Source organism: Rhineura floridana, chromosome 2 (assembly GCF_030035675.1).
Source record: "Rhineura floridana isolate rRhiFlo1 chromosome 2, rRhiFlo1.hap2, whole genome shotgun sequence".
Classification (NCBI taxonomy): domain Eukaryota; kingdom Metazoa; phylum Chordata; class Lepidosauria; order Squamata; family Rhineuridae; genus Rhineura; species Rhineura floridana.
This window is the reverse complement of record NC_084481.1, coordinates 224,534,743-224,656,638: the sequence shown is the minus strand read 5'-3', so window position 1 is coordinate 224,656,638 and position 121,896 is coordinate 224,534,743. Positions and strand designations below refer to the sequence as shown.

At 43.0% G+C, this 121,896-nt stretch overlaps 1 protein-coding gene across 4 annotated transcripts; it reads right to left on the bottom strand.

Annotated features, from left to right (window-relative positions):
• Positions 1-406: 406 nt before the first annotated feature.
• On the bottom strand, positions 407-96,476 carry ESR2 (estrogen receptor 2). 4 transcript variants are annotated; one of them, XM_061612368.1, is made up of 9 exons: positions 96,172-96,476; positions 77,305-77,784; positions 69,453-69,628; positions 63,961-64,077; positions 30,440-30,739; positions 21,322-21,460; positions 18,739-18,872; positions 7,685-7,865; positions 407-2,880 (listed from the first exon to the last, which is right to left on the bottom strand). In XM_061612368.1, the coding sequence occupies exons 2-9, from the start codon at positions 77,736-77,738 to the stop codon at positions 2,703-2,705; spliced, it is 1,659 nt and encodes a 552-aa protein (XP_061468352.1). In that variant the 5' UTR covers positions 77,739-77,784; positions 96,172-96,476; the 3' UTR covers positions 407-2,702. The 4 variants fall into 4 exon arrangements, with proteins under 4 accessions (XP_061468352.1, XP_061468353.1, XP_061468355.1 ...); XM_061612369.1 differs by having other exon boundaries at positions 7,685-7,838; XM_061612370.1 differs by lacking the exon at positions 407-2,880 and adding an exon at positions 6,208-6,252.
• Positions 96,477-121,896: the final 25,420 nt, after the last annotated feature.

The window sequence follows — 121,896 nt, the reverse complement described above, 5'->3', positions numbered from 1 at the left end:
CTTGTTAAAATATGATGCCTTTCATATTTTATTGTCACATTTTCTTGCTGCATCCAAAGTCCATTTTAGCTTAGCAGACTAAATAAATCTACAGGGCTTCCAGATATCCCCCAGACAAATGTTTAAAGCATTTCTCCGCAGCATCTTCTCAAACTTCAGCTGGGATGGCTCACACACAGAGATTTGTCAGTGGGTAGCTGCAAAATCAGTTGGCGATGTGTGTGTGTGAGAATGAGCCATCATGGATCAATCAGGCACCAATCATATCACCCCACCTGATCTTCAGACACAATCTGCTAAAAGGACTCCATTCTAACAATTCACTGTAGCTCATCAAATTATATACATCATGCACATATGAAACAGGCCTGTGCACCTGCAATATTGACTAATTAAGGAGAAAATCTCACAGTCGTTCAATGTTTATTCAGTGCTGATATACTAGGTTCTGGATGTAGCACAGATGTAAAATGATCCCTGATTACAACTTACAAAGAATGAACATGGCAAAAGTGAAGAGATGAGACAGATCAACAAGGAGATGACGTTATGGTGAAAGTGAGAAAAAAATGCAGAAGGCTTGTTACATTGGGCAGTGTGGTTGTTGCCGTTTGTTTAAAACCTGGTATGAACTAAAACCACTAGCTGCCACAGTACCGACATCCAATCCTCACACAAAATGAATGGTAAAATTACATCTCAGTCCGCAGCCATGTCCAAAAATTGTGGAATTCTTTACCATCCCTAGTCCCAGCTAAAGGGGAAGGAAAAGAAGGGGGAGCTTCCAGGAACGTGGTACAGCCTTCTGGAAAGGCAAGCCATCCGACTCCTTGAGTGTCTCAGTTGCCCTACCCAGGGAGCTGACTCTCCTTGCTCTTGCCTAGGGCTGGGGAACATGTAGCCCTCCAGATGTTGTTGGATGCCAACTCCCACCCTCCCTAACCATTGGTCATGCTGGTTGGGACTGATGGGAGTTGGGAGTCCAACAACATTTGGACAGCCACAGGCTCTCCATCCCTGCTCCAGCCTTTGTGCCACAAAATGCAGATTGCATAAGGTGGCAGACCTGATACAAATAAAGGTTCAAAAGCCTATAGACCGTCTAAACAACATAAGGCAGGCAAGCGCGTCCAGATTGCTCCAACTGCATAGAAACTGATGTGCAGTTTCAGTGCTTCTTATTCCCATAGATCAAATATTGAGATTAGTCAGCCAATGTTGGCCTAAAGAAGCAACTGTGATTGTCATTGGATTCTCATAATAAATGAGAGGTTATGTAGGGGAGGCTGCCTCCCAATGGACATTTCCTGTGCTAAAGAAAGCTTCTAGTCCATATTGTCCAACTGGAAACAGATAAAGAGTTTTTCTGTGGTTTCCAATGAAAGCCTATGAACCCACATGGTCCAGGCTCTCTTCTTTATCCAAGGTGCATTAACACAAAAAGTAAATATGTTGACACATTTTGCAGCTTTAACTCTAAAAGCTCCAGAGGGACATACATGCTGTCATATACATATGGGGCATGAATACACGCATACTTCCACATTCACTTAAATACAGGGTCGGCTTGTGCATGTTCCATTTTTGTGTGCACAGAAGTAAATAGGGAATCCCTACTGGGAGAGCTATCTGTGCATGCCCATTGAAGCCCACGTACCGGCATGGCACATGGGAACAGATAAAGCTACTATCTAGTCAAACTCTTAATTGGTCCACCAAAAGGTACCACATATCCTATTCTGTGTTTTTCCTCCTGTAGGATGAATACATTTATAGACACCTGAATTTATTTCCACAGTCATAACCATGTTCTTATTAATCCTGTGTAGTTAACCATAAATATCCACAGATTCTGACTATTCATAGTAATAATTCCTTCACACCAGTGGCAATACATTGCAAAAGTTTATAGCAGGAAACAACAAGGGCAAGCCTTATACCCACTCAAGTGTTTGAACACAGAAATCAAACACGACAAATACTTAGATAACAGTCAATATAAATCTGAGCTTTTTTTAAAAAAATAAGCTTTCGGTCCACATTGTCAAAATGGATCCAGATATGAACTCTCCAGGGCCTTTATTTAAATAGGAGGACCTTCTCCCTCTACTTATCCAAGGTGTATTTACACAAAGGACAATCTATCCATTTCTGTTGCAGTTAACTTGATGCGCTGAACAACACATATTTCTAATGTGAACAGGATTGCTCCTGTCTGCTGTAATGTACAGCATATTTCATAGGTTGTAGCACTGATGAAAAGCATAATGTTAAACTTTCAGTTGCTTGTTAGAAGAAGTTGCTCCTATTTTCTGCCCTGCCAGGTTTTTGTATGGAATCCTAGCTTGTGCATCATTCAACTTTTCTTCTTTTTAAGAAAGCTTCTCTGACACCCAACTGGGAAATCATGAAGCTTAAGGCGCATATGACACTTCAACAGTCTCCTATAGAAGGCACTCCAGAAGTGCAGCAGTTGATGATAAAATCACAGTCATCGGCAGATGGTTCATTTCCAGCCACATGCGGCATTTCCATGATACTCTAAACTGATATACACCACACAATCTAAAAAGATTAGCATACAATCCCATTAAAATTCCAGGAGAGAGAGAGAATCAAGATTTGTGTCTTCTTTTTAACCCCCACTTTTAATCTTGAACTGTTCTCTTGGTACTTCTCTGAATTCTCATTTCATTATGAAATCACAGTTGTGGCCCATCTGCATTCTCGGTCTGTTCTGACGGGCTAATCTCGAGATTGGAGACAGGTGTTTTTCTATGACTTCGGACTGTGTGAGCATTGAGCATCTCCAATAGTAAATCGTAGACAGGCACAACATTCTTACACTTCATGCTGAGAAGGTGCTCCATCCCTTTGTTACTGTGAAGAAAGCAAAGAGGTCACAAAAAAGTGCTGAAATTTAAAATGGACTAATTCAGAGGAGCTCTGAAGTGGGGATCTCACAGCTCAGATGCAGTAGAGGTGCACATTTTTTTCTCTGATTTGTTGTTGTTATGTGCCTTCAAGTCGATTATGACTTATGATGACCCTATGAATCAGTGACCTCCAATAACATCTTTTTTCTCTGATACTTCTAAGATATTCCGATTATTATGTGGACTCATTGGGTGTCTTGCTTCAGCCAAGAAATGGGGGAGAAATTAAATTCAGGTCGCATTGAAAGGTGGACCTACCTAATTAACATTTTCCAAAACAATACACAAACTGAAACATAGTCATCCTTTGAAATTTGCATTTTTCCAAATTTCAGTTCTCTAATTAAGTAATATGTATAACAATGCATATAAGCAAATATTCTGTCAGCTAAAGGATTTCATCAGAATGTTCTCTCCCTCTTTTCCTTCTGTGTGCCCCCTAAATCTGTTCTGGGGTTTTCCCCAACCCTCCAGAGCAGTTGTGGATTGAATATATCCTTTGTTATATTGTTCATTTGGGCAGAGTTTTGTGGGAAAGTGGCATACAAATAAACCGATGATGAGATGATGCAGCCCTCCTCAGTAGGATGGATGTTTATGACTAGCTGTAGCTTCCATTCCAGACCCTAATGTCCATGTAGGCACGGCTGCTGTCTAATTTGGGCTTGGAGTGCCAGGATTATATTCGCCAATAAATATTCTTAACTACACCAATCTACAAATGATGGAAGTGTGTGCTTTTTATTTCTACAGACGACTGAATCTTTACTGGCAATTTTGGGCAGCGCTAGAGCCAGCCCTGCACACAGGTTAGAACTAGCTAATTGGGCTAATTGAACAAGCCTTGTGCTTGTCTATTCCCTCCTCCTCTGGTGCAGCTGCAAAGAGGATTATGGAAACGTTCACTCGCATTTTGATTAACTGCAGTTTATCGTGTTATCCAAACCTGGACAAACTGTGGTTAATCTTAAGTACAGTTAATGGAAACAGGTCAACTTCAAACCATAGTTTATGAAGCTGCCTTGTTTCCACCAACCATAGTTAAAATTAACCACATTTTAGAATGTGGTCAACACACTAAATTATGGTTTCTCTAAAATGGAAACAGAACATTCCAGTCTCTTCCTTGCAGGTGCACCAGAAGAGGAGGGGGAGCATAAGAATCTGCAGGGAGGGAAACTAGGCTTTTCCCACATAATGCTATACCATGGTTTAGTGTTGCATTCAAACACCACCATTATAATATTATATATATTTATAATGTTATTCTGACTTATTATTTATGATCGTATCCTGAAAATCTTTCTGTTCAAGTCAGAGTACAAAGATCTTTAAAAAACATTATTAAAGAATAAAATCTTTTTGTGCAAACAGCTAGAAGTAGTTTTCCATCAGAGACGGTTGGAAATAGTTAGTTGATGGCCTTGGGGTTTGACCATATCAGAGCGACTTGAACTAGGCCTTGACTTTTCTAAGCTGAATGAAAGTTTAATGCTTCAGGGAGATAACAGTTATCTCACCAGAAAAAACACAGAAATACATGCTTTTTGTGAGCTGTGAAGAATACTACAACTGGAATGGTAGCCTTTAAGTTATCCATAATTTTTTATAAAGTCAAGGCACAGTACCCACCACAATGCTCTTGCAATGCAGACCCACAATGCATAAGACATTTGATGTATAGCGGCAGTGGAAATTTTCAGACTGAATGAAGCTGCACAATTGATCTGCTGAATAGTTTCTGTTTCTGTTTCCTTTCTTTTCTTTTCTTTTCTTAAAAAAGTGTTTTAGTTGTTCAAGGAAAATCTAAAGAAGTTACCATTTTGATTTGATATGCCCACAACAAAGAACCAGTCTATATTCAGAGCTCATAACACAGTAAAGTTATGTCTGAACTTTATTACTTTATAACTTTTAACTGCTGTGTGTAGGGAATTAAGAACCCAAGAGCCCTGTTGGATCAGGCTAGTAGCCCATCTAGTCCAGCATCCTGTTCTCACAGTGGCCAGTCAGATGGCTATGGGAAGCCCACAAGCAGGACCTGAGTGCAACAGCACTCTTTCCACTTGTGATTCCTAGCAACTAGTATTCAGAAGCATACTGCCTCAGACAGGAGCATAACTATCATGGCATAAAAAGATAATTGCACAACCGAATGCTGTCCCAAATAAAAAATTCCTTGTGCTAAAAAACTATCTGCCATGGAGGAGATCCCTAGCCAAGACTTTTCTCCAATATCTTTTATTTTTAATGTGTAGGGATGTTATTTTCATGGGAGGAACATTTGGATATGCAATCTCCATCTGCAGCCTGAAATGACACAGCCTGGGAAAAGTTTTATCATATGATGAATTGTTTCTTTAGAACAAGCCTAAGGCATGAACAGTGTTATAAGACCATCCTCATGAGATACACACACACACACTTTAACCCATAATAATAATAATAGGTTATTTTTTTTAAAAATCAATTTAGTTAGCTTTTTTGCTCAGAGTTAGATTAAAAGAGAAAAAAAGATCAGCCTGAAATTAGAGAGCACAGGATGAACATTTGTGAAAGGAGAGAGATATTTTCACTCTATATAAAAGAAAATTAATATAAACCTTCTAACAGCAGCATTTACCACATAATGGGAGACAGAGGTGGTGGGGAAGTGGAGAAAGATAAAAGCATCAGACCACACACGCACATAAAGTTTAACCCATAATAATAAGTATTTAATAGCACTTGGATTTACTGCTGAAAGTACATCTATTATCTTGAACAGACTATTATCTTTAGCAGACTAAGTGTGATGTTGCCACTTTCAGGAAAATCATATGAACAGCCCTCCTGGATCACACCAAAGGCCCATGAGTCTAGCCTGACTGGACTAGATGAGACTAGGAGAGTACATGAGAACATAGCAAGAGCCCTGCTGGATTAAACAAAGAGGCCATTTAGTCCAGCATCCTGTTCCCACTATCGCCAACCACAGGCCTCTGAGAATCCTGTAAGCAGGACATCAAGATCATCTTGTTGCTGCTCCCTAGCAACTGGTATTCACACAGCAGCATCATGTCTCTGAACCTGTAATAACATAAGGGAAGCCTACTGGGATCAGGCCACAGGCCCATCTAGTCCAACATCTTGTTATCACAGTGGCGAACCAGATGCCCATGGGAAGCTCACAAGCAGGACCTGAGTACAGCACTCTGCCCTCCTGCAGTTCCCAGCAGCTGGTATCCATAAGCATACTCCCTCCAAATCATGGAGGTAGATTTTGTATAGCCATCATATCTAGCAGCCACCAACAGCCTTTCCTCCATCAAGCAACCTTGGGAATATAGAAGAAATGTCATGCTCAGTGCCCTTTAAGATTTGTTTCCCAGTTTATTATTCCCATTTAAACTATCCAATTGCTCCCTGAGCACAAAAGACCCTTTTGAAAACAAAACCATCAACCAACTTCTTTCAATTAAGTTCACAGTTTTGGGAATCCCAACACAAAATAAGTTAAACTTAAGAAAGTATTAGGTTAAAAAGAGGGAACCAGCATGCATTGTAATAATAAAATGTTACATGTATACTCATAGATGGATTATGAATCACCTATCTGTCAAGATAGTGACTCAGTTCAGAATAACACCAACCCATGGTTTGGGACTACGAGAGCCATGAAGGAACCTCAGGCTCTCTCCTCCCCACCCCTCCTATTCAGAGTAATTAGTTGCATCCTGGTTTTCAGCAAACCATAGGTGCATGACCCCTTGAAACTAGGATCACGAACCATGGTTTGAAACTGCTTGGCAGGGTGAACGTAAATCAGACTAAATCCAGAGTTTGTTCTCAGCATGTTGCTCATTCATGCTAAGCCATGGTTTATGGTTTTCCATATCATCTAGATATGGGCAAATTAGACCAGGCAGAAGATAGATGGGTATCTACTGGTAGATCTCCAGGTGATTTGCATTAGATCAGTAAGAGTTTGCGGCTCTTAAGTATTTACAGCAGCAGCAACAACAAAAATTTCTCCATCTAAATTCAGTTGCTGAAATGAAGAAAGCTAACCAGGAGTGGACTTTTGCATGAAAGGATTGTGAACTCAGTTCAGTCCTGGTACTGAAAATTAATTCCTTGGCTCAGAAAATGCTCAGAGACAACCTGTTCTTTAATTCCAAGTGCATATTTTTACCATCTGTCTCTAGTTGGTAGATCTTGGGGCTCTAGTAAAACCAAAGTAGACATGACAAGCCTGAAGTCTGAATACTGAGCTAACGGACCAGTGGTCTGACTCATTATAAAGCACCATCCTACGTTTCTACCTGATCCTGAGCATGTGGATTTAAGCTTCTCGTTTTCCCTACACTCTATGAAATTAGGATTTTCCTTAATCTCTCTTTCAAGCTTGATGAACCTATCGGGTTATTTTTTACCATATGCAGGATTTTCATCCAGGAAACTGGACTTGCAAAGTAACTCAGGAAATCTGGATATATCAGCAGTCATCTATATCAGCCTTTCCCAACTTTTGGGGCCCCAGATGTTGCTGGAAGACAACTCCCATCAGCCCCAGCCAGCATGACCAATGGTCAGGAATGATGGGAACTGTAGTCCAGCAACATCTGGGGACCCAAACAAGAAATGAGAAATGGGTATCTAAAACCTGTACAGGGACGTGATCTGCCTTCTCCCCCCCCCTCCCCAGCAATAAAAAGGCTAATAGTCTTTAGAGAGGGAATCTGGACCATCCTCTAGAATGGCCTTACCTTGCATGTCGGACATGTGAGAGCAGCATCAGCAAATTCGCTAAGCGTGTTGTCTGTTGTGGCAAAGGGATCCCACTCTTTGCAATGACCCACACCAAGGCATCCGTCACAGAGTTCAGCAGGTGGTTCAGTTTCCTGTTGCTCTCAGGCTCTTCTGTAGTGGATGAGAGTGGAAACATGCCTACACAAGAAGGACACCCAAAACACAAGATTTAAAAATGTAAGAAAAGCCCTGCTAGATCAGACCAACAGCCCATGTAGTCCAGCATCCTGTTCCCAACCAGATGTCTATGGGAAGCTTGCAAACAGGACTTGAGTGCAACTGCGCTCTCCCCGCTTGTAATCCCCAGCTACTAGTATTCAGAGTCACACTGCCTTCAACAGCTGAAGGCATGCTAGAAGTACGTTGGTTCCTTCCAACTCCATTATTCTATGATTTTATTCTATGATTCTATCTAAGGCATGGTCAAGGGGAAACACAGAGAGTCACATTTATAAGATTGCAAACTTTCTAGCCAGCCACTGCAGCTATGACTTCATAGTGATCAGTGTGATGTGCAAAACATTAGCAGGTGAGACTATTTATCCCCACACTGTGCAAAGCTTCAGCTGATTTCTGCACAAAGAGTTGCTGTTCAGCGTAAAGTAGGCCAGGCCAATTTTTTCCTGCCAGTTGATAACCAGGTAATAGTCAGGTAAACCAGGTAACAGTTTGTGGTGTTTTAATTTTTGTGTGGCTTTTATAACATTATAATTGTTGTAAACTGCTTGGGTTTTTTTAATGAAATTGCAGTGTACTAAAAATTTTCTAAATAAATAAAATACATTCTAGTCATATTCATACATGACTACAGACAAGCTGGACAGGCTGCTCAGCAATGGGCTTTAAGGTTTGGCCTGAGAAGCTTGATAGTTATAGGGTGAAAAGCTAAGCAGGGTCAGGTCTGGTCAGTGCCTGGATGGGAGACCTCCTGGGAACCATATGTAAGCCACCTTGGGTTTCTATCATGAAAAGAAAGGCGGGGACCGGTATAAATGTAATAAATAAAGAAATAAGAGTGAGAGGCACTAAAGAACAGACAGAAACATTGGCTTATACAGTATGATCTTAACAGCTGCAAGTTATAGGTATCAGTTGAGGGCTCAGCTCAACAGAGGCCAGAACGGGATAGCAGATTGGTACATCTCCAGGTAAGAAAAATGAGGAAGGCCTAGATCAGCCTTTCCCAACTAGAGGGCCACCAGATGTTGTTGGACCACAATTCCCATCTTTCCTGACCACTGGCAATGCTGGCTGAGGCTGATGGGAGTTGTGGTCCAACAACATCTGGTGGCCCACTAGTTGGGAAAGGCTGGCCTAGATCAACTCTTTGGCTTGTTTATCAGCTGCAAGGTCAAAAAGCCCTATTAGCATTATTGATGGAGTGACATCTAAAACCCTTCAAGGTATGGATTGGTACTCTATGGAATGCAACTATGCATTTGGCAAACAAGTCAACTTAGATACCCTCCAGCATGTCATGCATGAAAACAAAGAAACTCTTGGTTTTTCTGTAACATTCCTCATAGCGCCCCGCCCTCCTGACAAACACAATTTTTTTTCTGGAGTGCCTCTTGTGCAGGTTGAAATGTCAGAGGGCACTGGTGCAGTTCTGCCCATCTTTGGGCGAGAGTCTTGGGTAGGAGGTAGCGAGAGCCCAACTGCTGTGTAGAACAGTCTGTCTGTGTGACTGATGGGTAGCAATTTGTTTTGATATTTTATATGGTTCTGCCATTGAATGGATTCATTGTCTCCTGGTGTTTTTGCAAGACATTTTCAGTAGAGTAGAAGGAGTGATTGATGATAGTGGTTTGGTGATTGAGTGGAAAATATTAGAGCAATTGGGTGGATGGTGGGATGAGTGATACTGCATGAGTAGTGGGTACTGCATGGTTTGTATAGATGGAAGATAGAATTTGGATGGGATGTGTATGTGTTGGTGGGGTGAACATTGCATACTGTGAAAGGAAGCATGAACAGAGGATGTTTCGAAAATGTGCTATGTTTTTGCTTTATTTTCCAAGAGGGGTATTGTTTTATTTTGTAAATTGCTTCCCCATTAGGTTTCTAGGAAGTCCCAAAATTGTTTTATTTTGTAAATCTACCTCCTGCCCCGAGCCAGGTGAGAGGGGAGGGCTACCTTCAGTCCTATGGCAACAGGGCTGCTCTGGACCAAATCTTTGGAAAATGTAGATCAGCCACTTAATAGGCCCATTAACTCACAGAGACTGGCTTGGCCAGAACTAAACTAATGAGAGGAACTGGTTTGACCAGTTCATCAGGTCTCTCTAATACAAACTGCATCTCTACAGATAGCAAAATCACAGGCCGAAGGGCATCACCTGGAGCAACCTCCCAATCCTATATAGTTTACATCATTGAGTGCAAAAGACCAGGATGTCATATCCAATATGTAGGAAACCCCCCAACTGACCTATGCACGTGCTTCAGGAACCACAAGTCGGCAATCTTGACCAAAAAAGTGGAGCAACCAGTTGCAAAGCATTTTAACATCGAGGGTCACAGCCTGTTGGACTTTTCCATAACAGCGATAGAGATGCCAATGGATCCAGCAGCATTGACTAAAACGGAGAACTTTTTGATATATTCTCTGGACACATTGGCACCACGTGGCCTGAACCTGGAGGATAGTACCACCACTACTTAGCTTCTGCAAATGAAGCCCCTCTGAGCATTCCATCCTCAAAGCTCTATAATTGCCACCTTGGTAGCAGCATTTGTATGTTAGCAGCTGATGAAGGCAGAAGCTGAAACGTTTTGTTAATATAATAAAAACCTCTGGTTAATCACAATTACGTTCATATATATATTAGAGAGAGAGAGAGAGTAATTCACTTAGAGTCAAATTTAGTATTAAGCAGTATATAAATATATGAAATAATAATACACCTGCACTTCTTCACATACTTCATGCTATTTGGTGCTCTAATGTTTATGTGCATGCTTGTACACAGTGTGCTACAGACAAGATGAATTACACACACAAACCTCATCAGATTTAATTGTAAGAGATGTGGAGAAGGCAGCTGAAACTTAAAGAATGGCAGCTCACACTAGCTATATTTCAAATCAGCATCCTCTACATCCACAGGCAAAATAGGGACAAAATACAAAACAGTGACTTTCTGGGACAGATATCAGAAAACCAGGATCATCCCTGGAAAATTCATTGTACTGGGCTGCTGGTACAAATGTAAGAGCTTTAGTTGCCAACAGACTTTTCAATGACTGCTTTAATTCCACTTTAAGGGGACTAGTGGACAGTGTTTGGGTACCTTTAACAGGCAGAATACAACAGGTGAATATTGCCTCCTTTAAAGTCACAGAGACTCTGGCCATTTAAAAAAAAATCTTTTGGCAGGTCTGCTATTCTCAGCAATAAAGAATTTACAATACAGACACAGCCTGTGACCGGATTGGAAGTCACACACAAGTTACATAATTGTTCAGACCTTCAAAAGCTTCTGGGAGACAGACCAAACGAAAAACGTGATTCCTTCTCTATATATGCACATCAACACCCAAAGATTAAGCATTTACTTATAATTTCAGAATGGGTGAGCCTTGATTCCCTATTCCTTCTGCCCAATTCCACTTGGACTGTGGCTGAGTGGTAGAGCAACTGCATTGTGTGCGAAAGGTTCCAAGTTCAAACCACACCAACTACAAGGAGGACTGGGAAATACTCCTTCCTGAAACCTTGGAGAGTCACTGCCAGTCAGTGTTGACTATACTAAGCTAGATAGACCAATGGTCTGACAGCAGCTTTCTATGATCACATCCTCACCACACTTTTCAGGCAAACGGCTTTCTCCAAAGATTCCTGGTAATAGTACCTTACTCCTCATAGAGCTACAAATCCTAGGACCCTTAACAAACTACACTTCCCAGGATTCTTGAGGGGCAGACATGTGGTTTAAATATATGGTGTGGAAGTAGGGTTGCCAGGCTCAGGGCCTGAGAATGATTCTGTATCTTTAAGAGAAGAGAAAATTCAGCCAAGTGCAGGTTTTCTTGCAACAGTGTAATGGTAAAAGCCACAAGGTGAAATTCTCCCTTCCCTCTGCACAGCTTTTAAAGATACAGAAGACCTCTTGGTTGCCAGGCCCAGCCTCCAAGAGGTCTTCCGTATTTTTAAAAGTTGTGCAAGGGGAAGGGAGAATTCCACCTTGTGGTTTTTCCCATTACAGTGTTGCAAGAAAACCTGCACTTGGCTGACTTTCTCTTCTCCTAAAGACACAGAATCATTCTCAGGCCCTGAGCCTGGCAACCCTATGTGAAAGTGATCTATGTTCCTATGAATCAGGAGAGCCCCAACATCCTTTACTGTTAAAGTAGGAATGGTATGCCATGGGGTGGCATTTTAAACCTAATGACAGCAACAAAGTGTCCATACAAGAGCTAAAGCTGAACCAAATCTGCTCACAGGTTTTTGCAAATATTTTTAGATGTGTTGAAAAATATCTCCCTGTTTGGTAATTTTGAAGCATTCCTTGCATAAATGTTCACATAAGAATGGCCCAGCTGGATCAGACTAAAGGCCTATCTAGATTGCAATTCATTTCTCACAGCAGCCAACCAGATCTCTATAGGGAGCCCACAAGCAAGACCTGAGTGCAAGAGTACTCTCCATACTTGTGATTCCCAGCAAATGGTATTCACTTACTTATTAATGTTGCCTTCCCTTGCCATCATTCTCAGTTGCCCTCAGTGACATCATCATCACATAGTCAAGTCTGATTGGCTATGTGGACTTGTGACATCACAACATTCATTACATGATCCCTCATTGGACAGGTTTGCCCATGTATAACTAACTAATCCAGGAAAGTAGAAAGTAGTAGCAGCTAGAGGAAAGTATATTATACAGCCACAAGAGTGGGTGTATACTATAATCAGTATGGATTTTTTGCATTCCGCATTGTTAAATTGAAAATACCACCCATGCCATTCTGATGCTTCCAAGACTCATTTAAAAACAAAACCTTACAAAACTTATAGTCCTGAACTCAGAAATACTTGCTTAACAACCCTCTAAATTTTCATTGCAATACACAAAACAGTCTGAGAGAATTGAGAGTTCAAAGTGTAAAAAGAGAGAGAGAAAAAACAGACCCCTTTTGGTCTTTTTTCTGTCGGAGTTCTTATAATCTGTTGAAATTAATTAAAAATCAGCTATGTTCACAGAGTACCTATAATCCTATTACTGACCTTGCACCATACTCTGACCTTCATCTTCTGCAGTTTAAATGGAAATGGACTGCCTTCAAGTCGATTCTGACTTATGGCGACCCTATGAATAGGGTTTTCATGGTAAGCGGTATTCAGAGGTGGTTTACCATTGTCTTCCTCTGAGGCTGAGACAAAAGTCACCCAGTCAGCTTCATGGCTGTGTGGGGTTTCGAACCCTGGTCTCCCATGTCGTAGCCCAACACCTTACCCACTACACAAAGTTTAAAAAATGCCTGGCCAATTTTAAATTAATTTAAGAAGTTTAGCATTGAACTGAATGATAATGTTAGGCATGCTCAGTAAGAACCAACTGTCAGTGTTCTAAAACCAGACTCGCAGCTGCTGGGCTTGCCTAATCAGATGGCCACACCCCCACCAGACTTTGATTTCATGTGAGACAGTCATGGCTTCCCCCAAAGAATCCTGGGAAGTGTAGTTTGTGAAGGGTCCTGAGAGGAGACTCTTATTCCTCTGACAGAGCTCCAGTGGCCAGAGGGGTTTAACAGTCCGCCGCTCTGACTAAAGCTCTGTGAGGAGAACAAGGTGTCTCCTAGCAACTCTCAACACCCTTCACTAACTACACTTCCCAGGATTCTTTGGAGAAGCCATGACTGTCTAAAGTGAAATAAAGGCCTGGTGTGGATGTGGCCAGGGACAGCTTTGGTTTAAATTTGGGTGGAAAACTACATGTGCCTGCTGTAGAATAAAAAGGTAGGGGAAACCCTGAAAAAGAATGATACTGTTCACAATGTTTTCCTTTTGTAAAGAAAAGGGGCTTCCCCTCTGCCCAGTGCCCACCCATCCAATATCCTCCCTTCCCCCTCTTCTCCACCTTCCTGCCCTCCCCTCCCCTTCCTGCCCTCCTCCTCCCCTCCCTGTGTAATGAGGTAAGAGGCACATGTTACCAAATTCTTCCAAGCTACACAGGAAGTAGATTCGACTGTGAAAGACCAACCCAAACTGTGTTTGCATTATTACAAATTTGTAGGGTAGTACAGTATCTCAGAAGAGGTCAGGTCTCCTGCTCCCCGGTGCATTCACTGTAGCTGCCCAATTTCCCTGCTTTTTAAAGTTTGGTAGAAATATCTGTGGGCTATAGGTACGTTCTTAAACTACAAGGTTTTTTGCCTATTAGTGAATATATATTGTGCTTCCAGAAGACTTTGCAGAAGGCACAGCATTGATAAGACCGACTTGAATGAATGCCAAAGTCAGACTCTGGCCATGCATGCTACAAACCTCCCCTTTATGCCTCCCACAACATTTTTTCCCATTAAATCTCTTCTTCAAGCCAGAGAAGGGTGAGCACTTTGCAGATCACTTCAGGTGAGCTCCGAACTTGACCTGTGTTCTTTCCAAAGCGTTGGAAGACCTTAGGTCATTTTTCTGAGTCATTGTGAAGTCTCAGAAAAAATTACCCCACATCTCTCCCATGCAAGCAATTACAGCAAAGCTTGCAAAAGGGGGGAGGGAATCCAAGTATGGGCAAAATGGCCCACCCCCTGCTGTACCTTCCCCCCCCCTTGTATTTTGCCCTTGCACCACCACCCCATGCAAGCTAATGCAAAGAAGCCGCCCCCTCAGCTTGCACAGGGTGCTGGTGAGAAAACCTTGCAGGGAGAAGTCTGTGTTTCAGTCAGAGCTAGGGACGAATTTAGACATTTTAAAACATCCTCTCTGCTTTGAGGTGCTCCTCTCCTCTACCCCAGCTCCCATGGGTCCCTAAGCTCCCTCCTCCCCTTTAGACATTCTCCTGCAAGGAGGAGGGAGGTGGCTGGCTGAAGTGAGTGACACAGGAACAGTGGCTGGGGCAGCACCCCAACAACGGTCTTTCTCTTCTGCTGTTTCCCTCCTCCTTGCCTTCTGCTGCTGAGGCTGTTGGTGGGGTGGGGGTGGCAGCAGCAACAGCAGAGCAGGTAAGAAGCTACCCCAGGTTTTCCTGACTGTTCCTCAGCAGCTCACTGAGGCTGCCTCACTCTTCCATGTTGCTTGCTCGCCTCGTGCCCACCTAGCCCACTCGCTGCTCTGCCATCCTCACTTGCCTCCCACCCGCCACCCTCATGGAACGCGGCCGTCTATCTATGTGACGGCTTACAAACATATTATCCTGTATGTATAGACAATGGGAACTACTTTTTAATTTGAAAACATCCATCTTTAAACTACTGTTGTTCTTCAGTAGATTTCCACCAAACTTTATGTCTGGGGATTTCGCTCATCACTGATTCCAGCTCTCTCGCTCCCTCCAGAGCCCAGTCTCAGTTTTGTTTTTTTTGGGGGGGGGGGAACAAAACATTAATCCTGAAATGGTAACAGCTTGAGTTATTCTTTCATTTAGTATAACTTATTTCTTACATTTATATCCTGCCTTTTCTCCAATAAACTCAAGGCAGCAATACATGGTTCTCCTCCCTCAACTCTATCTGTACAGCCATCCTGTGAGGTAGGTTAGGCTGAGAGACAGTGACTGGCCCAGTACATTCAATACAACACAATATGTATGATATAAAAATTCCACATTCAATGCAACTGCTGCTGCTATTACGACTAATAAATAACAAATACCATGCCACCTTCGGTTTCTATGTTGAAAGAAAGGTGGGGTATTATTATTATTATTATTATCATCATCATCATTATCATTATTGTTATTAGTTTTAAGTAACATAATTAAACAATGAGGGTTATATCCAACATAGCGCTAAGTAGTTCTCCCAGTGCTAGGATTTCTGCTTGCACAATGGAACTTCCCCAGCACACCCCCTAGATCTGTTGTAGGTTTTTCCTCAACAGTCCAGAACAGATTTGGGAAGGGCATGGGCTGCACACTGGGGGTGGGCACAGAGGCAGAGCTTGGACAAGTTACTCTTTTTTGAACTACAACTCCCATCAGCCCAATCCATTGGCCATGCTGCCTGGGGCTGATGGGAGTTGTAGTTCAAAAAAAGTAACTTGTCCAAGCTCTGCACAGAGGGCTAAAGTCCCCTTGCCCTAGTGATAATTCTTGCATTAACAGTACGAGCTAGTTGAATGCCACCCTAAATTATCTCTCAAAACAACGTGTATAAATAAAATTATATAACATAAATAATAAAAAAGTGAATCAAAAGCAAAAATAAAAGCTGTTAGCCAAAATTAGCAAAGCAGAACACTCAGATACAAAGGAAACATACCCCTGAATACCAGGGAGGGATATTGCCTTCATGCCCCACTTGTGGGCTTCACAGAGGCATCTTGTTCGTTATTTCTGGTCTTGAGGGACCCACTGGAGGGTATTCAATGCTAGTCCTACTCAGAGTAGACCCATTAAAGTGACTAGACATGACTAACTTTTAGAATCAAAGAATAGTAGAGTTGGAAGGGTTCTATAAGTCCATCTAGTCCAACCCTCTGCTCAGTGCAGGAATCCAACTTAAAGTACACCCAACAGGTGGCTGTCCAGATGCCTCTTGAAGGCCTTCAGTGTTGGAGAGCCCACCACCTCCCTAGGTCGTTGGTGCCATTGTCTGAGTGAGCTGCTGAGGGTAGCTTCTTATCAACTGACCTGCTCTGCTGTTGCTGCCACCCCCACTCCCACCCCACCAACAGCCTCAGTGGAAGAAGGCAAGGAGAAGTAGTAGGAGAGAAGAACAGTAGGTGAGGTGCTGCCCCAGCCAATCCCCAGTGTTCCTCTGTCACTCGCCACAGCCAGCCATCTATACGGTGGTTTAATGTGTGTTTGGTGCTACTCACACCCCTTTTTAATTCGCATGGTTCACATGACGTTACTGGCAAACAAGCTATCATGCAACTGTAAATATGTACTAACCCAACCCTCTGATATTACAAAAAGGGATGGGGGAAATGTCTCCACTCCGTATCTCTAGTGCTTGTAGACGCTTTGCTCTGATGCTTTTAGGTGGGTGTGTCAGTCGTTCCCCTCTCCATGCCCACTCCCTCCTCCTCCCTTCTTTCATTTCATTTTCTGAGAGCTGAAGAGTAACTTCCAGCTGCTCTCTCCTGTTCTGCTGGCATTTTTTAAATTGATGCAAAGGGTGCCTTTATTTTCTTTTCCCCCTAACCTGTGTGCAAAAACATAACATTGCTCAAACAAAGATTTGTATTTTAGCTGTATTGTACCAGTGAAAATACAAATAATCGCACTTCTGGATTTTTTTAAAATGAAGCTGGTAGAACAAACTGAGCATGCTCAGTTGCCAGGTAACCAGAGGTAGTGGAAATGTTAAATTAGGAGGCATGGTCAGTAGAAAACTGCATGATTGATCTTTCCCCTCAGTGTGAATAAAAAACATCGTGTTTGCATCTGGCACTGAGCGCTTACTGTGGACGGTGCAAATAGAAAATAGAGGTAAAAACTGTTGAAAGTGGGGCAATAGCAACTCCTGTTTTGTTCTTTTGTTTATGTTCCAGAAGGGAGATAGAGTTAGGGTCCTCCAGATGGATAGGCTTGACTACCTTTACCTGTGATGCTCTGACTGGCTTCCTTCCGTCCAGACTGATATGCTTAGAGAAGCTTATCTGCCCCTCCTCCTTCCGCCCTTTCCCCTCTTCTCTTCTTCGATTGTCCAGGGAGAGAGAAAACACCTTTGTCTCTGCTCTCTCTCTCCTGAGCCATGAGGGCAACTCCCAAACCTGGGCGTTGTGCCTCCAACTTAATTAGTTAGTTAGAACTAGGTATGCCTTTCCTATCTACTGTGTATTTCTAGAAATAAAATAGCTTTTCTTATTTTACTAAGTCTTAAGTCTCAGTGATCTCAATGCAGAGTAAAAGCCTGCTTTCTTAGGTAAACGCACACACTGGCACACACGCATCTCAGACCATTGACAATCTCTGCTAATATCTATACAAATTTACATAACAAAGACAGTGTCTTTAATACGAAGTCATGGATGTATCTAAAGGGGAGAAGAGGAGGAAGCTTAGCAATCCGTTTGCAGGAGAGGGTGATCTATCTATTTGGGAGTGTGTGTATACCTGAGGGGGTGGGAGGCCGTGTGTGTGTGTGTGTGTGTGTGTGTGTGTGTGTGTGTGAGAGAGAGAGAGAGAGAGAGAGAGAGAGTCCCTCGTTGGTGAGCGGAGCAAGTGGTGGGAGTTGGCAAGCAAAGCAAGCAAGAGGTCAGAGCCCCCCCAGTTACTTATATTTCTTCTTAGCTTGTCCTGAGGGTGTTTAGAAATTGGCTATGTTATTATTTTTCACGTCTTCATCTGTTAAAAGCAAAGGAGCAGGGCCAGTGAAAAAAGTTGGCATTCTAACTCAGGCTGTGTACACACCAAACATTTAAAGCACAAGTCTTTCTCCAAAGAATCCTGGGAACTGTAGCTTGTTAAGGGTGCTGGGAATTATAGCCTTGTGAGGGGCATCCAACAATTCCGATTCTCTGGGGGAAGTCATGTGCTTTAAATGTAAAGTACGGGGCCTAAATCATGTATGTGTGGTTGAACAACACAGCAATTCAAACAAAATAGGAGGAACTGCTTAAGTCTCGGGTTGCACACGATTTTATTAAAAGAACTTTGACGTTTTATCTTTAGAGAGTATAAAAATACAGCGTGCAGAATGGAACAGCCTGGTGAACTAGGTATTATTTCTGTGTTATCAATCATAAAACCATTATAAGATGAGGAAGAAAAAAGCACTTTGGATGTTTTGATTTCCTTTGCCTTGATGGCTCTTGTGTCCTTTGATACTTCTGCTACCACCACCTAACTTTTTGTCTCCGTAATAAGCACAGCTTGACACGACTGAAGCAGTCTACTCACTGGAATTGAGAAGGATCATAGCCTTGACACAAAGATATTCTTTGTGCTGCAATTTCAGCTCTCGAAGCCTTGATGTCGTCGCCAAGAGCATGTCAAAGATTTCCAAAATTCCTTCCACGCATTTCCCCTCGTCCCTAATTTGAAAACAGTCAGAGAATTACAGAGAACGCAAAACATCCTTTCCTGCAAAAATACTGCTTTGGTTTCCAATGTGTATTTCCTGTTTCTCAGCATCCATGTTTTGTCTTTCATAAGCAGGTTGAACTTCTAAGCATCTAGCACAAAATCCTTGTCCTTACCTTTAAAATACAGCTGGGGGGCCTGTGGCCCTCCAGGTGTTGTTGGACTACAACTACCACCCCCCTGACCTCTGGATCTGGGCTGATGGGAGTTGGAGTCTAGGCAGGGCCGGTGCCAGGCATGCCAGGGCCCTTGGGCACCAGCCTGCCCCAGGCCCCGGCCCATGCACGGATGCATGCATGCTCCACCTACCTACCTTTCCCTTGATGAATGCTGCCCGCGCTGTGCTACATGCCTACATCCCTGCCATCAACCAAGATGGCGGCAGGGGCATCAGCCGCTTAAGGAAACCTCGGCCGCCATCTTGGTTGATGGCAGGCTTGTGCCTGCAGTGCAACCAGCATTGCATCAAGGGAGAGGTAGGTGGGGCATGCAGGTGGGCGTTGCAGGCCTGCACAGCAATAGGGGAGGTGCCTGGGAGCTCCCTCTCACGATCCGTGGCAGGGTCGGAAGCCAATGCTGCTGCGGATCGTGGAAGGGAGCGCTACCCACCCACCCTATTGAGGGGCCCTTCTGGGGGCCCTTGGGACACAGGGACCCTCAGCTAGGGCCTGGCCCTGGCCCCGAGTCTAGGGTAAGAGGAGAAATTCAGTTTTGTTTGCAAAACAACCTAAGTCGCACATCCTGAACAAATACACAAACCAAAACATAGCTATTACCTTTGAAACTTGCGCTTCTGCCAATTATATTTATTTATTACATTTATATCCTACCCTTCCTCCTTGTGATGCAGTTCTCTAACCAAACAATATGTACACAAATGCATATATTAGGGGCTGAATGTGCATAAAAATGCATATATTAGTGAAAACAACATGCAAAAATGCATTATATTAGAAACGTGTATATTAGCCAAAACTGCATATAAAAATATGTTCATTAGGAGAAATTCACACTAAGAGGCCAAAGAATTTTCATGAAGGTTTTTTTTTTAAAAAAAAATCACAAATTACTGTGGAAATGTGGAGAACTGAATTTAAGACAGGAGAAAGGCGAAATGTAGAGAAATGAAACTGACAGATCTGTCCATCCCTATTGAAGTCCAACTACATCTGGAGGACCACAGATTCCTCATCCTGGCTTTAAGCCCACAGCAGGAAGCCAAGTCGCTCCTATTCCATTTGGAGCTGCCTATCCAGAGCTTGGAAAAGTTACTTTTTTGAACTACAACTCCCATCAGCCCAATCCAGTTGCCATGCTGGCAGGGGATGATGGGAGTTGTAGTTTAAAAAAAGTAACTTTTCCAAGCTCTGTAAGCCTATCACAACATGCTGGTCTTGGCCAGAGCTTGGAAAAGTTATTTTTGGACTACAACTCCCATCAGCCCAATCCAGTGGCCATGCTGGCTGGGGCTGATGGGAGTTGTAGTTCAAAATAGTAACTTTTCCAAGCTCTGGTCTTGGCAATCATCTAGAGCCCCACAGTGGCATGTTGCTCTAGTGCAGGGATGGGGAACCTTTTTGGCTCTGGGGGGGGGGACAGATCTTTGCAAGCCTTCCTGCACTTCTCCTTTCCACCTCCGATGTCAGAGGTGGGCAGGAGTCGTACAGGGCGGCTTCAAAGAGCATCACTAGGAGGGAGAAGCTGTTTCCATTGAATGGAAACTACTTTCCCCTCCTTGATCAAGGCGCACTCCTACTGCCCATTAACTGACTGGCAGTTGGGAGCGCACTTTGCTCCAGCAAAGGAACAACATGGAGCCCACTTTAAGCTCCCAGTTTTTCCTTTGAAGCCCTGCCCTTACCTGCCCCATGCCTGTAGGGCAGGTGGGCACGGCTTCCGTAAAACGGCCTCACAGACCAAATGGGGAGGCCTGGCATTCCAAGTTTTGCCCATGGTTCACACATTCCCCATGCCTGCTATGGTGTGATGGACCCCAGCTTGAAGATTTAAGAGCCTCGAGTACTTCCATTATTAAGAACATAAGAAGAGTCCTGATGTATCAGACCAAAAGGTCATTTAGCCCAGCTGCCTGTTCCCACAGTGGCCAAGAACATACCTCTAGGAAGCTCACAAGCAGAACATGAGCGCAACAGTGTTCTCCCCACCCATGTTCCTCAGCAACTGGTATTCAGAGGCATACCACCTCCAGCGTTGGGGATAGAACACAGCCATCACGATGACTAGTAGCCATTGATAGCCTTATCTTTATCTAATCCCCTCTTAAAGCTGCGCAAGTTGGCAGCTCCGACAGGGTTTCTCTGACGCAGGTTGAAATTTAAATCAAACAAGAAAAAGAGAGATAGAGAGTCCCCTAACCCCAAAGACACTTTATTTTCTCACCTGTCGAGTACAAGATCTGGTGCAAAGATGAGCTTGCCAGGATGATCAATGGATCTCCACATCAGACCCACCATTAACACTTCCAGCCAACAGCTTTCCAAAAGCCTTACTTGATCATACAGACTGAGCTCTATGAAGCCTTTCAGGGGGGAAAGGGGGGATCATTACATCACAAACAAGCATCAAATTATTTCAGAAGATAGAACTTCCTTTGTATCTTGGCATTTTCAAATTAGAAAAAAATCAGCTTTCCCACCAGTCAGTCTCTCGGTCACACTGGGCTTTTGGTGCAGTGTACCCTTCTCCCATGAAAGCCCAGGATGAAGGCTGACAAAGATCATACTGGACAGGAAGCCAGCGGGTTTCTATGTTGCTGAGTCTTGTCTATACTAATGAATACAAATGGGACTGCAACAAAATGTTGGAGTGTATCCCCAGCCTCTAAGGGGAGTATTTCACTTTACTGATCCAGTCGGCCTGCAACCATGTAGTCCTGTAGTGGGGGAAGGAGGTCAACAGGAGGGGAAGGGGAACAGGAGACTTTTCTCACCCATCCAAGGCCTTTCACTGATATGCTAAAAGGACAAGGTATCGGGTTAATGGGAAAGCCCGTCTGCATGAAGACCTTGATAGCAGCTGCCAGTCAAAGTAGACAATACTACGCTAAGACAAGTATTAAGATTAGCCCTGAACCTCAAGATGTTATACTGACATAGTGGGGGTTCTGGAGAGTCAGGAAGGGAAAAGGTTTCTTTTTCCTTTCCTTGCTTCTGAAATATCACTCTATAGTTCAGGGGTGGGGTTTAATTAAAAACTCTTAATTCTGGGCAGCCTCATTTTGCTTCCAAACCAATAGACACTCAACCACCTGAGTTTGCTATTAATGGAAATTATCTGGTCTGCTGGTGTAAATATAAATGTACAGTACATATAATATCAATTTACACACACTATGTGTATGTATGTGTGTGTGAGTGAGTGAGTGAGCGAGTGAGAGAGAGAAATTATACCTTCTGAATTCATGCTCAAATTGGTGTTCTGTATTCCTTATCTGCCACTGAAAAAGACTTACTAGTTGAAATGCATGTGGCTGCACATATTGGCTTTGAAAAATATTTTGTTTATGCAAGTGTACATATTATTTTATTTTAATTGGTTTGTATATCAGCATATATTCAAATTGCCAATGTTGTTGCATATGGAGATGAATATATTGTAAGTCAAATCACTTTATTTGCTGTATGGTTTTAATTGTTTGTTTTACACTGTGCAATGGCCTATGGCTAAAAGCAAATATATTGTCCACTGGGCTGTGATTTTTTTTATAAAGTTATCATTTTAAAGTTGTTTTATGTATGCAATAGATTTATATTTTACTCAAGAGACTACCTTTCATTTTTTTTGCTAAACATATTGTTATGAGCATGCGGGTTGGGATGGATGATTTCTGTGGGTCACCTTTCCAGCCTCTGATTTGGAATCCTGTGCCTTGGAATGAGGAACTCTCTGCTGTTCAAATGAGTCTTTTGTTAACCAAATAGATTGGCCAGGTAAGATAATGGGCCGATGAGTTGCCTAACAATGGTGAATGAGCCAGGGAGACCCTTTTGTCATTGAAACTCTTCAGGAGAGCCTCCCCCCCTCCACTCCTGGCAGCGAGCAGAAGTGTGCTTGTAGTTTTGGTGTGTCTAGAGAATTGCTGGGAACTAAGGCAGAGAGAGATGGGCTCTGGGGAACACGGCCTTTGGGGTGCCTCCTGAAACCCAGATGGAAAAGCTGGTTATTGGACTGCTCATGCCTTGAACCCCTCCATCCTTGAGCTCAGGTTCGAATGTGTGTAAATAAATAAACCATATTTCATAAAGACACCGCAGTCTCCACTGACCTTCTTCCCAAAGGAAACCAAACCCTGGATGAGCGCAGGGACCCCCGAAATCTCACCTCTCAGAGATTGGGGGAGGCGTGCAACACTGGTGTCAAAAGTGGGATTGAGTTTCCTGGGAGAAGCATTGAGAGCAAGGTGTGCCTGAGTCAAGATGGAGGAGATAACAGCAACTCTCCTGGAACAGATGAGATTGATGTTCCAGCAGCAAGCAGAACAGATTGGGAATATTCAGCAGCAGAGGCAATGGGACCGAGAGCAAGGCGATGAGAGCGCCAAGTGCACTGGCAACGAATGAGGGAGATATTGGGAAGCACCTTTGGAGAGGAAAGGGAGACCCCATGTGAGGAGGTGAGAGCCCTGCTTGATCAGCCGCTACAAGGGGTCAAGGGTGACCCAGGAGTCCAGCTGCAGAGCACCAGACAGGGGTGCCTAAAGAGATCCAGAAAGTGGATGGGCAGCTGGAGGGTTTGGACTGTAAAGAGTTGCCGTCAGTAGCGGAGGAGGAAAAAGAGGCTTTGATTGTCCAGGAGCCTGACGGGGGGGGGGGGGAAGACAGCAGAAAGCTGAAAGTGAAGCCCCAAGAGTTGAAGGAGGACAGGCTGGAAAATGAAGAGGAAGAGGCCTCGGAAGAAAATGAGATAGAGTCTGCAGAAGAGATGCTGCTGATAGATTTCTCTGCTCCCTGTGTGCCTGCTGTTAAGGAAGTAGTGCAGGAGGAAGAAAAAGCCTTGGAGAAAGGTGAACTAGAGCCTGGAGAAATGGCTGTGCAAGAAAAAGTGCAGGAGAGGCCTGAAGTGGGAGAACAAGTCCAAGAGGAATTCCCAGCGCCTGGAGAGATGGGTGAGATAAAATCCACAAGTGACGCAACAATATAATATTGGTTAGGCAGGAAATAAAGTCTCTTGTTTGCTCGTGGTCTGCTGGTATATCAGAATAAATGAAACAACTCATCTGATTTTTGCTGTTGTTTGTTTTGAACGAAATGCCAAACTTGTACTGTAGGCACACAGGATGAAATCTATCTCAAGGCAGTAAAGTCAACAAAAGGCTCCCATTTTGCACTGCAGTCTATTTCATCCACACCACTTTCCCTAGGCAGGGGAGAAAGAGAGACAGAAGCAGCAGAAGGAGAGACAAGCAAAGTATAGCTCACACTACTGCAACTAAGGAAAAGATCTTCCTGCTGAACTTAGCAGAAGCAACTTGCAATCGTCTGCGACATGAACCTAGTCTCGATGCCATGATTTTGTGCCTTCTTGATCTTCTTCTTCTTTGGGATGATAAACAAAGGATGGGGGGGGTCCTTAGTAAAATGAGGGACATCAGGAAATTAATGGATCATAATCAACACTCCAGGATTTCTCACACCTCCTCCTTCATGCTGTATCCCAAAAGCAGGAACAGTGTGAAACTAGTTGGGAATGACTCAGTGGCAACCTGCTGTTCTATCTGACACCCATAGCAAAGCCTTATGGGAAGAAGTGTCATCTTTATAGAGAGGGGGAAATGGCGAAGAAGAAAAATAAGGCAAGGGAGGAGGAAGAGGAGAAGGAAATAAGGACACAGAGATGTGCAGGTAAAACCACTGAGCGCAAAAAGCACTTTCCACACACACCAATTCCAAACGTGTAATTAAATTAAACCCCACTAACTTCTCCCCTCTCAAGCAAAGGTGGGGAACCTTTTCTTAGCCCAAGAGCTGCATTCCTTTCTGGGCAGGTTTCTATGGACCACATGCCAGTGGTAGGCGGAGCCAGAGGGAAGAGTAGGTGGGGCAATGAATGCAATTGTTAGCTTTGTACAGTAGGCTGATTTCTACACATACTCACACATCTGTCCTGTTCTCTATTCAGGCAAGTCAGAGACAGTTCAAGGGCACATTCCAGCCAGAAAAAAACACAGGAGGAGGGTGCTGGGTGTGGCTGCGGAAGAGGAATGACCTGGACAGAGTCCCAAGGGCCAGACAGAGAGGTCTGGAGGGCTGCATTTGGCCCCTTTAAAGAAAGCAGCTCCAGAACAGAGTGATTTTTACCAGAGATTGAGCATTCCTCTCTCCCAACTCAGCACTAATGCATGGAGTTGTTGTTATGTGCCTTCAAGTCAATTTCGACTTATGATGACCCTATGAATCAGCGACCTCCAATAGCATCTGTCATGAGCCACCCTGCTCAGATCTTGTAAGCTCAGGTCTGTGGCTTCCTTTATGGAATCAATCCATCTCTTGTTTGGCCTTCCTCTTTTTCTACTCCCTTCTGTTTTTCCCAGCATTATTTTCTTTTCTAGTGAATCAAGTCTTCTCATGATGTGTCCAAAGTATGATAACCTCATTTTCATCATTTTAGCTTCTAGTGACAGTTCTGGTTTAATTTGTTCTAACTCCCAATTATTTATCTTTTTCGCGGTCCATGGTATGTGCAAAGCTCTCCTCCAGCACCAGATTTCAAATGAATGATACTGGCCTAGCAGTAGGTCATTTCTGTTTTTCAAAGCCCTATGAAAAAGTAGTTTGCCACACAGTGTGGTGTAGTGGTTAAGGTGTTGGACTGCGACCTGGGAGACCAGGGTTCAAATCCCCACACAGCCATGAAGCTGACTGGGTGACCTCTCAGCCTCAGAGGGAGGCAATGGTAAACCTCCTCTGAATACCGCTTACCATGAAAACCCTATTTGTAGGGTCGCCATAAGTCGGATCGACTTGAAGGCCATCCACTTCCTTCTTCAAGCTCTTCCAAAATATGTCTGCTCGGCATGAAGCTCCTTTGTTGTCATTGTTTTCACATGTCAGTGGAGGTAAAGACTGGAGACAAGAAAATGGCACCTGCCCATCCTGAATATATAGCTTGAAGACCTCCATAGGTCTTTTCATATGATCAGACTTGGTGTTCCTTTATAGGATGCCTACTGCTTTTTTTTTTCCAGAATGGGAGTGAAGGAAAGCAAGTGAATAGCTGAGGTAGCGACAGTGAGCAAACTTTGCAGAGGTGAAGCATCCAGGGGTATAGTGCTAAATTCTGAAGTGCAGAAGCTCATCAGGAAAGCCCCACAGCCATGCCCCCCCCAAAGCCCATAGCCATGTCCCCAAGGGGAGTCCAGGAATGCAATCAGTAGTGCTGATCATTCTGGAAAGTTGTTTGTTATGAATTTAGACACTGCTTAAAATATTGTAGCCAGATTTTACATGATGGTTTCTGAGATCAAAGAGCAGGTTTGTTTGGATACAATTAAATGCCATTTTGAATCAAGATAGCTGACTGAACCTTTTATAACCACTTACAGGTGGGCCCCGCTTATACGGCAGGTTCTGTTCCGGACCCCCGCCGTAAAGCGGAAATCACCGTAAAGCAGAACCCCATTGAGTATAATGGGGTGCGTTGCGTGAAAATGACGCAAAAATGCCACAAAAGGGCAAAATCGGCTTTAAAATGAGGAATGAAAGCTGCCGCATTAGCGGAACGCTGGGAAGCGAAGCACCGGCAAGCGGGGCCCTACTGTCTTTTAAAACTGTGCTGATTTTTTGGTTTCTTAGACTTCCCGAGAAACGCCAGGTACGAGGCTACTAGTATACATACATACACACGCACTCCCCAAAGTGCAGCAATAACTAGCATTAAGCCCAGGTTATTAGGATTAGCATGACTACAATTCTCTGCATTGTGTTCTGGGAGTAGGCTCTACTGAACTGAGCAGCGCTTACTTCTGAACTGCATAGGTTCAACTTTAACAAAGAATCTTCAGCCAGATGAAGCACAACCTTTAAAGTTTAATTAGAAATCTTGAAATAAGTGTTCCCATTTAAACTGCTAGTGTGAATGAAGCAGGAACTCCATCAAAGGACAAGAAAGAAGGACTCTGCCTCTGCTTGATTATTTCCTTCATTCTCTGACTTGTGCTCCACCAATCTGTCACAAACAAACTTGAAAGCCTCATTATCACCTCTTTCACTTGCTAAAGCAAGGTTCATCAGTTACCCTGCGGCTCTGGCAGTTGACGTATCACTCCTCCTCAGAAAAAATCCTGGTGCTGTGCTCCACACCCTGTCCCTACTCTGCTACACCATGGTGTATCTTACTTCTGAAGTGAACATGGTAGTCAAAATACTATTGGATTGGATTGTGTGAAGGCTAATCCACATTGAAAAGATTTGTATTAATATCTGCAGTACTAAATTTTAAAGTATGATTGCACTGTTATTCATTCCCCCGCCACCATTCAAACCACAGATGCACCCTGAAACAAATATAGAATGCTAACTTGATTCTTAAAAAATAATAATAATCATTTGAATTTAGTTAGCATTTTTCCTCAGAGTCAGATTAAAAGAAAAAAATAGATCAGCCTGAAATTAAAGAGGACAATAGTTCCAAGGATGAACACTTGTGAAAGGAGAGATTTTTACCTTATATGAGAGAAAATTAATACAGAACCCCTAACAGCAGAATTTACTACATAAGGAGAGAGAGAGAAATAAAAAATCAGACCAACCTCTCTCTCTCTCTCTCCTGCTTTGAGTGACAAAATAAGGAGTGATAGTCTCTCAAATGTGAAAATGGATTCATTTCCCAGCTGACAGCAAATGCCTGGCATTTTCCAGTGATCAAAGTAAAATTACTCGTCACTAGAGCTCCCGCTCAAGACCCCGTTGACTTTAAATTTCATTTAAGACTTTTAAGAGATAATGTTCCTGTATTTCTGATCTTTCCTCCACTTGCAAGAGGCAGCTCTCAGTTGTCCTGCTGTGTACGCGTTTTAGACTCCTTACAAAAATTACACATTGCTAGGCTACAAAATGGTTAAATGGCTGAAGCGCTGATTGTACTAGGTGAGTCCAGCTTAAAAATAATGTTTGTTTAGAAGCCCGTAAATGTAAGTTACTCTTTTTATTTTAATTTTTTAAGGGTCTGCCCAGATCACTCGGGGGGGGGGGGAGAAGTACTCATGTAGATGTCACCATATCAGAAACTGTGGCAATTTCTATAAGGCTCTGACTGTAAAGGCTCTGACTGTAAAGATATGCTTGGTTGTGTCATCACAGGAATACAGGGAGCTGCCTTATACTGAGTGAAACCCGAGCTCCATCCATCTCAGTACTGCCTACACTGACTGGCAGCAGCTCTCTAGGGCAGCCTTTGGGTCCCCAGATGTTGTTGGACTACAACTCCCATCAACCCCAGCCAACATGGCCAATGGTCAGGAATGATGGGAATTGTAGTCCAGCCACATCTGGGGACCCAAAGGTTGGGAAAGGCTGCTCTAGGGTTTCAGGCAAGGGAAATTCCAACTCCTAGCTGGGAATGGAACCTGGGACCCTGCCATGCTTTACTACTATGCTACGCTGGACTGGCCCTTCCAGCAAAGCTGAGCACTGATGATTCAGATTACAGACATCTTATGTATGGCCTTTTTTGTGATCTTGCATGTGGACAATCAATGAAGTAAATACAAGAAGCACCCAGGAAAGGAAAGGGAGAGAATCTCAGCCATAGCTGACTATTGTGTGTGAGTAGGGATGGGGAAGAATATCCCTAAATCAGACATAATACCGGATTCTGACTGAATTCAACAGTCCACTATCTTTCCAGACCGGCACTGATTTCTTGCGGCGGGCTGCGGCTGTAATTGGCACTGATTTTTTTGTGGCAGGCCGAGGCTGTAATTAGCACTGATTTTTTGCGGTGGGCCGCAGCTGTAATCAACATGATTGTTTCCCCCGTTTCCTCCCCCCCCCGATTTTATGTAATTATCTTCGTAATTTCATCTAAGTTGATGCATTCGTAACAGTGTATAGCTGTGATAAATAGGCAAAAATAACACACGCGGAACACAGCAATCATTTACATAGGCATTTACGTTAAAAATTACACATTTTTTTGCAACCAAAACCAAAAACAAAACAGTGGATCGAATTGGCAAGCACCAAAGCAAGAGGGAACAAAAAAAGGTGGTTCGGGATGGAATGAGACTACCGGAATAAAAGCGGATCGGAACTAGGCAGCAAACCCCATTCCTATGTGTGACTATGGAAATAGTGTGTGAGTTACAAATGAGGGCCTTCCTGCAACTAGGGATGAGGGAGACATTCAATTCAGTTCACATTTAAAAGCGAACTTAGCTAATTTACAGTTTCCAAAACAATATGTAAAGTACAGCCAGCCTTCAACATTTGGATTTAATACAAATTTCTCAGTGCAATCCTCCAGCCAAGTAATGGGTACAAAAATGCACATTACTAGAGTAAAGTGTGCTATATTAATGAAAATATACAGAAATGCATTACAGTATATGAGGGGAAATTGCCTTGCAAAAATGTGTGTACCAGGAGAAATTTGCACAAAAATACTGATGAGTTTTCATAAGAACTTTTTTTTTAATTGCAAATGGATGTGGAAATGTAGAGAACTGAACTTAAGACTAGAAAAATGAGAAACTGAGAGAAACCAAAACTGACACATTCTCCCATCCTTACCTGCAACGGATCCCCTGAAGCAACCTTCCATCTGACATCTACTTTGACTTTTTTAGTTACCACCAACTAATGGCCGTCTTGTTTTCCTGAATTTTAGTGTCTCCCCAAGGTAACTCTGCAGGAATTTTATTGCTATTGTTTTTAGTTTCATTACGTTTTATTTATTTTAAATTATTGTAAGCTGCGGTAAGGACTGCAGTCAAGAAATAGAGTAAAATATTGTAGCACTAAGAGGAGGAGGAGTAATAATTCTACATGCAAAAGCATCATTATCCAATATTTGGGGTTGTATAGCTGGACCCTTGACCTCTCTCCCACCCCTCCCCATTCATTTGGCAGGTTTCACACAGGAGATGTTCCCCATGGAGCATCTCACACATTGTATAAGGTGCTGTCTTTTACCTAGCCAGCCCATTGGTTCATCAACATCTGTTCTGCCTTCTCTGACAGGCAATGGCTTTCCAAGGTCTTCTCAATCACCTGTCACCTGTCACCTGTTCTCCGACCATTGGCTATGCTTGCTGGGGCTGATGGGAGACGGAGTCTAACAACATCTGGAGGGCCACAGCTTCCCTCTTTTAACTGGAGATGCCAGCAATGTGAAAATGTCTACATGCAAAGTATGTGTTTTGCCATTAGTTGCAAAACCAAATAGCAATACAATTGTTGCCACCTTTCTCTTGCTAACGTATCCCAGTACTAATTTCTGAAGTGTTACACAGAAGGGGAAAAAAGTCCACCAGGAAAACTGGAATTTTCAAAATGCTTACCAGGAATCTTTTTGGCCCAGCCAATCATGTGGACCAGTTCTTTGTCTGCAAGTTTTGTCAGGGACATCATCATGGAGGCTTCTGTAAACGGTTTGCTGGGTCGACTCACCAACACATTCGGCGGTTCAGCTTCAAGTAATATGGAAACAAACTGTTCTGGGGTCAGTGCATTGTCAAGGAGCTCTTTGATCTGGATTATGGCTTCATTGTTCTTTTTAACTTTGCCGACGCAGTGCACTGCATCTTCTGAGTTACGATGGCGGCGTATAATACGATACCCACAGCGCTCTCTTCTTGAACCTGAAATGCAAAATGAAAGGACTTTTTTTCATTAACCTCATCACCACATTTCCCTTGATGAGGGTAAAGTTCTAATAATAATTAGATTCTAACAATTATGGTTTAAAGCACATAACCAAAATTTATAAGAAAAAGCGGGCTCCGTGCACACCATATATTTAAGGCACATTTAAAGTACATCTCACCCCCCCCAAAGAATCCTAGGAACTGTATTTTACCCCTAACAGAGCTACAATTCCCAGCATCTTTAACAATCTATAGTTCCCAGGATTCTTTGGGAGAAAAAATGTACTTGAAATAAATGGTCTGTACAGAGCACTGTTGTCAAGCTAATTGCCAAATGCTAATTGCCAAATTTCCCAGTGTGTTCAGTAATCAAGTTGTAGATCTTAAGACCCAACCCACCACACACTCATTCTCAGAATGCAAACCATGCGACACAGGAGGAGTTAGTTGGAATCCATTCAGGGATTTGAACTCGGGATCAATTCATAGTCTGGACAAAACCGGTGTCCTGCTGAAGGGGATGGTGGAAGACCAGCCATTGTGGTACAGCAAGACACTCCATATTATTATTATTATTATTATTATTATTATTATTATTATTATTATTATTATTATTATTATTATTATTATTATTAATAATAATAATAATAATAATAATAATAATAATAATTTAAAAAAAACTTTATTTCTACCCCACCCTTTTTCCAACAGGACTCAGAGCGGCTTACAACTAAAAACAACACACCATTAAAACATACAAAGTATACAATTAAAAATAGAATTAAACTTTGAGAAAAATTAAAACCATAAAACATACGTTAAAAACAGCAGGCAATTTAAAATAACCATATAATGTAGTCACCAATCCTAGGACACTTAATCCTAGTCGTTCTCTATCCCAAATGCCCGTTGAAATAAAACAGTCTTTACTTGTCGCCGGAAAGACAGCAAGGAGGGAGCTAATCGCACCTCACTTGGGAGGGAGTTCCATAGCCTAGGGGCGGCCACCGAAAAGGCCCTATCTTGTGTCCCCATCATATGTACTTGCGAAGGTGTGGGGAGCACAAGAAGGGCCTCACCTGAAGATCTCAAATCCCAGGCAGGTTCATGTAGGGAGATACGATCTGCCAAATAGCCTGGACCTCAGTCGTATAGGGCTTTGTAGGTCAAAACCAGCACTTTGAATTGTGACCGGAAACAAATTGGCAGCCAGTGGAGCTGTTGTAACAGGGAGGTTGTATGATCCCTGTAACCAGCCCCGGTTAGCACTCTGGCTGCAGCTCTTTGTATCAATTTAAGTTTCCAAACAGTCTTCAAAGGCAGCCCCACGTAGAGCGCGTTACAGTAGTCTAAGCAGGATGTAACCAAGGCATGCATCACCCTAGTCAGATCAGGCAGATCCAGGAACGGGCGCAGCTGGCGCACCAGTTTTAATTGGGCAAATGTGCTCCTGGACACAGCAGTAATCTGGGCCTCAAAATTCAAAGCTGAGTCCAGTAGTACACCTATACTGCGAACCTGAGACTTCAGGGGGAGTGCGACCCCATCCAGCACCATATTTCTAAGATTTAAGGCATAATTTAAATCTAATTCTGCAGAAAGGAATCTTGGAATCATTCAAATTGCACATGGAGAACAAAGATTTGTTTGCAGTTGCATCCTGAACTAATACTCCATGTGGGGCCACCCTTAAGGTTGGTTTGGAAGCAGCAGCTAGTGCAGAATTTAGCAGCCCAGTTGCTAAATGGGGCTCCCTCCCATGCACATATGACACCTGTGCTGAAAAAAATTACACTGACTAATAATTAACTATTGAGCCAAGTTTAACGTTTTTTATTTCTTTATATATATAAAAAACTTAAACTTGGCATTTTTAAAATTAGCTTATAACCTCCTCTAGGATGCACACCTTAATATGGTGAGGGGGGTTGAGTGTGTCGAAGAAGCTGAGAGCAATGCTGTCAAGAGTCTAGATCAAGAGGCTGGACTCCTAGCAGGATCACCCAAGGCGGAATGGTCAAAGCTGAAACACCAAACTAAGATGCATCCAAACTCAGAGGAAGGCAGTGGTAAACCACCTCTGAATATCTCTTACCATGAAAACCCTGTGAACAGAGTATCCAAAATGCAACACGAGATAGTGCTGGAAGATGAGACCCCCGGGGTCAGAAGGCACTCAGTGAGTTACTGGGGAAGAACAAAGGACAAGTACGAGTAGCGCTGTGAGTAATGACGCAGCTGGGTCAAAGCCGAAAGGAAGCCCAGAAGCTGATGCGCACAGATGTGGAAGGAGAGTCCGGAGTTGTACGATGTACACAATAGGAACATGGAATGTGAGAAGCATGAACCAAGGAAAGTTAGAAATCGTTAAGCGAGAAATGGAATGCATCAACATTACAATACTTGGTGTGAGTGAATTAAAATGGACAGGAATGGGACATTTTCAATTGGGCAACTACAAAATATTTTATGCAGGAAATGAGAAATTAAGAAGAAACGGGGTTGCTTTAATAGTGAGAAGTGATGAAGCAAAAGCAATTAAGAGCTATAACACAAGGTCTGAGCGAGTGATATCAATGAAATTTAATGGGAAACCTATTAACATAACCATCATCCAAGTCTACGCTCCAACGGCAAACACAGAAGAAGAGGAATTGGAAAGGTTCTATGCAGAAGTACAAGAAGAAATTGATCACGTACCAAAACAGGATGTTCTGATAATCATGGTGGACAGGAATGCAAAAGCAGGGAACAGAGAAGAACTATAAATTGTGAGGAAATGGGGCTTAGGAGATAGAAATGAAGCAGGAGAAAGACTAACCAAATTCTGTGAAGCCAATAATTTGTTTCTTGCAAACACATTTTTTGAGTAACCAAAAAGACGACTGTACATGTAGACATCACCAAATGGTCAATATAGGAATCAAATTGATTATATAATTGGTAACAGAAGATGGAGAAGTTCCATACTTTCTGCAAAAACAAGACCAGGAGCAGACTGTGGTACAGATCATGAACTGGTTGTATCGAAAATCAGAGTAAAGCTAAAGAAAATCAAAGCAATCATAATGCCAAAATACAGTTTAAATAACATCCCAGAAGAATATAAAGATCAAATAAGGAACAGATTTGACAGAGAACCAGAAGAACTATGGATTGAAGTCAAAGACATTATCAGGGAAGAATGCAAAAAGACAATACCTCTAGTTAAAAAGAGAGAAAGACCTCAATGGATGGCTGAAGAAACTCTTAAAATGGTTAAAGAAAGAAGGAAAGCAAAAGGAGATAGAAACAAGGTTAGAACCCTAAATGCAATGATACAGCAGCTAGTACATAGGGACAAAAAGAACTATTAAAATAGTTATTGTATAGAAATAGAAGGTAACAAAAAAGGTAGAACAAGAGCCCTATTCCAAACGGTTGGAGAAATTAAAGGGAAATTTAAATCAAGAGTAGGGGTGTTGAATAATCAACAGTGGAACACACTAACTGACCGAGATAAAATAAAAGGAAGATGGAAGCAATACACTGAAGACCTCTATAAAAGAGATGCCAGGATGACAGATTCATTCACGGAGGAATTTTAGAATGTGAGATGAAAGCTGCTCTTAAAATACTGGGAAGAAACAAATCACCAGGAACAAATGCAAACCAATAGAGTTGCTACAAGTTACTGAGACGGAATCTGTCCAAATTTTGACAAAAATTTGTCAACAAATATGGAAAATAAAACAATGGCCAACAGACTGGAAGAGTTCAATATATATCCCAATTCCAAAGAAAGGGGATCCCAGGAAATGCAGCAATTATCGAACTATTGCCTTAATATCCCGTGCAAGTAAAGTAATGCTCAAGATTCTATAACAAAGGCTCTTACCATATATGGAACCAGAAATGCCAGATGTCCAAGTTGGATTTAGAAAAGGAAGAGGTACCAGAGATCATATTGCAAATATTCGTTGGATAATGGAATGACCAAGGAATTTCAGAAGGAAATCACCCTGTGGTTTATAGATCACAGCAAAGCCTTTGATTGTGTAGATCATGAAAAACTATGGAATGCTTTAAAAGAAATGGGAGTGCCACAGCATCTGATTGTCCTGATGCACAACTTATACTCTGGACAAGAAGCTACTGTAAGGACAGAATATGGAGAAACCGATTGGTTCCCCATCGGAAAAGGTGTGAAATGGGTGTATTTTATCTATTTATATGCAAAACTTATCATATGGAAAGCAGGATTGGACCAAGATGAAGGAGGTGTGAAAATTGGAGGGAAAAATATCAATATAAGATATGCAGATGATACCATACTACTAGCAGAAACCAGTAATGATTTGAAACGAATGCTGATGAAAGTTAAAGAGGAAAGCACAAAAGCAGGACTACAGCTGAAAGTCAACAAGACTAAGTAATGACAACAGAAGATTTATGTAACTTTACACTTGACAATGAGGACACTGAATTTGTCAAGGATTATCAATACCTTGGCATAGTGATTAACCAAAATGGAGACAATAATCAAGAAATTAGAAGGTTAGGACTGTAGCTATGAGAGAACTAGAAAAGGTCCTCAAATGCAAAGATGTATCACTGAACACTAAAGTCAGGATCATTCAGACCATGGTATTTCCGATTTCTATGTATGGATGTGAAAGTTGGACAGTCAAAAAGTGGATAAGAGAAAAATCAACTCATTTGAAATGTGGTCTTGGAGGAGAACTTTGTGGATATCATGGACTGCAAAAAAGACAAATAACTGCGTGTTAGAACAAATTAAACCAGAACTATCAGTAGAAGCTAAAATGATGAAAATAAGGTTATCATATCACACATAATGAGAAGTCATGATTCACTAGAAAAGACAATAATGCTGGGAAAAACAGAAGGGAGTAGAAAAAGAGGAAGACCAAACAAGAGATGGATTGATTCCATAAAGGAAGCCACAGACCTGAACTTACAAGATCTGAACAGGGTAGTTTACAACAAATGCTGTTGGAGGTCACTGATTCATAGGGTCACCATAAGTCATAATTGACTTGAACGCACACAACAACAACAAAATTAGCTTATAAAGCCTAAGCAACTTGTGCCCAATTACCCAACAGAATGCCTTCCCCCACAGAGAACGGCCCATTTTACTAAGGTCTGCAGGACAAGACAGTTGACTTGTGCCATGGCCTGCTGAAGTTCATCTCATAGCTATCATCAATGGGCCTATGGAACAGCTTCCCTTTGGAGATTAGGTGGGCACCAATAGTAGCATGCTTTTGCTGTCAATTAAAGACTTGCCTTTTTGCCCAGACATTCCCCAGCCACTAATACTAGTTCTTCAGTACCTTCAGTTTGTGCCTGGTGTCAGTGCTGATTGAATGTTCTATTGGAATGTTCTATTATTGTATTACTGCAATTTTGATTGTTGTGAACTGCTTTGGTTTTCACTGAATGAAAAGCAGTATACAAATGATTTTAATGAATAAATCACCATCATCCTGTGCTAATCAAATCAAAGCAGTCTTGATTGTTGCTGAACAGTTTGAGAAAGCTTTGAATCTCAGTCAAAAGGGTAAATGAGTACATGAGGAAAGAGTGCTGATATTTTACTATGCAAGTCATGCTCATGTCAGAGAATACCTCTGCGTATTATGGCCGACTGAGAACAAAGCCATAGCAGCAGTGTCTAGGAGCCAGCTCATTCCAAGAATGAGTTTAAGTTCAAAATGCAATCTGAGAGACTTGGTCCAGTATGCCTAGTAAGTGTACCATTGACCAGTATATCTCCCACATGCCTTTATATGTTTTTCCTGATCAACAGTTACCAAGCTGGGAATTCACTGGAGGTCTTTAACCAGAAACTGGACACCATCTATTGGGGGGTGCTCTATGTTTGGATTTCATGTATATTGTAAGCTTGGTTATAGGTAATTTCCCAGCAGTCTGCCATTGCTGATTGTTAACTTCCAAGGCTTTTATGATCTTAGTCCTTCTATATTTACAGACTCCCACTATGGTTGATGTTTGAGCCTTAAAGCTATTCATCAATGCACAATTGACTCAATCACACACATCCCGCCCCACAAAGTACAGTTAATCATTTTGAAAAGTGTTGTCCTTGTTGCCAGAAAACCAAGAGCAGCTCCAATTGTGGACAACAAACAAATATTTCTTGGCATTTTAATGATGCTCAGCAGGAGTTTCCATCCAAGACATTTACTAGGTTTGTTAAATCCTAGGTTTTAAAAGGCATGCGTGCAGCACAGTGCTTTGATAAGTTGCAATCCGGTCTGCTGGGATCGGTTTCAGCCTCTTCTCTCTGATGAAGTGGACAAGGTGCTCTCTACTGTAAAACCAACCACTTGCTTACTTGATCCTTGCCCTTCATGGCTCGTTATGAGCTGTAAAGAGAGACTGGGCAATGGGATCAAGGCAATGGTAAATGCATCCTTGGAGGAGGGTGTAATGCCATTGCCCCTCAAGGAGGCAGTGATAAGACCTATTCTGAAAAAGCCCTCCTTGGATCCCCAAGATTTAAACAACTTTCGCCCAGTCTCCAATTTACCGTTCTTGGGCAAGGTAATTGAGCGTGTGGTGGCAAAGCAGCTACAGACACACTTGGAGGAAGCAGATTATTTAGATCCTTTCCAGTCGGGCTTCAGGACTGGACACGGAACTGAAACAGCCTTGGTTGCTCTGGTGGATGATATGAGGAGGGCGTTGGATAGGGGAGAACATACCTTCCTCGTCCTCCTGGACCTCTCAGCGGCTTTCGATACCGTCGACCACGGTATCCTGTTGAGTCGCCTGGAGGGACTGGGAATAGGAGGCACTGTTTTACAGTGGTTCCGTTCCTATCTCTCCGGTAGATATCAACGGGTAGTGTTGGGGGATGAGGTTTCAGACCCTTGGCCCCTCAACTGTGGTGTGCCACAGGGTTCCATCCTCTCTCCCATGCTATTTAACATTTATATGAAATCGCTGGGAGCCATCATCAGGAGTTTTGGGCTGCAGTGTCACCAATATGCGGATGACACGCAGCTCTATCTCTCATTTAAATCTTCACCAGAGTTGGCTGTGGATACCTTGTCCAAGTGCCTGGAGTCCGTAAGTGGATGGATGGGAGAGAACAGGCTGAACCCCGATAAGACTGAGGTATTACTAGTGGGGGACAAGGGAAGGTTGGGTGATTTTGACCTGATACTTAATGGGGTGAGTTTGCCCCTGAAGGACCAGGTCCGCAGTCTCGGGGTCATCTTGGACTCCCAGCTGTCTATGGAGGCTCAGGTTTCTGCAGTGAGCCGGGCAGCTTGGTACCAACTTCATCTAGTACAGAGGCTGCGACCCTATCTTCCCATACATCTGCTCCCACGAGTGATACATGCCCTGATCTCCTCTCGATTAGACTACTGTAATGCGCTCTACGTGGGGTTACCCTTGAAGACGGTCCGGAAACTCCAGCTGGTACAAAACGCGGCGGCACGCTTAATAAAGCAGACCCGCCGCCGCGATCATATCACCCCAGTGTTGATTGAATTACACTGGTTGCCAGTTGTATACCGGGCCCAATTCAAGGTGTTGGTTTTAACCTTTAAAACTCTATACGGTTCCAGCCCAGTTTATCTGAAGGAGCGCCTCCAGTATCACCAAATATGCCGCCAAACAAGATCAGCCTCACAGGACCTTCTCTCGGTCCCACCGACTAAGACAGCTAGGTTGGTGCGGACCAGGGAGAGGGCTTTTTCGATCGTGGCCCCCACCCTCTGGAACTTACTTCCCTTTGACCTTCGGCATGCCCCCTCCCTGTTGACTTTTCGCCGAGCCTTGAAGACCTGGCTCCTCAGGCAGGCCTATGGGATCTCTGGGGTGGGTTAGGTTTTACACTGTATTAATGTAAGATGGTCTTCAGATGAGATGTTATGATATTAATAATGTGATGATTATGAATATGAGCAGATTGTATTTTATATTGTATTTTATATTGTACGTCGCCCAGAGTGTCCGTTCAGTCGGACAGATGGGCGTCTGCTAAATAAAATTTTATTTATTATTATTATTATTATTTATTATTAGCTTCTGTGGAAATGAAGGGAAATCATGGTTAGGGCTGAGCTGTGGGCAGCAGTCTGGAGAGAGTCAGGACCTGGGAACCGGGAGACAGGACACAGGAACAGAGGAAGCTGCCTTATACCAGGTCAGACCACTGGTCCATCTAGTTCAGTACTGCCTACACTGACTTGCAGTGACTCTCCACGGCTTCACACAAGGGATTGAACCTGGGACCTTCTATATGCAAAGCAGATGATCTTCCACTGAGCTATGGGTCGTCCTCATGGAACCAATGAACAATGAGGATCAGAGGGTAAATTAGGAGCCAGGACCAGAGAACAAGCCTGGAGTCAGAACTGAAGACTAAGGCGAGAAAGACACCTGAGCTCAGGCAGTTGCTCAAGCAAGGCTCAGCTGGATAAGGCACCCTGCCCAGGAAGATGCAATAGTCAGCCTGAGTGAGCGAAGACAGGCTGCTTACACACACACCATACTGTAAAAACACGTTTAAAGCACATGACTTCCCCCAAAGAATCCTGGGAGCTGCAGTTTGCCATTCATGGAGCTACAATTCCCAGCACCCTTAACCAACAACAGTTCCCAGGATTCTTTGGGGGAAGTTGTGTGCTTTAAATGTATGCGTGAATGCAGCCTCAGCCTAGAACAGGAGTGGGAACCTGTGGCCTTCCAGATGTTACTGAACTACAACTCCCATCAGCTTCAACAAATATTCAGGGATAATGGAAGCTGTAGTTCAGCAACATCTAGAGAGCCAAAGGTACCCCACATCTGGCCTAGAAGGTTCTTCGCTGAGTAGACTGTTGCCCACAGTTCAATGGTTCACACAGCCACACAAAGATTCCAGCATCTCCTGGCAACAAGGATCCCTTGCATACAAAATGTTTGGGCAAGATGTCCAATCCGGTATTTGCTGCTGATATGCAAATCGGGGGGGGGATTTACAGGGCAGAAATAGTAGGAAGGAGGGTTTAACTTTCTTGACACCCACTACTTTCCTTTGCAAACTTTCCCACCAAACGCTTTCTCCCGCTTTCCTGGGTAATACATGTTGGATGTGGAACTGGGGGAAGGGCTCAGCAGAGGGAAGGGATGTGCAAAGGAGGAAAAGCATTTGTTAAGCACCCCCTCTCTGCCAGGGCATTTGCGATGGTCATAGAGAGGAATGAATGAAGCATCCAGTTAAAGTATGTGACATGTAAATATGCAGAACATTTAATGATACTGCTGATATTTCCCCCCCTACTCTTAAGATAAACACAAGAAAAGCAGAAGAAAACGAGGGAAATGCATCTGCAGTCTTTGAAACCTCTTTAGTCATTGACTCTTAGCACTCTAGTTTCAGCTGATTGAAACAAGCCCTCCTTATCCGCTGGATTTATGGAATGCTTGTAAGCATTCCAACTGCTCAGAAGTTGAGGGCCAGATGGGGTCATCACATACACTGTTGTTAGGAAGAGTCTCAGTCTCAGAGAGGGAAGGCAACACTATTCCAGAGTTGGACCCAGGTTGGTCATGTTGGGAATAAAGCACCAATGCTTGTAACAAGCAATCTGAACTGGAGGAGGGGTGATAGACAGAAAGGGAACTTATTCTTCCCTCACTGATTCATTCTTTAAAATAGCCACTTGTTGATATGCACATTGCTTTTCTCAGGCTTCACCTCCTTCCTTTTAGCTAGTGTTAGACAGTGTGTGTGAATGTTAACCTTATGACTCCATAATGGCTCCATGTATGTGTGTGCTCAGAATGGCGTTATTTCCCAGTAATGATAAACCTTAAGTTTCTTTCAACCACTAGTCTTATCAGACTATTCATTTCTGCACTCTGCTGCTACCGTATATATATACCAAACTTCAATAGGCTATAGACTTGTGTGTATGTGTGCCGAATCAGACCGAATCAGACCATTATACTGAATCAGACCATTCATCCATCTAGCTCATTACTGCCTTTACTGACTGGCAGTGACTCTCTGGGGTTTCAGACAGGATTGTTCTTAGCCCTTCCTGGGGATGCTGCGGATTAATTCTGAGACTTTTTGCATGCAAAGCATGCAGTCTACTACTGAGCTACAGCCCTCCTTCAGTATATGTGTGTGTGTGTGTGCATGCCCATGTATGTGAGAGAGTGGTATGTGCATGATGTGTGCGCATAGCATGTGCCTATGAGTAATGTGTGAGTGATGTGAATGGGGGAGTATATGACAGAGAATGAAGGGGCAAAGCACAAAGAGAAAATATCACACACACAGTCACACACACAAACACATCCCTGAATCATCTACACATTGGTTCACTGTGTGTCTGGTGCTACTCACATCTCCTTTTAATTAGCCTGATTTACACGACATTACCAGAAAACAGAAGCTATCACACAGTTTTCCCCCTGTAAATCCATACTAACCCAATCCACTGATAATAAGAAAAGTGTAGGGGGACTTCCCAGGAGGATCCCTCCGCCTGTGCAGCTTCTGAGACGGGCTCCCGTCTTGGATGAAACTTTTTCAGCTTTAAATCCAGTCAGAAGGGTCTTTTTTGACTGGGGATAATTTCTTCCGGATAAGGAAGAAATGTGAGATTTCCCACACAGCTTTGTTGTGATTGTTGGAGACTGGAATTCGTCAGAATTGTCTGTGAAAGAAGGTCTTCCAGCAGCTCGGACGGAGCGAGGATTTATAGCTAGCTCAGCTGAATAAGTGATCTGTTTTTTTTCTTTAAAGAAAGACGGACTAACAGGCAAGTCTACGCTTATTACTTTCTTATCTATACAGCTAAAGAGATTTGTCAAAGAACCAGCAATTAAGATAACCTGGGTGAGTAAAAACTTTCCTTCTCTTTTACTCACGGAACTAAGGGGGAAGAAAATAAAAATAGCCTATCTTTTTTTTATTGCAAAAAGCTGACATGGAAAATAGCATTATAAAGATTACAACAGATGAGGGGTTTCCGATTGGAAGAGAAAAGAAAAATCTTTTTGATTTATAAGACTTCTGTGTAATATATGTCTGGGACTATTTTTTCTGATCTACTTTTTTTTTTTGACGAATCTGCTCATTCTTTCTGCTACTAGTTATTCGGACGCTGTGAACTAAAGCTGTTTTTGCACTTCTGGGCATATAAGAGATAAGGGCTGTCTAGAGTGTGACGCCAGTTGGTTTGAAAGATTAACTCCTTTGTAACTGGATAAAGAAATAAACTGCTCTTTGCTTGGGACATTGAAAATTGAAGGAGTTTTGTTCCTTTGGCTTTAAGAATGACAATTAAGAAGATCATGGAGGTACAAGAAGGGACTTTATCTTTAGACATGTTTCAGAAAATAATGAATGGGATTAAGTCAATAAAACAAGAACTGAGAAATAATAGTCAAGCGTTGAGAATTGAATTTGCCGAAATGAGACAGGAGCTGAAAGAAATTCAGGATTCTATGAGAAAGGAGAATAAAGATAGATCTGGAAAACCAAAAAAGGATGAAAGAGAAATTAAAGGCAAGGTTCAAACTATGGAGATTGGATTAAATATGGACATGGAAAAAGATTTGGATTTCCTGGCTGTGATGGATCCTGGAGACAAATATTACGGTTTGGAACTCAGCGCTGTCCCTGAAGGAATTGAAGAAATTGGAGATAAAGATATTATCGGTTCAAAAAAATTCCTGGACTGGAAGGATTTGATGGAACTTGAAATGGAGAAAGTTAACAGAATTAATCCCTGTTTTGTGTCAATGGAAAAATCTTCAAGAGATGTGCTAGTGTATAATGTAAAAAAGAGGAACATAGATGCTGCTTTGCAACAATACTTCAGTGACACGTTCAGAATTGATGGCAAGAAAATATCTGTGATAAAGGAAATTCCTATCAGACTCTTATTATATGACTATGACAGCAAGATTATTGGGTGCGTAAAGATGGAAGATGGAACCAATACGGATAATGGAAGAAGAGCGATTTGAAATTACTGGACTTAGTAGACTTGATGAGTTGGATTAATTGACATGTTTATCTAGAAAAAAAATTGATGGACATATATCTCAAGGATTGGAAACTTCTCTTTGACTTTTTGTGGAAGAATAAAATGATATGAGGTTAATGAGATTTGAAACCAATTAAGATAACCGCTGGAGGAAGGTGATTTTATAATCTATTAGGAGACAGGTTTGTTATATATTATAGATTTATAGCTGAACTACGACAAATCGGAAGTCAATATTTTTATATATTTTTCTTTTTTTATTGTATTAGTTATTGATTTGTGTTTTTTCTTTTTGTATTGTTTTGGTTTTGAAAATTTGAATAAAAATTAATTGAAAAAAAAAGTGTAGGGAAAAAAGTCTTCACTCTGTATCTCTGGTGCTTGCAGAAGCTTTGCTCTGATGCTTTTAGGTGGGTGTGTCAATTGTTTCCCTCTCCACACCCACTATCTTCTCCTCCCTTCTTTCATTTCATTTCCTGTGGGCTGACAAGCAGCTGCCCTCCTCCATTCTGCTGGTCTTTTTTATGTTGCTGCAAATGGTGCCATTATTTTTCTTTTCCCACTAGCTTGTGCGCAAAAGCATAACATTGCTCAAACAAAGGTTTGTATTTCAGCTGTATCATACCAGTGAAAATACAAATAATTGCACTTCTGAGTTGTTTTTTTAATGGAACCTACTGCAGCTGGTAGAACAAACTGAGCATGCTCGGTTACCAAGCAACTAGAGGGTGTGAAAATGTTAGATGGTGTGATCATTAGGAAACTGTGTGATTTATCCTTCCCCTCAGTGTGAATAGAAAACACTGTGTTTGCAGCTGGCTTTGAGCCCTTACTGTGGACGGTGCAAATAGAAAATGGAGGTAAAAACAGAGTCTTTAGCATGAAGTAATGCTCCCATGTGGATAAGCCCTGGGTTTCTAATTCTGTAAAATAAAGTCAGATTTGGGGGGAAATGCAGCAAGGCATATACTAACAAATATGAGCAAGAGTCTTCATCATTACTTGCCCCAGCAGTAAGGATCGAAGAGAAATTCAATTCAGTTTGCATTTAAAGTCGAATTTAGCAAATTTGCACTTTCTAAAATAACATGAAAACTGAAACACAGCCATCCTTCAAAATCCACACATACCCGAATTCTGCCATGCAGTTCTCTAGCCAAACAATGTTTATAAAAATGCATATTTTAAGGGAAAATGTGCATAAAAATGAACATATTTGTGAAAATATTACATCAAAACTGTATATAAAATGTGTTTATTAGGAGAATTCGCACTAAAATGCTGAAGAATTTTCATGAGGATTTTTAAAAATATGTAAATTGCTGCAGAAATGTGGAGAACTTAATTTAAGATTGGAAAAAATAAGAAACTGAAAGAACCATAACTGACAGAGACTTCCATCATTACCTGGCAGGAAAGCTAAATGTAAATACAAATCTAGTTACATGCACAGCCTGACCCAAGGGTTCAGCTTAAACTTTGGAAACACAAGAAGTAAGTAATCCAAAGAGCTGTAAGAACTATATTCTCACCACCTTCCTGCCACCTGGAATAAAGATGGCAATCTTGGCCTGTATTTGTCAGGAACAGATCGAGAAGATGTTGCTACTCTGCTTCCACCACAGGAACATAAGAATATAAGAGGAGCCTGGCTGATGGATCCGGCCAGAGGGCCAGCTAGTCCACCATCCTTCCTCAGAGTGGCCAACCAGATGCCTATGGGAAGCCCACAAGGATGTGAATGCATCAGCCCTCTCCCCACATGTGATTTTCACTAACTTGTATTCAGTGGCATACTGGTGGGGACACCGATTAGGGCTGCTAGGGGGAATGGCAATGATGTAGCAGGAGATTGACAACCACTAACATTTTCTGGCTATCTGTTCTATCCTATTTTATTTAATTCTGAAAAATCATCTTACCCCTTATATACCCAGGGAAGAAAAGAAGAAGAGAGGGGAAACCTCAAAATGCTCAAAAAATATGTATTTATTCTGACAAAAGCCAAGTGCGTTTCAGCCACTCATTAGTCCAGCCTTTGTCAGAGGATGAAATGGTCTAAAATACTCTACTCTAGCAAAACTGCTTAAAATAATTTGCTTTTCAATGCTCGCCACCTTTGCCCTTATATACCCACTCAATCACTGTACTGTGCAGCCGAGGGCCTCCTGCAAATACCATCTTATCAGGAGGTCCGTTCTGCACAGCATAGGAAGTCCGTTCTGCACAGCATTAGTGTAGTGGCACCAACACTTTGAAATTCCCTCCTCTTTAATATTAGGGGCAGGTGTCATCTGTATTGTCTTTTGGTGCCTTTTGAAGACCTTCCTCTTTCAACAAGCCTTTTAAGTAGGGACCTTATCCAAGTCTGCATCTGTGCTGGAATTGCTTTTTAAGATGTTTTTAAGATGTAATATTTTAAAGATGTTTTTATTGTTTATCACTTGTTATTTGCCACCCTGGGCTCCTTTGGGAGGATATAAATAAAGGTATATAAATAAAATGGATAAATGAATAAATATCCCCTCTGTTATGTTCCAATGTTATAATATATGCTAGCATAGGTTTAAAAATGATAAGTAGAGTGAAGGGAGGGGGAGGAGTGAGTTGGAATGTTTGTGAATGCTGCATGCTGATTGGCTGAGCAAATGGAGGGTGGTTACACTTGACAGGGCACAGGGATGAGATGCAGGGCTTGATCTTGGGAAGAGAGGGTTGGTTTTTGGAAGGGAGGTTAATAGAGGGTTAGAGAAGCAAAGTTTATTTCTAGTATTTGAGGAAAACCGTGAGTGTAGCTTATAGGGAGCTAAGGAACATTCATCTGTGACCAGATGCTTTGAGAACTTGAGTTTGAAGTATTCTTGTTTACATTTAAACCATAACATAACCATAACATTTATAACTTCCATTGAATAAATCTGTTTGTCTTAGACACATGCCTGGTTTTTGGCTGACTATCACAAAGAACACATATGTTGGCAAAAGGTAAACAAAGGTTGAAAGAGTAACTTATGGTGTCAGCAGTATTTGCCCAAGAAAGAGTGATAGTAACAGGTTTTAAAAGACCAGCTCTAGCTGTGGTCCCTTAAGGATATAAAGTATCCACAGGGGGGTTGAGGCTTTCTGGTGCCTGAACAGTGATATGTATGAGGGAAAATGTGTCTTCCTGCTTAAGGAAGAGAGAATGTTGGGGGATACCCCCATTTTTTAAATCATGCCTTTCTGCATTAGGCTTTACAGAAGCCAAAAGTGGCAATGTAATCTTATGGCTAAGAGGATGGCTCGAGAATGATGCAATGCTGGTGTCTCCCACATTGAGCTCCTGCCTTAGAAAATGGTACAAGCTCAGACCAGGGTAGAAGGAGAAAAAAGAGTGACAGCAGGAGTGAGCTGGGCTTCTTTGAGACTGGAAGCAGCTACAGCCATGGCAACATCGGTGACATTTTTCACTGTGGGTTCTGTATCTGGGAGTATGTACCTAGGCTAGGCATATACCAATTAGGCAGATAGCTTTAGATTTCCTTGATTGAAATGAGTGAACCTGTATATGCTCATTTGTAGCATTGCTTTCACCATGCTCCCTGAAGCAAAACTGTTCTTCCCTGATCACTAAATAACTAAATATATTTTAAAGCTCTCTTTACAGGTAAAAGCCCTCCCAAGGCACCATACAAGAGAAAAACACTATGGGTGGTATTCAGTTAAATTCTTGCACTAGGAGAACAACTTCAACTAGTGCAAAGGGATTTCTCCCTTTTCTTCTCCCCCACGTGTGCCCCACACCATCCCCAGATCAGCTCCAGAGGGTTGAGGGAAACCCCAGAACATATTTAGGGAGCACACAGGGGAGGATGGGGGAAGGACATTCCATTGTGCAAGGAAAAATACATGCTGATGAAATCTTTGCTTGTTTATGTTTGTTTGTTACATTTATATTCTAAATCTAATAAATAATGTCTGAATGGGGATTTGAACCCTGGTCTTGCAGATCCGTCCAAAAGTATTCCACATGGGCTCTATATACAATGATGCTAGCCATTATGAAAATTGTAACATTTTCAACATTATCTCTGCAATTCTAAGGACTTGAAACTGGCACCTTTTTGGAATGAAAGTGGGGATTGAAAATGCAGACATGGGAGGCCAAAAGCATCTCCTGGTGCTGTATGCAATTTTCAGGTCAAGCCATAATTTACACTCTTTGGAATTATACAGCCACAAGAGCGGCTGTATACTATAGCTAGCACGCATTTTTCATATTCCGCAATGTTAAATTGAAAATACCCCCCATGCCATTCTGATGCTTCCCATAAGCTCATTTTAAAACAAAACCTTACCAAACCTATAGTCCTGAACTCAGAAATGCCTGCTTAACAACCCTCCCCAAGGTCAGTTTCACCTATCCTAAGCATGATTGCAATGGAGTAAATCCCACTGAACTCAATAAACATGCAAATGAACAAACCTGCACTTGTCCTCCCCTCCCCCTTCTGCCTGCTCCCATCCCCCTCCTCCCTATCCCCTGTGGTCAGTTTCATCTATCTTAAGCATGATTACAGGGAAGTAAATCCCACTGAACTCAATAAGCATGCAAATTATCAATCCATTCTCAGCAAACTTGTGGAGGGTCCCATTTCTTACCTCCCAGATTAAAAAGCAGAGAAATTCACTAATAGGCAAAAAATCGTGTGTTTTCCCCCAAGCTACACAGGAAGCGCATTGGTTTGTGAAAGACCAACCCAAATTGTGTTTGCATTTTGACAAATTTGTAGGGCAGTACAATATCTCAGAGAAGAGTTCAGGTCTCCTGCTCCCCTGGTGCATTCACTATAGCTGCCCAATTTCCCTGCTTTTTAAAGTTTAATAGAAATATCTGTTGACTCAATTTGGGTTGGTCTTTCACAGTACAATCCACTTCCTGTGTAGCTTGGAAGAATTTGGTAACATGTGCCTCTGAGCATATGATGAATGGTGGCGACACCTGCATTCAGTGCAAATAACAGAAACAAGACATGCGCTGTGCTGATCTTGTTTTAGCAGGGAGGAAGCAACTGTATTAAAACAGTTGATATTGTTCAAATAGTCACTTTAAATATGTTTGATTTACTTTGCAATTTTAGTGGTATTTTATGGTAAATACTATCTTTTGCTTCTGTTTCTGTTAATATGTGAACTACAGCAACACTTTGCAACACTAGAAAAAAGCTCGAAAAACAATTGTGGAATAATGGCACTGACTGTTCTGCAGAATAGTTTCCAATGGACATGAGGAGTGTCTCAGTTTACACAAGATAAAACAGTGAGAGGTGAAATATATTCTAGCAAAATTCTAGGTGTGCTCTATGTTTTTAATTGACCATGCCCACCTTTCCTTAAGTGGAGTAGTTTAAGCATAGCAGGCTGAAAACATGCATCTTGGGCAGGCCAAATTTGTTTTTCCAACAGGTAGAGTCATTGCTTAAATAGCAACATACTGTAATCCGTCTGATTTTACATCAAACTGCAGTTTCAGATTCAACTGTTAATGTGCCCAAAATAGAAATAGAGCATAACCTCCAGTTTGAAACAAAAAAGGCTATCTTTATCATCATATGACATTGACCAATAAAAAGGCTTTGAAATCATAAAAATAAATTTGACACAGATTTCTAGGATGAATAATGAGAGAAATATTTAGGTTAGATTCTCCATAGAAACAGTAGTAACACAGAAAAGAAGTAAAGTAAGAAGAACACCAAGAAACAACCTGGGCTCCTGCTGGGAGGAAGGGCGGGATATAAATCAAATAATAAATAAATAAATACAAAAATGTAATTCTCCATCTTTGGAGATGGCAGGTGTTGCCACCACTCACCATATGCTCAGAAGCATGTTACCAAATTCTTCCAAGCTACAGAGGAAGTGGATTGGACTGTGAAAGATCAACCCAAATTGTGCTTGCATTTTGACAAATTTGTAGGGGAATAGTTCAGGTCTCCTGCTCCCCTGGTGCATTCACTATAGCTGCACAATTTCCCTGCTTTTTAAAGTATGATAGAAATATCTGTTGGCTACAGGTACATTCTTAAACCGCAAGGGTTTTTTTGCCTAATAGTGAATATTTAAATAAAACTCTAAGTGGTGTTTTGTTTTGTTTACAAATGTGAAATATTTCCTAGAATATAATAAATTCCCAAGTCAAGGGGTCTACACTTGTTAAATTAGCACATCTGATATTTTTTATCAACATTTAATAAAAAGAAATGAGAAGTATTTCCCACAAGCCACTGTTGACTAGGCATATCTGTAATCCCCCTGCAGTTGCATCCCTTATCAATCCTGGCTCAAACTTGCCATTATTTTGCCAAAAATCAATGCCATGCTGACTCTGCTGTAATTGCTATCAATAAAAGTCAGACAAAAAGAACTACAAATTGAGTTGTGCTTTAGCAGCGCATTTTGGAAACAAGAAGCTGTCTTAAAATCTGTGTCATACCATTGGCCCATCTTCTATCCCAGGTCTGTCTAGACCAGAGATAGATAATGTGGTGCCCTCCATATGTTGCTGGATCACAACTCCCATCAGCCCTAGCCAGCATGGCTAATGGACAGCAATGATGGGAACTGGAAATCCAGCAATATCTGGAGGGCACTATGTTGGCTATCTGGTCTAGACCAGCTTTCTCAGTGTAGTCTTTCTTGGCCTGATACCTGTGATTTTTTTAATATGGTGGGGAACAAACCTGGGATCTTCTTCATGCAAAGCTTAGGCTGTACTACTCAGCTACCTCCCATGACATCATAGTGCTTCAAGTGCCCTCTCTCTACATTCCATTGGCTTGCAGAATAATGGTATCATATTGTTATGTACTCCCCAACTGTCTGAGTGGCAAGACGCTCACAGGAGGAGGATGTTGTTATTTTATCATCATAAACCTGGGGGACCTGGCAGAGTCATCTCCGTTGCCACAGTGGATGCATAGGTACCAACAGACTGAACCAGTCAACCAGCCTACTCATAGGAATGCCCACTTGCTTGCCCAGTCCCAAGACAAGAGACAAGTCCCGCTGCCCATTAGCTACCAGGCCAAATTCAGTGTTCTGGCTCTGGTATACAAAGCCCTATGCAGCTTGGGACCAGGATCCCTGAAAGAACATCTTACCCCTTATATACCCATCCGATCACTATGTTCTACAGCTGGGGGCCTTCTGCACATACCATCTTATCAGGAGGTCCATTCTGCACAACACAGGAAGCGGACCTTTAGTGTAGTGGCACCTACCCTTTGGAATTCTCTCCCTTTAAATATTAGACAGGCACTATCTCTGTTATCTTTTTGGCACCTACTGAAAACTTTCCTCTTTCAACAAGCCTTAAAAGTAGAGACATTATCCCAGTCTGCATCTGTGTTGGAACTGCTTTTTAAAATGTTTTTAAAGGTTTTTTTTTAAAAAAAGATGTTTTTAATATGATTTGTTTCAGTATGTTTTTAAAGATGTTTTGTTTTAATATGTCTTAAAGATTTTTGTTTTTAAGATGTTTTAAAATGCTTTTAGTGTTGTTGTTTTTTGTCACCCCGGGCTTCTTCCGTGAAGGATATAAATGTAATGAATAAATAATAAATAAGTAGTCATGACCATCCAGTCCTATTTAAGGGGGATGCAGAGGATGTACCACGTGTTGTGACAATGTCTTTGCTTGTATAGCCTCTACTTAAGGTCCCTACTTAAAAGGCTTGTTGAAAAAGGAAGGTCTTCAGTAGGCATTGGAAAGATAACAGAGATGGTGTCTAATATTTAAGGGGAGGGAATTCCAGAGAGTCAGTAGCACACCCTAAAGGTCCGCTTCCTATGTTGTGTTGTGTTGATAAGATGGTACCTGCAGAAGGCCCTCACCTGCAGAGTGCAGTGATCGACTGGATATAGAAGGGGTAAAATCAGGGCTGGCCCCAGATATGCCAGGGCCCTTGGGCACAAGCCTGCCCCAGGCCCAGGCGCTCCCCTTCCGCGATTTGCTGCACGATTGCTGCCGCGGATCGCATGGTGAGAGCTTTGGAGCCCCTGCCATTCCCTTGCTCAAACGACTTTTCTCAGCTGTTGTGCACACAGAGCTGCCCTTAACCAAGATGGCGGCAGAGGTTTCCCTAAGGGGCTGAAGCTTCTGCCACCATCTTGCCTCATGGCAGGATGAGAAAGATAGGTTGAGCAAGGGAATTGTGGGTGCTCCAGAGCTCTTGCCATGCGATCCATGGCAGCGATCCTGCCGCGAATCGCGGAAGGGGAGTAGAGGGGCCCTTCACGGGCCCCTGTAGCCCCAGGGCACCTGGCCACCCTTTGGAGCTGGCCCTGGGTAAAATGATCTTTTAAGTATTGTATAAAGCAACAGATAAATAAAAATAATAATAACAACAGGAAGAGGATGAAGATAGGGAGAAAGTGCAGCACTCAACCCTCCTCCTGGAAACTTCCTAAGGAATAGCTTGCCACCTCGGTGCCTGAACTTTCTCATTTCCCTTGTGAACGTGATAGCACTTTCCATACCTAACCCATTTGTCACATTTTATATGACGTTCAGGCAACCTCCATTGACATAACCATGGCCCATCCACACTGGTGCTTTGGCGCACCAGCACATCACTGCCAATTTCCCTTTGAAAACAGTGAAAATATCATCCCTGCCAGAACACTGCATGTTGGTGATTTACAACTATTAAGCACAGAAAAGAATACTACACATCAGGTCTATTTAAAGCTTCAATGGAGGCAATCACCAGCCCTGATTTACCCATCCTCAAATGCAAAATTCTACATATCGCGTCCCAGTTTTAACGTGTGATTGTTGGGTCCCGGATTATTATAACATTTTTCTTAGCTTTTTTGTTGCTGTTGTTCATTAAGCACTCCCCACTTCCCTAAGTGATGAGAAGCTGCATGGACATCATTACAGGGTCTGTTTTGCTTTGGATGAGACAGTCCTGGAGACTTGTTTTTAAAATATTTGTTTTCTTTACAAATATAAATCAGCTCCTGCTGCAGGCATTAAAACAGCTGGTCCTGAGCAAGATATCCAAAGTAATGGGCAGACCCCTGCAGGTTGCTTCCAATCCAGTGTGCTGTCTGATACTCTGTCTTCCTAATTCAACACTGTTTCTCTACCCTTCCCGTTAGCTGAAGACAGCGGAGAGATACTTCCGATAATTAGCTCCCTGTTGAAGATCAACCAATTACCCCTGAGTACCTGCAAGGAATCAGCCAGCGGTCATAATATTATTGTTCTATTTGTATCCAAACCGCTCGCCAAGGAGATCAAGATAGCATACAGGGGCCTATCCCCCTTTATCCTTATAACAGCCTCATCAAGTACGTTACACTGAGAGAGAATAACTGGCTGAATGCCAGGCAGTGACTTTTCTTGGCTAAAACAGCAGCTTAAACACAGATTCCCCCACTCCAAGTCTAACACTCTATTCACTATGCTATGCTGATTCAGGTTCTGCAATGAATTATACCAGGTAAGGCGGATTTGCGGTCCTCCAGATGATGTTGGAATCCGAGTCCCATCCGCACCAGCCAGCATAGCCAATGGCAAAGCTTGATGGGAGCTGTAGACTTACAACACCAGGAGGGCACAGCTTACCATCCCTAAGTTATACCCTCCTTCACCTGTTATCCATGCACCCACTGCCTATCATCCCATATCAGCTTGCCAATGTTTTGAGACCTGTTTCAGAGGCCTTATTTGTGGGGATGCCATGAGAGCAATCAGGCTGGTGGGCCTTCTCAGTGGTGGCCCCACATTTGTAGAACTATTTCAGTTTGAATATGCCAAGCCCTGTCACTGCAGGCCTTTACTGTAAACTAACCTGTTCCCTATTGCTTTCACATAATTAAGGATTTTAGTTGGGTCACTGTATTGTTGATATTTTTTTATAATGTTATGGTTTTACAGGGCTGAGTGCTGTTTTAATGCAGAGGTGAGGAACCTTTTTCAGCTTGAGCACTGCATTCCCTTCTGGTCAGCTGTTTAGGGGCTACGTGTCAGTGATGGGTGAGGCCACAGGCAAAAGCAGGCAGAACAATGAATGTATATTTTACCTTTATACAGGAGGCTAGCTTCTACTCACACTCACACACCCCTCTCTATCCTCCCTCCAGGAGAGCAGAGGCATTATCAGAATTCAATGGCATGTTCTAGTCAGGCAACAGCACCGGCAGGGTGCAAAGCAGGTCCGGTGAGAGAAGCGGCCTGGGGAGAGGGGATGCATATATGAAGAGCCCCAAGGGCCAGACAAAGAGGCCTAGATGGCCACATTCAGCCCCTGGGCCTGATGTTCCTACCCCTATCTTAATGTTATTGCTGGCTATTGTTACTTTTTTCTAGTGTTACAGACAGGGCTGGCACTGGAGGGTGGCCAGGTTGGGCCCTGGCCAACGGCCCCTGGGTCCGAAGGGGCCCCTGAAGGTTCCCACCTTAGGGAGGGAGGATGGGTAGCGCTCCCTTCCACGATCCACGGCAGTGTCAGCTCCCGACCCTGCCGCGGATTGCAAGAGGGAGCTCCCAGGCACTCCCCATACTGCCACGCAGGCCCGCAACACCCGCCTGCATGCCCCACCTACCTCTCCCTTGATATAAATGTTGGCTGTGCTGTAGGCGCAAGCCTGCCATCAACCAAGATGGTGGCTGAGGTTTCCCTAATGGGTTGATGCCTCTGCTGCCATCTTGGTTGACGGCAGGGATGTGCGTGCGTAGCACGCATGCGTGCCATCAACCAAGATGGTGGCGGAGGCATCAACCCCTTAGAGAAACCTCAGGCTATTTGGTTGATGGCAGGCTTGCGCCTGCAGCGCAACCAGCATCCACCAAGGGAAAGGTAGGTAGGTGGGGCATGTATGTGTATATGCATGCGTGTGCCAGGGCTGGTGCGCATGCCTGGCGCTGGCCCTGGTTACAGGCCCTTTTAATTTGTTGTACACAGCTCACTCGTTGACCAAAGGTAACGTCCCCGCTACCATTTGTATGGTCTCAAGATCAGGATCAACCAAGAGCCTCTGATCTCACTTAGTTTTTAATTAAATACACAGTTTATATTTTGTATTACAATGCATGATGCAACAGCTACTGGCTAATTACACTGGCCTCCTTCACATGTCACCATAGTTAATGGTTTCCCATGAACACAACAAGCTGGGCTCTTTGCTTCTTCCTGCTAGCATGCAGAGGGAACAGATCACGATCCCTGGCTTAAGTGTTACGTCTGAGCAGGAGGTCATAGTTTTTTTCACTCAAACAAACCATGATTTATAAGAAGGAAACCTTCACTACATGTGCTAGAATTCTCCCAAGTTCAGATTTGGTACCAAAATTTCCATTAATTTGCTTATTCTCTATTGTTGCAGATCAGATTTTTATGTAGCAATTTGCTGCAGCTATTTTTGAAAATAATAATAATAATAATAATAATAATAATAAATTTAATTTCTTTGTCGCCTATCTGGCCAATGGCCACTCTAGGCGACTTACAACATTGTTAAAATACAATTAATAAAATACGATAATATAATATAAAAACAATACATCTGCAACAACAATATTAAAACTGGGCAGGAGGCATTACAGTTATAACAATTAACCCTCCCCGGATACCCCGAAGGCCTGCTGAAACAGCCAGGTCTTTAAGGCTTTCCGAAATACATTTAGGGAAGAGGCGTGCCGGAGATCTTGTGGGAGGGAGTTCCAAAGAGTGGGGGCCACCACTGAGAATGCCCTCTCTCTTGTACCCGCCAATCTGGCTGTTTTTGTTGGCGGGATTGAGAGAAGGCCCTGTGTAGCCGATCTTGTCGGGCGGCATAATTGGTGGCGTTGAAGGCGCTCCGTGAGATAAACTGGGCCAAAACCGTGTAGGGATTTAAAGGTCAATACCAACACCTTGAATTGGGCTCGGAAAACAACTGGAAGCCAGTGTAGGTCGAACAACACTAGTGATGTGATCTCGGCAGCGACTATCTCTAAAATATCTCTAAAATATCAGTATTAAGAACAATAATTTTATCCATATTTCCTTTCAAAATATCAATATTAATATCAGTATTTTTCTGCGAGAGATTGATAAAAGTAGCGGGTAATTGACAAAGAATGAGCTCAAATCAACACCAGCCTGTTAGATCACTGGAATGCTTTTGAACCAGCACCAGCCAACAGATCCCATCCCTACTACAGATTGCGGTTTGTTTGGAGTGAAACAAAACACAAGGAATGGAAAAGTTAATGTTTAAATTGAGAGTTCCCCAAGGTATCACTAAGTGAAACAACTTTCTTGAAGTCGGGTACCTATTTATAATTTATGTGAACCAGAGGGAGCCTGATAGCCTCTGCCTTATTACGCTCAGATTTGGAAGGCTGAATGGATCGCATGTTTTGTTTTGAAACTACGTATTAATTATTGAGGTATTTATTGTCAGCCCTTGTTTATGTCCCATATCTTCTTTTGGTATTTTTGATTCCTACCATATAATTATTGTGTTCAGTGATCTGCGGCAAAGGGGTGGGGGAAGTTGGTTTTCTGGTTGTTTTTAATTTTCATTTTATGCAGCACTCACTTCCGGAGACTGCGATTGATGTATATTTTCTTGTCCATAAAAAAGTTAATAAAAATTAATTTAAAAAAAGAAAGAAAATAATGTTTTATCTGCATGCTAGAGGGAAGGAGCAAAGAAGCCCAAATCAGTGTATTCATGGTAAACTGTGGTTTACTGTGATGCATGAAGTGAGGCATTATAGGAGAAAATAAACTGTTGTTTTTATCATACTCCTGTTTAGGGTAGGGGAAGCTGTGATATTTGTCATTTTTACAATTGCTCCAAGGACAGGAAAAAATGCTTATTTTCCATACCCCTACATCATTGCACCCTTAATACATGCCTATTTATTTTAAATTCACAGATGCACAGAAATCAATAGAAGATTTCACTTCTAACTGATCAGAATGAGCATTCAGTCCTTTCTGCTAAGCTTGTGTTGATCTTAGCAGCCTAAAATCGGAGGTGACAGACATCCTTTTCTAACAGTTGCCGTATAAATGAACTGATTGGGTAGCCTGAGATAATTTAGCTTTGATTGCAGTACGTATATAATTTCTGTTTACCTCTTCTAGAATAAAAGGGTATTGATTGAACTGGACAGGATCCCCAAATGAAAAAACAAATAATTGAAAACTGCTTTTCATCTTCAGCATGAAGTCATAAGTGCTAATATTTCCCCCCCATAAAAATTACCCTGCAAGTCAACTGTAATCTGTGATACTGAAGTTTAGGAAAGCATTCCTGTATCCTGAAAAGAATTGTGTTTTCCCCCATTTTATGCAAATGAAATGAAATGATATCTTACTATATTATATTTTTGTAAGCGTCATGCTACCCGTGAATGCTTCTGTGCAGGTGCGTGCCACGCTGAAGCATTCACAGGTAGCATGATGCTTGCAGGTGAGTTGGGCAAGGCAAGGCAAGTGATGGTGGTGGCAAGATGGGCAGTGGTGGGGGGCAAACAGGCAGGCAGGTCTGCAAACGGCAGCAGCTGCAGCAGTAGTAAGGTAAGCGGTGGAGGCAGAGCTCTGGTGAATGCTTGAGGGAGTGGTTTAGGGAGCTGCCTGGGAGCAAGGGGAGGTTTGGCAACTTGTGAGCGTTGGGTGGGGGTGGGGGGAGGTTTGGTGACCCATGGGTGGAAGGGGGGTTGGAGACCTGTGTGGTGGAAGGGGGGAGAGCAGTGACCTAGGGGAAGGGGGGCTTTGGCAACCTGGTGGGAATGGAGGTGAGGGGAGCTTCACTGACCCATATGTGTGGGGGCTCTGGTGACCCATGGGGGTGGGGGGCTCTGGCCATCCATGTGGGGTGGGGTTGGAGTGGGGTTTGTGAAGGAGGGCTAGGTAGTGCCTGGTAGAGGCAGTGAGGGGAGTGCTGGGGGTCACATGGCAGAGGTGATGTAAGGAGGGCTAGGGAGCACCTGGCAAAGGGGATGGGGAAAGGCTTGGGGATGCTGTAGGGTGGGGTGTAGGCAGGTTTGGAGAGTGAAGTGAGCAGGTGCAGCAGCCCCTAGTATGGACAAAAAGTTGTAAACAAAATTGGAATACATGGATTTTGAGAGTCTTACAAAATGATTTCTCTGAACCTTTTCTGATCCAAGAGCTAGATATAGTAATTCAGCCCTTATAATTCAAAACCTAGCATAAACACACCATGTTATGTAGTAAGGTTGTTTCCAGATGGATGGTTTTACAAGAGTCAGCCATACTCAGTCAGGGCATCTGACACCCTCAAATTACATGGGGATACGGCTGATCCCTATGCAGTTGTCTTATCGCTTGGGACTCTTAGGAATAAGAATCTGGATGCAAAACAGGCTTACCAAATGTAGATTTTCATATTTGGCTTCTGAATATATGCATACAGCAGGGATGGGGAATCTCCAGCCCGTGGGCCATCCTTAGCTGATTAGAGGGTCCAATTTGACTCTGTGGCCACTTTTCTCAAACTACCACCAGTCAATAAGCTGATGCTACTTGTGATGTCAGCTGATGGGCAGAAGGGTGGAGTTCAATTCTGCAGAGTGTTTCCAGCTTCAGAAAACAGAGCTGGAGACTCACTAAAGCCAACACAAGTGCAAGTTTGTCTCTACCCGGAGTTTAAAATGTTAAACTGCATATGCCCAGAATATCTTTCGCAGAACCGTGAAAGCTTATATTATAATAAATTTGCAGCCTTGAAGATAGCACAAGATTTATTTTCTTGTACCTTGTTTCATGTGTTTCTTTCTAGCAGAAGGGGACCTTTTATTTGAAACTGCACCAGGGCTTGTTTTTCAGGTTGGATTTTTGTCATTATTCCAAACCTGCACCCCCATCCCAGTTCAAAATCAGGGACAAATAGGCTGGAAATAGATTTTTATTTTTTTTAAAATGTGACTATGTAATTTATCAGTATTACATTTATATCCACTCCACCTTTCTTTCAAGGAGCCCAAGGTAGCATTCACAGGTCTCCTTTTCTCCATGTTATCCTCACAACAACCCTATGAGGTAGGTTAGGCTGAGAGACAGTGACTGGTTCTAGGTCACACAGTTAGTTTCATACCTAAGTGATGGTTTTAACCCTGGTAGTCCACTTAATTTCCCTGCAGTTTACTACACATTCTAGAAAAATGTAGAAATGGATACATTGGTGGTGGAGGAGGGAATAATATTTTCTCATAAATCTGGAAATGCATGGGGTCCCTTCTTAACAATATTGTGTGGCACCTTTCAGACTAGCCAATTCAGGCTGCAACCCTGTACATACTTACCAGGGAGCAATCCCCATGGAATTCAGTGGGTGCTTACCTCTGAGTTGTTGTTGTTGTTGTTGTTAATAATAATAATAATAATAATAATAATAATAATAATAATAAATGTACAGTCATTGTGGCATGAATTCATGCTAGAAATTGTGACAACAGGTACCCCTTCTCAACAGAGATAAGGCACTAGGTGCTAAACATCAATAAAACTGCAGTGTGTAAGTGTCCACTATTTCTTTGCAAAGGAGGAGGATAGGGAGAGAAGCAGAACAGGTGGAGGCCAGAAAAGAACTTTTATGCAGCAGAGAAGCAACGATGACAGCAGGGGCCCCTTCTGAATCAAAGTAAGGCATTTTTTCAGCTAAGCTAGGTGTAAAACAGCAGTGCTTTAAGTGTCTACAGTATCTTTGCAAGGGAGGATGGGGAGAACCAGAATAACTTGGCCATGCCCCCATGATCTCTCACCAGCCCCACCAGGTCTACTAGGCACCAGCCACCGCTGCAAAGTGCAACGCAAATGGAAGATGGGTTTGATATCAGGATTGCTGTCTGCAGCAATTTCGTACATGTTATAAATTCTAAGTCATTCCCCAGAATAGACCAGGACTGTAGCTCAATGGTAGAGCATCTGCTTTGCATGAAGAAGGTTTTCTGGTCCAATCTTTAGCATCTCCTGGTAGGGCAAGGAGAGTTCTCTGCCTGAAACCTTGGAGAGTTGCTGCCATTCAGTGTAGACAATATTGAACTAGATGGACCTATGGTCTGACTCAGTATAAGGCAGCTTCTTATGTTCCTGGATGTGATTATCGAGTAGTTGGATAAATAGGGTGTAGCAACAGGAATACCTGCCCTGGGTACAACCCAGAAAGATGAAAACTGGACATCCCAGGTGATGCAATCTATCAACAGTTATCACATCAACATTCAACGGTTTAATGTTTTCACTTTAGTTTGCAAGAGTCCAATGTTTTCAAGGCAGCTGATGAAATACCAGGTACCACTGCAACTTAGAGAGGGCAGTAGGCAAGGCAGAGCAGCATCAGCATAGCTTCATGTTGGCTCTGTGCCTGCAGCCTAACACAGTTGAGAACGTTCAACTGCAGAATACTGAGAAAAGGAGAGGAGGAAATTGAAGACACATGACCTTAGGCAGCCTGCAGGCACAGGTTAGTTTTTAATTGATTTTTAGTATAACAGCCTCTGAGGTGGTTCACTGAAGAACAGCAAGAACAGTCTGCCTGAGTCATGAGGATGAGATTTCAGCTGGGATATCCTTAAAGTTCCACCGGCCTTCTTAAGATTCCTCTAGTTCCTCTAGTTTTACCAGTCACATCCTTCAGGGATCAGCCCATGGAAAATTCCTATTTCATGCCTCCAGTTCTATCCCAGAACCCATCTGCACTATACATTTAAAGCAGTATCATACCACTTTAAATGCTGAGAGTTGGTAGAAGACCCCTATTCTCCCTCACAAACCCACAGTTCTCAGAGTGGTTTAGCAAACAATCCCTCTTTCCAGGGAATTCTGAGAATTGTAGCTCTGTGAGGGGTATAGCGGTTCTCTAACATCTCTCGTCACTCTTAAAAAGCTACAGTTCCCAGGATTCTTTGGGGGAAGCCGTGAGTGTTTAAATTGGTATGATACTCCCCTTTTAAATGTATAGTGCAAATGGAGGCCCAGTTACATATAACCTTCAAGGATGGTGTCATAAATGATGGAGGGGAGCATACAAACAGACACCTTCCATGTGCGTAGAGGTGACTAGTTGAAGAAAGACTATTGAAGAAAATCCACTGATCTTCATCTCTGCCGTCGCGGCGCTTTCTGCTGGTCTCACTGTCGCTGTGCTTTTGGCGCTGTCTTCGTCGCGCTACTGTGACCTCGCTGTGTTTGCCGCTCCGCCTTCTGCTTGGTGTGGATTGGGTCGCCTGCTGTTTGCGGGAGTCGTGGCTGTCTGTCGTCGGGACGGGGGTTTCTTTCCCACGGTCGTTGCTGCGGCTTGTGCTTCCATCGTTGGGCGTGGTCGTGCCCTCTACCGCTGCTGCTGCTGCCGCTGCGCCTCCTTCCTATTGAGGCTTATGTTTTCATCTAGCTGTGGCTGGCATTCTCCTGCTGTTGGTGAATCTTCCATCTCTCACGCTGCGGGTTGCGCTTCACCTAAACGACCCTCGCCTCTACCTCATTGTTATCACCTGGACTTTTGAAGGTGGCGTTTTATGTGGGAAGAAGAACGGTCTTAGAGCTGGCGTTTGGGCGCACAGAGTGCGGGACTGTGTCTACTGTGTGGGTTTGAAGTGGATGAATGGGTGTTTATATGAGTGTATGTTGTGAGTGAATGTGTGTTTGTATGTATATGAGTTTTTTGTACTTATAGTTTATCATGTGCCTCGGGAAGAGATTTTATCATCAAGAGGGGAGACTTGAGGGGGCCCCAATTGCCGTAGTGACGGGTAGAGGGAGGTATGGTGATATGAGAGGGACGTGCCAGGTAAGGGGAACGCGGCCCAGACATGTAGTGGCTGTGCCGTGTTCCGGTCCTTCTCATACCCGCAGGGTTGTTGGTTGTCCTATCAGCCAACTCTCAGATCTCCAGTTGCTGCTTTTTAATGCCAGATCGGTACATAATAAAACCTCCCTCGTCCATGATTTGATTGTGGACGAGGCGGCCGATCTGGCATGTATAACCGAGACCTGGGTGGGCGAACAGGGAGGAGTTAGTCTCTCCCAGCTCTGCCCACCGGGGTATCTGGTTCAGCACCATGGTAGATATGAGGGTCGGGGAGGTGGGGTTGCTGTGGTCTATAAGAGTTCCATCTCACTCACCAAGCACCATGTCCATGCAATCACTGGTCTGGAGTGTTTGCACCTTGTGCTGGGACAGACTGGGAATCCTTTTGGTGTACCGCCCACCTTGCTGCCCAATGGCTTCCCTAACTGAGCTGACAGAAGTGGTCTCGGAGGTACTGTTAAGATACCCCAGACTATTAGTACTGGGAGATGTCAACATCCATGCCGAGGCTACTTTGTCCGGGTCAGCTCAGGACTTCATGGCCGCCATGACAACCATGGGGCTGTCTCAATATGTTAGTGGCCCAACACATACATCGGGGCATACTCTTGACCTGGTTTTTGCTACTGGACATGGGGATAGTGATCTGGATGTGGGGAGTTTTACATCTCTCCTGTTGTCATGGACAGATCACTGCTTGCTGAAGTTTAGACTTTCAGTGGCCTTCTCCCTCTGCAAGGGTGGGGGACCTATTAAATTGGTCCGCCCCCGGAGACTAATGAATCCTGAAGGTTTTCAAAAGGCTCTGGGGGTTTTTCCGGCTGATAAGACTGGCGCTCCTGTCAAAGCCCTGGCTGATCTGTGGAATGCAGAGATGACCCGGGCTGTTGACACGATCGCTCCTGCGCGCCCTCTCCTATGTAGAGCTCATACAGCTCTTTGGTATACTCCAGAGCTGACAGCGATGAAACAAGAGAGGAGGCGGCTTGAGCGGAGATGGAGACGAACTCCCGACGAATGCAATTACGAGCTGGTTCGTGCTTCTACTAAGCTCTATGTAGGAGCGGTGAGGGCGGCGAAAAAGGAGCTTTTTACAGTGGTTCGTGGTCTACTCCATCCAGGCCTACAGGACACGGCAGATACATCGGTAGCTCGATGTAATAAATTTGCTGAGCACTTCCAGCATAAGATCTCATGCATTCGCCGGGACTTAGACTCCTATTTAATAGCAGTTAATCCTATTGAGGTGTCCGGAGCACAGTCTTGTCATGTTTTGTTGGATGAGTTTCAGTTGGTTCAGTTCGAGGACGTGGACAAGGTGCTTGGACAGGTTCGTGTGACCACTTCGGTACTGGATCCTTGCCCCTCTTGGCTAATAAAAACTAGCAAGGAAGGAACAGTTGGCTGGGCCAAGGAAGTGATTAATGCCACTTTACGAGAGGGAGTGGTCCCTGGTTGTCTGAAAGAGGCGGCAGTGAGACCACTCCTGAAAAAAACTTCCTTGGACCCAGAGGATTTCAGCAGCTACAGACCAGTAGCCAATGTTCCGTTCCTGGGCAAAATCCTGGAACGTGTGGTTGCTGACCAGCTCCAGGCGCTATTGGATGAAACTGATTATCTAGATCCATTTCAATCGGGGTTCAGGCCTGGTTTTGGCACTGAGACTGCCTTGGTCGCCCTGTTTGATGATCTATGTCGGGAGAGAGACAGAGGGAGTGTAACTCTGTTGATTCTCCTTGACCTCTCAGCGGCTTTTGATACCATCGACCATGGTATCCTTCTGGAGAGGCTTGCGGAGTTGGGAGTTGGAGGCACTGCTTGGCAGTGGTTCCACTCCTACTTAGCGGGTCGTCTTCAGAAGATAGTGCTTGGGGATCATTGCTCGACACCGTGGGTTCTCCAAAGTGGGGTCCCGCAGGGTTCGGTTCTGTCTCCCATGCTTTCTAACATTTATATGAAGCCGCTGGGGGCGGTCATCAGGAGTTTTGGAGTGCGTTGTCATCAGTATGCTGATGACATGCAGCTCTACTTCTCCTTTACATCTTCTTCAGGTGAGGCAGTCGACGTGCTGAACCGTTGCCTGGCTGCGACAATGGACTGGATGAGAACTAACAAACTGAGACTCAAGCCTGACAAGACTGAGATGCTGTTGGTGGATGGTTTCTCTGATCGGATGGTGGATATATACCCTGTCCTGGATGGGGTTACACTCCCCCTAAAGGAACAGGTTCGTAGTCTGGGAGTCATCTTAGACTCTTCCCTCACACTTGAGCCTTGGTGGCCCGGAATGCGTTCTACCAACTTCGGTTGGTAGCCCAGCTACGTCCCTATCTGAGTAAGGAGGACCTCACATCAGTGGTACATGCTATGGTAACCTCGCGTCTGGACTACTGCAATGTGCTTTACGTAGGGCTACCTTTGAAGACGGTTCGGAAGCTACAGCTAGTGCAAAATGCGGCGGCCAGACTGCTAACAAGAACCAAGCGGTCTGAGCATATAACACCTGTGCTAGCTCGCCTGCACTGGCTTCCAATATGCTTCCGGGCCAGATTCATAGTGTTGGTACTTACCTATAAAGCCTTATACGGCGCGGGACCACGATATCTGTTGGAACACCTCTCCCGATATGAACCGGCCCGTACACTACGGTCTACTACGAAGGCCCTCCTCCGGGTTCCGACCCATAGGGAAGCCCGGAGGGTGGTGACAAGATCTAGGGCCTTCTCAGTGGTGGCCCCCGAACTATGGAATAGTCTCCCCGAGGAGGTGCGCTTGGCGCCGACACTATCATCTTTTCGGCACCAAGTTAAAACCTTTCTCTTCTCTGAGGCATTTTAATTCATGTTAATTTTAAACTATTATAATCTGATTTTACACTGTACAGTTTTTTGTACAGTTTTGCATTGTGTTATATTATATTGTGTTATCTTTTATTGTATTTTTAATGTTCACCGCCCAGAGAGCTGTTGCTAGTCGGGCGGTATATAAGCTTAATTAAATAATTAAATAAATAAATGTGCGCCCCCTCCTCCAATTTCCCTCCAAAAGGTTCCCAAAAGACATGGATAATTAAGCTTAACTTAAATGACCAACCACAGCTTTGGATCCACCTACCATTGACGCAGAGCTTGGAAAAGTTACTTTTTTGAACTACAACTCCCATCAGCCCAATTCAGTGGCCATGCTGGCTGGGGCTGATGGGAGCTGTAGTTTTACAAAGTAACTTTTCCAAGCTCTGCGACGTCAATGGAATTTAAGCATGCATAATTGTGGTTTGGAAGGGAGCTTGTGACTCCGCTGGAATGTGAGCAAAGATCTATAACGGAGAATTGCTACAGGAGAAAAGGCCAAAGGGAATGCAAAACTCACCACATTTCATCATCCCTACTTCATAGCATTTCCGCAGTCGGCAAGCCTGGCAGCTTTTGCGCCTGTTTTTGTCTATTGTGCACTGGTTTGTCGCCGGGCAAATATAATCATTGTGTCCTGCAAGGAGAAATAAAAGAAGGAACATTTTTTTAAAAAATCCTTGCTGCAGACCATTACGCTGGAAGAGCCGTAGCCCGATGGCCAACTGCTTTGCATGCAGAAGGGCCCACATTCAGTCCCAGTATCTCCATGTAGGGCTGGGAACATCCCCTGCCTGAAACCCTTGAGAGCTGCTGCCAGTCAGTGCAAACAACACTGAGCAATTCTGTGACTCAGTATAAGGCAGCTGCATATGAGCCTATGATTTGTGATTGTGACACAAGGCATTTTATGCTGTGAGCCAGCAATTCCTAAGCTTTCCCCGTATCATGGGGTAGAGGTCTGGTTGGCTTGTCCTTGGAGGACCCCAGGATTGTCTTTCAATACAGCTGCCATGTAGAAGGCTGCCAAATGAAGGCTCAACTTTTGCCTGCTGATAACGGCTGCACTGAACACAAGGATGTGTGTGGCCCTGAACAGCCACACATCCTTGGTTCGACAAACAGCATCTCAGCATCATGGAACATGTGCAAGCCTAGAAAGGCCTACCAGGCCCCTAGCAAGGTTTCTCCTTTTCCTTTCCCCTTTCATCTTCAGGGAAACTGCATGTGTACCGAAAAGTAAGTCCCACAATAAATCTAATAATAACATCATTATTTTGCTGCTCTAATATTTTGACAAAAAGCGGTATACAGTAATGCAAAATAAACAAACAAGACGCTTCAAAAGCTTTGCAGAAATGAAAACTGATGGCTTATAGCAGCCTTGCATTGAAGCAGACACCTGGGAGCCAAGAGGTGAGAAGGAATGTTATGCAAAAGTGAGCAGATTTGTGGAAGAAGGACCAAGTACTCCATCCCTCCTCTGCACCCAGCACAGAAACCACTGTAAGTGGGCTGCAAGAGAGAAGCCCCTCCTCCATGCCCAGCACAGAAATGCAGTGGGCTGCTTCAGTAGAGATGGAGCAGTCACTCACTCCTCTGCCAACTCCCCCCCCGACCCCGACTAATAAAAATGTTGGTAGGCTAGTAATGTTCATGGGCTTATTTACAACGCTGGCTTTTAGGGAAATGAGGAAGGCTCAATGGCAAGGCAAACTCCTATTTCTTTCTCTTCTGGCCCTGCAAATACATAAACTTCAAATCCTAGTGCTTTGCAATGGGAAGCTGGACTGGATCATAAACAATTGCAAACATTTCATCTCATGAGCTGTTCTGAGCAAAAAGACGTTTTCCTTGCAGGGAACACCAGGTTCAAACATTTCTCTACATTTTCGTATGTGCGTGTTTGCTTTTGCAAGATTTCCCCCTCCCCTCGAGCTAGATTTAGCTTTCGTGCAAAGAGCCAGAGGAAAGAATTCAAAGCCGGTCTCTTGAAACAGTTTTCCCATGAAAAAAGTAACTTCATTCTGCAGAGAAGCACTGTATTTCAATGACACACCCGAGTCATATGGTAGTGGGAGCCACTGAAGGCAGATTAGGTGAGGTTTGCTTTGACAAAGAGAAGCTGTGTGGCTGTGTTGCTCATGCATGTTTTCAGACCTTAACCCTTTTGCCCTGGAAACCCTTTGCAGTAACCCCAGTTGTGTGTGCAAAGCAAACTAAGATTATACAAGAATTAGGGGAAATACATTTATTAATGACATTTTATCCCTTCCTCTTGAAGAACACATTTCCTTCCTCTTTTTTCCTCACAACATCCTTGTGAGGTAGGTTAGGGTGAGAGAAAATGACTGGGCCAAGATTGCACAGGCTTTCACGGCCGAGCAGGGATTTCAGTACAGTGCATTGTACTGGCTCTGGGACCTTGCTAGCATGAGGACGCTTGCAAGTTGTGGGTTAATAACAGAAGGAAGACAACACCCTCATTGGTAGCTCACTGCTTGAGATGATGGGAGTTGGAGTTCCTCAGACCTGCCCCTGACCAGTGGAGGCTAGTCTAGTAAGGCTAATGGGGCACTGCCCCACCAGCCTCTGCCTGCCCTCAGCCAGCCCCCACCTGTCTGCCTTCTTACTTAAAACCCGGGCAGGGACTGGCCCTGCCTGTCAACTCCCTCCTCCTTAGTCAGTGTTGCCCTCGTAGAACTCAGCAGAGAGGAAGGGTCAAAACTAGACTGAGTTGGCTGTCCCTGCCATTGGTTGCTCTGACTCTGGCTCCCTGCCATTGGTGGCTCTGGCTCCGCCTCTGGCTCTGGCTCCACCTCCTGTTGGGCTTCCCACTTCCCACCCTACCTGTCCCAAGGGGCACCAGCAGCCATTGGCCCCGAGTGGTATCTGAATCCTAAGAACTGGTTTACCCCCAGAGTACAGAGGGATCCCCAGGCGGGGAAATCAGTATGCAATTAGGACCTAACTGCAGATTACATGCATATTTGCTTATTACATTTTGCCTCCTCATCAGTCCCCGGCAGTGCACATTTGGGGTTCGCATGCAGTCTCTCATGCAGGCACTAAGCAGACCTAGGCCTGATTAGCTTTAGCAAGGATGCTTGCTCTCAGGCAATGCTCTGAGATCATCCGTGTGGAACATAATAAAAGCCAGGTAGCAATTTAAGAATTAAAAATAAAAAGGCAATTTTAGAAGGCAGATTTTATAGCCCATCATTTTCCACTCCAAGTTTCACCTCCCGCCCACACACAACATGCATCCCTCAGGTTCCAGGCATATGTTTGAAACCCTAAGAAAATAAACATAGAATGGAGAGAGGTGATTTGGAGTTGCAAAGCAGTGGTAGGGTGCATGGGATACTTAATCCTCTCCCTTTTGGCTGCGTCTTCATGCCAGTTTGTTTTCCTCCCACTTCAGGGTTGCATAGCCTCTCAAACACACTTCTGGGCCCCCATGAGATACAGACTGGGTGGTTATTCGGAACAGAAAATTGCCTGGAGGGGAAAGGATCAAGCATTTCTACTTCCTCAGTCAATCTGTCAATTTTATTGCTCTTCATTTCTCTTTTTCCCAATCTTATTTATTTATTTATTTATTTATTTTTAACATTTGTATACCACCCCATAGCCGAAGCTCTCTGGGCGGTTTACAACAATTTCTTAAATTCAGTTCTCCGCATTTCTGCAGCAATTTTTGATTTTATTTTTTTTAAAACCCTCACGAAAATTCATTGGCATTTTAGTGTTCATTTCTCCTAATAAGCACACTTTTGTATGCAGTTTTGATTAATACACACATTTTTGAAAGCAATTTTCTTCATGTAATGCACTTTTGTATGTTCTTTTCACTAATTTATGAGTTTATGTGCATTTTTTTGCACATTATTTGGCTAGAGAACTATATTGTAAAATTCAGAGAAATGTGAAATTCAAAGGATGGCTGCCATTCGGCTCACACCTTGTTTTGGAAAGGGAGAATTAAAGAAGTGTGCCTTTAAATGCAAACTGAATCAAATTTCTCCTCTATCCCTAAATCCTTTAGGAAATTTGCCAACCCTCTCACTTTGTTCTCAGAAGTGTGACATCTATGAGGTCTCATTAAGAGTTAGAGAGAGCTGAATTTCTACCCCACAAGCTTTATGAAATTTGCTTCTTAATTATTTAATGGAGGAAGAGCTTGTTTGTACTTTGATACCGATACTCGAAACATTCGTTTAACATGACCAGAAAATCAGTTTTGCAGGATTGCTGAGTGGTTTTTGATAAGCCTTCACAGAGCAGATGTAGATAGAGTGTTTGGCAGAGAAGGCTGTTTGTAACCATAGTTCTCCTGGAAAAAAGATTAAAATGTTGGGCCACCAGGTTTCTTAACATATGGCATGGCCTTCAAAAGGTTATCTTGTCCAATTCTAAAGCGTAGGTGACCTAAACGTATGTCATGTAAATATTTCGCTTTCCCTGAATAACCTGGAGTTCCTGTATCCAACTGTGTTACAGTCCCTAACCAGTTATTTGAGTTTAATCATTGAAGACACTAAGATCTGCTTCTGAAGAATCATACATCTTAGGGTAAATCAAGAGCAGGAATTGGGCACAGGCTGCAATCCTATACACAGATTCCTCCAAGAAGCCTCACTGAACCCAGTGGGAACATCTGAGTAAGCATATCTGTAGGATGCAAGACATTAAAAATAGGGATTTGAGTGTTAATCAGTAGATTAATCAGCTGAAATAGGTTAACAAATGAAGTAAATTGATTAACTGGAAGGACAAAATTAATCCAGTTTTAACTGCACCATGGGGATAAAAGCAATTAATCACATTGAACTCTCTATGCTTCAGCCCAGCCCCCTGCTGGACAACATTTCAGGGTTGTTGTGCAATGTTCAGCCATGTTCAATGTGAACTACAGGCTTATCCACATGTGAGCATTACTTCATACTAAATACACTGTTTTTACCTCCGTTTTCTGTCTGTACCGTCCACAGTAAGGTCTCAATGCCAGCTGCAAACACAGTGTTTTCTATTCACACTGGAGGGGAAGGATCAATCACACAGTTTCCTAATGACTATGCTCTCTAATTTAACATTTCCACTCCCTCTGGTTACCTGGCAACCAAGCATGTTCAGTTTGTTGTACCAGTTAGTTTCATTTAAAAAAACAGCAAGTGCTGTTTGTATTTTCTGGAAGTGCGATTGTTTGTATTTTCACTTGTACAATACAGCTGAAATGCAAATCTTTGTCTGAGCAGCATTATGCTTTTGTGCACAAGTTAGGGGGGAAAAGAAAATAAAGGCACCATTTGCAGCAACTTAAAAAAATGTCAGCAGAACAGGAGAGAGCAGCTGGAAGTTACTCTTTAGCCCTAAGGAAATGAAATGAACGAAGGGAGGAGGGAGTGGCCATAGACAGGGGAACGATTGACACACCCAACTAAAAGCATCAGAGCAAAGCATCTGCAAGCACTAGAGATACGGAGTGGAGATTTTTTTTCCTTCCCTTTTCGCATTATCAGAGGATTGGGTTAGTAGCGATTTACAGGGGGGAAACTGTGTGATAGCTTCTGCTCGCCAGTAACGTCATGTGAACCAAGCAAATTAAAAGGGGATGTAAGTAGCACCAGACACACAGCAAACCCCTGTGTAGATGAGCCCTACATTTCAAAATCCATTCTCTCTCCTAAGCAATTAACATTTATTCCTCGCTGTTTCCTCTCCTCGTGTAGGGTCATTTCCCCATCCTTCCAAGCTGGTATTCAAGGATCTTTTTCCCTCGACAGTGGAAAAGCAGTGGGAGTGAGGGACAATTTTTATTGGAAAAGTGGCGCAAAGCTAAGGGTTAAGCATCTCCCCCTCCAACAGAACCACTGTTCCAGTTGCATTTGCAGATGCGTTTGATTTTTTTTTTTTTTTAAAGAGTTGGAACACTAACGATGGGACAAGTTTTTGCAAAGACGTTTGCATCCCTACAGAAGCCCTTTTTCCAGGAAAACCCATTTCCCCTACCTTGAATGCTTCTTTTGAAGAATGCTTTACAGCCCTCACATGACCAAACACCATAGTGATATCCTGAGGCATAATCGCTGCAAACGGCACAGAAATGGGCGTCCCTTTTCGAGCTGGGACTGTTTGTAGTGGGACTGGTACAGTCACTGCTGCTGGCCTTCCTTTTCAGTGTTTCTCTGAGGAAAGAGGAGATCAGTTATAAAACAGCAAAGTGGGATGTGTAATTACCTCAAAACCCTTCATAGCCGTTCATTTTTTAACCTTGAAACCTTTCATAGTTTTTATTTATTTATTTATTTTACCTCACAACCTTTCATGTTGGGGGGGTGTTCTTAACTTCAAAACCCATTCATGGTTGTTTGTTTTTTAACCTCAACACCTTTTATGTTTTTTATATATTTTACCTCAAAACCTTTCAAGTTTGGTGTGGGTGTGTATTTTTAACCTTCAAAACCTTTCATGTTTGGTTTTTTTTTTTTACCTCAAAACCTTTCTTTCTTTCTTACCTCAAAACCTTTTGTGGTTGTGTTTTTACATCACCCATCCTATTACTTTCTTGCAGAGGAGCGATGTTAGTCTCTTAACAGCAAATACAAAAGCGAGCTTTGTAGCAACTTAAAGACTACCAGATTCATTGCAGCAGACCTTTCATTGGGCATTTCATCAGTGTGAATATGAAGTGGGGTCTAGTCTACAAAGCTCAGTGTCTTTCTCGGTTAATCCTTACTCATGTTTTGTAAACTATCTTTTCTTTCTTTTGCTTTTTTCTTTGTCTTTTGTGATATTTATTCTATGTAATATTTTTAATTTTAAATAAAAGAATTTAAAAATAAAAAGCTTATGCCACAATAAATCTGGCAGCCTGTAAATTACCTCAGGATTCTTTTTCCTAAATTTCCTTCAAAAATATTTTTAAAAGTCCAAAGCCCATATGTTATCAGTCCGTTTCTTCCTTTGTTGTTGTTATATGCCTTCAAGTCAATTATGACTTATGGTGACTCTATGAATCAGCGACCTCCAAGAGCATCTGTCATGAACCACCCTGTTCAGACCTTGTAAGTTCAGGTCTGTGGCTTCCTTGATGGAATCAATCCATCTCTTGTTTGGCCTTCCTCTTTTTCTACTCCCTTCTGTTTTTTCCAGCATTATTGTCTTTTCTACTGAAATGTCTTCTCATTAAGTGTCCATAGTATGATAACCTCAGTTTCATAATTTTAGCTTCTAGTGACAGTTCTGGTTTAATTTGTTCTAATACCCAATTATTGGTCTTTTTTGCGGTCCATGGTATCCACAAAGCTCTCCTCCAACACCACATTTTATATGAGTTGATTTTTCTCTTATCCGCTTTTTTTGCTGTCCAACTTTCACATCCATACATAGAGATCGGGAATACCATGGTCTGAATGATCCTGACTTTAGTGTTCTTTGCATTTATAGACCTTTTCTAGTTCTCTCATAGTTGCCCTCCCCAGTCCTAGCCTTCTTCTGATTTCTTGACTGTTGTTTCTATTTTGGTTAATGACTGTGCCGAGGTATTGATAATCCTTGATAAATTCAATGTCCTCATGTCAACTTTTGTTGTTGTTATGTGCCTTCCAGTCGACTATGACTTATGGCGACCCTATGAATCAGTGACCTCCAAGAGCATATGTCATGAACCACCCTGTTCAGATCTTGTAAGTTCAGGTCTGTGGCTTCCTTTATGGAATCAATCCATCTCTTGTTTGGCCTTCCTCTTTTTCTACTCCCTTCTGTTTTTCCCAGCATTATTGCCTTTTCTAGTGAATCATGTCCAAAGTATGTGTCTGAATGATCCTGACTTTAGTGTTCAATGATACATCTTTGCATTTGAGGACCTTTTCTAGTTCTCTCACAGTTGCCCTCCCCAGTCCTGGCTTTCTTCTGGTTTCTTGACTATTGTCTCCATTTTGGTTAATGACTGTGTCAAGGTATTGATAATCCTTGACAAGTTTAAGGTCCTCATTGTCAACTTTAAAGTTACATAAATCTTCTGTTGTCATTACTTAGTCTTTTTGACTAGTCTCTTTACTTTAGTCTTTTTGACTAGTCTAGTTTCATAGAATCATAGATATAAGGCCATCAAGTCCAACCCCCTGCTCAATGCAGGAATGCAAATCAAAGCATTCCCAACAGATGCCTCTTGAATGCCATCAATGTTGGAGAGCCCACTACCTCTCTAGGTAATTGGTTCCATTGTCTTATGGCTCTAACAGTTAGGAAGTTTTTCCTGATGTTCAGTCGAAATCTGGCTTCCTGCAACTTGAGCCCATTATTCCGTGTCCTGCACTCGGACAACTGAGAAGAGATCCCGGCCCTCTTCTGTGTGGAAACCTTTCAAGCGCTCGAAGAATGCTATCATATCTCCCCTCCATCTTCTGTTCTCCAGGCTAAATATGCCTATTTCCTTAGTCTCTTCCTTACTGAGGCCCTATTCATTTCCCTACCTAAGTGCGTGAAGGTGTGTACAAATAATGGATTTTATACCTAAGCTGTGAAGACCTTGAATTGGGGGGGGGGGCTGCTAGCATTTCCTTTCTCTCGCCAATGAATGAAGAAACTCTACAGGGATGTGTGTGAGAGAGAGAGCAGATCTTTCCCCTCAACTGAAATTAATGGGGGAGCTTCAACAAACACAGGAGCTTTATGTGTGCAATGAAGCTCTAGATTGTGTCAATTGGCTCTGGGTTTCAAAGAAAAGGGGAGGTGTCATTAAAAATAAAAGTGCAGTTTAAAAAAAAAAAAAAGAGATTCCCTTCCAACTCAAGGAAAGTTTTATACAAGTTCTTTAAAAACAAAATCTTTCATTTAACAAAAATAATTAATTAAAATGGCCTATGCTCATTTAATCAGGGAGAGGGAGGGATTGGCTCTATGGAGTTCATACTCTTCCCATCTTTGAACTTTAATTTAAGTTATAATTCATGGATTTTCAATACCACAATCATTGTTTCCATGGCAATAAATTAATGGCATGAACACAGCATTAAGACACCATGACAGAAATGATACAGAAGGAGAAGCACAACTGAAAAAGAAAGAATGTGTGCAAAGGCAGATAATTTTGAAGACAAGAAATGACTCTTTACACATGTCCTTGGAAATGAAGGAAGGAAGGAGTTCAAATAATATATCCACTCCAATCAGCCATTCTCCAGCTTGCCAAGAAAATTTTCAAAACTGCTGGACTAGAACACATCCAGGGGCCAAATTCATCCTGACAGCAAGAAAACTGCCTTTCCTACTTCACTGATATTTAGGCTGGCATAGATGCTCCCCCCCACACCTTTTATCCTCATAACAATCCTGCGAGGTAGGTTAGACTGAAAATCAGTGATTGGCCCAAGGTCAAGACTCAGCCAGCTCTGGAGCAAAGGGGAGGCTTGAAATTTGATCCTGGTTCTCTCTGGGTGAGATCCCCATTCAAACCACAACATTACACCTTAAACGCAGGCTTGTCCAATTCACCTACAGTGTGTGTGTGTGTTGTGGCAGCGGGATGGGGGGCAATTTAAAGAGCAAAAGGAACACGGAGAGGGGTCCTGAGCTAGAAATGGAAAAATCTGTCAATTTTTGATGATGATTATGATGATTTTATGCCATTTATTATTTGCTTTCCATGAGGCAAAGTGATTTACAATATAATAACATATATAAAACAATTACATGTATTAATTGTTAAAACAATTGCATATATATATGGAGAAGAGAAGACTGAGGGGAGATATAATAGCACTCTTCAAGTACATGAAAGGTTGCCACACAGAGGAGGGCCAGGATCTCTTCTCGATCATCCCAGAATGCAGGACACGAAATATTGGGCTCAAGTTGCAGGAAGCCAGATTTCGACTGAACATAAGGAAAAACTTCCTGTTAGAACCGTACGACAATGGAACCAATTACCTAGAGAGGTAGTGGGCTCTCCAACACTGGAGGCATTCAAGAGGCAGCTGGACAGGCATCTGTCGGGAATGCTTTGATTTGGATTCCTGCATTGAGGAGGGGGTTGGACTTGATGGCCTTATAGGCCCCTTCCAACTCTATGATTATATTTTAGATAGATAGATAGATAGATAGATAGAGACAATTTTGAAGGCAACAAACAGAACTTCACCCAAGCTTGCTCTGGATCCCTATAAGGATTCCGTTAATCACCTAAAAATATATGCACGTAATTGTGATTAACAAAACAGAAGTTTTTATTGTAATACCAAAACGTTTCGGCTTCCACCTTCATCAGCTGCTAACATATAAATGCTGTTACCAAGGTGGCAGTTACAGAGCTTTGAGGATGGAATGCTCAGAGGGGCTTCATTTGCAGAAGCTAAGTAGTGGTGGTACTGTCCTCCAGGTTCAGGCCATGTGGTGCCAATGTGTCCAGAGAGTATATCCAAAAGTTCTCCCTTTTAGTCAATGCTTCTGGATCTGTTGGAATCTCTATAGCTGTTATAGGTAACTCCAAGAGTGTTAAAATGTTTTGCAACTGGTTGCTCCACTTTTTTTTGTTAAGATTGCCGATTTGTGTGCGTAGGTCAGTTGTGGTTTTTCCTACGTATTGGATATGACATCCTGGTCTTTTGCATTCGATGACATAAATTGTAATTGGCAATCTTAACAAAAGAAGTGGAGCAACCAGTTGCAAAACATTTCAACACTGAGGGTCACAGCCTGTTGGACTTTTTTATAACAGCCATAGAGATGCCAACAGATCCAGCAGCATTGACTAAAAGGGAGAACTTTTGGATATACCCTCTGGACACGTTGGCACCACATGGCCTGAACCTGGAGGACAGTACCAGCATCACTCAGCTTCTGCAAATGAAGCCACTATGGGCATTCCATATATATAAACAGTTCAAAAGAACAGCAGCACATACTCAAAAACAATTAAAATGCAAGGCAAATACCAGCTGGGACAAACCTTTTAGAAGGCTTGTTGAAAGAGGAACGTCTTTAGAAAGTGCCAAAATGACAATAGAGAAGGCACCTGCCATGGTTCCCTCTGAGCCCTTGGATTCAGATCAGGAGTGGGAGGCTGTTGAGGAGGAGGACTCAGAAGGGGAAGGGGGATGAGTCTATGCAGTAGGGCCCATTTGATGAAGCCCCCCTTCTGCCCCTGGACACCACAGACCTGACAAGGGAGAAGACCCATAGAATGCCCCTTCCCAGCCTGTGGAGGATGAGGGGGGCTCAGGGGCAGAGCCTGCTGTGACAGAGTGGGAGAGTCCAGAGGAGGAAACGCACACAGCAATGTCTCCCGGGAGAGGTGACACATCAAGAGAATGGAGGAGGCTGGTCCCCCTCGGAGAAGCGCCTACTTTCAAGCCAGGAATGCTCTCAGGGACAGGGACTCTCGTGTGTAGCTGGACATCAATGCTTCTGTTTAAAAGCTTGGCTGGTAGGGGGGACACTTGTTGAGACACCTTTGCTGCTCCCGTGCAGCCTTGGAATTCTTGCTACTGCTTTTGGCCTTGTGAACCCTGGCCCTTGAGCCAAGAGCAGACTTATTCCTGCTAACCCTGCGCCTGCTAAGGGCTCCTGTACCTGTCTCTTCCTTGCCTCTGAGTCTGTACCGTTCTTCCTTGCTTGTAAGTAAGTGCACCTGCTGTTGTGTTTCAGCAGGAGCTGGGACAGCGCCTGCCTGATATGCAGCAGAAGGGAGTTCGAAAAGGTAGGTGCTGCCAAACTAACAGCCGATTCCAACATTCTGCAGATTGCAGAATGGGCCTCCTGATAGGATGGTGTCTGCAGGATGCCCTCCCCTGCAGAATGCAGTGATCATTAGGGATGTAAGGGATGAGGCGATCTTTTAAGTATCCTGATCCCAAGCTACATAGGGCTTTGTAGGCCAAAACCAGCACCTTGAAGTTAATCCAGTAGCTAATCGGCAGTCAGTGCAATTCTTTCAGCAGTGGGGTAATGCAGTGCCAATATTCCACTGCAGTGAGCAGTCGAGCCACTGCATTTTGCAGTAATCCAGCCTGGAGGTTACCAGTGCATGAAAGACAGTGGTCAGGCTATGCTGGTCCAGAAATGGACAGAGCCATCTTACCAACCAAAGCTGGTAAAAGGCACTCCTAGCCACTGGGAGTCACCTGGGCCTCTAGTGACAGAGTTGGGTCCAGGAGCACCCCCAGCAGGGCCGGTTCTAAAGGGCGGCCAGGTTGGGCACTGGCCCAAGGGCCCCGGAGCTACAGGAGCCCCTGAGGGGCCCTCCGCTCCCCTTCTGTGATCAGCACTCCCCCCATGCCCCCCACTTACCTGTCAGCCGGCTTTTTAGCATTGCCCTTAATGAAGATGGCGGCCGCAGCTTACCTAAGGTACTGAAGCCGCTGCTGCCATCTTAGTTGATGGCAGAGATGTGCGCATGTAGCACGGATGTGTGCCATCAACAAAGATGGCAGCGGAGGCTTCATTCCTTTTAGGGAAATCACAGCCGCCATCTTCATTAAGGGCAATGGTAAAGACTAGACAGGTAGGGGGGCCGTGGGGGGCGAGCGGGGGCCCCCGCATGTACGTGCGCGTGCACACACACACACACACACCGGAGTGCCAGGGCAAGCTGATGCCCAAGGGCCCCCGCATGCCTGGAGCTGGCCCTGACCCCCAGACTACAAATCTGTTCCCTCAGGGGGACTCCATCCAAGCAAGCAACTGACCAATCGTCTGGACTCAGGAACCACCCACCCTCAGCACCTTCATCTTGCTAGGAATCCGAGTCAGTTTATTGGCCTTTATCTAGCCCACCACCAAGTCCAGGCACCGGTCCAGGCCTTGCATGGCCTCTCCTGATTCAGAGGTTATTGAGAAATACAGCTGGGTTTCATCAGAGCTTCTCACTTTTCTGGGATCACAATAACAGGACGGTAACTATGATCTTTCAGAAACACATTCTTCCTACAATGCAATCCTATGTGTTTTTTTTACTCTGTACGGCAGTAAGTCACATCAGGTTCAAAGGGGCTTACTCCCAGGTAAATACCTCCAGAGAGGCATTCAGATATTATGCACAGCCCCTTTTGAGTTCTATTTCTTGGTCACACAACAGCAGCCTTCCCCAACCTTGGGCTTGCCAGATGTTTTGGACAATCAACAGACTGTTGGCCACTGGTGATTAGGGATGGGCAAATCAGTCGATCTCAATTTCTTTCGGTTTCTCATTTTTCCAGTCTTAAATTCAGTTCTCCACATTTCCACATCAGTTTGCAATTTTAAAAAGGTTCTGATTAAAATTCATCAGCATTTTAGTGTGAATTTCTCCTATGTACACATTTGTACACAATTTTGCCTAAATGTACACTTTTTTTGCAAAGCAGTTTTCACCAATGCTTTTTTGTATGTTACTTTCACCAACATATGCATTTTCATGCATGCTTTTGCCCTAGTATGTGCATTTTTGTACACATTAGTTTTGGGAAGAACTGCACTGCAAAATTTGGAGAAGTGCAAAGTTTGAAAGCTGCCTGTTTTGGTTCACATTGTGTTTTGGAAAGTGCAAATTAGACAGTTTGCATTTAAAGGGAATTGAATTTCTCCCCCACTCCTGTGATAGATAGATAGATAGATAGATAGATGAAAAATGGAAATGGACTGCCTTCAAGTCGATTGAGACTCATGGTGACCCTATAAACAGGGTGTTCATGGTAAGCAGTATTCAGTGGTTTACCATTGCCTTCCTCTGAGGCTAAGAGGCAATGACTGGCCCATGGTCACCCAGTGAGCTTCATGGCTGTGTGGGGATTCAAACCCTGGCCTACCAGGTCATAGTCCAACACCTTAACCACTGCACCACACTGGCTCTCAGATAGATAGATAGATAGCCACATTTTATTACCTGTGCATAGGCAGGACATGATCCACAGGTCTTGCTTCACACCATGGGCTTTTTGGTTGCTCTGCATATAAAACTGATGACTGGCAGTGTAAAGTCAAAGGGGAGATATGACCAGAACTGGACCATAACATGCTTGGGCTCGCTGACTGCCTTACAGTGGCACTTTCCGAATCACTGAAATTGCTGGGAATGTTGTAATTCATCATAGCAGGGCTGTAGAATGTCATAGCAGAATACTCATGCCTGTTTTCCATATAAGAGGATGGAATGTAAATTGGGCTGTGCTCTACGGTCAGAGCAGACTGGCTGCAGCTGAAAGGGACAGGAGAGACGAGCTCAGAGATGGAGCTTTTCACTTCTGCTTTGCTACATCCAAGATCTTGAATTGGTGGCAACTGAGAAAATTCCTTGTGAGACGATGCACAGAGGGACATGCTGGAGCCAGATGGATGCCAAGTGTCTCTTCTTCAAACAGTCATCCTGAAATATTTAATTTGAAAAACAGAAATGTTAACATTGTAATATCTCTCTCTCAAGGCCGGCACCAGAGGGCAGCCAGGTCAGGCCTTGGCCAAGGGCCCCTGGGTCCCCTGAAGGGCCCCTCCTTAGGGTGGGTGAGTAGCGCTCCCCTCCGCAACCCACAGCAGCGTTGGCTCCTGACCCTGCCACAGATCATGAGAGGGAGCTCCCAGCCCCTCCCAGCCCCCCCTGCTGCCATGCAGGCCCATGATGCCTGCCTGCATGCCCCACCTACCTCTCCCTTGACGTAAATGCTAGTTGCGCTGTGGGCACAAGCCTGCCATCAACCAAGATGGTGACCCTAAGGGGCTGATGATGCCCCTGCCGCCATCTTGGTTGATGGCAAGGATGCCATCAGCTGCCATCTCGGTTGATGGCAGGGATGCCATTGGCCACCATCTTGGCTGATGGCAGGCATATGTGCACAGCGCGGGCAGCATTCACCGAGGGAAAGGTAGGTGGGTGGGGTGTGCATGCGTGCGTGTGCCAGGGCCCGGGGCAGGCTGGGATCTCTCTCTTTCTGGCTACATGACATGGGCATAGGGATGGAAGGATCTGTCTGTTTTGGTTCATTAATTTTTCTCATTTTTCAAATCTTAGTTCACATTTCTGCAGCAATTAGCCATTTTTTAAAAAATCCTCATGAAATTTCTTCAGCGCTGTCGTGTGAATTCCTCTTATTAAATACATTTTGTATGCACTTTTGACTAAAGTAGTATATGCCATTTTTGTCAACATTGGTTGCAACAGTTGAATAAATGCAAATTTCAAAGGATAGCTATGTTTCGCTTCTCATATTGTTTTGGAAAGCATGAATCTGACAGATGACTATAGATGAGAACTGAATCAAATTTCTCCTCTATCCCTACTCTGGTCTAGGAATGTGACTGCAATTCTGCCCTTGCATCACCGGATTGACCTTAGCTGATGAAACGTTAACAATGGCTTGAGTTCTGCCAGGAAGCAAAGTGAGGCAGCCACCTCAAGTAGCAAAATTTGGATTTCCTTAAGAATGGCACTGTGGGAGCTGAGCAGATCTGGCACATAGACAATAATCCCCTGGGAAGTTTCCAGGCATTTCAGTAAACCAATGGATTGTGACCAATGTTGCTTAGTTTGGGAGGGGGGGTGAGTGAGCACATATACACCATTGTGAGAAATGTCTCCAGCCAACCTTTCTTGGGCCAAATAGGCCATCTATCCATGCACAGAGCAGCTTTCATCAGCATGCTGGCTGTAGACCATCCTCATCAGAGATACTCTGCCCGTGGTTATTCCTGTCCTGGTCACCTTCCAGATTAGACTACTGCAATGTTTTGCCCATGGGGCTGCCTTTGAAGACTGCACAGAAGCTTCAGTTAGTCCAAAACACAGCTACTAGGTTACTACTAACTGGGGCCAGCCAACCAGAACATATCTTATCAGTCTTCAAAGAGCTTCATTGGCTTTCAGTGCATTTCTGAGCATAATTCAAAGTGCTGGCGCTTACTTTTAAAATCCTACATAATTTAGGACACAGATACCCAATGGGACATCTTCTACCTATATGCCAAGATCTTCATCTGAGGCCTTCCTCCAGATGCTCCCATCTTCGGAGGTAAAACAGGTTGCTACCAAACAGAGTGCCCTTTCAGATGCGGTGCACCACCTTTGGAATGCTGGCCCTAGGGAGGGTTAGCTTACAATGATTCTCAAGTCTTTTCAATGCTAGGCAATGCACAAGTCTGGGAATTCCTCTTTTCCCAAGTCATTGGCCCCGTTCATGCATCATCCTGCACCAAACCATAGCTTAGCACAAATGAGCAAATTTGTGGGCTCCTGGAGAGGAGATTGTGGCTGCTTTGCTCTGCCCTGGTCATTTTGCTGCTGTGCTACACCGAGTGGTGCTATGGTTTGGCTTAACATGTTGTCTGAACCCAGACAAACCACAAACTGTAACCAAGGTTTGTTCTATGGTTCACAGCTTGTGATTTGTCTGGGAGAATTTAACAATGGGCCCAGTAGTGAGAGTAAAAGGGAGAGGGCGGGAAAAAGAACAATGTACACTTCCTTGAGCTCCTTGAAGAAAAGGTGAGACACAAACTCTGTAAATAAGTGAAAGGAAGGGAGGAAAAGGCATAATATGTCAATCTCTTCGTCTTTCTCTAATTTGACCCTCTCTTCCACCCTCCCTTCTCAGCCGTCCAGGGGTCTCTCTCTCTCTGTCTCTGTCTCTGTCTCTCTCTCTCTATCTATCTATCTGGGACAAGTCTCCAGTAATTTGCCTCTTATTCTTGCTTCAGAATTGCCTCTTACTCTGCATTTTCAGTAAAAACAACAACACAACCCACCCATGTCAAAGAGCACTACCCTAATCTCTTTGTTCTTCCTGGGTACCTAACGAACTGGACTGGCTCTTCCATGGGACATCAGGTGTGGCATGGTGTTGGAGGACAAAGTTATAGGTGACATGTGCCCTGCACTCTCTAAGCTAGTCTGATGCCGTCAGGCACCATGGGGGATGATGACCTGTCACTGGTGTTGAAGTGAGGGATGGGCAAAGCTGTTAACTTTGGTCCCTCTCAGCTTTTCATTTTTCCACTCTTAAGTTCAGTTCTCCATATTTCCACATCCATTTGCAATTCTTTTTGAAGTCCTAATGAAAATTCATCAGCATTTTAGTGCACATTCCTCCTAATACATACATTCTTGTATGATATTTCCCCTCATATAATCTCCCTAATAATGATGCATGTTATGCTGTTTTCACTAATATATACATTTTAATGCACACTTCACCCTAGTGTATGTGTTTTGCACACATTTATTTGCTGGGGAACTGCATTGCAAAATTTGGAGAAGTGAAAATTTTGCACAATGGCTGCATTTCAGTTGGCATGTTGTGAATGAGGTAGATTTGCCTTTAAATGCAGACTGAACTGGATTTCTCCTCTGTCCCCCCAAGTTGAAGTACAGTTCAGCTGCCAGTCTGGCTGGCTTCTGTATGTGGAATGGGAAGGTCGCCATCTTGTCCTTTGCCTCAGGCAGCAAAATATCTTGGGCCAGCCGTTCTTAAAATAAACCCAGGTTACCAATGCTACCCTCTAGCTTGCTCTTGTATATTCGGTAAAATGCACTTATTTCTGGCCCAGCTCTACCAGGTTGCATCATCTGGCAGAACAGAGACAGCAGAGCAGAAGGAAGAGGTTACCCAAGCAGTAGAGCATTTCTCCCTCAAACACTGTTGTTGTTATATGCCTTCAAGTCGACTACGACTTATGGCAACCCTATGAATCAGCGACCTCCAATAGCATCTCTTACAAACCACCCTGTTCAGATATTGTAAGTTCGGGTCTGTGGGTTCCTTTATGGAATCAATCCATCTCTTGTTTGGTCTTCCTCTTTTTCTGCTCTCTTCTGTTTTTCCCAGCATTATTGTCTTTTCTAGTGAATCATGTCTTCTCATTATGTGTCCAAAGTATGATAACCTCAGTTTCATCATTTTAGCTTCTAATGATAGTTCTGGTTTAATTTGTTCTAACACCCAATTATTTGTCTTTTTTGCAGTCCATGGTATCCACAAAACTTTCCTTCAGCACCACATTTCAAATGAGTTGATTTTTCTCTTATCCACTTTTTCCACTGTCCAACTTTCACATCCACACATAGAGATCAGGGTATGCCATGGTCTGAATGATCCTGACTTCAGTGTTGAGTGATACATCTTTGCATTTGGGGATCTTTTCTAGTTCTCTCATAGCTGCCCTCCCCAGTCCTAGCCTTCTTCTGATTTCTTGACAATTGTCCCTCAATCATACGTGTTCTAAAAGAGCTTACTCCCTGAACATTGAAAAGTAAGTTTCAGGTGTATATCATGTGTCCTGAGGAAGTGTGGTAACAACAGATTCTTCCATGGGATTTTCTTGGAAGGGTTCATCAGTCTCTAGATGAGGAACCCATGGCCCTTAACAGGTTTTTGGACTACTATTCCCATCATGCCTAACCAGTGGCCCTGCTGGCTGGGGCTGATGAGAGTTGAAGACCAACGAGTTGGAGGGCCACAAGTTCCCCATTCCTGATCTAAACCTTGGGTTGTTTTCTGCCTGCTTGATTAATTTCAAAACCTAATTGTGGTGGTGGCGGGGTGGGGAGGGAAAATAATATTATAAATGGTCTTTCAATATACACATATCTCTGGTTGTTTATCTTCTTCCCACACTTATTTTCCATGAATTTCTAAGGGAAAGACCAAACCAACGCATTCAGTTGACCCACAACAAACACACTGGGCTAAATTTAGATGTTGTTCTCTTTGACCCAGCGAAAACACGCACACTGTTCTCTTAATATCTTTGACCCTTACTGCCAGAGGAATTACTTTGCAGTTGCACGGTCTCAAAAACAACGATTACTGTAAATTAGTCATCACAGTCCTTAAGCCAGTGGAAAGAAGCACAGCTTTGTTGTAAAAGGGAACCTGGCAACCCATACTGTAATGATTCTGGGTCCACAGACAGGCAAGCAGAATGAGGAGCGGCTTGAAACAACTTTATTCACCAGAACATCTAAGACAAAACGTGTGGAACAGCCTCTAGGTCTTTGGGAACTGCCTGGGTTATGTGAGTTTAGGACAAGTCCTCCAACTACCAGTTCTTAATACTAAGGGACTATCTCTAAATACCATGGACTGCGAAAAAGACAAATAATTGGGTGTTAGAACAAATTAAACCAGAACTATCACTAGAAGCTAAAATGATGAAACTGAGGTTATCATACTTTGGACACATCATGAGAAGACATGATTCACTAGAAGCATATTAGCGCCCTCCACTGTGTTGCCCTCCTCGTTGCCATCCATGAGTTACTGTCAAACATTGCAGATGGACACAAGTGGGAGAGCTCTATTATGGCCGTGTCCTGTGCGAACACCTATCCGCACTAAATACTATCCACTGGACACAGACAGTGGGAAGGAATTCCTGCATCCCCCATCCCTCCCATAGATTATCTGGTGGCTACTTTCAGAAACAGAGTGCTAGACTAGAAGGACCTTTGGCCTGATCTTGCATGACTCTTCTTATGTTCTTATGTTCCTTAATGTTCAGCAACATAAGCAGGTCTACGAGCTTTACAGTTCCATCACCATTCCACTCTGGCACCTATTCTTGTTGCATGGATTGCGGAATCGTGAATCAGCCTGATCAGAAATTTGGTGAAACAGGAGCAAGATAATATTCTTCTTGGGGTGCTTCAAAGTATCCATTCACAAAGCAAGTTACATGCACACTGTGGCAAATAATGACTTGGTAACTAGTTGCTGTTTTATCCACACTTTATTTTCCCTTGTACTTATCCTTGCCATCCCTTTAGCTGCAGAATAACCTAATCAGACATTCTTTCTGCTCAGATGGCTAAATGCCAAGAAATTCAGTCAAATTTGAAATAGTTGTTTGTTTTTACATGCTTCTCCCACTTTTCCACCAATGGTCTTCAGCAATGCTTAAACACACCATTGGTTATTAGCTAGAATGCCCTATACACTTCTTGGGATCAAGCTCCTTGAAGAATGTTCTCTTGTTACGTGAATCTGCCTGTTCATGGAAATCTGCTACTATGCCCTGTTGCCTTCTGGGACCAAGTTAGTGGCATTAAGCGAGACAATTGTTTTCTGTGGTGGCCTCCCCCCTCATATATGGAACGCTCTGGCCCAGGTCATCATTCCCTTTGTGTTCCACCGACACTAGAAAATGTGCCCTTTTCAACAATCTGCTGTTGCTTCATGTATTGTTTTGTTAGTGCAGCTCTTTGTCTTTTTGCTTTTAGCTCTTGTTTTTAGTTTTATAAATTTGACGGTTGCTTTTTATATTCAATTTTTGTTTCAACAACTCCTTGATGGAGGAGAAAAGCAAGGCATAAGTTTTTTAAAATTTCATAAATAAAACTTGGCATTAGAGGGCAGCATTGTCAGGAAAAAGTGTATCGCACCCCCAGGGGGTGCATGCACCCCAGGTTAAGAACTACTGGAACCAGAACCCAGGGCTGACCCCAGGTATGCCTGGGCCCTTGTGCATCAGCTTTCCCTGGGCCCTGGTGTGTGTGTGTGCGCACATACGCGCTCAACTCCCCACTCACCCCCACCTACTTGTCACCTGTCTTTTAGCATTGCCATTAACCAAGATGGCAACCACGGTTTCCCTAAGGGGATGAAGACTCCTCTGCCATCTTGGTTGATGGCATGCATGCGTGCTACGTGCGCGCATCTCTGCCATCAACCAAGATGGTGGCAGGGGCTTCAGCACCTTAGGGCAGCCTTTCCCAACCAGTGTGCCTCCAGATGTTGTTGGACCACAACTCCCATCTTCCTGACCATTGGCAATGCTGCCTGAGGCTGATGGGAGTTGTGGTCCAACAACACCTGGAGGCACACTGGTTGGGAAAGGCTGCCTTAGGGAAACCTCGGCTGCCATCTTCATTAAGAACAATGCTAAAAGGCAGGAGACAGGTAGGTGGGGTGAGCGGAAGCTCCTGCCCTGTGATCCGTGGCTGCTGCTGCGGATTACAGAAGGTGAGTGGAGGGGCCCCTCAGGGTCCCCTTTAGCTCCAGGGGCCCTTGGGCCAGTGACCTACCTGGCCGCCCTTTAGAACCGGCCCTGCCAGACCCCTTCCCTGAAGAGCTTATCCTCACAGGGCCAAACTACATGTGACATGGGAGATCTTTGGTTGGATCACTCAGCTTTTTCAAAATCTTGAAAACTGCTGCAGGGGGATCAAACCTAGGATGTGGCAACAGCACTGTGGGAGGAGAAAACTCTACAGAGGGGGAAAACAGAGACTCCTATTGTGCCTATCTTTTCCCCTGAATAGGACCAACAGCAGCTTCGGGAGGATGCTGATTGGCTAGCACCACCGCCCTTATCAAATCTCCATCCCACTGGTCTTTGACAAGGAATGGGGGCTAAATTTGATTAAGTTCAGTTCACATTTAAAGGCAAATCCACCTAATTTTCACTTTCCAAACATTATGCCAACTGAAACACACCATCTTTTAAAATGTGCACTTTTCCGAATTTTGCAAAAGTAATGTGGAAACATGGAGAGCTGAATTTAAGATTGGTAAAATGAGAAACTGAAAGAAACCAAAATGGGCAGATTTGCCAATCCCTATCTGTGGCTGCCTTTCAGTATTTCAAACAAGCAAACAAACCAACAACATAAAATCTAATCATGGACCTCCATTTTGGCTCTCCACGATATTGGGCGGGGCTAGCCTTTGTTGATCTTCATCCTGGGATTAAAGGGTTCTCCACTCTCATGTGGCAGAAAGTCATCACATAGGAGAATGGTCCTTCTGTCTGGAGTAGGAATGGACAAATCTGTCCATTTTGGCTTCTTTCAGCTTCTTATTTTTCCAATCAAGTTGAAGTTTCCACATTTCTGCATTACTTTGCAATTTTTTAAAACAAAGTCCTTGCAAAAAATCATCAACATTTTAGTGTGAATTTCTCCTAATATCCATATTTTCACAAACAATTTTTTGCAAGGAACTATAATGCAGTTTGAATGTTATTTGCCCTAACATATGCATTTTTACAGACCCTTTCCCCTAATATACCCATTTTGGGGTTGCAGAATATTATTGCAAAATTCCAAGAAGTGTGAACTTCTAAGGACAGCTATGTTTCAGGTCATTTATTAGTTAGTTCATTAGTTCAAGTTCCTTAGTTTATTAGTTCATGCTGGGAAAAACAGAGGGGAGTAGAAAAAGAGGAAGGCCAAACAAGAGATGGATTGATTCCATAACGGAAGCCACAGACTTGAACTTACAAGATCTGAACAGGATGGTTCACGACAGATGCTGTTGGAGGTCACTGATTCATTTGGTCACCATAAGTCATAGTTGACTTGAAGGCACATAACAACAACAACATTAGTTGAAGTGCAAATTAAATTGTGAACCAAGCCAAACTTCTTCCCCATCACTAGTTTAGAAGATATGCTGATAGTTTGAGAAGCTCAGGAAGGGAGGTGGGATTGAACTTCCAAGGCACATCGCCCCTTCCCATCGTGTGATCAAACCACTGGATTCCTGCGCCATGTAAGAACTCTTTATTAAGAACTCCCACTTGCAGCCCTGTCTGCCCTCTATTATCCACACCAGTGTATCATCATCTTTCCCAGGTGTAGCCACCAAACAAATTATTTTGGAACATTATACCATAAACTGCCTCTAAGTATGCAGAAAGTGCCTTTCCTTCACCACTGATCAACTGGTTACAACATTTGGGGCTTTTTAATTTCCAGAAAAAGCAAGTAAGAGGAGACAGGATATATACCCTGTGGAATTCCCTCCCCTTAAATATTAGGCAGGCGCTATCTCTGTTATATTTTCAATGACTTTTGAAGACTTTCCTCTTTCAACAAGCCTTTTTAGTTGAGACCTATCCCAGTCTGCGTCTGTGTTGGAATTGCTTTTAATATATATTTTTTAAAAACCCTTTTTTAAACAATATGTTTTTAACCCTTTTTTAAAAGATGTCTTTAAAGCTTTAAAAAAAAAGTTTTTTTAAGTTGTTTTGTTTTAATGTATTTTAAGGTCTGTTTTTATGAGGTATTAAAGTGTTTTTAGTGCTTTTGTTTGCAGCCCTGGGTTCCTGCTGGGAGGAAGGGTGGGATATAAATCAAATAATAAATAAATACAAACTTTTGCATGGCATGGAAAGCGTGGGTGGATAAAAGTTTTTCTCCCTCTCGCATAACACTAGAACTCATGGACATCCAATGAAGCTGAATGTCGGGACAGACAAAGTAAAGTACTTCTTCACACAGTGCATAGTGAAACTGTTCAATTTGTTCCCACAAGTGACAGTTTTGGTCACCAACTTGGGTGCCTTTAAAAGAGGGTTAGATAAATTAATAGAGGATCAATGGCTACTAGTCATGATGGCCATGTTTGACTTCCACTGTAAGAGACAGCATGCCTCTGATACCAGTTGCTGGGAATCACAACTGGGGAGTGCACTGTTGCACACAGATCCTGCTTGTGGGCTTCCCATGTGCATCTGGTTGGCCATGGCCACTGTGAAAACAAGATGCTACAGTAGATGGGTCTTTGGTCTGATCAAGCAGGATTCTTCATAGATTCTTATGTTATGTTCAGATGGCAGGACCCTGTGTAGGTCTGAGATCTAGCCTCATTTTCCTTTTCAGAAACTAAAAATTACCCCACATCTCCCTTTAAAAAAACTTTTAAAGCTTTTGTAGCTTATGGTAGTAATGTTTCTGCACCAGCTTATGTAGTTACTCCATACCTGAAGATAGTTGCTTACTTCTACCACTGTGCATCATTAGATGTAGCTACTGATGGAATAAAAAAAAAAAGCTTTGAGAAAGTTAACAACCTAGAATGAAAATGGAAATGGACTGTCTTCAAGTCGATTCCGACTTGTGGTGACCCTATGAAGAGGGTTTTCATGGTAAGCGGTATTCAGAGGGGGTTTACCATTGCTTTCCTCTGAGGCTGAGAGGCAGTGGCTGACCCAAGGTCACCCAGTGAGCTTCATGGCTGTGCGGGGATTTGAACCCTGGTCTCCCAGGTTGTAGTCCAACACCTTAACCACTAGACCCCACTGGCTCTCGCTCAGGAAAAATGGCCTCTTTTCAACTTAACTCTTCTTTAATCTTAATAATCACAGGTGCTAAACCTGTAGCCATATGTATTAAAAGAAGCATCTTATTGTTGCATTGAATCCATTCAACAAATACCTAGTTAAGCCAAAATAATTTCACCATGCAAATTCAGAAAGCCACAATTAGCTTTAGTAAATCAAAGAGCAAACACAGAATATATTGTGCAATCTGGACCTCCAAAACTCCTGGAGGAATATCTCTGAGCAGGGGGGAAAGAGAGAGAGAGAGAGAGAGAGAGAGAGACCAACCTCCTTATCAATCCAGGAACAAAGAGTTGATCTACACAATACACAGAATAAGGTGGTATCATTCAGGTCATATTTTTTGATGTCCACCCATACAAAAACCAAACAGAAGCTATCTGGATGTAGTAAACTAGCACGTCAGGCAGTGCATATCTGTCTTCCTAACTTGCTCATTTACTATTCAGGCCTAGGAGTCCTTATAGCCGGCTGAAGCATCTAAAAATACAACACACAAACACAGGCACACGCACACAGACAGACCACCTTCAGGCTGAAGTGGCACAACCTTGTCCAGGCAATGAGCCTGTCTAGACCCTGAGATCATCATACAGGCCTTTCTCCGTAAGCTTCCACCAGGAAAAGTCCAGAAGGTGGCTATAGGCCTTTTCAGTGGTAGCACCCAGCTTGTGGAAAGCTCCTCCAAGGGAAGCCCACCTTGGGCCAACACCAGCTTCTTTTCAGAAGCAGACAAAGACATTTTTGTTCTGCCAGGCATTTGGGGACTGCTATTTTCATAGCAATGTTTTCTTTTTGTGGTGATTATTATTGGGGTTGGGGTAGATGGAGAAGATGGCCTGTTCAATATTACTGTGGATGGTCATTTTAATGTGCCTTATTTGTTTTAATATGTTATTGTATGATTTTTATTTGTATCAGTTTTTATTGTGTAAGTGAGACTGTACCTGTGGAAAGTGACTCATAAATCGTGGGGCTGCACTTGAGGTTGGTCCAGAAGCTGCAGCTCGTGCAAAATGCAGTGGTGCGACTGCTCACTGGGGCAAGATATTGCAAGCATGTTAGTCCATGTTGAAAGAATAGCACTGCCTGTCAGTTTGATACTGGACTAAGTTCAAGGTTCTCGTTCTGCTATATAAAGCCCTATACAGCTTGGGACCAGGATACCAGAAAAATTGTCTCACCCCTTACGTACACAGTCGATCATTCTGCATAGGGTTGCCAGGTTCAGGGCCTGAGACTGATCCTGTATCTTTAGGAGAAGAGAAAGGCAGGCAAGTGGAGGTGTTCTTACAACACTGTAATGAGAAAAACCACAAGGTGGAATTCTCCCTTCCCCCTGCACAACTTTTAAAGATACAGAAGACCTCTTGGAGGCTGGGCCTGGCAACCATGAACCTGGCAACCCTAACTGGAAAAGTGACAAATGGAGAGAAACCAAAATCGATTCCTTTGCCCCTCCCTAACCTCCACAGTCGGAGGCAGCATGCTTCTGAATACCAGTTGCTGATGGAAACCACAGGAGGGGAGAATGTTGTTGCGATCAGGAGGCCACTGTGAGAATAGGATGCTGGACTAGATGGGCCATTGGCCTGATCCAGCAGGCTCTTCTTGTGTTCTTAAACTCAGATTGTTCATGTGAATCCCAGTCACCTTCTGGGCTCCTCCACTCCCCCTGTTTAATATACTCCACTAGATGGCAAATTTCCAAGGCTGTCTGTTAAACAGGTAAAAAAATAGAATATAATTAAAAAGTTAAAATGGGGCCCATGTAGCAGGGGAGTTGGTTTTAGACATTGGCCCGTTTCTGCAAACACTGAAGGTCACTGTGACATGCACATATTTATTTGAACCACACCCATGAACATCCTGTCCAAGTGTATCTTTATGGTATGTTTGATAATTATCAAATTTTGATTTGTAATTCCTTCCTGGAGAAGAGACAAATCCATTAAAATCAGTCTGTCTTTAAATCCAAGAGTTGTGTAAATAAGAAGGAATCCATGTGCTGCATTATCAGTTTTATTGGTTTTGTGCAGACATTGTTTGAGAACAAATTTAGTCATTCATTTCAAACAGGTACATCCTTATGCATGGATGTATTTAAATCGGTAGTAATATCGACAAAATAGACTTTCTTGGGAGCTACAAAAATATCACAAATATGCTGAATAGCTGGAAACCCTGCAAAGGTTAAGCCAGTTTAAGGCTGGCAGTCTTAACATAAATCCTTGCCAGCAAGGAGATGTGAACCCAGATATGCTGTTTCTAAGCATCAGGAGACAAATTATTTCCAGCTACTGATATTTTCTCCCTCTGTCTTTTTTGATCAGAAATGATTTATAATGTTCTCCCCCCGCCCATCCTTTTTAGTTCTCCTATTTAAGAAAAAAAATCCATAATCTTCAATCCGTTTATTAGGACCAACCAAAATGGCAAAGAATAGTGAGCACGCTTTCAAATTCCCCAGAAGTCTTCATCCGGCTGGATTTTAAGCAAGGGGGTCTGCTTTGATAATGAAGCCCAAAAGTGCAAAATTAAGTGAGTCACATTCTTAAGACTCTTGAGAAAATTCTTAAGATGGAGCGTAAGAAGAGACAGCACGTACAAAGATAAAATTTACATTCATGGCTCCACCCATTTTTGCCATTGGCCCACACCCACCGCTAGCACGTGGCCTTCGGAATGTTGTTAAAAGGACCACCCACAGGATGCATAACAAAAACAACTCAGGCGCATCCAGACTTTCTGTATTTCATGGGAACAAATCAAGCACATATTGGAACTTCAGCTTTTGCACCATTCAAGTGGATTAAAGAGCTCCATTGTGCCAGCCCAACAAATCCACTTTAATAAGGAATCTAACTTTTTTTGTGGTTTGGAAAATGATGGGGAAATGCATTGAAAAGTGTCGAGCGCACAAATGCCTCTTGGGGAGACGTGTAAACACCCTGCAAACAAATCAGGATGAGTGCTCACTGTGGTATAACCTCCCACAAGCAGATCAGAACGAATCCTCAAAAAAGACCAGCTTTGTGAAAGCAAAGCAGGATGAATGGTCAATTGATGCATTGTCTGGAGGAGCCCTTTCATTTTATTTATTTATTTATTTATTTATTTATTAAATTTATTAGTCGCCCATCTGGCTGGCTGTCCAGTCACTCTGGGCGATGTACAAAATAAAAACATATAAATACATTAAAACATTAAAAATCTCAACCAATAATAATAAAACCTAACCCACCCCAAAAGCCTGCCTGATGAGCCAGGTCTTCAAGGCCTGGCAGAAGCTCATCATAGAGGGGGCATGGCGGAGATCATTTGGGAGAGAATTCCACAAAGTGGGGGCCACAATTGAAAAAGCCCTCTCCCTAGTCCTCACCAGTCCAGCTGTTTTAACTGGTGGGATAGAGAGAAGGCCTTTTGAGGCTGATCTTGTTGGGCGGCATCCCTGATGATGTTGGAGGCGCTCCTTCAGATAGACTGGGCCGAAACCGTATAGGGTTTTAAAGGTCACAACCGACACCTTGAATGGGGCCCGGAAAACAACCGGTAACCAGTGCAACTCCTTCAGCACTGGAGTGACGTGATCTCGCCAGCGGCTGCCTTTAATCTGGCGAGCCGCCGCATTCTGTACCAGTTGCAGCTTCCGGACCGTTTTCAAGGGTAACCCCACGTAAAGCGCATTACAGTAGTCTAGGCGAGAGGAGACCAGGGCATGTACCACCGATGGGAGCAGATGGTTGGGAAGGTAGGGGCACAGCCTCCGTATCAGATGGAGTTGATACAGCACCGCCCAGCTCACAGCCAAGACCTGAGCCTCCATGGACAGCCGGGAGTCAAGAATGACCCCGAGGCTACAGACCTGGTCTTTCAGGGGCAATTGTACCCCATTGAACACCAGGTCCACATCCCCCAACCTTCCCTTGTCTCCCACAAACAGTACCTCAGTTTTGTCAGGGTTCAGCTTAATACCAAATGCTTTATCGAGGTAAACAACCGTGCAGCAGACTGCTGCTTGTAATGCAGAAGAGGAACTAAAAGCACAGTGCCCGAGAGCTGATTCAGGTATGGCAAGCCAGGAAGGCCAATACAAGTAGCGGCTGGCAGGTTGGCACAGGCAGGACCACATTGCTCATCTTGTTTTTAACATTTAACTGGCATTCTTTATTTTATTAACGAATATTATATATTGCTTTCTGTAAACAGCTTAGAGGTTTTTATTGGCAAAGCGGCATATAAAGCTTGCTAAATAAATAAAACAAAAAAAGGCAACACTTTTTAAAAAGTTACACGGGAGAACAGACACTCCTCCTGACTGGATCAGGTCTGCCCAGAACTCAAGCCGGTTCTTCCATTCAGATTAAATTCAACAGATGCAGCTTTCTTTATCACCGCAACCTCCTCCCCAAGAAAGACTGCACCCATTGAATTTCTGGCTGTCACACAACTATTGAAGGCACAGAGCCTCTGCCAGGGGGAAAAACAAACAAACAAAATGGTGACCCTATTATTAGGGTGCTTTTATCTGCAAATGCCTATTTATTTATCTGTTGCATGCATTTGTATGCCAGCGTTCCTCCAAGGATGTGTCAGACAAGGGGTGTCCCCATATTAACCTTGCAGTAGCCCTAGTAAGGTAAGGCTGAGTGATGGTCACTTGTCCACACTGTGCCCCCCTCCATGGCTACGCTATTGATTGTGAAAAAATCTTTGAAGCATCATGCAACCAAGCTATCATTATAATTTTCCTTTACCCCCCCCCCCCATTTCAAGCCTGAGTTTGGAATACAAATTAGTTTAAAATGATTAGTTGGTGTTCTTGCTGCTGGTTTTGTTTGTTTTAATAACTGGTTATCAAATTTTATTTTTCCATCAAAAGCAAATGAGAGCTAAAAGTCCTGGTAGTCTGCAATTCAAGGTGTTGGTGTTGACCTTTAAAGCCCTATACGGTTTCGGCCCAGTTTATCTGAAGGAGCGCCTCCAGCATCATCAATTATGCCGCCTGACGAGATCAGCCACACAGGACCTCCTCTCGGTCCCTTCGGCCAGAACTGCTAGACTGGCCCGGACCAGAGAGAGGGCTTTTTCGATCGTGGCTCCCACCCTCTGGAATTCCCTACCTTTTGACCTTCGCCATGCCCCCTCCCTGATGGGGTTCCGCTGAGCCTTGAAGACCTGGCTATTCAGGCAGGCCTATAATATCTCTGAAGTGGATTAATTTTATGTTTTTATTAATTGGAAAGGGTTTTTTTAGATGATTTATTGAATTGTGACCTTTTGGTCTATATATTGTAATTGCTTATATTAATGTACGTCGCCTAGAGTGGCCGTTCATTCGGCCAGATAGGCAACTCACAAATAAAATTTTATTATTTTATTATTATTATTATTTTAAGAGGCTGACAGATTTTAGCATCCACAAGTCCACGCTCTTAGAGCCAAGTCTAGCACATGTTTTCCTTTTGAAAAGCCAAATGTTGATGTGAGGTCCCAAAAGGTTATTAATTACATTGCTTAGCTGTGCAATCCTATACGTGTGTCTACTCAGAAGTAAGACTCATTGTTCTGACCCCAGCACGTGTGTGTATAGAATTGCAGCCTCACTGGGGTAAACGATTTATTTATTTATTACATTTATACCCCGCCTTTCTTTCCATGCTAGAAACTCCATGCTAGCCTGGGATTACATTGTCTTAGTGGGTTCGGTGTACGTGCATGTGGATGAAATCTGATCCCCAAAAAAGATACTGTAGATAAATCCATTTCAATTTTTAAAAATCCTTTAAGTCATTTTCAACCTGCTGTGATATTTTTTTTTTAGCCTTGCCTATCACTGTTTTTATTCTGTATGTGTACGTATTTATTGTAAACTCCCTTGGGGAAATGTGAACTGTAGGACAGTATAGTGACAGAGCATCATCTCTGCATGCAGAAGGTCCCAGGTTCGATCAGGTAGGGCTGGAAAAAAATCCTGTTGGAAAAGCTAGAGAGCTGCTGCCAGTCAGTGTAGACACTACTGAGCTAGTGGGACCAGTGGTCTGATGCAGTATAAGGCATCTTCCTACGTTCCTAAATGTCTTAAATAAATAATACACACATACTGTACATCCATAGGTCACAGCTTGGCATTTCAAGATGCATAATGAAAACTCATCAAGATTTGTGCGGTCTCTCTGCCATTACCTTGCCCGGTTTTGTTTTGTTCTCCTTGAATGCAGAAAGCTACTAGAAACAAGCTGATTTACAGGATGCAGATGTTTGCTAATAATATCTTGCAAAACAGAATTTGATACCGGCCTTTCTGCATATTCAGAAGAAGACCAATTTCTCAGGCTCATCCAAACTTTTTTTTTTCCTGGGGCTGGAGCGCTGCCCAGCTATTTGCCATTTATCATTTGCATTCCAAAAATGTGAACACACACAATGATTCAGCAGAATATTAAAAATAAGTAAAAGACTGTAATTATAACAATGTAGGCTCTGTTACATGAATCTCAACTACGGCCCCTTGTAATTGATGTGATCAGCTGCTAAAAACACTTGATGTTTAATCCCACTATCTCTACAACTCTGCGTCGGGTAGAAAGATATATATATATATAATGCTCTGGTAACTGTCTGAGTAGCTATTGCAATGGAGGAACAAATGAGTAAAGAGTAAATCCTTATATCAGTGCAGTGGTTTTAGGACTAAAAAGAAAAAGCAAGATTGTGAGATTCGGGGGCAATCCTTTAAGGACAGAGCACATGAAGTTGTCTTTGCTGAGTCAGACCATGGGTCCTCCTAACACAGGATATTGTCGCCTCCTCTGGCTGCATCTCCAGGAACTTGGGTGGAGATGCTAGGGGTTGGACTGGGGACTTGCTGCATACAGCGCATGGACTTTACCACTGAGCTATGGCCCCTCCCTGTGAAAAGGCTGGAAAAGTACATAGGAAGCTGCTTTATACCAAGTCAGACCATTGATCTATCTAGCTCAGTATTGTCTACACTGATTGGCAGCAGCTGTCCAGGATTCCTGGGAGGGAGCCCTACCTGGAGATGCCAGGGATTGAACCTGGGGCCTTCTGCATGCAAAGCAGGTGTTCTACCACTGAACTATGCTCCTTCCTAAAGACCAAGTCCCATTGAGGCTGCAGATCAGAGGCTTAGAAACCTCCGCTTCAGTGTGCCTCTTCAGGCTGCAGGGTCATACCTTTCCAGGCATCACTAGCAATGCACTGAGCCCAGGTCTCTCCCCCCCATGTGGCAGAAGATGGGATTGCCACCTGCCCAGACACCATGGTATAGAGAGGGTTACAAATCTGAGAAATAACTACAAAACAGTCCGTTTTGGATGTGTTTAAAACTTAGCTCTGGCTTTTCAGTGCTAGAACTCTCAGCCAGGAACCATGCAGTATAACAAAAATGAGCTTTCTTCTGAGCACGTACAGAGTAGCAAGACAAAGATCCCTCACACTTTTGAATTGAGATTTCTTCTGAGCATGTATGCAGTAACCACAATGAGTTGTCCATACTTTTGGAATTGAGATATTTTATTTATTTATTTATTTATTATTTGATTTATATCCCACCCTTCCTCCCAGCAAGGAGCCCAGGACAGCAAACAGAAGCGCTAAAAGCACTTTAAAACATCATAAAAACAGACCCCAAAATTCACTAAAACAAAACAACGTTAAAAACATTTAAAAAAAGCTTTAAAAACATCTTTTAAAAAAGGGTTAAAAACATTATTAAAAAAACATATTAACAAGCAATTCTAATACAGATGCAGATATGAGGGCTTCAAAGATGTGATCTTAAGGTATGCATCCTTCTGGTCATGTTCCAGCCAGAGTTAAATACTTTGAAGTCCCATTGATTTCAACGGAAAAGTGTTAAGCATAAGCTTAACTCTCCCACTGACATCAATGAGACCTAGAAGTGCTTTACACTATGCCCATTGTGCCCAGTGCGAGGTTTTTCCCTCAGAGCTGGGAAGTATTTTTCGATGCACCTATTAATAGACTGAGTTACAATCTAATACCACTTCCATACATTGTTATTAGGAATTAATGAGGCAGTAGTAGAATTAATGAGGAATTTATGGAATGAATCAGAAATACCAGTGCATTAATCCCTTTAATAACATTCCTAAAAAAAAGTGAACCATAGAAACAAAAACTGGAAAAAATATTCCCCAAGTCTGTGGCTTACAGAGCAATTGTATACACGTCTACTCAGAAGTAAGCCCTTTGAACTCAGTGAGGGGTTAGTGCCAAGCAATAAGATTGCAGTCTGAATTTCTTCACTCTTCAGGTTGGGCCCGATCCAAAAGGCACTACTCCACATCTCTTACAATGGATTTGAGCTTTTCAACACTCCTGCCATTGCTAGAGTTTCTTCTTAAGGTGTCATTTAAACACACACACATACGCAAACAAGACACAAATTGTTTAATTAACAAATTTCTGCAGATCTTTCCAGACAACTTTCAACATCTGAAAGGAATCATTCTCACTCCGAAGAAAGGCCATTTTGAGCTTTATATCCGTAACTCTCCTCTTTCCCAAATTATTATCAATCAAATCTACAATAGCATCATTTCCACCTCTCTCCCACACTCCTGTCCCTGATCCATTACCAACATTCATTGATATTATTACCTCTCTCTAGGTATATGTATGAAAATTCACACAGTCCAATACAAGCACCTACCTGAGTGCTTTTGACTGGATTGTTCTGGACTTTGCAGTTATTGGAGAGCATTAAACACCAACCAGCATTTCTGACTTTGCTTTTCCGCTTTCTTTTATCTCACCACAGCAACAGCTGTATCCACGGTCAGCATACAACAGAGCGTCCACAAGCTCAAATGCCAGCCCTTACGAAGCGATATCTTGTCAGCTTCAGAGCACACACACACATACATGCGCTCAGTGTTTTCTTTCCACCGGCAAAACCAAGAGCTCAGTTTAAGTTCCCCCTCCTTCCTGACATGACAAATTTCAGAAAGCTTGTTAGTCACTGCCTGCTCCAGCGCCCAGACCCGTAAGCATTCGTTCCAAACTAATGTATCTTTGTGGACACCAAGAGAGTTATTTATTATCTGACAATACCAACCTAATTACTGAAGGACACATTTGAATCACACTGTCCAAGTGTCATTTCTCAGGGACAGGGTCCTCATTTTTCAGGCGCTTGCTTTTGGTAAAAAAAACTCTGCCCCTCATTTGCCTTTCGGGGGGAAGTTGGGGAGGTCCTAATTTTATATATTTTTAGTAAGCAAGTTTCTGTGCATAGACAGAACACAACAGCATTCCACCAGTTTCAGCACACCCCCACACAGAAGTTAAATCTTTGGAGGAGAGTCAAATGTATCTTGATTCTATGCAGGCTGCATTTACCTTGGAGTAAGTCTCATTGAACTCAGTGGGACTTCTGAGCAGACGTGCATAGGATTGCGCTGTAGTGCATGCAAACACTAGCACACTGCTTCTGTACTTCTGTTGTCCCTCATAACTGCCCCTCAATATGGTAAATTAATGTATTTGAGAGGCAGAAGTTATTCCATATACTAAAGACAACCAGATCCCCATTGTGAGATGCATAGGGATGGGGGAGAAATTTGGTCCAGTTCACATTTAAAGGCAGACTCCTTCAAAATTGGCACTTCTCTGAATTTCGCAAGGCAGTTTTCCAGCCAAGCAATGGTATAAAAATGCATTTACTAGGGGAAATGTGCGTAAAAATCCATATATTGATGAAAATGACATACACAAATGCATTATATTAGGGAATGTTGCCTGCAAAAATGTGTATATTAGGCAAAATTGTATACAAGAATGTTTATTAGAAGAAATTTATACTAAGAGGCAGGTGCATTTTCACAAGGACTTTTTTAAAAAAATGCACAAATTGATGTAGAAATCTGGAGAACACAGAATTTAAGATTGGAAAAATAAGAAACAGAAACCAGCATTGTAGATTTGGATATACTTATGTTTCTTCAGAAAGGAGGTTGGGGACTGTTCTAGTCCATTTTATGCAGAGCAGGTAGAAAAAAAGTCAGTGTGTAAGAGGGGAGCAGTCATTGGTTGGAGAATAGGTTGAGGGATGAGGGCTATAAGTATGCAAGAATCCCCATATTTCCATTTGTGCCAAAAACTATGGCATTATTTGTGGCTGCTGAAGGCTTGGCTACTCTTTTATTGATAATTTATTGCGGATTTTTGAAAAATGAACTGTTACATGTTTTTATTACAATGAATCCTTTTTTTAATTTAAGCTTTAATTTCTTTTAAATTGCTGTAAGTCACTTCGAGACCTTTTTTTGCGTAGCAAATGACTAGTAAGTTCAATAAATAATAATTTGCTCATTGTCCCCTGCAAACAAATCAGAATTAATGCTCAGTAAAGACCAGACATCAGATCATCTCTGCATAAGCATTGTGCAGGGAAATCAGGATAAATGCTCAATAAACAGGTCCTCTCTAGGAGCCCTTGCACGCCAAGGCACCACTGCAGAGAAGGCCCTATTCCTTCATTGCATAACAAGCCGCACGAGGCTGGCAGGACAGTAAGAATGCTGCCGCCACCCCATCTGAGGGCTCAGGTCAGTCGGTAGGAAGAGAGGCACTCTGACAGATACCTGGGCCTCTGGTAGGGATGGGGGAGAAATTCAATCCTATTTGCATGTAAAGGTGCACCTACCTAAGCACACTTTCACAAAGAGTAAACAAACCAAAATCCAGCTAACCTTTGATGGCACTTTTCCACATTTTGCAATGCAGTTCTCTCGCTAAGGAATATATACAAAAATGGATCTACTAGGTTAAAGTGTGTATATAAATGCATATATTAGTGAAAATAACTTACAAAAATGCATTGTATAAGGGGAAATTGCTTTGCAAAAATGCGTGTATCAGCCAAAATTGCATTAAGAATTGTATATTAGTAGGCATTCACTAAAATACAGATGAATTTTCACAAGGCCTTTTTAAAAAAAATGTAAACTGTTATGTAAATATGGAGAACTGAACTAAGTATTGGAAAAATCTGAAACTGAGACAAACTGAAAATGACAGATTCACTGACCCCCTAGTCCCATGTCATTCAGGGCTTTAATAGACGGCAAGAGCACTTGTTTGCTTTTAAGCTTTTCCAGGTACAGGAGCTGTCTCCGTATCTAAATCTGGTAGCTTTACAAGGCAATACATCTGGAGAATTCTAGTTACTTATGGATATATATCTTTCTGTTCTAGTTCCCCAGTGAAGGGCATTAACCAGCAGCAGACATCTACAGGAAGTGAGCTCAATTAAAACAAACTGAATCACTGTTCTTTCCAAAATCAATATTAAACCAAAGGCTCAAAGATTGGAGGATGGTGTTACTTGAAGCTATATAAATTAAATGCCAAGTTGCCACTTTGCAAAAACGGGGACAAAGCATTTGAAAGGAAAGTCGTACATACTGTTATTGAGTACAACTGAATCAGCGTAATGAGTGGCTTTGCAGGAGAAAGAGTGATAATGCACTGGGAGACATACAAGTCTGGCAAGATATTGTTTCCCTCCCCCTCCTCCCAAATCATGCAGGTTTTTGAAGCTGGGGGCTGTCCACAGCTAAAACACAACTGATTCCCACACTGTCAGTATTGCAGAGATTGATTATAGATCAGAAATAATTTGCTGAGGGGAAAAATCATTTTCTATTTTGTAGGGCTCCAGTAAGAAGTTATATTCTCACAATTAAAGCTCCTTTACACAATGAAACACTTTCTCTATATAACTCTTGTAGAGTTTCTTACCTCAGAAAAGGGTCTTGCCCAGCATCTCCTGGCTCTCCATCCCATCAATATTTCAAAATGAATATTTATTTATTTTATAACATTTCTTCCCCACCCATCACTATAAGGTCCCAGGGTGGGTTACAACCGTTTTTTGAGCCTTGGGCCAGTCACTGCCTCTCAGCCTCGGAGGCAATGGTAAACCCTCTCTGAACACCATTTATCATGAAAACCCTGTTCATAGGGTCGCCATAAGTCAGAAGGGGAGATATGATAGCACTCTTCAAGTACATGAAAGGTTGTCACATAGAGGAGGGCCAGGATCTCTTCTCGATCATCCCAGAGTGCAGGACACAGAATAATGGGCTCAAGTTGCAGGAAGCAAGATTTCGACTGGACATCAGGAAAAACTTCCTAACTGTTAGAGCCATAAGACAATGGAACCAATTCCATAGAGAGGTAGTGGGCTCTTTGACACTGGAGGCATTCAAGAGGCAGCTGGACAGCTATCTGTCGGGAATGCTTTGTCTTGGATTCCTGCATTGAGCACGGGGTTGGACTTGATGGCCTTATAGGCCCCTTCCAACTCTACTATTCTATGCGTCTATGATTCTATGAATTCAGTTTGACTCTACATTTTTTGGCTCTCTAATTCCTTGTCAATCACAACCCTGACTTCTTATTGGCTAAAAACCTGAAAGGGCAGGGATTAGAGCAAAACTTAGAGCAACTAAGAAGTTGTGTGGGTGGCGGCTGACGTTTTGGTGTATATCTCTGGAACCAGACCACCTAGAAAGTTAATTTTTTAAAAAAAATGAAAGCTGAAAGTCCAGAGATTAAGGTGAGTCTCCCAGAGACCCAGAGGGGACCCCCAAAAACCTGAGTCTCCGGCTGAAAAATGGAAGTCTGGTAACGCTACCGTGTCAGGGATCGGCCTTATCAAGCACTTACCAGTGCTCATGTCCCAGCGTGAGACAGCAAGAGAAAAAAATGAAACAGCATTCATTTCACCCCATCTCTCACCTGGGGCAATACTAACACCCTCTCCCCACCTCTCACCTAGGGAGATTTAAGCCCATCCCCACCAACAGGCTCTCACCCTGTAGGGGGTCTGGCGCAGAGCTTGGAAAAGTTACTTTTTTGAACTACAACTCCCATCAGCCCAATCCAGTGGCCATGCTGGCTGGGGCTGATGGGAGTTGTAGTTCAAAAAAGTAACTTTTCCAAGCTCTGGCAACCACAAGCACCCCTGACGTTCATAACCTCGCAGGGAGCATCCCAGTTAGTCAGACAAAGATAAATGAAAACAATCTCCATCATAGAAACACATATATTAGCAACGAATATTTATTTATTTAACAAGTTTTCTTCTCCACCCTTCACCATAAGGTCCCAAGGTGGGTTACAACCATAGACTATACAATATACACTCACAATTATAAGACATGTAAAATGGCTCCAAATGTAACAAGACAACATAAGTTCAGCAAGAAGCAGATGGAGAGAAGAGGATGGTTGCTGATAGCAGCTTTTTGAGGACTTGATAAAAGTTGCTGTACTGCATTCTTTTTGTGTGTGTTTGTGTCCTGTGGTGATCTGTGATCGAACAGGCTTTCCCTTGCATTTTTAGCAAACCAGATCAGCTCTCATTTACCTCTTGTTCTTCTTTGTCTAATTCAGAGCAGTGTCAGGTTGGCTTCATCTTGCACTTACCAATGCTCATTTTATTTATTTATTACTTGAATTTATATGCCACTTTTCCATACAAATATGCTCAAAGTGGCTTATAAAAATTCAAATGATGACAATAGCAATCAATTCAAAAACACAATAGTTTCAAATCATTTCAAAACACAACAATCCAACAATAACTCCAATTGATTACCTAAACGTCATCATAAAACATCATAAAACAAACTATCAATTAAAACAAATCAAATTAATAATGTAACATTTCAATATTAACATAACATTTCAATATTAATAACATAACATTCCAATACAAAAGCATTTTTTTCACTCTAGCATTGATGCTAAGAGTCTCTGCTGATGGCTGCTGTTGTTATATGAAGACTCCATGTTCAGAGGCATACTAACTCCAGGCACCGGTGGACATGGGAAGTTTCAAAGAGCTTTTTTTTCTTCTTGAGAAGACTCGCGTTTTGACACAGTTTTGAAGTGGCTGTCTTCTTTCTCTGAGCAGGGGCTGCTTTGGATTAGAAGGCTGGTCACTATTTTGGGAGGTCTGTGGCTTTTTTGTGACTTGCTTATAAATATTCCTTGCAGTCACTCCAATCCACAGCATTGTAGAGAGCGTAGAATAATGCAATACTATGCCAATGCAGAAATATTCAGTTGCATAGCCCCCTTTCCTCAGAGAGAGAAATGTCTGCTTTTCTCCTGACTATGCTTGCCTAGCTCTCAAGGTGACAGTGTAAACTGATAGAGAGGAAGAGGGCAAGCAGGAGCCCACCCCCATGTACATCTTACCCCAACCTTGCTTGCCCCCCAAAGCCTGGACCCAGCACTTACCCAAGAATTTACAATAATCTACGTAGGTTCATGAGCTGTAAAGCCAACCCCAGAATATGTACTTACCCTGTGAATTTCTATTCTGATAGGAGTTGTGGTCCAAGGCTGCATACACATCATACATTTAAAGCACATCCCACCCCACATGAATCCTGGGAACGGTAGTTTATCCCTCAGAGAGCCGTAATTCTCAGCATCCTTAACAATCAGGGAGACATCAGGAAGGCAGCAGTTTGGGAATGATTTCCATAGACTCTGTTGGTCAAAGAATGACGAGAAGCCCAGAATATATGAAATCACTTCTTGACACCACACATAATTATTTCATAGAATACACTGCCAGAAGATGTAATGATCACAGCTGCTAATTAGAGGTGCTTTAAAGGTGATTAGACAAATTTATGGATGACAAGCGTCTGTCGATGACTGTTAGCCATGATGACAGACAAATGGACCTTCATGGACTTCTGAAGTAGTGACCAGTTGGTGGTGGTGGTGGGGATGTGAGGCAAACAAGATATAAAAGCAAACCTCTATGTAGAAGAGGTGGAGGTATTCGCATTTTATTTTTTCCGCCCTGCCCCCACCCTGTTAAATGATGCTTACTCCCATTGGTCTATGGCTATATCCCAATTCAGAAACAAGAGAGAAAGCTGAAGGGATTATGCAACTGACCTTGCAACTGAAGCCTCTGAGTACAAGTAGGCATGCTTCATTATTGGGGCTTGCCTTTCTGCTCATGAAATTACATGCTGTAGGGCCACCTTGGGCACCATTCCTAGATGGGAAGCCACCATTCCTAAGCAGAATGCTTAGTAGATCTCTGAATGCCACTTGCTGGGAGTCACAAGTGGAAAGGGTGTGGGTGTGCTTCATTTTGGGCTTCCCATAGGCATCTGGTTGGCCCCTGGGAGAATAGGTTGTTGGACTAGGTGGGCCACTGGTCTGATCCAGCAGAGTTCTTATGTAAAGTCCAGATTGGTACTGTTGATCGCTGCAGCTGAAGTGGAGAAATCCTTTCTGATTTGACAAGGGGAACATCTGGGGGGGGGGAATTGAGACTAGAAAATCCCTCATAAGGCATATGATGATCAAATTAAGCATTTCCATGCAGAACTTGTGATGAGCTAGGAACCTGTTCACATGCTGTAACAGGGACATCCTATTTATTATTTGGAACCATGACTTAAGAAATATGGAACAGGTTCAGAGGAGGGCAACAAGGATGATCAGGGGACTGGAAACAAAGCCCTGTGAGGAGAGACTGAAAGAACTGGGCATGTTTACCCTAGAGAAGACTGAGGGGAGATATGACAGCACTCTTCAAGTACTTGAAAGGTTTCCACACAGAGGAGGGCCAGGATCTCTTCTTGATTGTCCCAGAGTGCAGGACACGGAATTATGGGCTCAAGTTACAGGAAGCCAGATTTCAACTGAACATCAGGAAAAACTTCCCAACTGTTAGAATGGTACGACAATGGAACCAATTCCACTGTGGGCTCTAGGGAGGTGATAGACTCTCCAACTCTGGAGGCATTCAAGAGGCAAATGGACAGCCATCTCTCAGATGCTTTAATTTATATTCCTGCATTGAGCAGGGAGCTGGACTTGATAGACTTAGGCCCCTTCCAACTCTACTATTCTATGATTCTGTGATTCTATGAAAACCATGAAGAAGGCTATGGTCCTGTCTTCCAAAAGAAGGAGAATTGCTTCAAAGATCTTCCAGACTTTGTAAAGGTTGCTAGATAAGGGAACAGAGAAACATTTATCCTTGGAAAATCTGGATTAAATATTAATTGGTGGTCTGCTCAAGTAATTTGAAGTTAACTTCAGATTAGGAATAGGGGAGAAATTTGTAGTTTGTGTTTCAATGCAAGCCAACCTAATTTACACTTCCCAAACCAATATGTGAACTGAAACACATCTGTCCTTCAAAATTCACACTTCTCCGAATTTAGCAATGCAGCTCTGCAACCGAAAACCATGTACAACAAAACATAAATTAGGAAAGCTGTGCGTAAAATGTATTTTATATAATTGCAAAAATAATGTCGAAAAGCATATTACAGAAAATTGCTAGCAAAAAATATATTTATTAGGCAAAATGTAAATGAAAATGTATATAAATTTTCATGTTAAATTTTTTTAAAAAAAATCACAAGCTGATGTGAAAATAGAGGGAGTTGAACTGAATTTTGAGGGGGAAAGAGAAACAGACATAAATTGACAGGTATTAACCTATCCTACCAGTCCTCTGCTGGTTGATTGTTTATTTATTTGTTTATTTATTGTATTTATATACCGCCCCGTAGCCGAAGCTCTCTGGGCTGTTCACAATAACTTGTTGATGGTCAGAGGCTGACACTCGTGGATTATTTTTTCCTGGTGTGTTATAAGAGGATCTAAGCTTTGACCTGGGCCTCAGTGGTTTGAATAAGTCACAAGAATGGAAGGATGGGGATGTTGATGGAAGGAATGCAACGTTTTGTCTTCCTTTGCTGTTTTGAGGATGCTCTGCTTTTATTGCTAATCTCTGCAAGCACAGATTCCCATGGGCCTCCAAGCAGTTTGTGGCCTTTAAAGGGTGTTGGAGAAGATCTTAGCGTATACCATGGACTGCAAAAAAGACAAATAATTGGGTGTTAGAACAAATCAAACCAGAACTATCTCTAGAAGCTAAAATGATGAAACTGAGGTTATCATACTTTGGACACATAATGAGAAGACATGATTCATTAGAAAAGACAATAACGCTTGGAAAAACAGAAGGAAATAGAAAAAGAGGAAGGCCAAACAAGAGATAGATTGATTCCATAAAGGAAGCCACAGACCTGAACTTACAAGATCTGAACAGGGTGGTTCACGACAGATGCTCTTGGAGGACACTGATTCATAGGGTCACCATAAGTCGTAGTCGACTTGAAAGCACATAACAACAACAAGAACAAAGGGGCAATACTAAAAAGGTTATATGTGAACTTTGCATCCACCAACAGACCCTTACTGGCAAACACATTTGAAGCCAGTGGCTTGACTTCCTGATGCACGTCTTCAGAGCTGGATTAGCTAGAAAATAGGGATGGGCAGGAATTTCAATTCAGTTTGCATTTGAAGTTGAATCTATAAAATTCACACTTTCCGAAACAATATGAGGACTGAAACACAGCCATACTTCACAATTCACACATTTGAATTTTGTGATGCAGTTTGCCAACCAAACCTTGTTTACAATAATGCATATATTAGGGGTGAGTGTGCATTAAAATATATGTGAAAATAACATGCAAAAATGCATTATATGCTGAGAAAAGGCTTGCAAAAATGTGTACCTTAGTCAAAACTGCCTACAAAAATGTACTTATTAGGAGAAATTCGCACTAAAACGTTGGAGAATTTTCATGAGGGGTGTTTTTTCCAAAATTCCAAATCACTGCAGAAATGCGGAGAACTGGATTTAAGACTGGAAAAATGATACCTTGAGAGAACTGAAATTGACAGTTCTAGAAAGGCATTCATAATATTTTTTTTCAATCAATAGTAATATCTGTTCAAATTTCAGCAATCCAGGAGAGGAAGACCTGGCAATGTTGGAGCCTATGGAGAAGATCCTGTGGTAGGTGGATAGTGGTGTATCAAGGCTGAGGCACCGCAAGTCAGGAGGTACAATTACAACAGAGGACACATTGGAAAGGAACTATTAACCCATTGGAAAGGCCATGGCTCAGTGGTAGAGCATCTGTTTGGCATGCAGAATGTCCCAGGTTCAATCCCTAGCATCTCCTGGTAGGGTTGGGAATGTCCCCTGTCTGAAACCCTTGAGAGACACTGCCAGTGACTGAGTAGATAATACTGAGCTAGAAGAACCAATGGTCTGCTTTGGCAGAAGGCAGCTGGCTATGTTCCACATAAAGTGGTCTTGAATAGACCATCCATATGAAAATACATCCCACATTCCAGAATTCCACATTCTCAGATCTTGTCACTACAAGATGGTTGGTAATGAGGAGATAAACACTATGAAGATTGAGATGTGCATTGTATCGCATGGACCAACTTTTGTAGGGGCAGTACTATGCATCCTTTTAAAAAATGCAGAATTCTTCACAGCATGACACACAGAGTCTGATGAACAGTTCCAGTTAAGCGGCAAGCCTGCCCTTGGAATTAGCTCACTTTTCCTGAGCTTTCTAGAAATTGGGAAATCCTGGGATTTTTTTAAAAGGCATGTTCTCTAAGAAAACTCAGTATGTGAGTGATCTGGGAGAGTGCTCACTGCCAATCCTCTCCATTTAGGGGTGGATGCGTCTGTCAATTTCTGAATCACAATAAGTGCAACTTTCAAAGGATGGCTGTTTCGGTTCTGATACTGTTTCAGAAAGTGCGGATTTGAAAGATTCACCTTTACATGGAAACTGAATAACATTTATCTCCTATTCCTATCTCCATCTCCCTTTTCCTTAACAAACCTTTGCTAGGAGGGAAGAACTGGTGGCAAGAGAGGTGATTTCTTAGCTTTACTAACGATGGGAGAAAACTTGATCATTTGTTCACAAATTAATAATAAAACTAGCATGTGGTCTGTGGAGAGTAGGAATGTTGGAGAATTCCAGAAAATATAGAAATGGGAGTGAAAATTGCCAATGTTCGCTCATTTGTCGCATGTCCACAACAGAAACCAACCCAGCAAATATGATCAGTATTTAATGTTGTTGCTTCCTGTCTGCAAGAATGTGTAATTGATTACGTTTCCCTTCCCTCTTTGCAATGAGTTTCCTTCACATTGAAATAAATGGGGTGGAATAATATAACAATATAACATAATTAATTACATAGGTTACATAATTTCACCACAGAAAACAGCGAGACAAACAACAGTTCTTTGCAGATGGCAAACTGCAGTGGAATGGAAACAGCACTGCAGAACAAGGTAATTAATCTATAATAACTAAACCCCAAACTATCCTTTCACCCATTTTCATTTTGATAGAATCAAGAAGATTCTACACACCAAATACAGATAAACAAATATGCACATATGGACAAAATGGAAAGCAATAACTATGCTCAAGATTAAACAATTCCCCCCACTTGCTGTGTACAAGCGATTAACAGACTTTGAGCAGAATTTTGTTTTCATTTTAAAGAATCAACATTCCAAAAGCAAAGAGCTGTAGTATTTGGCAAAATGTATTTCTCATGCAGGGTCAGCCTTTTAATACATATAAGCCATCTGGCTTTTGTCTCCCCTAGGCAGAAGATGCTGAGAAAAGCCCACTGTTGAGAATTCACTACATTACTCTTCATTTAATAACCAAAGCACAAACTTCCCTGCTGCTCTGCAGAAACAAGGGAGGAATCTCAGGATCCTAAGAGCCAAGGTCTTGCAGTCAAATACTGTAATGTTTACTCAGGAGTACCCCTTTGTTAAATGGGGCTTACTCCCAAGTGAGTGTGCACAGGATTGCAGCCTTAGTGAGTCACTCTCATGATCATGAGATCAAACTATCAGCTTATTGGCAAAAGAGAGAGATGCATGCAGAGTTTTACAGATAAAAAAACACTCATTAACTTGTTGCAAAAAGTTCTTAATCAGGACTCTGGAAAGCCCTGCCAATGTAATGTCCATAAGCAACAAGAGGCTGTGGTGGCCTCCAACTTGGATGGCTTTAAAAGAGGATTAGACAAGTTCGTGGAGAATACCAGCCATGATGAGTATTCTCTCCCTCCGTGATCAGAAGCAATATGCCTCTGAATACCAGTTGCTGGGAATTGTAAGTGGGGAGAGGGCTCTTGTGCTCAAGGGCTGCTTGCGAACTTCCCAGAGGCATCTGGTTGGCAACTGTGAGAACAGGATGCTGGACTAGATCGGCTTTGGCGTGATCCAGCAGGGCTTTTCGTATGTTCTTAGGAGAAAAAAAGAGGGAAGGAGATTGGAAAATGGCACCTTTTCTCAGTGGTTGCTGGTGGCTCCATGTCAGTGGGGCAGTGGAATCCACTCCAGATTTTAGTTTGAATCTTTCAAGGAGCTGTCCAAGATGCTGAAGGTCCTTGAAAGTTCAGACTAAAACAATCTTCACTGTCATTTATTTGTAAATGTTTTCACCATGTAACAATGGCTAAAGCATAAACAAGTTCTAGAATGTGGGGGAGTTTGGCACTCCCACTCAGCCATCACTGAAAAGTGATCTGGGCAACAGCCTCCATAGCCAGAGGTGCACTCAGGAGGACTTTGGGACAGAGACCCTGCCTAGAGTCTACATAGCAGAAAGAGGTACTTAGCAAAATGAAAAAATATTTTCAGCAGGCAACAAAGTATCAAGATTGTGGGTGTCTGATTTCAATAGGAATAGTGTTCCAAATTATTGGTGCCACATAGCTGAAAGCTTTGATTTGTGCAGCTGCTAAATGAATATGAGATAACTGTGGGACAGGCAGGGAGACTTCTGCAGAGGATTGCCATGACTTGGCCAGTGTTACTCTCATCCACCTGTAAGACTGTTAAGTCCAAGGTCTCAAATGACCTAAGTGCACCGCTTTTTATAGCTGGGGGTTGAGGAAGGGGATCTCATCTTGCTTGTTTGCTGGTTGATGTCATGCTACATTCAGTCCTAGGCATAACTGCTTGGGCATGTCCCACTAGAATTAGCAGGACTTGCTTTGGAGTAGGGATGGGGGTAAATTTGCTTTGGTTCACATTTGAAGATGAACCTACCTACTTCCCAAAAAATGCATGGACCAAAATGCAGCCATCCTTCGAAATTCACACTTGTCCAAATTATGCAATGCTGCTCTCCAGCCAAGTAATGTGTATAAAAATGTGCATGCTCTGATAAGGTGTAGATAGGAATGTATCTATTAATAAAAATAGCATACGAAAATGCATGGAAATGTTTTGCTTGCACAAATGCGTATAAAAATGTGTATATTAGGAGAAAATCACATTAAAAATGCTGATTAATTTTCACGAGGACTTAATTTTTAATTGCAAACAGATGTACAAACTCAACTTGAGATTGGAAAAATGTGAAACTGAGAGAAACCAAAATTGGCAGATTCAGCCATCCCTGCTTTGGACTAGTAAACATGGCTAGATTTAGCAGTTAAGCTTGCTCCTCTCACAGTTTGTCCCTTCTCAGTTTGTGAGAATCATAAGCCAGTTTGTTGCATACTCTTCTCCAAGCTGTTTATATCTACTACAGGCCCACCAAAACTAGTGGTGTGAATGAGAGAGGGGGAGCATGTGTGGCTATTGATTATGCCTCTAACAGTCCATTTACAAAAACAGGAAGTAGAGCATTGTCATTACAGAGTCAGCTTATATTCCGTACAGATCACCTGCCTTCTGTTCCAGGCCAGGCCCGGCCTCCAAGAGGTCTTCTGTATCTTTAAAAGTTGTGCAGGGGGAAGGGAGAATTCCACCTTGTGGTTTTTCCTATTACAGGGTTGCAAGAACACCTGCACTTGGCTGACTTTCTCTTCTCCTAAAGATATAGGATCAGTCTCAGGCCCTGAACCTGGCAACCCTAGTCTGGAGGTGCCCTATGATTACTGGTGAGCTTGGAAGATGAGGTGGGGAAGCAGGAGGTGGGCCCCAGGTACAGGTCACACCCTTACCATACATACTCTTATACCACTTTAAATAGTCATGGCTTCCCCCAAAGAATCTTGGGAACTGTCATTTGTTGAGGGTGCTGAGAGGAGACTCCTCACAGAGCTGGAATTCCCTGCACCCTTAACAAACTACAGTCACCATCCCTCCATACCACCCAAAAATACCTGCCATCACTTCCAACAGGACTCATTAAAAAAAACCCACACAACTGTTTGTCCAAGCTGATGCCTGGTGAATCAAACAGCATGGAGAACATGAACACATAAAATAATATATTTTTGTCAGCCATCTTCTGTTGGTGATTTTTATATATATATAAAAATCCAGAGTTCTTCTGGGTGTCTGACTGAGAGGTCTCCAGAGACAGCAGAGTTATGTTACAAAGACAAAGCTCTTCAACTAAAGTAAGTTTAATGTCTTTCAGACTAGAAAATAAAAGTTCAGGATGGAGATGATACTCTCCTGATGGGAACAAGGAGAAGGAAGATGAGCTGCGAGGCCACACGTGGAGTGGCCAAGTTGTTTCTGACACATCCACATCTCTTGAAGGAGCCTGGCTTTGTTCATCGCTCAATGCAAACACTTGTGATGACTTCACTTTGGAGTGCTTTGCTCTTAGAAAATTTGGGGCTGGAGAGAGACAAACAAGTGTTTTCTTTGTTGTTATTGTCAAGACGTTGAGTTGCACAGGAGAAAACACTTGCCCACTTCATTGCTTTCTTTAACGTCTGTGAGATTTCATCTATCATCAGATTTCCTCTCCCCCTCCTCCCCCCAAAAACTAACTAAATGTCACAAGTATTTGACTCAGGGCCTCTTCTGACATTACAGGGAAAGACAAGTTCTTATTTATTCAGCATGTGTCTCTGTAGTGAACTCCACAATGTGTACAGGGGCAACACATATCTGAAAATACATGGTAATTATTCAAACAAGAGTCTTGGCCAATTGCAGCTAGTGGGCCCCTGTTTACCACATGTTTTGACATATATATCTACACCTACATCAACCACTGCCATTCTCCAGCCAGTCCCACTCATAGAAAGAAGCTCTTTGCACCTCTCTTCTGTTTAGAATGGAAGGGTGTATATGTGTCCAGTCCTGGCATCCATTTAAATGTGGGCATGTTTAAGGGGGGGTGTTCAATGGAGGAGAGGCCAAGCCAGTGCAAACAGGAACTGAGCAGGAAGAGCAAGCACCTTGTTCACTGTGAAGTGAATTTACTGAGACCTTTTGTGGGCACCATAGCAAGTCCTGGCAGGCATGCTGGTGACCATGAGCACCACTTTGGTAATCCCTGATACACACGGGACAAGCTAAACTCAATTCCTTAATTTCCTTTGATTTTTGCCATATTGCCAAGAGGTGTAATGTGGCCTGCTAAAGAATGTAATGTTGTACTTACAGCATTGAAAGGGTTTTTGTGTTTGCTGTGACATTTGTTATTGTTTTATTACTGCTGTTGTATTATTTTATTGTGAAATTGTTTTTGTAATTGTTTGCTTTTGTTGTAAGCCACTGAGCACATTTTTTTTTGGCAAGTCGCTTTGAGTTCCATTTTGGGGGAAAAGCAACTAATAAATATCATTAATAATAATAATAATAATAATAATTCTCCCCATCTCAGCTGGCCTGCTCCTTGTTTCCATGACCCTTCCTGTTTACCTTCAATGGATTCAGACTTCTCCCTACCACTTCATCACTTCCAGTCCTATATTGACCACTATAATTTATTTATTTATTTATTTATTAAATTTATATCCCGCCTTATGGCCAAAAGGCCCTCAAGGCGGCTTACAAAAACATGAATATAACACATCATAAAGCATAAATACAATAATGCAATTCTCAAAATTAAATAACAAATAACATTATTAAAAGAAAAGAAAAAACATTTAAATGTGTCACAATAAGAGAACCAAACACTTTATAAAAAGGCCTAGATAAAAATCTTCAATTTCCCAGCAAATAAGTAGCATTTTTATTTTTAACATATAAATATACACAGTATATAAGTAGCCAAACAATAATAATAAACAACAAACTAATGAGAACATCTCAATATACAATTAAACAATCCCCACACACTTCACAACAGTGTTTAACAAAAATATGCTATAGTCCAAATAACAGCAAAAATGAATCTCCAAAATTAAATCTTGACCCCCAAAACAACTAAAACACAACTAACCCCAGTAGTCTATAGACATCCCGAGCAGCAGGTTCACACACACATACACACACACACACGGTCTCTGGCCCCTTCAGCAGTTGCTGCTTTTGTAGCTGGAGAGAGAGACAGGGCCCCGCCCTTCCAGGCCAGGTGGAAATCAGCCAGAAATGCAGGGAGCAGGTCTTGCAGAAACTCACACAGGTAGATGGTCTCTGGCCCCTTCAGCAGTTGCTGCTTTTGTGGCTGGAGAAAGACAGGGCCCTGCCCTTCCAGGCCAGGTGGAAATCAGCCAGAAATGCAGGGAGCAGGTCTTGCAGAAACTCACACAGGTAGATGGTCTCTGGCCCCTTCAGCAGTTGCTGCTTTTGTAGCTGGAGAGAGAGACAGGGCCCCACCCTTCCAGGCCAGGTGGAAATCAGCCAGAAATGCAGGGAGCAGGTCTTACAGAAACTCACACAGGTAGATGGTCTCTGGCCCCTTCAGCAGTTGCTGCTTTTGTGGCTGGAGAAAGACAGGGCCCTGCCCTTCCAGGCCAGGTGGAAATCAGCCAGAAATGCAGGGAGCAGGTCTTGCAGAAACTCACACAGGTAGATGGTCTCTGGCCCCTTCAGCAGTTGCTGCTTTTGTGGCTGGAGAAAGACAGGCCCCCGCCCTTCCAGGCCAGGTGGAAATCAGCCAGAAATGCAGGGAGCAGGTCTTGCAGAAACTCACACAGGTAGATGGTCTCTGGCCCCTTCAGCAGTTGCTGCTTTTGTAGCTGGAGAGAGACAGGGCCCCGCCCTTCCAGGCCAGGTGGAAATCAGCCAGAAATGCAGGGAGCAGGTCTTGCAGAAACTCACACAGGTAGATGGTCTCTGGCCCCTTCAGCAGTTGCTGCTTTTGTAGCTGGAGAGAGACAGGGCCCCGCCCTTCCAGGCCAGGTGGAAATCAGCCAGAAATGCAGGGAGCAGGTCTTGCAGAAACTCACACAGGTAGATGGTCTCTGGCCCCTTCAGCAGTTGCTGCTTTTGTAGCTGGAGAGAGACAGGGCCCCACCCAAGGTGTCATATACACTGGTATATAAGGTGTCATATACACTGGCAGAGCTCAGGGCCAGCCCTAGACCTTTTGTTTCCTGAGGCAAAGGCCAAGATGGCGCCCCCTCTCCATTCCATGTACAGAAGCCGGCAACTGGCAGATCTGCCTCCACAGTTAGAGATGGTATTCTTCTGAATAACAGTTGCTGGAAGCTGCAGGAGGGGAGAAGGCTCTTGTACTCAGGTCCTGCTTGCGGGCTTCCCATAGGCATTGGTTTGGTCACTGTGAGAACAGGATGCTGGACTAGGTGGGCCACTGGCCTGAACTAGCAGGCTCTTCTCATGTTCTTAGGAATCTTACTTCAACAGTCGTGACAAAATGCATCCTTTGCTGCATCCAAGGCAGCAGGCCAGATTTGGGGACCATGGAGAGGCCTTCTTGCATACGCACCTATGTCCTCCCACAGAGGAGAATGGCTTGGGCCGGGTAAGGGGGTTAAGAGGAACAGCTGGGAGGGGTACTGCCTCCCAGCCTCTGTGGCCTGATGCAGTTCACCTCAATTTGCCTCACGGAAGGGTCAGATTTGAGGAAGCCGTTAATAAACATAATCTATGCCTATTTTTTCCCCCAGACCCCACACTGATCTCAGTTTGCAGCGTATCACTGATGGCCTGACCTGACATGGCAGAGTGCAGAGGCAGAATTTTAGATACGATATTTAAAATGACTGCAGAATTGCAGATTATAGATTTTTCTCACATCCACCAGGTTCTTTATTGGCTGAATTATATCATTTCCCATATCCCTTAAATATTTAATTCTAGGCAGAACAATGGAAAGGGTTGCATTATTCCATCCAAATAAAATAGAATAAAAATCCCTCAATGCAGGGACCCTCATGAGAGAGATCCACCTAGTAGTTCTCTCAATTGCCAACTTTTACCTGTTATCAGATACTTAAGTAAATTTGCCAAGGCTCCCCCAAGTCGTTTTGCTGCCTGAGGTAGAACACCCAAAGCCTCCCTCCCACAGCCAAATTGCATAATACCCAAGGCTGGGCAAGAATATTTTGGCATCCAAGGCAGAAAATCTGATAAACATGTTCCCCTGGGAGTAAAACAACAAAGTAATAATAAACTAAACAACTAACAATATCCTGTCCTTTCATGGCACCCAGACTCATGGCCTGAGGCCTCGGTTTCACTCTAATGGCAAGGCCAGGCTTGCTTGGCAAAATTGATTCTAGACAGTGTTGTTTTCTTTGTATAACTCTTGCAAAACATGGTATAGTATAGGCCTTTCTAGCTTGGTGGGCCAGAATGTTATCACTCCCACCCCTGGTGTGCCAGTTTTGGTAGGTGGGTGGATGTCAGTCACCTGTCATCACAATGACGTCAGGTGGCCTTTTTTGCCCACAGGAGTCTTCAGAAGCCCCTTTAAAAGCGCTGTTTTGCTTCTGAAGATCTGACAGCTGATCTTCAGAAGCCCTGTTCAAAGTAGGAATGGGTGGGAAATTTGATTCGGTTTGCATTTAAAGCTGAATTTATCAAATCCGCACTTTCCAAAACAACATGAGAACCGAAACACAGCCATCCTTCGAAATTCGCACTTATCCCATTTTTGCAGTGCAAGCAATGTTTGCAAAAATTCATATAGTATGGAAGAGCGTGCATAAAAATGAATGCATTAGTGAAAATAACATGCGGAAATGCATCACACTAGGAGCAATTGCTTGCAAAAATGTGTGCATTAGTCAAAACTGCCTACAAAAATGTTTATTAGTAGAGATTCACACTAAAACGCTGGAGAATTTTCATGAGGGCTTTTAAAACACACACACACACACACACACAAACTGCTGTAGAAACGTGGAGAACCGAATTTAAGATCAGAAATAGACAGATCCTCCCATCCCTAGTTCAAAGTGCAGGGCAAGTTAGCACTTTGCAAGGAGCTTGTGAAGACATCTTCACTAGGGTTGCCAGGCTCAGGGCCTGAGAATGATTCTGTATCTTTAAGAGAAGAGAAAATTCAGCCAAGTGCAGGTTTTCTTGCAACACTGTAATGGGAAAAACCACAAGGTGAAATTCCCCCTGCACAACTTAATCGGAAAAAGCACAAGGTGAACTTCTCCCTTCCCCCTGCACAACTTTAAAAGATACAGAAGACCTCTTGGAGGCTGGGCCTGGCAACCAAGAGGTCTTCTGTATCTTTAAAAGTTGTGCAGGAAGGAGGGAGAATTCCACCTTGTGGTTTTTCCCATTACAATGTTGCAAGAAAACCTGCACTTGGCTGAATTTTCTCTTCTCTTAAAGATACAGGATCATTCTCTGGCCCTGAGCCTAGCAACCCTAATCTTCACAGTAGTACAGAAAGCCCCTCTCAAAGTGTTGTCTTGCCCTGCACTTTTAAAGAGGCTTCCCACGGACGTAAAGGCAAAACTTGGCTGAAGAAGTGTTTGGCGTCACTGCCGATCACCATCACGTGTAAGGCAGGTGGGTGTGGCTTGGCTGAAATGGCCTCATGGTCCATATACCATAGAATATGGACTCATGAGTTTCACAGGGGCAAACCATGTTTCCAGAAAAATTAACTGTTTTGGGGGGGGGGGGATCCAGAGTAGCAATATATGGATCCTTGCCTTTCTTGGCTAAAAAAAGCTAGCAGGGATGGAACAGCCAGCTGGGCCAGGGATTAATGCCTCTCTATGAAAGGGGGTGGTCCCTGGCTGCCTGAAAGAGGCAGTAGTGAGACCACTCCTGAAGAGGCCCTCCCTGGACCCAGAAAATCTTAATAACTATAGGCCGGTAGCAAATGTTCCATTCCTGGGCAAGGTCCTGGAACAAGTGGTTGCAGGCCAGCTCCAGACACTCTTGGATGGGACCGATTATCTGGATCCATTTCAGTCGGGTTTCAGGCTTGGTTTTTGCACGGAAACAGCCTTGGTTGCCCTATATGATGACCTTTGTCGGGAGAGAGACAGGGGGAGTGTGACTCTGTTGACTCTCCTTGATCTCTCAGTGGCTTTCGATACCATCAACCATGGTATCCTTCTGGGGAGACTGGCTGAGTTTGGAGTGGGAGGGACTGCATTGCGGTGGTTCCACTCCTACTTGGCAGGTCGCCTCCAGAAGGTGGTGCTTGGGGAACATTACTCGGCACCCTTGACTCTCCAGTATGGGGTTCCGCAGGGGTCAGTTCTGTCCCCCATGCTGTTCAACATCTACATGAAACCGTTGGGTGCAGTCATCCGGAGCTTTGGAGTGCGTTGCCATCAGTATGCTGATGACACGCAACTCTATTTCTCCTTTTCATCTTCTTCAGGTGAGGCTGTCAATGTGCTGAACCGGTGCCTGGCTGCGACAATACTGGATGAGGGCTAATAAACTGAGGCTCAATCCAAACAAGACTGAGATGCTGCTAGTGGGTGGTTCTTCTGACCAGATGGTGGATGTCCAACCTGTCCTGGATGGGGTTGCACTCCCCCTGAAGGAGCAGGTTCATAGCTTGGGGGTTCTCCTAGAACCATCTCTGTCACTTGAGGCTCAGGTAGCCTCGATGGCAAGGAGTGCCTTCTACCAACTTCGGTTGGTGGCCCAACTACGTCCCTATCTGGACAAGGATAACCTGGCTTCAGTTGTCCATGCTCTGGTAACCTCCAAATTAGATTACTGCTATGCACTCTACGTGGGGCTGCCTTTGAAGACGGTTCAGAAACTGCAGCTTGTGCAAAATGCAGCGGCCAGATTGGTAACAGGGACCAGACGGTCCGAACATATAAAACCGATTCTGGCCCGCTTGCATTGGCTGCCTGTATGTTTCTGAGCTCGATTCAAGGTGCTGGTTTTGACCTATAAAGCCTTACACGGCTTGGGACCACAATATCTGATGGAACGCCTCTCCCGATACAAACCCACATGTACACTACATTCAAGATCAAAGGCCCTCCTCCGGGTGCCTGCTCCAAGGGAAGCTCGGAGGGTGGCAACAAGGGAGAGGGCCTTCTCAGTGGTGGCCCCCAAATTATGGAATGATCTCTTTGACGAGGTGCACCTGGCGCCAACACTGTTATCTTTTTGGTGCTAGGTCAAGACTTTCCTCTTCTCCCAGGCATTTTAGCATGTGTTTTAAATTGTTTTTATATTGTTTTAAATTTTAAAATTGTGTTTTAAATTGTATATTTGTTTTAATGTTTTTGATTGCTGTAAACCGCCCAGAGAGCTTCGGCTAATGGGCGGTATACAAGTGCAATAAATAAATAAATGTGGGGATCCTAAGCATCCACTATAAACAGTTCAGCATCTTGCATACATAACATACCTAAGTAAACAAACTGTGCACAGCTTGAAATGCCCTCATAAAATAGCCCCTGTTGCGTGCAGAAAGCAGGAGCCAGCATCTGGCAATATGGGATCCTCCCCTTACAGCAAGATTTCTCCTATAAGATTGTTGCTATTTGGAGGAAGGCAGGAAATCTTTGTAACTCAAACCTTCTTTTTTGAAGCTTTCCCCAAAAAGGAATTATAGGTGTTAAGAGAGAAACACAACATTAACACAATTAAGCAGATTTTATTTTTTTGCATTGCATGTGTCTCTCATATTAAAAATGTATATAATCTTTTGATAGACCATGGTGCCTGACATTGCTGACCAGCCAACATAATCAAGAACCTAATTTGTGAAACGGATTCTTCTGTCAAGAAAATGTTCAACAGTAATAGTGGTATTTTACCTTGTCAAAAAAATGATTAGGCTAAAACAGCCCTAAACTACCCAAATAACATCAAAAATGGAAGGATCACAAAGGCTAACCAATTACTTAGGAAACTTCTGAATTTGCTAGTAAGAGGCCTTATTTTACACTTGAAGAGTAATCAAGACAATCTCATTTTCTGCCATATTGATCACAGTATAAGGCAGGGTCCAATGGACAATGGCTTGTTATTTTTCCCTTATTAATGTCAGAAAATCATCTTCAAAACCATTTTACAGATTTTCTCCCCCCCACTGGATGTTTTTATATATAGTTCTTGAGCTCCATGTTGGAAATAAATTATGCAAGCATGGACCGTATTTTGTGTGTGTGTGTGACTTCAACAAAAAAGCACCAAATGTTCTTCATAGTATCTGCTTAGATATCTAGTAGAACAGGAGAAGCCAACATGGGGCCCTTCAGATTTTTTTTCTACTACATCTCCCATCATCCCTGACCATTGGCTATGATTGCAGAGGCTGATGGGAGCTGTAGTCCAAAACATGTAAGGGGGCACCACACTGGTTACCCCTGCCACCGAGGATCACAGGGAAGTGAGCTCCTCTGCACATGGAACATTATTTTGATTTATACCTGTTTACTTATTAGTGGGGGTTGCCTCACCTCTTGGCACCAAAGCGGTCAACAAATTAAGTAAATGAGGGTGGGGGGCCTTTTTCAGCTGGAGGGCCAATTTCCCTTGTGGGCAACCTTCTGAGGGCCACGTACCAGGCAGGGCCAGATACAAAAGTACAGCAATGGATGCGACTCTTACTTTTGTAACATGGGTTACATTACAGCCATGCAAAACTCAAGACTCTTGCATACACATACACACAGCACACATTTCTCCATCCTTCTTCCAGGCCAGCAAGAGGTGTTATCACAGTTCAATAACACATTTTAGCCAGACAAAAACACTCAAGGAAGGTGTGATCTTTGGGAGGAGGGTTGGCCTGGTGAGAGTCCTGGGGGGCCAAAAAGAAGGGACAGGAGGGCTCCATTTGGCCCAAGGCCTGGGTTCCCCACCCCTGACATAAACAATTAAAAAAGCACAATTGGGAATTTAAAACAGATATAAACAATACAACAGACAGGCTAAAAACGCCAGAACAGGATGAAATCAGCCATTTTTACTTTTCTCACAGTAAATATCCTACCTACTAGCAGAAACCAGTAATGATTTGAAACGAATGCTGATGAAAGTCAAAGAGGAAAGCACAAAAGCAGGACTACAGCTGAATGTATAAAAGACTAAAGTAATGACAACAGAAGATTTATGTAACTTTACAGTTGACAATGAGGACATTGAACTTGTCAAGGATTATCAATACCTTGGCACAGTCATTAACCGAAATGGAGACAACAGTCAAGAAATCAGAAGAAGGCTAGGACTGGGGAGGGCAGCTGTGAGAGAACTAGAAAAGGTCCTCAAATGTAAAGATGTATCACTGAACACTAAAGTCAGGATCATTCAGACCATGGTATTCCTGATCTCTATCTATGGATGTGAAAGTTGGACAGTGAAAAAAGTGGATAAGAGAAAAATCAACTTATTTGAAATGTGGTGTTGGAGGAGAGCTTTGTGCATACCATGGACTGCACAAAAGACCAATAATTGGGTATTAGAACAAACTAAACCAGAACTGTCACTAGAAGCTAAAATGATGAAACAGGTTATCATACTTTGGACACATCATGAGAAGACAGGATTCACTAGAAAAGAGAATAATGCTGGGGAAAACAGAAGGGAGTAGAAAAAGAGGAAGGCCAAACAAGAGATGGATTGATTCCGTAAAGGAAGCCACAGACCTGAACTTACAAGATCTGAACAGGTTGGTTCATGACAGATGCTCTTGGAGGTCACTGATTCATAGGGTCACCGTAAGTCGTAATTGACTTGAAGGCACATAACAACAACAACAACAACAACAAATATCCCAACTTTCTTTCTCCACCTTGGAACCCAAGGCAACATCCGGATGGTCTCCCATCCAGGCACTGAGCAGACCCAAACCACCTGAGATTCAACAAGGTGATATTCTCATCTATCTCCAGACCAGACCCTGGGACTTAGGTCTTTAACCACTTTCTGAAATGAAAACGTTATAGCTAGCAGTCTAAAAACAAGAGAGGTGACCTCTCTCGGTGTTCTCCCACCTTGGGTCCCCAGGTATTGTTGGACTACAACTCCCATCATTCCCAGCCAGCTTAGCCAATGGCCAGGAGTGATGGGAGTTGCACTCCAACAACAACTGGAGACCCAAGATTGAAGTACACTGACCTAGCAGGCCTCTTGAGGCAGGGAGCTCCACCACCATGACCATGCTGCTTCCAAAACGTCCCAGCTTTTATTACCATCTTTTTAGCCATACTAATCGGCAACACTCAAAGCTAAACCTCGAGCCAGTGGATATTCTTTCAACATTCAGGAGCATCATTCACATTTCCTTAAATGCTTTCATATAATGAAGCCCAGAAACGGAGCAACGCCATAATTTATTCCATCTGGGATGGCATGCAAATTGTACCAGCATTTATCAAGGCATGCCCAGGGCATCTGTGGGTTTGTTGTTAGTGGGTGCCATGCAGGATCTCGTGAGTAGGGGACCTTGGTGAGGGTAGGCCCAAGACATTTTGCTGCCTGAGGCAAAGGACAAGATGGCAACCTCATTCCATGTATAGAATCTGACCAGGCTGGCAGATGAATCTTATTTCAATGCTGGTGACAGACATCTTCCATTATACCTGAGGGCCACTTGAGGCAGCTGCGTCACTCTGCCTAATGGTAGGGCTGGCCCTGACACCAATCCAGGAGGATTACAGGTTGGTTTTTTTGCAGGTTGTTTCCATCTTTTTTGCAAGATCCACAAAACCCAATTCCATTGCATCATAGATAAGCAAGACAGAGCCAGTGAAATAGCTAAAGCATGTAATGTGGAAGACTTATGGATCAAATCTCACTTCAGCCACAAATTCACTAGGCAATCCTCTCAGTCTCAGGCCCACATCAGTGATATAGGGGAGACTGGTGCTTTTTTGGTAAAAATGAGGTGCTGGTAGTCATACCTGGATAAAAGTGCTGTGGGTGCCAGCATAAGATGGTTGCAATGAGCAGTCACTTTAAAAGAGGAGAAGGAAGAAGAGGTGCTGGTAATCCATACACCGAGTACTGTTACAAATAAAGCCCAAGAGATGAAAGTACTGATGTATCATACAAAATTGGAGTAAGAATGTTTGGGGCGATGCAGTATATAGTCAAAAAGTGCTATATCAAAAGCTATGTTATTAACAGTTGACGAGATTCCTTTTTAAAAGATAAAAATAAAAAATTAATATATTGCTAAATAATATAGAGGGTAGGTTTGTCTTCTTTTAGCGTTGGTTAATTATCCTTTTCTGCTTCAGCCTCGTCAGGCTGTTTGAAATCAAGCCTAAATGAGGACCCTCTACGGAGAACATATTTTCAGCCAATAGAAAGATAATAGGTGCAAATGAATTGTCAATGGCAACAATATGCCAACGGTCTTATAATAGCACGTCTAATATGAGACTGAAATATCTTGACCTCAGCTGAATTTGGAGTCAATAGAGACCTCTCTCCCTTTGAGGGTATAACCAACGTAAAACGTGTTCATGGGGAAACCCTTAGACATGCAAACATATGGTTCTGCTCAGCATCTGAAAGGGGTGGAGCCCCCCGTCCTTGTGCTCTAAAGACAAAATTAGTTGTGTGGAGGGATGGAAGGATCAGTCAGTTTTGATTCTCTCTCATTTTCCTTTTTTCCAGTCTTAAATTCAGTTCTCCACATTTCTTCCATTTGCTTTAAAAAAAATCCTAATGAAAATTCATCACCATTTTAGTGTGAATTTCTCCTAATAAACACATTTTTGTATGCAGTTTTGTCTCATGTACACATTTTTGCAAGCAGCTTCCCCTAATATGATGCATTTTTTGTATGTTATTTTCATTAATACATTCCGTTTTATGCACATTTTCCCCTAATATATACATTTTGGTAAACATTGTTTGTTTAGAGACCTGCACAGTAAATTTGGGTAAGTGCCAATTTCAAAGGATGGTTGTGCTTTGGTTCTCCTATCATTTCGGAAAGCGCGAAACTGATAGATGCGCCTTTAAATGCGAGTTGAATCAAAGTTCAAAAATGAATATATTTGTGAAAAGAATATTAAAATGAATTATGTGTGAGAAATTGCTTGCAAAATGTGTACCTTAGTCAAACCTGCATACAAAAAAATAGTGTTTACTAGAAGAAGTTCACTCTAATTCTAGAGAGCTTCCATGAGGATTTTTTAAAAAATCACAAATTGCTGCAGAAATGTGGAGAACTGAGTCAAGGTTTGAAAAAATGAGAAACAGAGAGAACAAAAAATGATGGATCTTTCCGTCCCTATTGATTGATTGATTGATTGATTGATTGATTGATTTGATTTGATTAGACGCCCATCTGGCAGAGGTTAGTCTGCCACTCTGGGCGACATACAGCAAAACACAAATACAGTTCATATAAAAACATAAACAGAGAGCATTAAAAATTAAAGG

Excerpts from the sequence above, each read along its gene's own strand:
- ESR2 (XM_061612368.1), bottom strand. The coding sequence starts at position 77,738 with ATGTCCCTCTGTGCATCGTCTCACAAGGAATTTTCTCAGTTGCCACCA. Across the intron at positions 64,078-69,452 it reads CTTCAAAAGAAGCATTCAAG|GACACAATGATTATATTTGC; the intron begins GTAGGGGAAATG and ends TTCTCCTTGCAG. Across the intron at positions 7,866-18,738 it reads TATGATCCTTCTCAATTCCA|GCATGTTTCCACTCTCATCC; the intron begins GTGAGTAGACTG and ends CTTCTTGTGTAG.